The sequence below is a fragment of the Heloderma suspectum genome, chromosome 6, assembly GCF_057233095.1.
Source record: "Heloderma suspectum isolate Gila_16-S chromosome 6, 16-S_ref, whole genome shotgun sequence".
Lineage (NCBI taxonomy): Eukaryota > Metazoa > Chordata > Lepidosauria > Squamata > Helodermatidae > Heloderma > Heloderma suspectum.
Window position 1 is genome coordinate 22,226,710 of NC_139463.1, and position 143,858 is coordinate 22,370,567.

The 143,858-nt window shown below is 43.8% G+C and overlaps 3 protein-coding genes across 8 annotated transcripts; all 3 read left to right on the forward strand.

Moving 5' to 3' along the window:
* Nucleotides 1-32,417: 32,417 nt before the first annotated feature.
* On the forward strand, nucleotides 32,418-71,365 carry EI24 (EI24 autophagy associated transmembrane protein). 4 transcript variants are annotated; one of them, XM_084803767.1, is made up of 12 exons: nucleotides 32,418-32,569; nucleotides 47,848-47,909; nucleotides 49,994-50,141; nucleotides 56,444-56,589; nucleotides 57,068-57,128; nucleotides 59,003-59,069; nucleotides 60,314-60,438; nucleotides 61,317-61,436; nucleotides 63,999-64,110; nucleotides 66,404-66,515; nucleotides 67,809-67,883; nucleotides 68,780-71,364. In XM_084803767.1, exons 3-12 carry the CDS (start codon nucleotides 50,100-50,102, stop codon nucleotides 68,940-68,942), a joined length of 1,023 nt encoding a protein of 340 aa, XP_084659893.1. In that variant the 5' UTR covers nucleotides 32,418-32,569; nucleotides 47,848-47,909; nucleotides 49,994-50,099; the 3' UTR covers nucleotides 68,943-71,364. The 4 variants fall into 4 exon arrangements, with proteins under 4 accessions (XP_084659893.1, XP_084659890.1, XP_084659892.1 ...); XM_084803766.1 differs by lacking the exon at nucleotides 32,418-32,569 and adding an exon at nucleotides 43,635-43,795; XM_084803764.1 differs by lacking the exon at nucleotides 47,848-47,909.
* A 4,533-nt stretch (nucleotides 71,366-75,898) lies between these two features.
* Nucleotides 75,899-92,311, forward strand: STT3A (STT3 oligosaccharyltransferase complex catalytic subunit A). Of its 2 annotated transcripts, none has more exons than XM_084803760.1 (18): nucleotides 75,899-76,206; nucleotides 78,705-78,827; nucleotides 79,506-79,566; nucleotides 80,272-80,393; nucleotides 80,772-80,917; nucleotides 81,858-81,948; nucleotides 82,968-83,074; nucleotides 83,513-83,677; nucleotides 84,627-84,807; nucleotides 85,518-85,673; nucleotides 86,109-86,200; nucleotides 86,566-86,721; nucleotides 87,018-87,206; nucleotides 88,894-89,010; nucleotides 89,219-89,321; nucleotides 89,673-89,861; nucleotides 90,252-90,367; nucleotides 92,045-92,311. In XM_084803760.1, exons 2-18 carry the CDS (start codon nucleotides 78,740-78,742, stop codon nucleotides 92,081-92,083), a joined length of 2,118 nt encoding a protein of 705 aa, XP_084659886.1. In that variant the 5' UTR covers nucleotides 75,899-76,206; nucleotides 78,705-78,739; the 3' UTR covers nucleotides 92,084-92,311. The 2 variants fall into 2 exon arrangements, with proteins under 2 accessions (XP_084659886.1, XP_084659885.1); XM_084803759.1 differs by having other exon boundaries at nucleotides 75,899-75,957.
* Nucleotides 92,312-95,467: 3,156 nt separating this feature from the next.
* Nucleotides 95,468-112,385, forward strand: CHEK1 (checkpoint kinase 1). Of its 2 annotated transcripts, none has more exons than XM_084803761.1 (13): nucleotides 95,468-95,611; nucleotides 98,652-98,736; nucleotides 99,011-99,234; nucleotides 100,830-100,894; nucleotides 100,992-101,061; nucleotides 102,147-102,335; nucleotides 103,741-103,845; nucleotides 105,962-106,057; nucleotides 106,853-106,961; nucleotides 107,698-107,875; nucleotides 108,207-108,338; nucleotides 108,567-108,668; nucleotides 110,795-112,385. In XM_084803761.1, the coding sequence occupies exons 2-13, from the start codon at nucleotides 98,672-98,674 to the stop codon at nucleotides 110,888-110,890; spliced, it is 1,431 nt and encodes a 476-aa protein (XP_084659887.1). In that variant the 5' UTR covers nucleotides 95,468-95,611; nucleotides 98,652-98,671; the 3' UTR covers nucleotides 110,891-112,385. The 2 variants fall into 2 exon arrangements, with proteins under 2 accessions (XP_084659887.1, XP_084659888.1); XM_084803762.1 differs by having other exon boundaries at nucleotides 95,468-95,526.
* Nucleotides 112,386-143,858: the final 31,473 nt, after the last annotated feature.

The following is a 143,858-nucleotide window of genomic DNA, read 5'->3' on the forward strand; positions in this document are numbered from 1 at the left end:
TCCTCCTTTTTACCCTTTTTGAAGATAGGGACAACGTTAGCCCTCCTCCAGTCATCTGGCACTTCCCCGGTCCTCCATGATTTCTCAAAGAGAATAGACAGCGGTTCTGAGAGTTCTTCTGCCAGTTCCTTTATGACTCTAGGATGCAGTTCATCTGGCCCTGGAGATTTGAACTCATTCAAAGTAATGAGGTGTTCCTTGACCATATGCCTGTCGATCTCAAGCTGCAATCCTGCCCCTTCAGCCTGTACTTCGCCTTTGCCAGGGGGGTCATAGACCCTCTTTTGGGAGAAGACTGAGCCAAAGTAGGAATTGAGCACCTCTGCCTTTTCTTTGTCCTCTGTTATCATTTTGCCATCCTTATTTAATAGCTGAACAACCATTTCTTTCCTCTGCCTTTTACTATGCACGTAGCTGAAGAAAGCCTTTTTGTTGTTTTTAGCATCCCTCGCTAACCTCACCTCGTTCTCCGCTTTAGCCTTCCTGACGCCATCCCTGCAATTCTGTGCTACCTGCCTGTACTCTTCCTTTGTTACTTGGCCTTCTTTCCACTTCCTATATGTGTCCTTTTTTGTTTTCAGGTCATCCCTAAGCTTTTTGTGAAGCCACATTGGCTTCTTCTGTTGTCTTCCACCTTTTCTTCTTGTTGGAATTGTTTGTGATTGTGCCTTGAGAATTTCCTTTTTTAAAAGTTCCCACCCATCTTGGACTCCTTTTCTCGCTAGCATTGCTTGCCATGGGACCTTACTGATCATTGTTCTGAGTTTATTAAAATCAGCTTTCCTAAAATCCAGGGTACGCGTTTGAGTACACTCGGCTTTTGCTTCCCTTAGAACCAAGAACTCAAGTACAACATGGTCGCTTTCCCCCAGAGTTCCTGTAACTGCTACTTTATCCACTAAGTCATCTCTGTTGGTTAGGATCAAGTCAAGGATAGCCGATCCTCTAGTTCCTTCCTCTACTTTCTGTAGGAGGAAGTTATCCGCCACACAAGTCAGGAATTTCCTGGAGGGGCCATGTTTTGCAGAATTTGTCTCCCAACAAATATCGGGGAAATTGAAGTCCCCCATTACTACTACATCATGCTTCCTTAAAACATTGGCTATTTGCTTTTCAAAAGTTTCATCCTTGGCTTCTCCTTGATTGGGTGGCCGGTAGTAGACTCCGACCACCAGGTTCCTTTTATTCTTTGCTCCATTTATTTCAACCCAGATGCTCTCGATGGGGCTACCAAGCTCCTCCTCCTGTATTTCTGTGCAGAGATATGTATTTTTCACATACAGTGCAACCCCGCCTCCCTTTCTGTTCCTCCTGTTCTTTTTGAACAAGTTATATCCTTCAACTGCTGTATTCCAGTCATGAGAGTCATCCCACCAAGTCTCAGTTATACCTATCAAGTCATAATTTCCCTCTTGTATTAAGAGTTCAAGTTCGTTCTGTTTGTTTCCCATACTCTGGGCATTAGTATATAGACATCGAAGACCATGTGCTTCATAGTCTGGCTTTCTTCCTACATGTGTCTGAAGACTATTATTGGGCGCTATCAGAGCTGTTCTCTCCATTGCAGTGCATACCATCTTCTTGATGGTAGCTTGTTAATTGTGGAATTATCTCCCCACTGATGTCCACCTGCACCAACATTGGCATCTTTTCAGCACCAGGTAAAACCTGCCCTCTATTCCCAGGCATACTATGGGATTTTAATGTCAGTTGTTTTATCAGGTCCGGGTATCTCATTGTAACCATTTTTAGCTTTTTAAATTGTTTTAAATTTTGTATGTCAATGTGTGTATATTATGTTTTGTAATGTCTGTGAACTGCTTAGAGAGCTTTGGCTACTGCGTGGTACAGAAATAAAATAAATAAAGAAATTTAAGGTTTAAAGATACTTATATTGATGGTATCTTTTCGTAGCAGTGCAAATATATTAATGACATTGAACATTCAGATATACTCTTCTTTTTACAAACTATTCACATCACATGCCAAAAGTTCTATTATTCTAATATCAACAGCTAGCAGCAGTTGCAGGTTTATTATGTGCTGAAGGAATCAGAGACATGGGTATTCCAATAAAGCAGTGCATTGCTCCCATTGACCACTGCATGCCATTGCTTCTCCATGAGCAAAATACACCTATCATTCCTTAGGGATACAGGAACATTTCATTAATGATCACAAATCAGGGCAATATGCCATGATCGCAACCCCAGATGTGAATGTGAGTAGGACAGCATGTTCTCCAAAAATGCTTGCAAATTCCTGTGTTTGCACTTGAAAAATAATGTGCTTTTTTACACTTTATTCAATGCGGGGAAAGTGCGCGTTTTTGTTATGCCCTCTTAAAAATGCAGATCTCTCCCATTTGAAAAATGCACTTTTCTCATTCAACCAAAATGAAAAAAGTGAGCAAACTAATGCAGGAGACAAGGCAAGATGACCTTCAAATGGATTTTCAGGGTACCTTGGCAATCATGAGAATTGCTTGTTCGCCCATCTCTATCTTCCTTGTCCTTATCCCAGATAGTGTTCATCTATACACTGGGCAGTTCCCAAAGTTTCTCTCCATTTGTTGCACACTCCCATCCTACTTTCCTAACATTCCTTCACATGCCCCTAGTGGCTGAAGATGTTATTACAGGCTGCAACCACGTTGTTTTTGTTCAGTCGTTAAGTCGTGTCCGACTCTTCGTGACCCCATGGACCATAGCATGCCAGGCCTTCCTGTCCTCCGCTCTCTTCTGGAGTGTGCTCAAATTCATATTCGTTGCATCGGTGATGCTATCTAGCCATCTCATCCTCTGCCATCCCCTTCTCCTTTTGCCTTCAATCTTTCCCAGCATCAGGGTCTTTTCCAGTGACTTTTCTCTTCGCATTAGGTGGCCAAAATATTTGAGCTTCAGCTTCAGGATCTGTCCTTCCAATGAGCACTCAGGGTTGATTTCCTTGAGGATTGACTGATTTGACCTCCTTGCAGTCCAGGGGACTCGTAAGAGTCTTCTCCAGCACCACAGTTCGAAAGCATCAATTCTTCGGCGCTCAGCCTTCCTTATAGTCCAGCTCTCACAGCCATACATTACTACTGGGAAAACCATAGCTTTGATTAGACGGACCTTTGTCGGCAAGATGATGTCTCTGCTTCTTACTATGCTGTCTAGGTTGGCCATAGCTTTCCTCCCAAGGAGCAAGCGTCTTTTAAATTCATGGCTACAGTCACCAACTGTGGTGATCTTGGAGCCGAAGAAAGTAAAATCTGTCACTGCTTCCATTTCTTCCCCTTCTATATGTCAGGAAGTGATGGGGCCAGATGCCATGATCTTCGTTTTTTTAATGTTGAGTTTCAAACCAGCTTTTGCACTCTACAATTTCACCGTCAACAAGAGGCTCTTTAGATCCTCTTTGCTTTCTGCCATTAGGGTGGTATCATCTGCGTATCTGAGGTTGTTGATAATTCTCCCGGCAAACTTAATTCCGACCTGTGATTCATCCAACCCAGTGTTTCTCATGATGTACTCTGCATATAAATTAAATAAGCAGGGCGACAATATACAGCCTTGTCATACTCCTTTCCCAATTTTGAACCAATCGGTTGTTCCATGTCCAATTCTTACTGTTGCTTCTTGACCCTCGTACAGGTTTCTCAGGAGACAGGTAAGGTGGTCTGGTACTCCCATCTCTTTCAGAATTTGCCACAGTTTGTTGTGATCCACACAATCAAAGGCTTTAGTGTAGTCAATGAAGCAGAAATAGATGTTTTTCTGGAATTCTCTTGCTTTCTCCATAATCCAGTGAATGTTGGCGATTTGATCTCTAGTTCCTCTGCCTCTTCGAAACCCAGCTTGTACTTCCGGTAGTTCTCGGTTCACATACTGCTGAAGCTTAGCTTGTAGGATTTTGAGCATCACCTTGCTGGCATGTGAAATGAGCGCAATTGTGCGGTAGTTTGAACACTCTTTGGCATTGCCCTTCTTTGGAATTGGAATGTAAACTGACCTTTTCCAGTCTTGTGGCCACTGTTGAGTGTTCCAAATTTGTTGGCATATTGAGTGCAGCACTTTAACAACATCATCTTTTAGGATCTAAGTAGCTCAGCTGCAATACTGTCATCTCCGCTAGCTTTGTTGTTACTAATGCTTCCTAAGGCCCACTTGACTTCACTCTCGAGGATGTCTGGCTCAAGTTCAGTGACCGCACTATCATGGCTATCAGGGACATTCAGATCTTTCCTGTATAGTTCTTCTGTGTATTCTTGCCACCTCTTCTTAATCTCATCTGCTTCTGTTAGGTCCCTGCCTTCTTTGTCCTTTATCATGCCTGTCTTTGCACAAAATATTCCCTTGAGAACTCCGATTTTCTTGAAAAGATCTCTAGGCTTTCCCATTCTATTGTTTTCCTTGATTTCTTTGCATTGTTCATTTAAGAAGGCCTTCTTGTCTCTCCTTGCTATTCTCTGGAACTCTGCATTCAGTTGGATATATCTTCCCTTTCTCCCTTGCTTTTCGCTTCCCTTCTTTCCTCAGCTACTTGTAAAGCCTCCTCAGACAGCCACTTTGCTTTCTTGCAGTTCTTTTTCTTTGGGATGGATTGAGTTGCTGCCTCCTGAACAATGTTACGGACCTCCGTCCATAGTTCCTCAGGCACTCTGTCTATCAGGTCTAATCCCTTAAATCTATTCCTCACCTCCACTGTATATTCATAAGGGGTATGATTGAGGTCATACCTGAATGGTTTAGTGGTTTTCCCTACGTTCTTCAATTTAAGCCGAAATTTTGCAACAAGAAGCTCATGATCTGAGCCACAGTCAGCTCCAGGTCTTGTTTTTACTGACTGTATAGAGCTTTTCCATCTTTGGCTGCAAAGGACATAATCAATCTGATTTCGATATTGACCATCTGGTGATGTCCATGTGTAGAATCGCCTCTTGTGCTGTTGGAAAAGAGTGTTTGTTATGATCAGCGTGTTCTCTTGACAAAACTCTATTAACCTTTGTCCTGCTTCATTTTGTACACAGAGGCCATGCTTGCCTGTTATCCCGGTGATTTCTTGACTTCCTACTTTGGCATTCCAATCCCCTATGATGAAAAGGACATCTATTTTTGGTGTTAGTTCTAGAAGGTGTTGTAGGTCTTCGCAGAACCGATCCACCTCAGCTTCTTTGGCCTCAGTGGTTGGGGCATAGACTTGAATTACTGTGATGCTGAATGGTTTGCCTTGGATTTGTACTGAGATCATTCTGTTGTTTTTGAGATTGTACCCCAGTACTGCTTTTCCCACCCTTTTGTTGACTATAAGTGCTACTCCATTTCTTCTTAAGGATTCTTGCCCACAGTAGTAGATATAATGGTCACCTGAATTAAATTTACCCATGCTTGTCCATTTTAGTTCACTGATTCCCAAGATGTTGATGTTCAATCTTGCCATCTCATGTTTGACCACCTCCAGGTGACCTTGATTCATTGATCTTACATTCCAGGTTCCTAAACAATATTGTAAAGAAAGTCTTTACAGCATCGAACTTTCTTTTCGCCACCAGACACATCCACAGCTGAGTGTCCTTTCAGCTTTGGCCCAGCCGCTTCACTCTTTCTGGCGCTACTTGGATATTCCCTCTGCTCTTCCCCAGTAGTATATTGGACACCTTCCGACCTGAGGGGCTCATTTTCCGGCGTCATATCTTTTAGGCTTGTGATACATTCCATGGGGTTTTCTTGGCAAGAATATTGGAGTGGGTTGCAACTTGCCATTTCCTTCTCCAGTGGACCACATTTTGTCAGAACTCTCTGCCATGACTTGTCCATCTTGGGTGGCCCTGCACGGCATAGCTTATGGCTTCACTGAGTTACGCAAGCCCCTTCACCACAACAAAGCAGTGATCCATGAAGGGGCTGCAACCACATGGACACCTTTAAAAAAATCAATTAAAATAAATTCATGTATTTTTAAAACAAAGTGCACATCCCAGGGTCCCCTTGGTATGCACGCCTCGATTTCCTGGTTTTGAGAACAGCATGTCAGAAACTTCCCACATTTGGCTCTGGGGGCACCCCTCCCTGCCTTTGGTTCTACCCAGCACCAGCATGGGACAGGACCCCCACTCCCACCTCCCAAATATAGACATCTGCACAGCAGGCAACAAATCCATTAACTTTGCGTCCCTTTCTGAGAAAGAGATCCTAGACTCCAAGGTGCTTCACCTGTGGCCAATTCATGGCCATCAGGAGAACATCTCAGCATCTGTAAGAATGCACCCATACTTGAAGTAGGCAAGTTGTACAGACATTTGCATGCATCAGCCCACACGTTGGTGGAAGTTTATGACAAATCCCTGTTTCTTCAGAGATTGCTGGAGGTTTCCTGGCCAGCCTTCGGTCCCAACTGCTTGCTGGCTTTGCCAAAATGAAGCTGATTAGGGCTCCAAGGTGTCCCTAACTGACACGGTATGTTCCTTATTCAAGAACACAGTGCCTCTTCTAGCCTGTGTCTGGTTCTTGATGTTTTGTTTTGGCTACTTTATTTAGAATCTGACAACCCCTCCATTCCATCATGGAACACCAGATAAATAAAGTTAATGTAATTCTTAAGTGGGCACAAAATAAAGTACCTTAATGTAGCTTCACTTGGCACTTGCATCAAGCAGCACCATGCAGTGCAACTCTGCCATTCTCCTCTTTCTCTTGGTACTGCTTGCACCCTGGTTGAAGCTTCTGGGTGTCTCTGGCTGGAACACTGCAGGTGAGAGCTGGTCTTCCCATTAATCCAATACAGGTGCCACTGCCAGAAGCCATGCTTAGAAGTAGGAAGCTGCCTTGTACTGCGTCAGACCATTGGTCCATCGAGCCTGGTATGATCAAAACTGTCAGGCACTGACTCCAGGGTTTCAGGTAGGATTCTTACCTGGAGAAGTTGGGGATTGGACCTGGGACCTTCTGCATGCAAAGGCTCTACCCCTGAGCCCCAGCTCCTCTAGGTGGCTGCTTAGGTCTGAGAATTAGGAATTTCCTTTAGGTGACCAAGCAGGATGCTTTTTGAAATGGAAAGCAGGTTGGTTGGGTTAGCTTAACCCTTTCAGACAAAGCCAGGGTGATGGCTTAAGTTTGCTGTTTGGCATTCTCTGTTGTCCAGCCTGGTGCCCTCCAGATGTTTTAGACTACAACTCTCATAATTGGCCATGCTGGCTGGAAATTACAGTCCAATACATCGGGAGGGAACCAGGTAGGGGAAGGCTGTTATAGAATGTGTACAATGATGACTAGGCAAGTGGATAATGAGGGAAGCAGAACTGGTCTTGGGCAATTGCTAAGACCCAGACTCCAGCAGGGGAACCATTGTGACAACCAAAGCTTTCTGGCCTTGCTCCTCCTCTTTGCTGTTGCTCCCTGTTTATCTTCCCTTTCCAAGTGTGCGAAAAGTCAGAAGAGCAAGGGAAAGGAGCAGATCACACACACACTCCTTGCCCTACTCTCTCCTTCTAGAGCCTAGAATTTAGTCAGTGGGCCTAGAGGAAGAGGGCAAGCAAATTAGAAGCAGTAACAGTGGTGAGAAGAGAGAGCCTACTCAGGTTGGGCAAACCCACGAAGGGCATCTTGCCCAAAGATCCCCTCAAGTTTAAACAACACACTAGAGAGTGGTTCAGCTTCCGCCCACACCCAATCTAGGATGCTTCAATATGGAGGTTTCCTAGCACTAGCAATAAAAAAGCATTGCATAGTATCCCTTCTTTCCCTCCATGGGAATAAAGAAAGACAGAAGAAACAGTGGGATGACACAGGAGGTTTACAAATGGAAGATGACATCATTTGGACCCCCTTAAAACTCCATGACTGAAGCGTGGTGATTGCACAATAAAAGCCTCATCTGGAAGGCTCCCAACACTACCCACACTCACTGTAATGAATGTGCATAGGTTTAATGCAATGCATTAAAGATCCAACAGCACAAGCAACATTCAGAAAGGTGGTATATAGGCTCCACTTGCAAATGGACACATATATTTGGTCTGCTTTTATTGAAGTGTATGTATAATCCACTTTTTCTAGAATGCTGTAATAATTGAAACTGAGAATTTTAATGTATGTAGTTCTAGTATATATTTTCTTTTCTTTTGATCCCTTTTTTCAAGTTTATTTTTTTCTTTTCTTTTGAAATTGGCTATAAAAAAATAATTTAAAAAGTGAATGTGCATAGGTCAGAGGAGGAGCCACCCCCCTCACAACACATACTCATTCTAGATGGATGATTGCCCAAAAAGAACACGCATTTCAGAAACTGAGATGTCTTACATATAAATGGTGTTTTTCTCTGTTGCTCTCCCCCACCTGCCTCAAAGCTCTGCCTACAATATGCAAACTACCATCCAAAAGGGGATCATGCAAAGGACATTTTACTCGATATTACTATAACTCCAGAAGCAAAGAATGTGAATCATTTGTTTATGGTGGCTGCTTAGGCAATGGAAATAAATTCTACACTGCCAAAGAATGCCAGAAGATGTGCAAAGTCTCAAGAGGTAAGGAGAAAGAACTTTCTAGTGTCAATGTGGTGACTGAATAGGCTCGATTACTGTGATGCTAGATTTCTAGTCGGACAGGAAAGAAATGATACTTAATGGCTGCTGGCTAGCATAGAACCAAACAATAGGAATCAGATAGCTGTAAAAACTATGCTAGGGTGGGGTGGAGGCAGGGGGAGAACCAATGAACAGTTGTGTAGAAAAAGACATTGGGTTCCATCCAGACTAAGCTGCGATCCTGTGGATACTTATTCAATCCTGAGTAAGTCCCACTGAAATCAGTGGGACTACTTCTGGGTAGATCTGCATGAGTTTCCACTGTGCATTATTTAAATGCAAGTCCCATGGAAATCAATGGGACAAGTTGGTTAATGACTTAAATTCAATTGATTTCAGTGTGAACTAAATGCAACTAGCGTAGTCTGTATCCAACCCAGTATCTTTTTACAACGGCATAGGAAAAGGACAGTATAGTTCTTTCCCTTTGCCATTGAATCCTCTAGAATAGTCAAGGAATCATTTCTGTATGAAACAAACTAGGGTGGAAACAAAAGCACCAATACTAATGTCAGATGAAATCAAATATAGTTCCTTTGTGGCTACAGTCACAGAATTTAAGAAGCATGCAAAAGATGCATATTGCATTGTGCTTGCAGAATTCCATTCTACTTGCACTAATATGTATTAGCACTGATACAAATTAGCACAAATCCACCCCCCACCCCCCAGTGAAAAACTGGTCCACAAGTCCATGGAATCCATGTGACTCAGAAAAAGCCAGTCTCCTGAAGAATCTGCCATTTGGATTCATAGAAATCTGGACTCATTTGAATCTACTGCGGATTTTTCTGGCATCCCTGAACCTCACAGAGGCCATATGGAAAAGAGCCTTGTGAGAAAGGCAAAGGACCAGAAAGCTGGCTTGGAGGAGGTCCCAGAAGGTAGGAACTGAAAGGGACAGAGAGGTAATGTGCATGAGCACAAGTAGAATGAAATTCAGGTTAAAAATAAATAAATCTGATTCTGTCAATGAGCGGACAGTGGAAGAAAAGACGCAAGACTATCTGCGAAACACAAATGGAATGGATTTGATAAAATCCGTACATCCCTAGAGAGTTTCTAATCCCAAGAAATCTCCTTCTCACAAAATCTGAACTGTGGACTTCTCCTGCTGAGGGTACAATAGTTGAAATGTCCATAGACATTCTGTGACATGATACTAGCTTAGCCAATCAGTGCCAGAGGCTTCACTTCCACAAGCACAATACAATATACATTTTTTGGCATTCTTCTTGCATCCATTGTCAGGATGGTGACAGATGGAAGGGAAGAGACAGGGTAAGCCGTGGGAACTTGAGGGATGAACTTGAGGCCGGGATGTTCAGGTGGGAGAGATATGGGTCTGAAGAACAGGCTTGGAGACTGTGAGCTAGGAAGCCAAAAGGGCATAAGTGACAGAGCTGAGCTGTAGGCAGCTGTTGAGCAGGAACAAGGAGCCAAAGGGCTGAGCTGGAGGGAGTGAACCAGGGAACAAGCCATGTGCCAGAACAAAACAAGAGCCAGGAAAGGCTACCATGCCCAGGCAAACTCACAGTCTCAACAGTCCAAAACATCTGGAGGTCACCGGATTGGGGACGGCTGGTCTAGACAAATGAATGCCTGAGAAGATCTTGCATTTCAGAAACTAAGTTATGTTTATTATCAGTGTTTCCTTTCTCTTTCCCACACATACAGCCCTTCGCCCAGTAGCTATGCCTGCAAGGTGCAAACTGGCCCCTCAGAAGGGGATTTGCCAAGCAAAACATACCCGCTATTACTATAACAAGAACAGTGGTGAATGTGAAACATTCCTTTATGGTGGCTGTTTAGGCAACAGAAATAGATTTTACACTTCCGACCAATGTGTAAAGATGTGTAAAAAACGCATAGCAGGTAAGGGGAAAATAACTTTTTAGTCTCAACAGATTGATTCAATAGTTTGGATGGTTGGATTATAGAAACAACTCCACATGCTTCCAGACACTAGGGGGCAATAGAGAATGTGCTGTGGCTTGATAAGTTCGTATTTCCTCCTGCTCCCTCCGTTTCCTTCCTTCCTTCCTTCCTTCCTTCCTTCCTTCCTTCCTCCTCCTTCTTCCACTGCCTCTGCAACAAGCACCATGTGGTCTCTCCAGAGAAGGAACCAAGTAACCATATCTCATGCCTTCACTCACTTACACTCACACCCCCAGCTTTAGGGGTGCTTATAGTTAAACAGTGTTAGATAGCCTTCTCTGACGATGTGTATAAAAGCCGCTTCAAGGAGGTGGTGGGGGCCTGGATGTTGAGCTTGCGAGTTGAAGATTTCCCTCTCCTGTTGTAATGCCATACCTGACCTGAGCATTTTGAGATCATAGCGAAATGTTGTCAGTTCCAGCCAGCTCAACTAACCCTGCCACTTTCAATGTAGCTGTTCATTGAGGCCTCTTGATCATCGTAATCCAGTAAGACAGAGGTGGGCAACATGTGACCCTCCAGATGTTTTGGCTTACAACTCCCATGATCGCTCGCCATTGGCTATGCTAACAAGAGCTGATGGGAGTTGTAGACCAAAACATCTGGAGGGCCACAAGTTGCCCATTCCTGTGGTAGGAGGTCAATTTTAATTTGCTATTATTTAACCAGAAGGTTAAATGTGATTAATGTGATAAACCAAAAAGGCGAATGTAATTCAGTAGTAACCTGCTGACAGAGGGTACTTCTAGACAGATGTTCAGATGTGCAGCTTTTCCATCTTTCCCTCCTTTCTGTGATAAGAAGAAGGACAGAAGAAGAGTTACAAATGGAAGACATTGACACCTGGAGGCTGTAGCCCTCCCCTTCTTCCTGCCCCCCCCCCCACAGTTCCATGAACGAAGCAGGTCAAATGGCACAACAAAAGCCTCCTCTGGAACTACACCCACAAAGGGAGCAGTTACAAATGCCAAGCTCCAAGGGATTTCAAGCCTGTTGCAGTCATTTTTTGGTGTTCATTCATAGAATAAACATGTGTAGGGGAGGGGCAGCAGATTCTGTGTCAGCCCTCTCGGTATTCTTTATGATGTCGGTGGGTGGAGTGTCCCTTTCACATGCCACTGTATGTATGAAGCTCCCTACAGATGTTCTTATTTATTTATTTATTTATTTATTTATTTAATTTCTATACAGCCCGATAGCTGAAGCTCTCTGGGCAGTTCACAATTAAAACCACAAAATACATTATAAAAAATTAAGAGTTTAAGGGCGCAATCCTATGGGGAACTCGGAGGCGACTGACTATCCAATGCAGGGCGGGCGGAGTGTGGAGGGGATCTTCTCCTCTGTGCTCCAGCCACCCTGCATTTGCAGCTAGGTAGACAATTTCAGCTGTCCAGCCAGGGCTCCTCAAAGAGGGGTGGGGGGAGGCTGGACGGCGCATAGGAAGCATTGTAATGGCACTTCCACCATCTCCTTCCCTCCCTGCCCCCAGGAACCCCCCTCTTCCCCCTGCTCCACACTGTTCTCACAAGCGTGGAGCTGGGGACAAACCATGCTTCTTACGAGGTGGCGGGGGAGGGGGCAGGGAGTTGATTTTCTGGGAACCGACCTCAGAGTGCTGGCTCTAAGCTCAGTTCCCAGAAAACAAAAAATCCTACGGCCGTCTAGCCGCTGTCCAGCAGCCATAGGATTGCACTCTAAAACTACAGTATATGCAGAGGTGGAGAACCTGTGATCCTCCAGATGATGTTTAACTCCAAATCCCATCAGCCCCAGACAGTCTGGCCAATGGTCAAGGATGATCGGAGCTGAGCTGACATGCATAGGATTGTACTATAAATACATGTCAGGGCAGAGGACCTCAAGTTCTATCCTAAAACAACATTCATTAAGGCTGCAATCCTACGCATGTTTAGACAGAGAAAACTCCTCATGGCTGGCTGGGGAATGCTGGGAGTTGTAGGGGTTTTCTCTGTCTAAATATGCATAGGATTGCAGCCTAAATAGAACAGAAGGTAGGGAACAGATGGCCCTCCAAATGCTGTTAGACTATGTATGTATGTATGTATGTATGTATGTATTAATTACATTTATATACTGTCCAATAGCCAGAGCTCTCTGGGAAGTTCACAACTATTAAAACCATACAATACAAGATGATAAAATACAATATTAAAATTTAAACGTTTAAAACTACAGTATAAAAATTAAAATAGTAACCAAATAGAATCTAGCTGCAGTGCAAAGATCATAGAATCATAGAATAGTAGGGTTGGAAGGGGCCTACAAGGCCATCGAGTCCAACCCCCTGCTCAATGCAGGAATCCAAGTCAGAGCATTCCTGACAGGTGGCTGCCCAGCCTCGTCTTGAAGGCCTCCAGTGTGGGAGAGCCCACCACCTCCCTAGGTAACTGGTTCCATTGTCGTATTGCTCTAACAGTCAGGGAGTTTTTCCTGATGTTCAGCCGGAATCTGGCTTCCTGTCACTTGAGCCCATTATTCTGTGTCCTGCATTAAAATACAATACCAGATTTAAAACAGAAACTGAAAAACTAAAACGAAAGACCCCTATACACACTTTCCTAGGAGTAAATTTCATCATCTCAACAGGACTTACTTCTGAACAGACACACATAGGAGATAGGCTTGCACTGTAAATTTATGTTTGTCTTTCTCGGTCATTCTCATTTTTCACCCCACAGAATTGCCTAAAATATGTGAAGTTCCTAAAAGTTCTGGGCCCTGCTCAGAAAAAATTACTCGCTATTACTATAACCAGGCGAGCAGGAGCTGTGAAACATTCATTTATAGCGGCTGCGGCGGCAGTTCAAATCATTTCCATAGCGTTGAAGATTGTGTAAAGATATGCAAAATTTAACAGGTAAGGTGAAAAAAAAAACCTTTTTATTCTCAATGCACTGGCTGAACAGGGCTTGCATGGTGCTGGATCTCTGATCAGGGGAAGAAAATGGTACTTAATGACAAGTATAAGAACAAGAAGAGGGATCGAACAACTGTTTTATCCTATCTGCTGTTCACCGCTCCAAAATCTGTGGATGTGGAGCGGTATACAAATATTGTAAATAAACAAACCAAAGCAACCAAGCACACTGGAACCAAAAGGGATCCATTACATTATAAAATGTTCCATTACATTAGAGATGGAGGAGTCACCCAAGGATTGGCTCGGAATTATTTTCCCCCAAATCAGGAAACAGTTCAGCTAATTTCCAACGTGATTACAATGTGTACCTCCCTCCCCACCTGTCTTGATTTGATGCTCAGGGGTGGCTGGGAAGCCTCCCAGATCCCTGGCTGTCAAATGATGGCTTTGCCTAGCAATGAGAGATCTCTTCTAGCTGCCCAAAGCTTTTAAGGGTGCAATCCTATGCATGCTTAGACAGAAAAAAAGTCCTACAATTCCCAGCATGCCCTAGCCAGCCATGCTGGCTAGGGCATGCTGGGAATTGTAGGACTTTTCTTCAGTCTAAGCATGCATAGGATTGCACCCTGAGGTACGTACCTAAGAAAACTACTAGTGGGTGGAAGCCCATCCCTCACAGATTACCATTGGAGCAAGAGGGTCCTCTATAGGGGTGGGCTTCAACTTCCCAAGAGGTTTTTTTTTTTTTGCAGGTGCCTCCTCTTTCATTCTTTCTATTCAATCTAATTAAACAATATAGATAAAGGCTACATATTTCCTTATATTGCAGCACAGCAGACATCCTCAAATTCTGTATCTGCAACTAGAAGGAGGCACCAACAAGTCAAAGCCTGACATTCTCCATCATTTCTCAAGCCTGACCCAGACACCCTCCCCAAGCATCAGTGCCAGTCCAAGACGTTTTGCAATTGAAGCAAAGCCCAAATGGCACCCTATCCCCTGCTATGGCTGATACCTTAGAAGTCTTACTGCATCATTCAGATATCAATTCATGCTCTGTCATCTACTCTCCCCTGCTCCACATGATGGCTTCACCGTACTACGATGTTCTTCACTGGCAGTTCCCAATCACCTTGAATGAGAGTCTCCAGCTTTCTCTCTGTCTCTTCTCTCTTTGCAGTAGCTCAGGGGTCCTCAACCTTTTTGGACCTGTGGGTGCATTTGGAAATTTGAGATACTGCTGTGGGGGCCACAAAATGCCTAACCAGTGGATTTCCACTTTGGTGTCTACCTTTCGTGTCTATGGATCTTAGGCTTTATTTATTATTTATGTATTTACAATATTTGTAACAGCTCCATATCCCAAACAGGTTTCAGAGCGGTAAACACAGAAGATAAAACAGTAAAAGAAAAGATTTAAACACCACCATGCGTCTTATTCACCAAAACTTATTCAGCTAAAACTTCTGCTTTGCGTCTATTGGAGGGGCTCTCTGGCTTCATCTTGTGGTTTGCTTTAGCTGATGGGCTAGCTGTTGTGATCCGGGCTACCAAAGGTGGCTTTGGGGGTGGGGAGACCTGCCACTTGTCAGCTATATGGTGGCTGGTGGGGAAGGGAGAGGAGAACACAGGAGCAGTCTATCAATTAGCCGTGATGAGGGAGGAGCCCAAGAGGCAAAGTGCAATGTGATTGGCTAGCTGCAGTGGTGCATTGCACGGGCATTGGAGGTGGAGGAGAAATTGAATGTGTGGGTGAGACAGAGAGACATGGGGTAGAACTGCACTGAGAAATTTGGCAGCACTGAGTAGAGAGCAGCACACTCAGTGATGAGAAAAAGATCCATCCCAATCCAACGACCAAGCGAGCCTGTTGGAACTTGCCTCCCAAGGGATGGAAGGGCCCCTACAGCGCTGAAAAAGCTCCCAAGCGGCTTCAGTAATGGTGACTGGATCCAAAGTGCTCCTGCTTGAAAAAAAGAGAAGGGGGGGATCTTCACGACAATGGAATTAGAAGCACATTGGAGGATTACCTGGATTTTCATGGAATTGGCTTTGGTCCATCAGGGACACACGAAGCAAGAAAAGCCAAGTGTACAGTACCTTTAAAATCTGGTTTTCATGTGTCACACAGTGCTTGAAAGGAACATACTTCCAAGTGGGGCGGGGGGAGTAGAACTGGTAGGGGCTGCTCAACCAATGAGAGAAGCTTGTTTCCTCCCACCCACCCCGGTCCAGGCTCCCCACCCCCACGTTATTATGAATGGAGAGAAATTAATTCACAATTCTGAAGGCTCCCTCCTGCTACTACATTATCTTCTCCCGTTTTCCCTGATGTGCACACTTTTGCCTTGAGTAGCCAGAGTCCCTGATTCTAGAGTGCAGCACCTGAAGGCTTCCCATGAAAGCCCAGCCCCCCAATTTTGCCCCATTCCAGCACCCTGTTGTAGAATTATTGCCTCCAACCCCCTTTCTACCCCTCCTTTCTCATTCTCCCTGCTTGCAACGAGATGAGAAGCTCCCATGTTCTCAAAGGATCGCTACTGTGACTTTGTATAACAACAGAGAAACTATGGAACATCAAAGAAGTACAGCACTGAGATAGCGATTTCATGGAGAAGTGAAAGAGTGCTTTAGACCGTGTTAGTAAGTTAGCCTTTAACCCTTTAAAGCTTTAATGATTTACCATGGCTCCGTATGCACTGAGATCTGTTAAAGATTCACTACAGGGGAGTGAGATTTCTTTTTTACTTACAAGGATACATGCATAGAACAGGGGATATGGGGAAAATTACTTTGATTGGAGAAACAAGAGGGAATAGGGCATCCCAGCCCCTTGCCATGTCACTGCCAGGTCACAGAGGCACGCCCAGGATTTAATGCGGGAGGGACATAGCACACTGTGGTGAAACTGCCAGGGAGCTGCTCTCAATAAAAAGGTTGGAGTAAAAGGAGTTTCAGAAAATGCGGCTTTTCAAAAGGGAAGCAGCTGGTTGGCCGCAGATTGGGGACAACGTCATCTATCACGAAGGAACTCAGAGTTCTCTAACTTCACACCACATCACTCATGAAGACAGCTCCCAGATTGCTACCAACTAACTGCATGGTGAACATTGTATTCCCTTCAGGCTCCAACCATTGTACTCCCTTCTGGAAGCTTCCAGTATAATGGCCCCTGTTTGTTTACTGACTCTGCTCTTCTTCCCTCAGAGCAACCCTGAACACTTCAGACCAGCCCTTGTCCAATAATATTTTCAGTCCCACTATTATGATACCACATCCCGTGGAATGAAGGCACCAAGTTCTGCTGTGATTCTGTGGTGTCATTCTCTTCTAGAATCTCCTGCATGTAATGCAATAAATCCTCTCGTTCCTCTGTATCCCATGGGTTCTGCATCTTATTTATTTATTTATTTATTTATACATACATACAAACATACATACATACTATTTTAGGTCGCCCTTCAGCAATGATATCAAGGCAACATACAACCAGGGGTATGAAACATCAATATAAAATTTATTTATTTATTTATTTATTTATTTCATTTGAATAGCCGAAGCTCTCTGGGCAGTTCACAGAAATGAAAACCAAACAGCACACAATAAAACAATTTAAAATATATAGAACATTAAAACCACAATATAACAATACAACCACAATAAAACCTAGCAGTAGTGCAGGAATTTAAAATACAGATTTAAAACAGCAAAGCTAAAAGTTTAGAAAGCTGAAATGCTAAAATGCCTGGGAAAATAAAAAGGTCTTCACCTGGCACTGAAAGGAATACAATGTAGGTGCCAGGCAAACCTCACTAGGGAGCTTGTTCCAGGGCCGGGGTGCCACAGCAGAAAAAACCCTCCTCCTATTAGCCACCCACCTCACTTCCTTTGGCAGGGGCTCATGGAGAAGGGCCACTGAGGATGATCTTAAGGTCTGGGCAGGTACATATGAGAGGAGGTGATCCTTCAGATAACCTGGCCCTGAGCTGTTAAGGGCTTTAAATGTTAATAACAGCACTTTGAATCGGGCCCGGAAATATATGCGATCACTCTGGGATGGGGTAGATTGAGGCGGAGGGTGGGGGGAGGAGGAACCAGAGCAGAAAAACAGTGTAAAAATGCATTGTAAATGTACTTCAAAGCAGACCAACCTCTTGTTGATCTTACATGTTCTAAACTTGGTGCTGAAATGCCATCATAGCTGGTACTTGGGGAGACAACCTTGGAAGGACATTCCATAAGCAAGCTTCCTCAGACAAAGATGCCCTTCCTCTACTCTGCACCCAGCTGGCTTCAGTTGATGGTGGTGGGGGAGATGGGTTTGGGGGGCATCCTTCAGTAGTGAATGCAGTTTTTAGACTGGCCAATGTAGTGGAAACTCATCCTTTAGGTCACGGTTGGCCCATTGTGACCCTACAGATGTTTTATCCTATAATTCCCATCAGCCCTAGCCAGTATAGCCAATGATGAGGGATTGTTGGAGTTATAGGCCAAAACATCTGGAAGACTGCAGATGCCTACTGTGCTTTAGGTGCCTATTGTGTATGTTCCATGGCAAGCCTCTAGGGGGCTTCCCAAGCAATTTAGGGCTTTATGGGTAGACCCTGGATTTTTAGGAATTATCTGATTTTGTGTTATTGGAATTGCTATTCCGATCTAAAAATCTTTAGCAATGCTTTGTCTGATAACAAGAAAGGCTTTATTTTATGCAAGTTATATTTTGATGTGACGCTGTAAGTATATTTTTTTATAAAAATGAAAAAGCGATTAAAAGATTTTACCTGTACTAATTCTTGTTAGTAGATAACTAAAACTGAATCTACACTAAAACCATTTTTGGTGTATGCGTTGTCGAAAGTGTACTGATCAGCTATAGTTAACTGGCTGCCAAAGGCTTCCTAAATGCAGGAACTATCATTTGAAAACACTCAGCAAAGGCCAAGTCCATAACAACACCAGCACTTCAAATTCTTCCCAGAAATGGACCAGTAATCAATATAGCTGTTTTAAGAACTGGTAAGATGCATTCCATATAGCCAGTCCCCCTTAGCAGTCATTCGTGAAAAACGCTATGAAAACTGTAAGTTAAGGCATCTGGCCCTAACTACCACTCCTCTGAGGTAGCACGGAAGTACAGTCTCAGATATTGTACATACTTACAACTTAGCTTCCATGTGGCCACGTGTCCTCTTTTACAGAGGACAGTCCTCTATTTGAAGGACTGCCAGAGGACAGTTCAAAGATAAAAACCATCAGAAGGAAGAGCTGGGCCTTGAGGTTGCCCATCAAGAACACCTGGGCAGAAGGCTGAACAAGGCAGACAGGACACCTAGTCCTGTGACACTATGGTGAGATGTACTGTATTTCTATTTAAATTATAATAATTATTTCTAAATTTGCATCTATACATATAATTTAGCATATGCAAATAGGCAGCCAATTTTCTCCTCTATTTTGGTGATTTGTGTCTGCTTTTGGTGATTCACAAGTGCCCCCCTCCCCCATACACCCACACTTCCCTTTCATCTTTCAGCCCCTATTCCCTTCTTCTGCGAGCTGGGAAAAACACAAAAGCTCAGGGAGCCTGGCTACTTAGCTGCATGCTAACCCACCATTTTCCTTGCATTGTTCCACTGTATGTAGTGGGAACAAGGTTGATAAGAGGGAAGTATGCAAAGGGGGGCACAAAAATGCCTGTTCAGGAACTCCACAGCCTCCCTGGGATTAGTAGATAGAAATGAGAGGCAGGGCTATGTGCTATCAGTGTACTGCTGACACTGAAGGAAGGAGGCTGTAGGCGATTCAGGATAACTCATATCCTGGCCTCTCCAGTCTCCTCCCTACCCCACCCACTAGAATGCCCCCTTTCCTGAAGCTTCAAGGTCACTTTTCTGACCTCAGAGAGGCAGCCGGCACAGTTCTCTCCATGCCAGCTGCAAGGGGGAGGGTTCTGTGGTCTGATCTCCGACTCCCCCTTCCGACGTTGAAGTGCTCTCTCCAACCTTGGAGGGGGTTTATGAGCAACCCTATGGTCCCCGGAACACTCTCCCAGGGACTATAGGATTGCTCCCTAAACATCTAAATGCTCTGCTATGTGCATTTCCCCATTCGGCCTCATCAGACATAGTGCTAAAGTATGGGTGGGTGGGGTGGTGACCCACAAATCTGTGACAGGTTGTGGAATTTCTATGCACTCATATATTTCTGGAGGCTTTTTGATCAGCCCGATCTGATATCTCCTGATCTATTTTCTGGCTTTGCAGATTTATAGGCTGATTTAAAGCGGCCCTCCAAGATGTTCCTAACTTTCGCAGAATGTTCCATGTTCGGGAACATGGTGGCTCCTCCAAATAGGGCAGAGCAGCTCTTCTACTGTGTGTTTGGTTTGTAATGTTTTGCTCTGGCTGCTGTCCAGAGAACATCTGTTACTGGGTGGATTAAAAAAATAACAAATAAATAAATAAATCCAGTCTTCTGACACCCCCTCCATTTGCTTATGGATTACTATATAAATAAAAGCGCTTAATTCTTCCCAAGCATCAAAGAGCACCATGCAATGCGGAGTGCTTGTTCTGCTCTTTTGCTTGATACTCCTCCTCACGCTCTGCCCAGAGCTGTTGGGTTCCCCTGCCCAGAAGTCTGAAGGGGAAGACTTCCATTGCAGTCCTCCCCTGAAACTCAGTGAGCAGCCAGGTTGTAACTAGCTAGTCACCTGTGACACATGGGATCTCCTCTGGTAATCAGGCAGGTTTTGCTGGTTGGTTGTTTTTTAACCTTTCAGACTATGATGTGAAGGAAAAAAAGTACTTACATATGTGGGCAGACAGAGTGAAACGAGCCCTGTGGTTTAAATTTAATGTATTTATTATATTTCTATACCACCCCATAGCTGAAGCTCTCTGGGCAGTTCCCAAAAATCAAAAACTATTAAAGCATATTCCGTTGTTGTTGTTTATTCGGTCAGTCGCTTCCGACTCTTTGTGACTTCATGGACCAGCCCACGCCAGAGCTTCCTGTCAGCTGTCGCCACCCCCAGCTCCCCCTAGGTCAAGTCTGTCACCTCCAGAATATCATCCATCCTTTGGTTGGCCCCTCTTCCTTTTGCCTTCCACTTTCCCTAGCATCAGCATCTTCTCCAAGGTATCCTGTCTTCTCATTATGTGGCCAAAGTACTTCAGTTTTGTCTTTCATATCCTTCCCTCAGAAATAAAGTCTGGCTTTATTTCCTGGAGTATGGACTGGTTTGATCTTCTTGCAGTCCAAGGCACTCTCAGAATTTTCCTCCAGCACCACAGTTCAAAAGCATCTATCTTCCTTCGCTCAGCCTTCCTTATGGTCCACCTCTCGCAGCCATAGCTTACTACGGGGAATACCATTGCTTTCACTATGCGGACCTTTGTTGTCAGTGTGATGTCTCTGCTCTTAACTATTTTATCAAGATTTGACATTGCTGTCCCCCCAAGAAGTAAATGTCTTCTGATTTCCTGGCTGCAGTCAGCGTCTGCAGTAATCTTTGCGCCTAGAAAGGCAAAGTCTGTCACTGCCTCCACATTTTCTCCCTCTATTTCCCAGTTATCAAACAAGCTGGTTGCCATAATCTTGGTTTTTTTGAGGTTTAACTGCAACCCAGCTTTTGCACTTTCTTCTTTCACCTTCGTCATGAGGTTCCTCAGCTCCCCCTTGCTTTCAGCCATCAAAGTGGTATCATCTGCATATCTGAGATTGTTAATGTTTCTTCCAGCGATTTTAACTCCAGCCTTGGCTTCATCAAGCCCAGCACGTCGCATGATGTGTTCTGCGTACAGGTTGAATAGGTAGGGTGAGAGTATACAACCCTGCCGTACTCCTTTCCCAATCTTAAACCAGTCCGTTGTTCTGTGGTCTGTTCTTACTTTTGCTACTTGGTCGTTATACAGATTCCTCAGGAGGCAGACAAGATGACTTGGTATCCCCATACCACCAAGAACTTGCCACAATTTGTTATGATCCACACAGTCAAAGGCTTTAGAATAGTCAATAAAACAGAAATAGATGTTTTTCTGAAACTCCCTGGCTTTCTCCATTATCCAGCGGATACTGGCAATTTGGTTTCTAGTTCCTCAGCCTTTTCTAAACCCAGCTTGTACATCTGGCAATTCTCGTTCCATGAATTGCTGGAGTCTCCCTTGCAAGATCTTGAGCATTACCTTACTGGCATGTGAAATAAGTGCCACTGTTCGATAGTTTGAACATTCTTTGGTGCTTCCCTTTTTTGGTATGGGGATATAAGTTGATTTTTTCCAATCTGTTGGCCATTCTTGTGTTTTCCAAATTTGCTGTCATATGGCATGCATCACCTTGACAGCATCATCTTGCAAGATTTTAAACAGTTCAGCTGGGATACCGTCGTCTCAGGCTGCCTTGTTATTAGCAATGCTTCTTAAGGCCCATTCAACCTCACTGCTCACTCTTCAGGATGTCTGGCTCACTGACCACACCATCAAATCTATCCCCCATATTATTATCCTTCCTATACAGATCTTCCGTATATTCTTGCCACCTTTTCTTGATCTCTTCTGCTTCTGTTAGGTCCTTGCCATCTTTGTTTTTGATCATACCCATTTTTGCCTGGAATTTACCTCCGATGTTTCTAATTTTCTGGAAGAGGTCTCTTGTCCTTCCTATTCTATTATCTTCTTCCACTTCTGCGCATTGCTTTTTAAAAAATAATTCCTTATCTCTTCTGGCTAACCTCTGGAATTGTGCATTGAATTGGGCATATCTCCCCCTATCACTGTTGCCTTTTGCTTTCCTTCTTTCTTGGGCTGCTTCCAGTGTCTCAGCAGACAGCCATCTTGCTTTCTTGGTTTTCTTTTTTTTTGGGACATTTTTTGTTGCCACTTCCTGAACAATTTTGCGAACTTCTGTCCATAGTTCTTCCAGGACCCTACCTACTAAATCTAGTCCCTTAAATCTATTCTTCACCTCCACTGCATATTCATTAGGAATATTAGTGAGCTCATATCTAACTGATCTGTGGGTCTTCCCTATTCTCTTTAGTCTGATTCTAAATTGTGCAATAAGAAGTTCGTGATCTGAACTACAATCAGCTCCAGGTCTTGTTTTTACCGACTGCATAGATGTCTGCCACCTTTGGCTACAAAGGATGTAGTCAATCTGATTTTGGTGTGGACCGTCTGTCTGGTGAAGTCCATGTATAAAGTCGTCTCTTAGGTTGTTGGAAGAGAGTGTGTGTTATGCACAGTGAGTTGTCTTGGCAAAATTCTATCAGCCTATGTCCTGCTTCATTTTGTTCTCCCAGACCATGCTCGCCTGTAATTCCAGGTGTCGTTTGACTACCCAGCTTAGCATTCCAGTCTCCTGTAATGAAAGTAACATCTTTTTTTGGTGTACTATCCAGTAGGTTCTGCAGATCCTCATAGAACTGATCTACTTCTGCTTCTTCAGCATCTGTGGTTGGGGTGTATATTTGGATCACTGTGATGTTAAATGGCTTACCCTGAATTCAAATTGAGATCATTCTGCCATTTTTGGGATTGTATCGAAGCACTGCTTTAGCCACTTCATTATTAATTATGAAGGCTACTCCATTTCTTCTGCAGTCCTCTTGTCCACAGTAGTAGATCTGGTGGTCATCTGATGTGAAGTGGCCCAAACTGGTCCATTTCAGTTCACTGACACCCAAAATGTCTATATTTAATCTTGACATCTCCCCAATAACCACATCCAATTTGCCCTGGCTCATAGATCTTACATCCCAGGTTCCTATGGTGTGTTGATCTTTAGAACATCGGATTCGTCGTTCACCACCAGCACCATCGGCTGCTAGCCATCCTTTCGGCTTTGAGCTAGCTGCCTCATCACATCTGGGGCTAGTTGAACTTATCCTCTGTTCCTCCCCAGTAGCATTTTGACCATCTTCCGACCTGGGAGTCCCATCTTCCGATGGTATACCGACATATCTCTGGTGTACTGATCCATTTAGTTTTCATGGCAAGAATACTGGGGTGGGTTGCCGTTTCCTTCCCCAGGAATCGTGTCTGACCTCTCTGCCATGACCTTCCCATCTTGGGTGTCCCTTCACGGTTTAGCTCATGACATCACTGAGGTGCTCAAGCTCCAGCACCACAACAAGGTAATGATCTCCTTTGCTGAAGAAAGCACATTATACAAAGCACAAAAAAGCATTTACATAAAACCCATATAAACAGACAACATATATCTAAAAACAATTTTTAAACCATCAGCCAAGACAATCCAGGACCTAATTAAAACTTATTTTATGCTGACAAATGCCTGAGAGCAGAGGGCAGTTTTAACCTGGTGCCAAAAAGATAACAATGTTGGTGCCAGGCAGGCCTCGTCAGGGAGATCACTTCTGGGGGGCCACCACCTAAAAGGCCCTCTCTATTGTTGCCACCCTCTGAGCCTCCATCCAAAGAGGCACCTGCATGAAGGCTTTGCTATTGCCAGTTTGTGATTCTCTGTACGTTTTTCTACAGGTTTGTAACCCAAATTCTCTCTTGAACCTTGAGATATCAGAGTAAACTTTGGTAGGAATGTTGAGGCTGTAATCCCATGTTTCATGTTCAAATACTAATTCAACCTTTACTCCTGTTTTCAAAGGAGGGATAAAAATTCATTTATTTGTTGCATTTATACCTGTCTTTCCTCCAAGGTGCGCAAGGTGGTGCACAAGATGCTCCTCTCCATTTTATCATCACAACAACCCTGTGAGGTAGGTTAGGTGAGAGTCAGTGACTGGCCCAAAGTCATCCAGGGAGCTTCATGGGTCTCCGCGGTCTTAGTCCAACACTCTAACCGCTACACCACACTGGCTCTTGAAGGTTGACTTGAAGATTGAGATATTGGTGTGCATATGCGGGACATCATTTTATGTTTTGACTTCAACCTCAGCTCAAATCACACACCTTTTGCAAGGGGGGCAGGAAAGATGTGAAACACCATAATGCAACATCTCCTTTGAACACTTAGATCACAGTGCAGGTTGGGTTGCAAACACCATGCGCTCAACCACCACTGTCATTTTCGGTGCAAATACTGAGGGCAAAAGGAGGCCTCTTGATCCTTGCGGGTGGTAATAAATAAATTGCAGCCACAAAGGGAACGCTTTCAAATGCAAAGATCCAAGGGATCTCAAATCCTTTACAGCCCTTTTCAGGAACTTATTTGGCTAGGAGGAATGTGCATAAGGGGGATATGGCCTCAGGGCAACAGGCTCTATCCCTTCCCTCCTCAACCTAATTACATTAATTGCACAACCTGAGATTATAATAATTAATGTAAATGTCTTCCTCTGACCCTCTTCCCCCACCCCCGCCCCCCTTCCAGGAGCTCTACCTAATATATGCAAACTCCCTAAACAAGAGGGAATGTGCCTTGAAAAAAACCTAGATATTACTATAACTTCGAGAGCAAGGCCTGTGAAGAATTTATTTATAGCGGCTGCCAAGGTAGTTCTAATAGATGTAAGAGTGCTGATGAGTGTGCCGAGGCATGTAAAGATGAACAGGCAAGGGGAAAGAACTGTTTAATCCCAAAGCAGCTGCAAAACAGGCTGTGTCTTGCTGGATTTCTGATCAGACAGAAAGAAAATGGTACTTAAGAGCTAGTATAGTCTAGTGGCAACAAGAGGGAACAAAGAGCTATTAAAAAAAACCCCTAATGGATACTTGCATCATAAAATATAGAATTCCAATAGCATAGAAAGGGGATAGTATAAAGGTTGGTATAGAATAGGGGTGAGCAACCTATGGCCAATTTCAAAAGTCCTCTGCCTCTGCCCTCTTCAGACTTCTGGCAAGAGCGTTCTGGTCCTCTTCTGGCAGCCAACAGGATGGGAGTTTAGAGGAAGAGGGAGATAAAAGGGACTAGCACAAAGAGACAGGGGATGACTTGGGACATTTCTACAACAGCCTAAAATCCTGCATTTAAAACGGGGCTTTCTGCTTCCGTTTTAAATGCAGGATCACCACTGACTCCCTTTACATGCACTTCCTCCCCCGCGCCCCCATATCTGAGTCTTCCATTATCTTTCATTGATCTCGCTCCTCTTCTTGCCGCTTTACCTCTTTTCATGGAGGAAACTGAAGTGGAACACAACGGGGTAATTTGATAGCTCATTATCTGCGATCTATTTAAAAATGGAACAAAGAGCATTTAGTGCAGGAGGGTCATGGCAGGATCACGGTGTCATGTAAAGAGCCCGTAAACTTCCGTGAAGGAGCCATCTCAATCACAGGATAAAAGCTCCATGTGATGAAGCCCTTACTTTTGCTCTGGCTCTGCCCACTGCTGCTCACCTCCAACATGCTGCCCCAAGCAGATTACCCAAGAGGGAATGCGGTTTTTGACAGGAAAAGAGTGGCACACACCGGTATAGAATTTCTTCCTTTGACTACAGCATCTTCTAGGATTGCCAGAGCCAGGGATGGAGAAATTAAGGGCGCAACCCTATAAGGGTGGCTGTAAGCCGCCAAACTCAGAGCCTTACGGCCATCTAACGCAGAACGGTAGGAGTGGCAGAGGCAATCGTCACCCCCGCGCTCCTCCGGCTCTGCAATTTGGCTAGACTGGCTTTTTTGCAGGGCAGGAGGGAAGGAGGCAGGGGAGGCCTGAGGATACCGGGACATCCCCTTTCCCTCCTCTCCGAGGTCGATTTTGTGAGCTTGGAGAGGCAGGCGGTGTGGTTGTCTTCATGCTGGCTGCAAGGGGGAGAGGGCGGGGAGCTCAGATTCCTGGCTCCGACATCAGAGCACTGGCTCCGACCTCGGACCCAGGCACCCAAACTATCCTATGGGCCCCCAGACTCTGTCTAGGGGCAACAGGATTGCTCCCTAAAGCTGTTTGGACCATTCTAACCTGAAACCAAAACCACCAACAACAAAAAATGCTGAATACTGCTGTCAGGCTTAGAAACCTGATGATAAGACAAACAGCAGGAGTGCAGTGGAAAGCTATCACACCTATGCTGAGGGAACAGCACTGGTTGCCTATATGCTAGTGGGCCACGTTTAAGGTGTTGGTACTTGCTTAGAAGTAAGGACCAGGATACTTAACAGATTGCCTGAACTCCTACTGGCCTGCTTAGTTGCTGCGGTTATCAGGAGATAACCTCTTGGTGGTGCCCAAAATTTCAGAGGTTTGGTCCATGATGGCTTGGAATAGGGCCTTTAGTGGAAAGTAGCACCCACTCTCTGGAACACCCTCCCACTACAAATTAGACAGGTGCCAATCCTTCTGGGTTTTCAGTGCTTGGAAGAGAGCCTCTTCTATCCCTGGTACTTTTCCCAAATGTTGTACATTTTCAGGCATCTTTTATTTATATTTATTTATCTTTTAATTGAATAATCCCTATTTTGACTCTGTTCAATTCTCCCCAGAGCAACCCTGAGCTGTTCAGATCAGCACTTGTCCTATAAAATTTTCAAACCCATGAAACATGTCATCCAAGTTCGTGGAACAAAGGAACCAAGTTAAGCTGTGATTCTGTGGCTTCGTTCTCTTTTGTGTGAAATCTTCTGCATGTATTGCAATAAACCCACTCATAACATAATCATAATGCATGATGTGAATTCTGTGTTGTTGTTGTTATCACAAGTGGAACCTGCAACAAAAATGTGTGTCATCAGCCCTAACAGTCGTGTTCCTGTTCAGTGTTCCAGCAAGCCAACCAGTGAAATCCTGTAAGGCAACAGTAGCTGAAGGTATTTCATTCTCCTCCCGTCCAGTTTTCTGCTCTCCCCTGCCAAATGACACTCAATATTCTGTAGCTACTGAGCATGCTCAGTCCTCATTGGCCTTCCTGCTGGTTTGTTTTTTGCCCCCTTAAATCTTGTTTTTTATGTTTTGTAATTCTGCAAACCTCAGGGTTCTCCTGAGCCTGCTAATACTTTCCTCTTGTTTCTCTCTCTCTTTTTCTTTATAACTTTTATTATTTTTAAAGATAAAAATGATGGATATTTTAAAATCAGGAATGCTTACCAGAAGATAGGAACTGCTGCAAAACTAAAAGTATTACAAGAAAAACCTGAGATAGTTCTGCTGTGTTGCATAGTGCACTGGCACAGCTCAGAATGTGGCTTTTCATGTTTTGGCTTGTGCAAACTGCAGAACAGTGGATCAGAGATTATGGTTTTGATCGATGTCATTCTCTTTTTTAAAATATATTTTTATTTATTTTATCTTTATAAATAAAATATACAATACCAAACATACCAACAACCTGATCAATACTAGAATTTCCCAACAATACAATATTCTGATGTTGTTGTTGTTCAGTCGTGTCCGACTCTTCGTGACCCCATGGACCATAGCACGCCAGGCCTTCCTGTCCTGCGCTCTCTCCCGGAGCGTGCTCAAGTCCATATTCATTGCATCCGTGATGCTATCTAGCCATCTCATCCTCTGCCGTCCCCTTCTCCTTTTGCCTTCAGTCTTTCCCAGCATCAGGGTCTTTTCCAGGGAGTTTTCTCTTCGCATTAGGTGGAATGTCTACACATATTCTGTATTCTGATAAGGACACCATAATAACAAAACGAGAAGGAAAAAGAAAGGGGGGGAAAAAAAGGCAAAAAGGCAAAGGGAGGAGAAAAGGAGGTGAAGAAAAAGGAAGAAGATTCTTTCCCCTCCCCCTTAAAGAATTAAATTTAAACTCCAATACCCCCCAGCCTCCGATGCCATTCTATTTTTCAAACTATATCTATAACCTTAACAATCTTACAGTTTAACAAACAACCTTACATTTCAATATCGTATCATCAATCTTATATCCAAGAAATAGGTCTACAGTTCATTCCCAGTAGTCTAGATTATTACTACTACTAATTTTTTAAAAAGGAATATAGCGTTATATAATAATAAAACTTAAAATAAACCTTCAACAGTCAGGAATATATTTGATATTTATACTAGATATATAAGTACACATTGTACCCTCAAACAATTACTTTAAATACAGCATACCATATCTATTTTGAAATAAAAAATATAAAGAAAAGCAAGAAAAAACAAAAGATGAAAGAGAATAAACGAATATATATATAATCATTTATCTTCTGACCTAGCCTGGATCATGTAGATTAAACACAAACAGTTAACAAAGCTTGTTTAAAGATTCCAGTTCATGGGGTTGTAACGGGAATCTCGCGCATTTTTATACTCAGCCATGCCTCCGCCATTTCATGATTTATAAACTTCTTCATTTGACCTTCAGACATGATACAAAATGTAGCAGGATATTTTAAGTAATATCGTAAGTTTATTTGTTTTGCCATATTTTTTGCTTTGATAAATTGCCTTCTTTTATTCGCCACCTCTTTGATGTAATCTGGAAATAACATAACTTTATCTTGTTTCCAGGAAAGGCTTCCACCCTCTCTTGCCAAACACAGGATATAATTATTTGTGGAGACTTTTGCAAATTGGACTATGATGGTATAGTCAGTCCCTTTCGCATTTGGCACAGTCAAGTAAATAATCAGATGGGATAGGGAGTATCTCATGTAAAAGTTTATCCACAAAAATAGGCAATTTTACATCATTAGACAGATGTTTAATCCCAATAATACATACATTGAATCTTCTCGTGAAGGCCTCCAACTGAGAAATTCTGTCAGAGGTATTTTTAAAACAAATTTGTGTCGAAGTTTTATTCACTGCTACTCCGTCTTCTAGCTCATTCATTCTCGTCTCCATTTTTTGCCATGACGCATTAATTAAATCGACGGCTCCTTGCAAGGTGGTGATGGAATTTTGGATTAAATCCAGCCTTCCGGCTTGCTCTGTAAATTGCGATGATAAAGTCTTTATCAGAGTAACAAATTCCCCTATATCTCCTATAACAAGACTTTCCTCTTGTTTTTCAATGGCCATGCTCAGTTTCTGTCGGCATTCACCACCTGAATTTGCTATTAAAGGGAGCGACTGCAGCGAAAGTTTTCTAGGCACTGTACAAAGACTAAAAAGTAATGTGAGCGCAGCACAGATCCTCCTGTTACCATTTGACCCTGAGAGTACATCAGAAGAAACAAACTAGAACAACAGTTAAGCTTGGGTGAACATTGTTGTAATGTTGTTAGGCATCTTATTTATTTTATTTTATTTTAATTTATTTATTTCATTTCTATACCGCCCAATAGCCGAAGCTCTCTGGGCGGTTCACAAAAATTAAAACCAAACAGCATACAATAAAACAATTTAAAATATACAGAACATTAAAACCACAATCTAACAATACAACCACAATAAAACCTAGCAGCAGTGCAGGAGTTTAAAATACAGATTTAAAACAGCAAAGCTAAAAGTCTAGAAAGCTAAAATGCTAAAATGCCTGGGAAAATAAAAAGGTCTTCACCTGGCGCCGAAAGGAATACAATGTAGGTGCCAGGCGAACCTCACTAGGGAGGTTCCAGAGCCGGGGTGCCACAGCAGAAAAAGCCCTCCTCCTAGTAGCCCACCCACCTCACTTCCTTTGTCAGGGGCTCACGGAGAAGGGCCGCTGATGATGATCTTAAGGTCCGGGCAGGCACATATGGGAGGAGGCGATCCTCCAGGTAACCTGGCCCCAAGCCGTTAAGGGCTTTAAATGTTAATACCAACACTTTGAATCAGGCCCGGAAATGGACTGGCAGCCAGTGCAGCTGAAAAAGTAATGGCGTAATATGAGCTTGCTGGCCAGTCCCTGTTAACAATCTTGCTGCCCTATTTTGGACCAGCTGAAGTTTCCGGACCGTTTTCAAAGGCAGCCCCACGTATAACGCATTGCAGTAATCCAGACGAGAAGTTACATGGATAACTGTAGCTAGGCTATCTCTGTCCAGATAAAGGCGTAGTTGGTATACCAGCCTAAGCTGATAAAAAGTGCTCCGTGCCACTGAGTTCACCTGTGCCTCAAGTGACAGTTCTGGATCCAAGAGCACCCCCAAACTACGAACGTGATCCTTTAGGGGGAGTGCAACCCCCTCCAGAACAGGTTGAATATCACCTAGCTGGGCAGACGAACCACCCACTAATAGTACCTCCATCTTGTCTGGATTGAATTTCAGTTTATTGGCCCTCATCCAGTCCATTACCATGCCCAGGCACTGATTCAGAACAGCCACTGCCTCACCTGGGTGTGATGAGAAAGAGGTAGAGCTGGGTGCCATCCGCATATTGATGGCACCTCAGCCCACACCTCCGGATAACCTCCCCCAGCGGTTTCATGTAGATGTTAAACAGCATAGGGGATAAAATAGAGCCCTGTGGAACCCCATGGCAGAATTGCCACGGCACAGAGCAATCCCCCAGCACCACCTTCTGGAATCTGCCATCCAAGTAGGAGCAGAACCACTGCAGTGCAGTTCCTCCAACTCCCAACCCAGACAACCTGTCCAGAAGGCTACCATGGTCGATGGTATCGAAAGCCGCTGAGAGGTCCAGGAGAATCAACAGGGTCGCACTCCCCCTGTCCCTCTCCTGGCAGAGGTCATCCCACAGGGCGACCAAGGCAGTTTCTGTTCCAAAACCAGGCCTGAAGCCCAATTGAGATGGATCTAGATAATCCGTTTCATTCACAAGTGCCTGGAGCTGTCCTACAACCACCCGCTCAAGCACCTTGCCCAGGAAGGGGATGTTGGCCACTGGCCTATAATTGTTAACATCCTCTGGGTCCAGGTTAGGCTTTTTCAGGAGTGGTCTAATTACTGCCTCTTTTAAAGTGGCAGGCACCACTCCCTCTCTCAAGGAGGAATTTACAACCTCCTGCACCCAGCCGGACATCCCCTCTTTGTTTGATTTAATAAGCCATGAAGGGCAAGGGTCAAGCACACAAGTGGTCCATCGGACTTGGCCAAGCACCTTGTCCGCATCCTCAGGCCTCAGTAACTGAAACTCATCCAATAAAACTGGTCCTGATGGTGCTCTGAATGCCTCTACCAATGGAACTGCATTAATCGTGGTGTCCAATTTATGACAAATCTGAGCGACTTTATCTTCAAAGTGCCTTGCAAACTTATCACAGTGTGCCACCGAGGGTTCCACCGTCACTCTCCCTGGCCCAGAATATAACAGGCCATGAACCACTTGGAAAATCTCTGCTGGACAACAGTGAGAAGATGCAAGACTGGTGGAAAAGTACAGCCTCTTTGCCACCCTCACCACCACAGAGTAGGCTTGATAGTGGGCTCTTACTTGTGTTTGGTCAGACTCAGCACGAGTTTTCCTCCACCTGGCTCAGGATCCACCTGGTTCAGCTGGCTGGTCCTCCTTCCCACAGGCTCCTTCCCATCTTAGTGCTGTTCATGTTAGTGCTGTTCAGGTTCAGGTTCTGTTATTTATTTCATTTATATTCCACCTTTCCTCCAAGGCACTCAAGGCAGCACACATGGTGGTTTCCATCCATCCATCCATCCATCCATCCTCACAACAACGCTGTGAGGCAGGTTGGGTTGAGAGCTTCATGGCTATATGAGGATTTAAACCTAGGTCTTCTCATCCCTAGTCCATCCCTCTAGCCACTACAGCATCCTGGTCCTTACATTAATACTAACTGAACACTCTAAACAGGCTAATGCAAGTATAAACAATTGTTGAGCCCACTTTCTGTTGTTTCCCTTTGTGATTCATTTGTTCTGATCCAGCACAGCTCTTCTTACGTTCTTCTAGATTTGCTTCCAGGTGATAAAAAACACACACGCAAAAAACCAATAAACCATCCTTGTCCATAAGAAAAAAAAAAGGTGGGTGGGTTGGAAATCAAAATCCACAGTTGGGCAATACCTTTATTAGGGCCAACCAAATTTTCCTCCAAAATGTGCAAGCTTCCGAATGCTCCACGAACTCTTTTAATGGATACTTTCGAGAGAGCAGGAGATCCCCTCCAGGAGGCACCAGCTACAATCACAGCTGAGAAGAAAGGGAGCGTGATCTGTTCTTGCGGACGTGGCGTAACATACGGAACTCCATTTCTCATTGGTCGAAGAGAAAGACCTATCACAAACTACAGTTCCCAGATTGCTCTCTGCAGCCACTTAAGGCCATGTAATAATTGGTTAGCGCTCCTGCTATGCAAAGCAAAGAAAGGTTCAGGACTACATTTCTCAGGGGGTGTTTGTGCACGCAACAAAGATGTTCCGGGCTTTTGGCAGGAGAGCTGTTTAGGGTAGCACAGAACTGGGAAGGTAAGAAATCCGAGCTGCCTTGAATGCTGGTGAGTGGGAGGTGTTGTGTGGAGACCTGGAGGAGGGCTGCTTGGAGAGTCCCAAGAGGTAAGCGGAGAAAGAGGGGCTGTAAATAAGGAATGGGGCTGCACAGGGGCTGCTTCTGGTTGGGGGGAAAGTTGTATATCAGACAGGACAGCTATATAGGTTTTCACACGTTGCAGAGCTGCGTTGAAGAATGCATGCACCTTGTGTACAGGTGTGGCGGAATATAAATTATGTTTCTGTGCTGATGATAATGTGTTTTGAAAGGAGAGAGCGAATAATGCTTTCTGTACATGTGCTGCAATTGTGCCCCGGGTCATCTTAACTTTGTGAGTATTAGCCATACCTTTCTGGTCCAGAAAGGTGGCTTATACATATTTAAATATATAAATCTGTGTGCGCTGTCTGTTTATATGTTTGTATGTAAGTGGTTTTAATAATGCATGTTTAAAGTTTTAATCTTTGTACGCTGCCCAGGTACAAAGCTTAGGCTATCGGGCAGTATAGAAACGTAATGAATGAAATGAAATATGAAGCAAACCCCATTGAGTTCAGTGGGGCTTACTCCCAAGGAAGTGTGTATGGCAGCCTTCCCCAACGTGAGCCCTCTGGATGTTTTGGGCTACACTTTGGATGTTTTGGGCTACACTTTACACTGCAGCCTAACAGTGCTATCCTAAGCATGTAGCAAGCCTCACTGAGTTAAATGAGGTTTAGTCCTTAGTAAGTGTCTTATGGTTGTAGCCTAAATCCTATGCTTGTTTAGACAGAAAAAAGACCTACAGCTCCCATGGCTGGCTTGGAAATGCTAGGAGTTGTAAGACTTTTTTTCTGTCAAAACATGCACAAGATTGTGCCCTTAAAGTGTAATCCTATGCATATTTAGACAGAAAAAAGTCCTACAACTCCCAGCATCCCTCCAGCTGTCATGGTGGCTGGGGCATGCTGGGAGTCATAGGCCTTTTCTCTGTCTAAACATGCATAGGATTGCATCCTTAGTGTATGTCTTCACTGTGTAGTCACTTATACTCCATTACATAGAGATTTCCTAGTACTGCCTGACAAAACAGCCATAAATTCTGCTTTGTTTTCAAGTAGCTATAATCCAACTAAAGACTGATTGTGCCTCTCTTCTTATTTGTGGATTGAGTAATTTAGAGCTGGCCTTTCTCAGCAAAAAGCTAATGGTAAATCTCACTGCACATCTCCATTTCTAAACAATAAACTATTCACAATGTGGACAATGGAAAATATAAGTATTATAGTATTATAACACTCTAAAAGCTGAAGGTGAAAGTGCATGCATTTACTATTTACCCAGTGCTGCTTGCATACATATTTAAAACCTGAAGCGTTGCAAAACTTGGATGTTTAAAGTGCAGCAGTGCAGTTTCTTTACAATTAATTTAGCACAATTATGGAATTACAAATGCCTGAACTTCAGACATTTGAGATACTGGGGTGTGGGGGAAAGAACCTCTGAAGATAATCTCAGGAAAAGAGCAGGTTCTATGGGAGCAAGCGCCACCCAGGTCCCAAGCCATTTAGCCATTTTCATTTTAAGGTGAAGGCAGGTACTTTGGATTGTGCTAAGAAACAGACAGACAGGAAGCCAGTGAAGTTGTGAAAACTGGCGATATGTGTTCTGACTGATCACTCCTGGTAGTAATCTGGTGTATTAAGACAGACGATGTCTGAGAGGTATGATTATGTATTGTTAGATATCATTTACCAAGAATGAGAGAATGGGTTGCCTTGGGTCTTCTAAACTGTTCCATGGATGAGCTGGAATATTACACTTTTCAGGGTTTTTACAAAACCAATGTATTCTGGACCACCCTGGCTTCGGATGCAATTGATTATGTAGTAGAAGGCTAAGGATTAAATATGTAACATAAAGCCTGACTGAGTGTGGTTCTGATATAATTTTTTGGTTCTATTGGGTAGATGAGATATCTGTTCTGAAGAGATGGGTTTTATCTTATGTTTGCTTATCTTCCACAGATTTTATACTAATCAGCTGGTGGTCAGGGCAGCTGTGCCAAAACAAAGTGAACTATACAAGATTCCTGAGGTTGTGAATGTGCCCTAGGAATACAAAAGATGGATTTCCATTTTCCATACTATGTCTTCAGAAGATGTATTTTCATAGAAACCCAGAGTCCAGGATGGCCTGGTGTGGAGTTACAATTTTATATTTGACTGGTCAAAAAATATCTGGTCGGTTGTCTGGTCAAATATTGTCAAAGAATGATCAAGGTTTTTTTTTTAATAAAAATAACATAATGGGTGGTTTCCAATGTTAGTCCTACTTAGAGCAGACCGAATGGAATGAATGGGACTTAAATTAGTTAACTCATTTCAATGGGTCCATTCTAAGTAAGACAAAGATAAAACCCCATGAGAACTACTAAGAATATAGTCACCAACAAGTTCGATACTTCTGCTAATGCTAAAAAAATTACGTAATGTCATTTCACCATAACACCTAACTTTAAAGAAGTATTGTATTACATTTGTATTCTGCCTTTCTTCCTTTCTGCCCCCCCCAGCAATGTACATAATTTATTAATTTATTAATAATTTATTAGAAGCATTTTTACTCCACTTTTCAACCAACAAAAGGTTCTCAGAACAGTTTGCAAAGATAACTGATAATACTGTCCCTCCCTTCAGCCTTACACTCTGAAAGACATGACATAAAAGGAAAATGGATTGGGAGGGAGGAGGAAAAAGGTAAATACAACTTCATCAATGTTATCCTCTGTGACGTAGGCTAGGCTGAGTGTCTATGAGCATCTCTACACCAGCCTAAAATAATGCATTTAAAACAGGGCTGTTTGCTTCCCTTTTAAATGCAGGATCACGACAGACTCCCTTTACATGCGCTTCCTTCCCCCGCTTTTCCTCCTTATCTGGGTCTTCCATATGTTTCATTATACAGCTGCTAGATGGCGCTGTGGTCTAGCTCCTCTTATTGTGGCTTTTCCTATTTTCATGGAAGGGACTCAAGCATCGTAATTTGATAGCTCATTATCGCTGATCTTTTAAAAAATGGAATAAAGGTCATTTAGTGTGGGAGATGCCCTAGAGATTGACAACGTCATCTAAAGGACCCACAAACTTCCATGAGTAACCAATGTCAATAGCAGGATAAAAACTCCATGTGAAGAAGCCCTATGACTGAGCCAATGTCTGCCATAATAAACGTCATGGCTGAGTAAGGACTTGAACCCAGTCCTTTCTGCTTTTTATTTGATACTCTGTCCCCATGAACTATGGTGGCTAGGAATTATGGGAGTTACAGCCCATCACCCCTGGAGGGCATTGAGTTGGGGAAGGCTGCTCTACGCACTAGGTCATCCTTTCCCAACTTGGTGCCCCCCAGATGTTTTGGACTACACCTCCCAGGATTCCTGGCCATTGGCTGTGGTGGCTGGGGCTGATGGGAGTTAAAGTCAAAAACATCTGGAAGGTACCAGGTTGAGGAAGGTTGCTCTATGTAGTGACCTTTGCCATTTATGTCTCCTTGTTTTCCTATTTTGGAGATTGCTGCAGTAACTACAAGTTTTGCTATGATGCTAGGTTTGCCCCTAACTACTATAGAGGTAGGCGAAAAGCCCTTACTCTGGTCCTTGCTAGCAATTGGCACCACAATTAAATAAAAAGGGTAATCTCCCATCTACACCATGGTATTTTTGGAATTTTTAACAGTATTTGACCACAATCAAATAACTGACTGGTCAAATGACTGTCATGCCAATCCTACATAGAGTAGTGATTGATTCTTTTTAAGAGACACCCCCCGCCCCCCAGTACATTCTTTCTGCAGACACTCATATAGCCATGTGGGTATTTTACAACAGGGGCTGCCTAAGATTTGTTCATCCACAGCGGAGGTCTCCCAATATAAACTAGCAATTCTGTTTTCTCTGGAATGTCAAGTGCATCTGAGGTTGGTTGTACCACACGCCTAACAGAGAGGGTTGGCAAACAAGGGACTAGTGTTGGCAGAATCCTGTGTTTGTCATGGCATATGAGAGAAAGCCGTTACCTCACCTCTTCGGCACTTGGAATGTTTCTCCAGCTTGACTGTAGGAGGTCCTGCCATATTAAACAAAGTTTTGTGCTCTATGGCTATGATTTCAAGAACACTTGGGACCTAGTGTAATTGATATCGGGTTGACTTATGTCCGAGTTGAGACATTTTGGATGAGAATGTGAAGTACCAAAACATCATCCATTTTCTTAGTAGTCCTAGAAGTCAATGGAACTGCTCTTGAATCAATGAATTGTGGGATTACATACAGACAATGACAAATGCTGTTCCTCCTGAAAAACATCAGTTGCAGTGTGAAGTATTCTCTAAGGCAGGGGTGGGCAGAAGGTAGATCTCCAGATGTTTGGGACTTCAACTCCCAGAACTCCCTGCCAATATAGCCAATGGTGGAAAAGGCTGGGACTCAAAATCCAAAACATCTGGGGATCTATTTTTTGCTCACCCCTGTTCTAAGGATATTATTTGGCTAGCTGTGATAAAAATTAGAAGCAACCTGAGGAATCTAGGTGCCTTGCATGAGTCTGCTTTTGCACTTCATTTCTCTTTTTTCTTACTCACTAGATCTGCATTCTTTCATGTATCCATCCCCTAGCCTGAGCTATTCTTCCTTTGTAACTCCCGTTCGTTCTGTCCCTACTTCCAAGACCAGCCTCAGATGCCTGCCCTACTCCATCCTGGCATTTGGCATGATCTGTTTGGCATCTGGGACAAATTTCCACCTATCCAGTGGATTCATGAAATCCTTATAGCACTCTTTTCTACCCTCAAAGGCAAGCAGTTGGTTCAGTCTCCTATGCATAAAAGCACTGAAAGGGAGATTTGACAAATGAAGTGTTCAGTTCTTGTTTAGGACTGAGAACTTGATCCACCTTCTCTTTGTTTCTGTACTAGAATAAGAGGGCAAAACATTTGTCTGGAGGCAAGTAGCAGCATCTTAAACCTGGTTGTATATATTTAAGTCAAAGGTGAATTCTGCATATACCCCAAAATAAATGAGCTTACTTCAAACTGGGGGCACATTATGATAATGTGCTCCATTAATTTGGCTTATCTTGGAAGTTCTGCCAATGTGTATGGTCTGTGGCTGTGCCCCTGCCTTTCCGTGATGCTGCAAGATTCTATCACTTTCAGTCACTTGGCTCAGTGCAAACGAAGTGCTGTCTCCTCCATTCAGCAGGATGAAAGCTCTCTGCCAGTAGTTCTCCATGGTACAAGCCAAGCAACGAAACAAGCATAGAATCATAGAATAGTAGGGTTGGAAGGGGCCTACAAGGCCATCGAGTCCAACCCCCTGCTCAATGCAGGAATCCAACTCAAGGCATTCCTGACAGGTGGCTGTCCAGCCTCATCTTGAATGCCTCCAGTGTGGGAGAGCCCACTACCTCCCTAGGTCATTGGTCCCATTGTCGTATTGCTCTAACAGTCAGGACGTTTTTCCTGATGTTCAGACAGAATCTGGCTTCCTGTCACTTGAGCCCATTATTCCGTGTCCTGCACTCTGGGATGATCAAGAAGAGATCCTGGCCTTCCTGTCTGTGACAACCTTTCAAGTACTTGAAGAGCGCTATCCTATGTCCCCTCAGTCTTCTCTTCTTGAGGCTAAACATGCCCAGTTCTTTCAGACTCTCTTCATAGGGCTTTGTTTCCAGTCCTCTGATCATCTTTGTTGCCCTCCTCTGAACCCTCTCCAGTTTGTCTGCATCCTTCTTAAAATGTGGTGCCCAGAACTGGACACAGAACTCAAGATGAGGCCTAACCAGTGCTGAGTAGAGGGGAACTAGTACTTCCCGGGATTTGGAAGCTATGCTTCTATAAATGCAGCCCAAAAGAACATTTGCCTTTTTTGCAGCCACATCACATTGTTGGCTCATATTCAGCTTGTGATTAACAACAATTCCAAGATCCTTCTCACTTGTAGTGTTGTTGAGCCACGTATCCCCCATCTTGTATCTGTGCATTTGGTTTCTCTTTCCTAGGTGCAGAACTTGGCATTTATCCCTATTAAATGTCATTCTGTTGTTCTCTGCCCAGTGCTCTAGTCTATCAAGATCACTTTGAATTTTGTTTCTGTCTTCCAAAGTATTAGCTATCCCGCCCAATTTTGTGTCATCTGCACATTTTATCAGCATACTCTGCACATTTTATCAGCATACTCTGCACCTCCTCCTCCAAGTCTTTAATAAAAACAATGAAGAGCACTGGGCCCAGGACTGAGCCCTGCGGTACCCCGCTCGTTATCTCTCCCCAGTTTGAGAAGGTCCCACTGATAAGCACTCTTTGAGTCTGATTCTGTAGCCAACTGTGGATCCACTGGATCGTTGTCGCATCTAGCCCACTTTGAGCTAGTTTGCTCATCAGGAGATCATGGGGCACTTTGTCGAAAGCTTTGCTGAAGTCGAGGTATGTTATGTCTACAGCATTCCCACAGTCCACAAGGGAGGTTACTTGATCAAAAAATGAGATCAGATTCGTCAGGCAGGATTTGTTCTTGACAAATCCATGTTGTCTTCGAATAATCACTGCGTTGTTTTCAAGGTGCTTGAACGCATGAACGAAGGAAACAAACACGTGTACTGAGAAAGTGCTATTTTACACTGTATTACTTGTCACAGATAGTACTTTTTGAACTTGTTATACGCTAGTAGCAATATGTTTTCCCATCCCTGATAGGCTCATAAAACTGTAAGACCACAGAAGCAAGGTTGTCAATCTACACTGTCTCAGAACTGTTCAGAAGGCAGGATTTGGAGGTGTAACAAAATGGCACCATGAAATACAATTTTAAAGACCTAGCTTTCTTCCAGAGATCTCTTGTAGCGGAGGTGGGCAACTTGTGGTCCTCCAGATGTTTTGGCCTACAGTTCCCATCCCCCCTCACCATTGGCTATGCTGGTTAGGGCTGATGTGAGCTGTAGGCCAAATTAATTGGAGGGCCACAGGTTGCCCACTCAAACCTTGTATGGAAGAGCTGCTTTAAAACAAACAAATCACTGAAAAGATACAGTAACAGTCCAATCCCATGCATTTTTAGTCAAAGGTGAGTACTGCCACAATATGTTCAATGAGGCTTAGGACATGGTGGATTGATTCAATTCAATAATTTTAATTGGCAAGAAAAAAGGCTGCTTTGTATTTCCTAAACGGTGGTGCAAATGCACCACCAAACCATGTTAAATTGCAGCTAAGGGTGTAATCCTATCCATGTCTAGACAGAAAAAAGTAGGACATTTTTCTTTCTAAACATGCATAGGCTGACACTCTAAATAGAGTATTATTTCTGCAATATGGAAGGGGATATTATTTAGATTATTTGATTTTTGCGATGACCATAGGCCTCCGAATTTGGAGGCTTACGGTGATCCTGTGCAGGGCAAGAGGAGCAGGGGAGGCAATCTTCGCCTCCCCGTCCTCCTGCCCTGCATTTTAGCTAGATAGGCTTTTTTGCCTATCTAGTGAAAGCATCTCAGAGGGGGAGGGAAGGAGGCTGGACACCCTCAGGAAGGCTCATATCCTGCCCTCTCCAGTCCCCTCCCAATCTGTCCACCAAAACGCCCCCTTTCCTTGTTGCCCAAGGTCGGGTTTCTGACCTCAGCGTGCAAAGGGAGCAGTGTTTTCTGTGCTCCGGGGGAGGGGGACTCCGATTCCCAGCTCCAAGGTTGGAGCACTGTCTCTGACCTCAGATCTCGGAATCCCAACTATCCTGTGGCCCCTCAGATGCTGTCTAGGGGCCACAGGATCATTCTGTATGGGCACAATCCTATGGCCGCTAGACAGCAGCTAGACAGCCATAGGACTGGTCGGTTCCTGGAGAACCGCCTCCCCACCCCCTCCCCCACCGTCTCATAGGCAGCAGGGATCGTCCCCGCGCTCCGTGCTTGTCAGAGCAGTGCGGAGCAGGGGGAAAGGGGGCATTCCTGGGGGCGGGGTGGGGCGGGGAGTTCGTAAGTGCTGGTACGACACTTCCTATGCGTTGTCTGGCATCCCCACCCCACGCTTCGATGTCAGGGCTGTCTAGCCACAAATACAGGGTAGCTGGAGTGTGGAGGGGAGGACTCCGCCAAGCTCCTCTTGCCATGCATTGGATAGGCGGTCGCCTCCGAGTTCACAGGCAGCCGACTATCCCCATAGAATTGCTCCCTAAATGTCTTAGTCTTTCAAGAGCCACAAAACATGTTGCTTTTCCTCCAACAAAAGAAAAGCAGTTGCCACTTCGTTACACCCCTTCCCACCCGCTCCAGTTTGCCCAACCTTCCTCAGCTAATATAGACATGACATTGCTACTTTTATGGAAATTGATTTTTTTAAATACTAATTCTGAATATACTGTGTAATGAATAACTTTGCTGGTTCCTGCATTGAACAAATTATTTAATATTAACTAAGTAATTATTTCAGGGAAACTTAGTATTTAAAGTTTTTTAAAAATCCAATTTAATTTTTTAAAATCTGACTTTGTTCGTTTAAAAAAACATTTATTTTTATCCACTCTTGCCTTCTGCCTTGTAAATGAACATAGGACTGCAGTCTGGTCAGTATGTTGAAACATACTAATGTTTGCTTCAAACAATCAGTGGTTTCTTGTCTGTGAAGAATGAGATGTTTTGAGCCAGTCTCCTTCCTTGTCATCCCACAGTTGTTGGACAAGATCCCTTTTTCACTGACTGACATCTTGTAGTATAATTAGATGATGATCTCAAGATGCTTCCTGTTTACAGGATAATCATAACCTATGAAGAAGTTGTGCAACATCTTCTGTTAATTATCTGCAATGGAATTGTCCTAGTTAAAATAACATTTCCATGAACAGTTGGATTTCTAGGAGCTGCTAGTCTCTGCTAGGAGCTCTGCCTTCCCCAACCTGGTGTCCACCAGATGTTTTGAACTACAACTCCCATCAGCCCCAGCTAGCGTAGCCAATGGTCAGGGAGGTTGGGGGTTGTAGTCCAAAACATCTGGAGGCTTCTTAATGAAGTTATTATCAACCCTTTGTTACACTATAAAAAAGGCTGTCTTATTTAGGACTCATCACTTTTTGTCTCAGATCTACTCAGTATTTCGATTGTGAGTCAGCATGGATATTTTGTAGTAAAGAGGTGTATAAATGGTGGTAACAGATAAACATACAAACTGGGGTTTTTCCATGTCTCATGAACATGTAGGAAGGAATGTGGAATCCTTTCCTCCTCAGATCTTTCAAAAGTGCTGTTTGTTGGAAGTGTGTAGACGTCTCCATTACGGTACATGTTCAAAATCGTGTTATTTGTCCCTTGAAGTGTCAAGGCTGCATTCTCTATGCACCCTAGCAGTAAGTTTAATTGAACTCAGGAAGCCTGACTTCTCAGTAGACAGTCATAGGATTGCTTTATAAGGAATTAATATTTATTGAATTATAAAAGGATGTTAACATTTCCCAGCATTTTGTACTGTCAGCCAGGATGACTGAAATAGTAAAGGGATGGATTCCCTCCCGCCCCCGAACTCTAATGTATGTTTAGAGATGAATCTGGGATTTAAAACAATTTTTGTGATTATGGCCCCAGCATGGTAGAGGTGACAGGATTCCTGACTATTCTTAAATTAAAGATTCTTGTGTATTATGGCATGTGTTTGTAATTTAGCATGGCTGGTGGAAATGCTGGTGAGAATAGTATTACTAATCTATGAAGCAATACATATTTACTCAGAAGACCCAGTGGGCCCGTTTGTATAACTGAACATTTAAGCCATGCTGTGATGTGTGCAGGCGGCCATTTTGAATATTCCACTCCCGCTTGTCATGCTGTGAAAACCCCGGGGGCCATGGGTTATGTGAGGTTTAAACATGGTCTGTTGTAGGGTTGTGCAAGGATTGTTTTTAACCCTTGCATAACCCACAGTCCCCAGGTTCGTGCAACATGATAAGCCTTGGCCGGGTGTTGAGTATTCACATCCCACCCAGCACGCGCTGGCATGCATCACAGCCCACCACGGCTTAAACAAGACATGGTGGGTTGTTTTGACTGTGTGAACTGGATCACTGTGTTCAAATTGGGCTTACTCCCAGTTAAAGATGCATAGAATTGCAGCCCTAGCAAGTGCTGTCAATTTTGGCTGCCAAAGTAAACACTTGACTTGTATTTATTCAGTTTCAACAAAGGGAACGCGATTTTGAATACTGTGAGAGTCTTACATTATTTTAAAATTCGAGATTCAAATCAGAGTGAGGATTGCAAAACCATATGCTTTGTTTCGTCTCCAAATTTTGTGATGTCACCACAAGTTTCAAAATATTTGGTATGTCAGACTTTTTTTTTTTTTTAATGTCACTCTCAGGCTTGGCTGGTTGAGGGCCGGGGGATCTTTAAGTTCTTGGCAGTGCAATCCTATACCTGTCTACTCAGAAGTAAGAACTAGTAGGTGCAGTGAGGCTTACTCCGAAGTGGAGTAATGCTCAGCTAGGAGCTAGCCCCATTGAATGGAACAGGTCTTACTTCTGAGGAGACATCGGATTGCACAGTAAGAAATCAGAAACCACCAAAAATGTATTAAAAAAATTCGTTATAATATATATATATATATATATATGTGTGAGTGTGTGTGTGTGTGTATATATTTGCTTCTCTCTCTCTCTCTCTCTCTATATATATATATATATATATATATATACAGAGAGAGAGAGAGAAATAAATATAATAAAATTATTATATATATAATTTTATTTAAAACAGCCTGTTGACATTTTAAGCCAATCGTGTGTATCAGCACACGCGTCCCCATAGCAACGCCGTACCCCGCCCTCTCCCTGACGTCACACGAAACAGTTTCTCCCCTCCCTCCTCCTTGTGGCTCCTTCACTGCGCTTGCTCGCTCCTCCAGGAGGCGCGCATGCGTGAAAAGCCCGAGCTGACTCTTGGGGATGCTTCCTTTAGCGGCCGGCTGGCTCCTCGCAATCCTGAACGGGGGGGGGCGGGAGAGGCGGCGGCGGCGGCGGCGGAGGAGGGCGCGCGCCTGCGCGGCGGCTTCCCGGCCGGCGCTGCCCGAGGAGCTGGCGGTTCAGCCCAGCCAGCCTTTCCTGGTGGCCGAGGCGGCCTGTCACGCGCTTGGCGTTCGCCTGGGTCGGGTCCGCCGCCGCCGCCAGCACGGGCTCCGAGGGCCCCGGGCCGGTAAGTATCGGAGGCCGTGTGCGCGTTGGTTGGTGGTGAACCTCCCTCCCTCCCCCTTCCCAGCACCCTGTTTTGGGGCTTCCCTTCTTTCCCTTTCCAGACTGCAAACTCCGGCTGCTCCTAGGTTCACTACGCTTTGGGATTTAGAAACCTCGATTTCTCCTCCCGCAAAAAATCATCTCCCCCCCCCCCCAATCGGCCCTTCCCTTTCTGTATCCTCATACCTTCCCATATAACACCCCCCCCCCGTTCAATGTCTAATCCACATATTGCTCTTACACCCGATTTATAATCTCTCCCGATTTTCTACTCGATATATCCAATATACCTCTGTTGCTTTGACGTGCATCCTCCTTTCTTTTCTGCTTTGGAGAACTGTCTCCCCCACCCCGCATATGCACCCCAAACCCTTTGCTTCTGTTCGTCGTCCCATGTTGTTGCTTGTCCCTGCCCTGATGTCGATTCAAACCCTTCTGAACCCATCTGTGCAGCCCGCCGCAACTGCAGTCCGTTATTCCTTTTCCTTGTTGTGACTGGGCCCCCCTTTGCTCTAGCCCGTTGCTGCGCTCTGACCCTCTTTTGCAGTCTTCCTCACCCCATTCGTTGTAGGTATTTCCGAGATCATTGCTTTCAGTGGTTTTTATATAAGGCGGTGTGCACTTTTGATTTCCTCTTAAAGTGGCCCAGCTTTTCCTTTGATTTCCTCTTAAAGTGGCTTTATATGGTAGGCACACTTTCTGTGTAGACATTGCAGGCAAGAGGTTGAAGGGTATCATTGCTGCCAGTTTTACCATGCTCTTCTGAAGGTCTGAGCTAGCCCTTATGTCAGATTGGAACTAGTGCTGTGGTTATGAGCCTGGGCTGTGAACCAGGTTCAAGTGATGCTGCAGCTACAAGTTTACTAGGCAGACTTGTTCAAACTGTAGTTCTCTCAGCCTCAGGCCATCGTTATTTATTTGTTTCATTTATATCCTGCCTTTCCTTCAAGGAGGCCAAGGCGGTGATCCTCCTCCTCCTCCTCTTCGTTTTATTCTCACAACAACCCTGTGAGGTAGGTTAGGCTGAGAATCAATGACTGCCCCAAAATCACCTTGTGAGCTTTATGGCCAAGCGGGGATTAGAACCCAGGACTCCCAAGTCTCAGCCCAACACTAACCACTACACCACCCTGGCGCTCACACTGACTCTCGTCAACTTTAATATGGGGGTAATAGTACTGGCCTACCAGACAAGGCAGTTGTAAGGATTCCTGAGAACACATGGAAAGTTCCTTTAATTCCATAAACTGGTATATAAATGCTCTGTATTATTAAATTGAAGAGTGGCTTTAGTGATATAGGCTGTTCTGTGGACAGTATTTTAAGCAGAGCACTTGGGAGCTTGCTAGGAACAACATTAATTCTTTTTTGGGAAGGGGATGAATGAATTGTGAGATCAGCATAGTAATTCTGTTTTCGAGTGGGATGATTTAGTGAGCTGTGCTTATATACCATAGTCCCTAGGGTGTTGTTGTTGTTCTTCAGTCGTTAAGTCATGTCCGACTCTTTGTGACCCCATGGACCATAGCACGCCAGGCCTTCCTGTCCGCCGCTCCCTCCCGGAGTGTGCTCAAGTTCATATTCATTGCATTGGTGATGCTATCTAGCCATCTCATCCTCTGCCGTCCCCTTCTCCTTTTGCCTTCAATCTTTCCCAGCACCAGGGTCTTTTCCAGTGAGTTTTCTCTTTGCATTATGTGGCCAAAATATTTGAGCTTCAGCTTCAGCATCTGTCCTTCCAGTGAGCAGTCAGGGTTGATTTCCTTTAGGATTGACTGATTGGACCTCCTTGCAGTCCAGGGGACTCGTAAGAGTCTTCTCCAGCACCACAGTTCGAATCCATCAATTCTTCGGCGCTCAGCCTTCCTTATAGTCCAGCTCTCACAGCCATACATTACTACTGGGAAAACCATAGCTTTGATTAGACGGACCTTTGTCGGCAAGGTGATGTCTCTGCTTCTTACTATGCTGTCTAGGTTGGCCATAGCTGTTAGGTCCCTGCCTTCTTTGTCCTTTATCATGCCCGTCTTTGCACAAAATATTCCCTTGAGAACTCCGATTTTCTTGAAGAGATCTCTAGTCTTTCCCATTCTGTTGTTTTCCTCGATTTCTTTGCAGTGTTCATTTAAGAAGGCCTTCTTGTCTCTCCTTGCTATTCTCTGGAAATCTGCATTCAGTTGGATATATCTTCCCCTTTCTCCTTTGCTTTTCGCTTCCCTTCTTTCCTCAGCTACTTGTAAAGCCTCATCAGACAGCCACTTGGCTTTCTTGCATTTCTTTTTCTTGGGGATGGATGTAGTTGCTGCCTCCTGAACAATGTTACGGACCTCCGTCCATTATCCTCAGGCACTCTGTCTATCAAGTCTTATCCCTTAAATCTATTCGTCACCTCCCCTGTATATTCATAAGGGGTATGTTTTAGGTCATACCTGAATGGTTTAGTGGTTTTCCCTACGTTCTTCAATTTAAGCCAAAATTTTGCCTGAAGCAGCTCATGATCTGAGCCACAGTCAGCTCCAGGTCTTGTTTTTACTGACTGTATAGAGCTTCTCCATCTTTGGCTGCAAAGGACGTAATCAATCTGATTTCGATATTAACCATCTGGTGATGTCTATGTGTAGAGTTGCCTCTTGTGCTGTTGGAAAAGCGTGTTTGCTATGATCAGCGTGTTCTCTTGGCAAAACTCTATTAGCCTTTGTCCTGCTTCATTTTGTGCACCAAGGCCATGCCTGCCTGTTATCCCGGTGATTTCTTGACTTCCTACGTTAGCATTCCAATCCCCTATGATGAAGAGGACATCTTTTTTTGGTGTTAGTTCTAGAAGGTGTTGTAGGTCTTCATAGAACCGATCAACCTCAGCTGCTTCAGTCTCAGTGGTTGGGGCATAGACTTGAATTACTGTGATGTTGAATGGTTTGCCTTGGATTCGTACTGAGATCATTCTGTCATTTTTAAGATTGTACCCCAGTACTGCTTTTCCCACCCTTTTGTTGACTATGAGTGCTACTCCATTTCTTCTAAGGGATTCTTGCCCACAGTAGTAGGGTCACCTGAATTAAATTTGCCCATGCTTGCCCATTTTAGTTCGCTGATTCCCAAGATGTTGATGTTCAGTCTTGTCATCTTGACCACCTCCAGCTTAGCTTGATTCATTGATCTTACATTCCAGGTTCCTAAACAATTGTTCTTTACAGCATCGGGCTTTCTTTTCACCACCAGACACATCTGCAGCTGAGTATCCTTTTGGCTTTGGCCCAGCTGCTTCACTCTTTCTGGCACTACTTGGAAATACCCTCTGCTCTTCCCCAGTAGTATATTGGACACCTTCTGACCTGAGGGGCTCATCTTCCAGCGTCATATTTTTTAGCCTTGTGATACGTTCCATGGGGTTTTCTTGGCAAGAATACTGGAGTGGGTTGCCATTTCCTTCTCCAGTGGACCACATTTTGTCAGAACTCTCTACGATGACCTGTCCATCTTGGGTGGCCCTGCACGGCATAGCTTATGGCTTCACTGACTTACGCAAGCCCCTTCGCCACAACAAGGCAGTGATCCATGAAGGGGAGGGTGGTGTTAGGCAGTGTTTAATATGATGGAGCTAGATAATCACTTGTTTTAGACTGAATGGGTTTTGTTAGGAATAGTTAATGCCCATAAGTGAGGACAAGTGGGACCCCATAATTCATAACAATGCTTTTCATCAAATTCTTGAAGTGCCTTGCAGTGGTGAGTAAGAAGTATCATCCTCATTTGAAATATGAACAAACTGAGGCTTAATTTGGATGGGATTTAGGTTGCAATTCAATATGTGTATTCAGTTTTATACTTGCTGAAATCAATGCGATTGCTGTGGAATAAGCCACATATATAGGACTATAAGGGTGCACCTGCGCTGCAAATTTTATACCAGTTTGCAAATGGTCGGTGTAATGGTCCCAGTTTCTCCAGACATTCTTGGGAATTGTAGTTTTGTGAGAATGATAAAACTGTTAGTAATCCTTAGCTTCTTTGCAGAACTATAATTCTCATGGCCCCTTGGATGGGAACCTTCAACTAACTGGATGTAGAAGTGACAGGTAGGCCTGGCGTGCTATGGTCCATGGGGTCACGAAGAGTCGGACACGACTTAACGACTGAACAACAACAACAGACATGCCCTAGGAGAATATTTTAATAACATAGAGGATCTACATCAAATAGTTCCCTTCTGGAACTGCTGTACCACTACAGGTCTAACTAGTCTAAACCTGCATTGAGTAAATGAAAGAAAGATAAAACATATTCCACTGTGAAAATAAATATGGAATGTGTTTTTCCTTGACATCAAACAAAAGTGGCTTCTGTGATCAGTCTCTGAATGACCCTTTCCTATCACTGGAGGCAAAATATCTGTGTTAAGACATTTATTAATAATACACAGTATGATAATCCAGTGCAAGGCTATGAAAAGCATGATTTTTGTATTTCTTTGTCTCACCTTGAACAACAGTTTCTTTTAAAAATTTTCTTCCACTTTCTCTCTGCCTCTAAAAATTGCTAAATGGAACAATTTCACCAATAGAGATAATATGCTTTGAATCAAGGTCTGATTTACATTTTCCAGGAATAGTAACAAGGAAAAAGTGTGCCTTATCTACTTGAATCACAGCGTCAATAACATTTCATTACTTAAAGTATATCTTTAACTAATTTATTTATGTAACAGATTTACATGCTGCATAACTTATTTAATATCTCTAAGTAGTTTACAGGGAGATTAAAATACATCACAATATACATTAAAATACAATAATAAATACGAAAACTATTTATATAAAACATCTATAGAAACATTAAAACTGAATATGCAGCACCATAGCAAACAAACTAGGCAGCACAATCACGCAGGAAAGGTGTTTAGCTGGCGCCTAAAGCAATGCTACAGTTTGTGCCTCCTGAATACCAGCAGGGAGGGAGAACATTCCATGAGGGGGGTGCCACCACAGAGAAGGCCCACTTCCAGGTTGCCACAAGATGCAATCTGCAGGTCTGCAAGATGGCAATCTAAACAACCAGCAAGTCCTCCTCTAATGATCTTAATGATTGCAAAGGTCTGTACTGGGGGAGGCAATCCACTAGGAAATCTGGTCCCAAGCTGCTCAGGGCTTTATATACCAACAGCATGACCTTGAACTTGGCTCGGTAGCGAATAGCTATCCAGTGCAGTTGCTTCAGCACTGGTGTAATATGTGCACGGTCCGAGGCACCTCATTCTGGACCAGCTGCAGCTTCCAGAACAAGCACAAGGGTAGCTCCACATAATGCATGGACTACAGTGGCCACAGTATCCCTTGAATTGCTAATTCTTGAATTAGCAGGATTTCCTCATTTCATAACCATTCTCATTATGCCTAAAGTGCTGTCCTGGAAGAGCTATGGCACCACCGTTCCTCCTTCAAATCCCTCCTCAACACCAGCTTAGAGCTGAACTCCTGTGTCCTCATCCCCAGGCTCAGTTTGTACTATGCTAACCCATGATTGGTTTTAACCATAGTTAAGAATCCAAACCCTGATTTGGACTTGCAAACGTGCAGGCAAACTATAGTTTAGACCTGCTTGTCTATTTTCATTTTCCATTTGCTCAGCACTCCAGTGGCCCCTGACATAAGGTATCAGTTCTTTGGTTTGGACATCATGTCAAATGATTGGTTACTCAAACCGTGCTTTGAAAACCCTCTTCAAACCATTGTTTCTAGTACTAGTTTTCTAGCCAACGACAAACCATGGCTTGTTCATTCAGGTACGGTGCTAAATTATGGTTAAATTTTTTAACCATGGTTTAGAGAGCAATCCTATGGCCCCTAGACAGAGTCTGGGGTGCCATAGGATATTTAGGATTCCCGGATCCAAGGTCAGAGACATCACTCCCTCCCCCTTGCAGCCAGTGCAGAGAGAACTGTGCCGGCTGCCTCTTGCGACCTCGGAGGGAAGGGAAAGGGGATGTGGTGATGGGCGGGGAGGGGAGGAGACGGCTTACGCTGTAACCTCAGACCTCCCTAGCATCAGTTATGAATTGGATTTAGGAATTATTAAAATGAATGCAAGCTCATTTTATTTATAATGTATTACACATTATTTTATTGCTGCTGTAATAGCAATTTTTCTTTCTCCTTTCTGCCAGACTCTGCCAATTTCCCATCTCTTCACAATGAGACAGATCTGGGTTCATTTCTTCCCTTCGCCCTGTAGTTGATAGTGTTAGACGTGGAGGCAATGCTGGCATAGAGATGGCAGATAGTGTCAAGATCTTCCTTAATGATCTCATCAGGGTAAGTGTTATTGTTGTTGTTATTGTTACACATAGGTGGCAAAGTGTGTTTACAGGCTAGAATTCACTTTTGGATTGTTTCAATCACTACCAATTGGATATTAAGATCTGTGGATGCTGGGTTTCTAAAGTATCAAGCTAGCCTCCATATGGTAGCACAGGCAAGGGGAGGTCTGAGACCCTACAAGGCTGTTCCCATTAGGATTTCTTTCATGTGTCTTTGTTGGGACAATTGAGGTGGTAGAGTAAAATCCCTCCCAGTGCAAATTTCCCTGGGGTCCCATTCTGAAAGTCTTTATGTGAGCAGATAAAGGGTTGTTCACACAATACGAAGCCATGGTTTAGTGCAAGGGTGCACGAATTGCGGCCTTCCAAGCCATTTCGGACAGTCCACTAGAACCACCTGCATCTGTGGCTGCTGAAAACAATCCCGTGACGCTGGCTGGGTTTCCCAAGGGAATCCGTTCCATTATTCCCAATCTCTGCTGAGAGACTGAAGTGCTAGCAAGAGAAACCCATGAGTGTGCGCACAAGTGCAGTCCCCTGATGCCCCCAAATGTGGCCCTTAGGGTCAGAAAGGTTGTGCACTGCTGGTTTAGTGGCACAGAAATAAGCCGTTTTGAGTGCTCCTGACCTCTTCTTGCATGCTCTGCTTAATTGTGTTTTGATTGTCATAAATCATACATCTGAACCAGCAGACTGGTTTGCACTTGCTTCCAAACCTCAATCAAATCCTCGTTTTGAGTGCTGGTTTTAAAAGCAAGAACAAACTGGTCTGCTGGTTCAGTTATAACGACAAAGCAGGAAGTAAGTAGATGGAATATGCATGGGGAGGAGAGAGTGGCCTGGTTTTCACATAATACTAAGCCATGATGTGACTTTTTAAAATCTGCTTTATTGTTATTTCTGACTCCATCCCTGCAAACAAACCATTGTTTGTTAACCAGCTGTAAACAACAAATAGAACCCATGGTTTGTTGTTGGCTTACGAAGTCTAAACCATGGCTTGTTATGATGTCTGAACCCAGAACACAAGCTTATCCCTGGCTTGTTTGCACTGCTGTCACCATGAAACGGCACCCAGTGAGAGCATCCTGAAAACAAACGCGCTCTCAATGTTGGCAAAATGGGCAGGAGAGAAACAAGCCAGAAACGGAAAATAAGGCACAGTGTGCTTGCTTGCCTGCAAGACAATTCATGGCTAACGCAGTAAACCATGGGTAACATAAACCATGACTAAGCGTTATGACTGTGTTCACACAATATGATAACCCACACTCAAGGTTGAGCATGGGTTGACTCTGGGTTGTCGTTGGACTGTGGGTTGTCGTTGGACCGTGGGTTGTTGTGTTGTCTGAATCCAGATGTGCTAACAAACCATGGTTTGTTAACCATGAACAACCCATGGTTTGTTGTTGGGTTGTGAACTCTAGGTTGTTTGTGGTTAACAAACCATGGCTTGTTAGCTCGGCTGAGTTCAGAGAACATGACAACCCACAGTTCAGCGACAACACACTGTTCACCAACAACCCACACTCAACCCATACTCAACCTTGAGTGCAGGTTATCGTGTTGTGTGAGCCCAGTCATTGTGTGAGTTTGAGGCTCCGTCATGTTAATGCCTATGCAGGATTTAGCGTTTTCACCTCTGATTCAGTCAGTTACTCCATCATATTGCCAAAATCTATCCCTTTCTAACTATTCCTTCTAAGCTTTTTGGTCTGTGCTCTTGCTTATTTCATACTTTGCAGTAATTAACATACTTCAGCCTGGTATTCCTTGATACAGTTACTTCTGTTCAGAACTCTGCCACCAGATTAAGCCCTCTTGCCAGCTATTTTGATCTCAGTCCTTAGTTTCCTTCTCTGGTTTCTTGTTTCATTTTTGCATCCAGCATATGTTTCTTGTTCTTATTTGGGAACTTCTAGATGCAGCATTTTGCAGGTCATTGGAGTTCTGAATTGGAACACTGTCTACATTCAATCCATGAATGGGGGTGTCGATCCCAAAGCCAACTACTGTTAGTTCAGCTTAGATCAGCAGAATCAGTCTAGACAATACAGCAGTCGCTGCACTGAAACAGCAACCAGCTCTAACCCCCTGTACTTTTTCATCCAACCTTTCTGTAGGTTCTTTTCTCCCACACTTAGCTCAGCCTTCTGAAGTTTTACTGTATTAAGTAAAAGGATGTCTCCTTTTGAGGAGTTTCTTGGTTTGGCACTATCTGCTGGCACTTTCTGCTGGCAGGGACACCTGGAAGCACCCATAAAGAGCTCTTTATGTTTCCACTGCGGCTTACATTTCACCCCTCATTTCCCATTAAGCTCCCTTCTGCAACCTCTGCTCCTTTATTCTTCACTCATTCTAGAATGGCATATTCTTAAAACCAGCTTTGACTCTTTCTAATTAATTAATTACATTTATATCCCGCCTTTTTTTTCCTCCAAGGAACTCAAGGCGGCATACATAATTCTCCCCCTCCTCCATTTTATCCTTATGCTTGGTACGTCTTCCTAAACTCTTATGCTTGGTACTTCTTCCTAAACAACGTATGCAACACTGCTACAGTTCCTATTTTCAGATATCCTTAAGTTATCTTTTTTTATTTATCCTTTGTAGGTCCTTTTGTTCCAGTTATCTCAGCCTACTGGAGTTTTATTGTATTAATGTGGTTTTTAACCTCTGTTTATCCTGATGTTGTCCTTGCTTTTTCTGCTCTCCTCCTTGTTTGTTTTACAGCTCAATTATTTACATGTTTGTTCAAAAGTAAGTCCCACAGAGTTCAATGGGATTTGCTCTCAAATTAGGGTGCACACTTAACTTGAGAGGAAGTTCTGTTGAATTAATGGAACTTCTTAGTGAACATGCACAAGCTATTGGATCATAAACTCCTTTTGAGTACAGGGCTGTTCTTGATTCTGTTTTTGGACAACACTTTAGAAGCAATAATAGTAGCAGTACCCATATGAATCTGCCCAGGCCTTGAGATTAGCCTCACAGGCCTATACGTGTGCCTACGTTTTAAGATCTATCAGATTGGCAGGCAGTAGAGACGTGGTCTTTTCCATGGTGGCCCCTATATCTGCAGAATTCCTTCCTGAGGGAAAGTGCTTTACCTTTCAATGCTGGCTTTTAAACAGGCCTTGAAAACACATTCATTTCTAGCTGTTTTTTTCATTAAGCTGATGAACTTTTTAATGTGTTACATTGCTGCTGGTTTTAAACTTTTTAGAATTGCTCTTGTTAGCTGTTTAATGTGAGTGTGGTGCTGGCTCTTGAGATGTTTTAACTTCTGTTGTATTTGGATTTATGTTTTATCCTTTTCGTGTAAGCTGCTTTGAGAGCGACCTAGAAATCTTTAAAATAAATAGTAGGAATAATCTTAGGCACCCCGTGCTTCTTATTTAGTCTTGCAATAAGTCACTGACTTACTGTAAATATTCTTGAAGCCCATCAACCCAGTTAGGCCTATGCTAGTCATAGGTGGCCTAAACAAAGTGCAACGTGAGTATCTCAGATTGGGGCTTGTAGCAGGCAGGCTCCAGTGCTTTACCTGCCGTGCCAGAGATGCTTTGTACCCACTACAAGAAGCCCAGCAGACTGAACTTTGTACTTTGCAGTTTTAATTTTTGTGAACTGCCAAGAGAGCTTCGGCTATTGGGCAGTATAGAAATGAAATGAATGAACTCTGTGCATTGAGGGTGATGTTTAGACATCGGCTGCAATACCAGCTTGTCCAAGTTCTGTCAGCTCCTTTCCCTCCTTACTGTCTTGGATCTTGATCCCTGCCTTGTTTTGACTATGTACCTGCTTCTTTCTGCCTCTGTTGCTGCCTTAGCACTCAACCTTGGCCTGTTTTGGACCATGGACCTGCTCCTGGTCCACTTGGATTGACAGCTAGTTCTCCCATCCCCCTGGCTCCTGGAATCTGACTTCTTAAAGCCTGATCCTGTCCAGTGCCAAGCCTAAAGGGGAAAGAACCAAACGGGTGTAAAGGTCCTTTCCATTCCCTTGAATTCCTACTTCTCACAGTCTTTAGAATTGAAACAAATGGTCAGTCTCTTAGGGATCTTGTGGAATTTATGCTCATTGGCTTAAAAGTGGACAGAGCAATGCAACTGGGGATAGATTTCAGCTTCATCGATGATGATGATGATGATGATGATGGTGATGATGATGGTTATGTGTCTGTCTGTCCATCCATCAGTGCCATAGCGGCAAGATTGTGACACCTAGATACCTAAAACTTGTCATGCAAACTAAGGGGACCATAGGGGTGTGCACCTTGGAGTTATTTTGTTGTTAAAATGCATTAATTACTTTTAATTTATAAGTGTGTCCATGTAGTTGAAGCCCGCAGTCACATTTTCAGCCATTAGGGGCAGTCTTCCTTAACCAGCACATAACTTTGCAGTCCATACGTTTTGACGCCATGGGAGATTAGTAGCCCGAGTGACAGTTATTATAGGTTTGCCCCCTGCCTTCTGCTGTAGGACAGGCCCCCTTCAGGGGAATGGAGTAGACAGACCCCTCTCTCAGGGGGGCTGTAGGGGTATACACCATGGCAGGGGCTGTGCTTAGGAGTGTGAGTGGACATGGCATCACCCATATGGGATGGACAAAATGTACCCAACTCTGACAGCAGTGGAAGCTTGTTTGAAGGCATTGCTGATCCAAACAAAGGGCTGTTCCAACCCGTATGAAGGCAGGTCTGTTTGCCAGTTTAAAATATAGCAGGTCAGACCACCTTTTATTTTTGCCACAAGATAATTGCGCCATTATTAGAAGGAACACTATTTTTCCAAATGAGGAGACAAATTGCTTTCAGGTGGTTTTATGTGTGCCTGGAACATCTAATGATTTCATTATAGGTCACTTGGCAGCTGAAAGTAGGTGAAGCTCATGGATTAATCTTTGGCTATAGTTGAGAGTGCTGATGTTCCTACTTGGCTAGAAAGTCACTGGCAGTCACTCAGGCCTTTAATTTGGGAAAATACCAGGAGTAAAAAGAAAACACAGGACAAATATTGGAACAATCCTGACTACCTGATTTACTCAAGGGGCTGCATTTTGGCACATAATAGGATAGATTGTGGTTTCTGGATGGCCGATGTCTGATTTATACCCAGGGCTATTTGTGTGTGCCTTGATTCCACTATTCCACCATGTAGATGTGGGAGCTGGAACTGGGCACATCATTCAGCACCCCAATAACACCAGTGTTCATGTTCTTAAAGTCAAGTTCCTAGCCCTCTAACTTTAGCTTAAAATGTGTCGATAATACCTGATGAAATTTCAGAAACTGAATTGCAGTAGGATTTCCTGTGGTAGGAGTTTTTTGTAAGTCACAAACGCTTAAGCTCAATTGTTGTACTGCACTGAATGTTTCAGGCACTTGATAAATATTGTTATTAATATTGGAATAAAGTATGCAAAAGAAACAAAGTGATAAAGGTTTGCTTAATTTAGATAATCCATACATGTTGAAGATTTTGGCCTTTCATGATGCAGAATTTGGATGATTTTCGTGTTTGCGTAATACTTGTCAAGTACGTTTACATGAGCAAGCATCACAATAGCTAGAAGCTACTGTTGGTGCCATCTCAATTACTACCACTTAATTACCTTATAACCCTTTAAGCCAGTTGCTGTGCTGCCATTTATTTTATCTAAAAATTGCATGGTAATTAAAGCCATTGTATGCATTACACAAAATTGTAGAATTTGGGGTTGTAGAATTTTGGATTCTGCCACTTGCAATCTGGAGGTGGTAGGTGTTGTGTTTTTAAATGCATATAATAAAGTAGCACATTGGAGTTGGAGGGTTAGTATGTTCCTCTTCCTGACGTGCTAGTTTACTTCATGAAAGGAGATTTTTTTATATTGGAGGAATGGTTAAAAATGTGACACCCCCCCCCTTGCTGTTTTAATTGCTATAGTCCAGAATTCTACCCCCTCATTCAGTCTAGCTTGGCTCTGAACTGATATGGAGGATGGAAAGCACATTTCTTCTCCTGAAATCAGAGGAAGCCCAACTATGTCATCCCAATCCCTCACCTCAGACTCTCTTCCAACATGGGAATTTGGTCAGTAAGATCGGAGAAAGGTACATAACTTTTTTTGAGCTGGGAAAACAGACAAATAACTGCCCTTCTCTCCTTCCCAAATTCATCCAGACACTCTTAAACTGGTCTTACCGCAACATTATTTAAGTCTGTGAACTTTGATTATTCCTTCTGCCTTTTCCTTTCCACAATCCCCCCACGATTAATTTGGGTCTGATGCCTCTTTTTGCGGCTACAGGGAATTAAAGATTCCATATGGGGGATCTGCACAATCTCCAAACTGGATGCTCGGATCCAGCAGAAAAGGGAAGAGCAACGAAAAAGAAGAGCAAGCAGTGTGCTTGCACAGCGAAGAGCACAGAGTGAGGAGAGGAAGCAAGAGAAGTGAGTGTGGGAACATCAGTATGGGAGACTCAGAAATTGGCTTGTGCTGCCCTCCAACCACTCCCACTTTTTTTTTATTCACCAGGATAAGAATTGATCATAACCAAAATGAGTGACTAAAAATCTTAAAATATAGCAATACTGTGGGATATATAGAAATTGGAACAGTATCTTTAGATGTTTTTTGTTTTTTCTAAATGTGATGGGGGTAGACAAAGATAATTTAAAAAACAGTATGTATTTTCCTACTCTTACATGGGGCCCCCATACAAGAAACTGACCAGATCTGAACATACTTAATTTCAGCATCAGGAGCTACCAGACTGTCCACTGGGTCCCAAATAAGAAGAGATTTGACATGATTTCAAGGTGTTCATTTGGGTCTCTTGCCTTCTTTGAGAGAGAATAGGGTTTTTAAAGATATGTTTAGCCTCTGATTTTGAGAAACTCTCTCACGTTTCCCTTATTTTTCCTCTAGTGAACCTCGGATAGTAAGCCGGATATTTCAGTGTTGTGCGTGGAATGGAGGTGTATTCTGGGTCAGTATATTTTTGTTATTTTTTTAAATGTCTGGGCATCTGTTGCATTGATTTGGTGCATATATGTTAGCTTGCTTGCCCTGCTAAAATGGGTAATGTTGCAAATTGAGAAACAGACCAGTATGTGCCTTAAATCTTCATGTTTTGCCTAAAGAAGGATTAGTTTAAATTAGTCATTCCTTTATACAGTGGACTGCCAATGTATTAATATCCGAAGTCAGATTTTCTTTCTTTTAAATTGGTTCCAGAGCCGGATTTGGAAGTGAATCCTACTTAATTTTGTACTATTTTGCTGCCAATAATCTTTGCCAGAGGCCTGCTGGCCCACTGACAAAACGCCAGTGAAGCATTGATGTGTCCAGACTTCAATATCTGGGAATTATTGCTTTAATAGGCCAATCCTTTCGTCTTTGAATCTATTACTCAAACACCAAATGCATCTGTACAGCCAAAGTCATTTTGAGTGGGGCTCCACTGAACTAATATTGTATTTGCCTCTGTGCTGTGTTTGTTGTTGTGGTTGGTATTATTTATGTTTCACAGTCTTGATTGTATACTGTAGATTTCAATTTTCCATTTAAAATCTGTCTGAGCTGGTGAACAAATACTATGGAAGTACTGAAAAGAAACTATTAAATTATTTTGTCTGTAGTTGGAAGAAAAGTTGTTGGAACTCTTACTTCTGGTGCTCTGTGTTTAATAGAGAGATACTTTATATGAGCTTCAGGTACTTTGTATTTAAATGAATACTTTGTTACTTGTTGATGAAGAATGTTCAGAGCTCAGCATATGCAGCATGTGCCTTGCAGAATAAGCTCTTCCCCTCAGAATTCTGAAAGCTTGGCTTTTATTTACAAACAATAAAACACGCTTCTAGCCCTTATGATTGTATGCATAGAGCAGAGCTAGGGATGTCCGTTTCAAGGAAATCTGGCCCTTTTGAGGACTTCTCCTGGACTTCTGCAGCGCACCTGACTTGGCTCGCAATTGAGAGCCAAGCCATGTGGTTTCCCCACATTCCCGGGACTTTTTACACATTTTAGTGGGTCTCTGATGTAACTTGCACAAATTACAGTTGCAATTTCTGCAGATTTAAAAGCACCGAAAATCTGCCTAGGCTGACTCCGCCTCCCCAACCGGATTCATCCGACATCCCTAAGCAGAGCTTGAAAGTGTATGGGCAATGTAAGTTGAAGGACAGTAAATTTAGATTGTGGTAGTACAGGATTTCCAGAGATCAGGGGCAGAATATTTAGGACCTGCACAACAACCTATTCCTCCTTATAGTGATACTATTCTCCTATGTACCTGCCCTTCTATTTAGAAAAAAAGTACAGACAGGCCTGTTGGAAACTTAGATATAGTCACATGGCTATAGCAGTTATTGAATCGGACAAGTCATAATGGTTTTTGGAATGGGATTCCAAAGTAGGTACGTAGACAGCGTGGGGATCTAAATGACAACTGTGGTCTACGAAGCAGAGTGCAGTCTGTTTTCACAAAAGTCAAATTGTGTTTCAATTTAGGGTAGCTTTCCATGTGTCTGTAGCATTCCATTGTCAGTTGCTTTTTCCTTTGTTTTTTCCTAATCATGATTTTCTCACATACATATGGGTGCACATGCAAGGGGGCAGTTTCAGTCATTTTTGTTAAGGTCCATTGTGATACCATTGTGTGTATTGCTGGCAATCATCTTCTCATACACACATCTATATGAGGAGAATAGTAATAATATGTACCTGAAAGAAAATGTGGACTTGGGTGGGCGTGGTAAGAAAATTTGCAAATTTACCATGAGGTTTCAGGATTGTGGATCAATTGTAGGAAGGATTGCGACTTTATGAACATATTAAACTGTAGTGATTTCCTTCTAGCTTAGTCTCTTCTTGTTCTATCGGGTATTCATACCTGTACTTCAATCAGCGACAGCCCATATAATTGGTAAGTATATAAGTGGCCAAATGTTGTCAAGCAAATGATTCCTTGGGGCTAGTTAGTTGCATGCCTAACTCTGTATGCCTAAGGGAAATTTGGGTTTGTGCTTCTTGAAAGCAGCTGCTCACATTGCACGGCAAACCTCTTTGGAATTGAGGGTAGTTTCAAAAATCATTTGAAATATGGTACAGGGGTCTGCCACTCAAAAAATCAAACATTGCATTGGGTGTGCCTAACTCTTTGGGTACACCTAAGGCAGCTTTGGGGATCCTTGCTCAGGCTGCTTCATGCTTTCAGTGCTTTGCTCGTCCAGAAGTTTGGGTCTATTTGTTACATCAAGGGATTCCCCCTGCTAGTAATGCATGCCAAACTTGTGCATTGTAAAGAAACTTAAGTGGCACCCTCTCTCACATGGGAGGAAGGATTTCATAGCTGATGTATCAATGTCTAATCTTGCTTTGTTGTCAAGCATTACATCGAACACTGTAGAATTCATGGAGAACTCTTCTCTGCTTTGTTGTGCTGCCTTTAATTTTCTCTGAGTTTTTTTTTTTTTTTTTAAAGAACAAAGCAGGGGAACCAAGGAGAATCCCATTATGTTCCCAGGGCTCTCGGAACTCCTGGGAACCAAACACACAGCTTTGATAGTGTCTAATCAGAACACCACTTGAATCCTTGATAAGACTTTACTTTCTCTTGTCTCTACCATGTGGCATTTTAGTGGGAAAATGGTTTCTGTTCCCACCCCTTGATTTTTGGAAGGGAAACCTCAAGTGCTAGTAACTCAATCCTAAGCAAGTTTACTGGAAGTAAGTTCTACTGAGTACATTTCAGGCAGATTTCCTGGTGAATGTGTGGGAGGTTTCAATCTAGGAGACTTATTAAAGAAGGAACAGGAAACAGCTTCTCTGACCATATCTCTAACCATATGGTTTTGAGCTACTCTAGAAATAAACATGCTGGTAAAAAATACATATTCTTGTAGGGTTAGCCAAAGTAGAAATAGATCTACCAAGCTATTTTTGTAAGTAAGTAAATGAGCTGACTAAGGTATAACTTCTTAATGAAGGAAAGCTATAAATATATCCCTGTCTGCATTCATTGATCTTTCTCTCCACCTTGTTGCTAGGAAATGAAATTTGTAGAGGGGAGATTCTTTCTCTTCTGTCACAGTAGTACAGGTGAGCTGTCTAAATCATAGCAAATCCTGTGTGCATATTACTAATGGGGACTTTGTATCTGTTTGGAAGGTGACCCCTCATTGCACGGTGATGTCTGGTCTTGGTTGGAATTTATTCTCACCTCCATCTTCAGTGCCCTTTGGGTCCTTCCCCTCTTTGTGCTCAGTAAAGTTGTCAATGCCATCTGGTTTCAGGTAGGTGATTTTGCCAAGAAGATGGTGCTCCTTATTGCGGTGCTCATCAGTTGACGAGGTTGCATGAAACACATGATTTTTGTTTGGGGGGGGGTATCACATTAATGGTGCACTCCTGTACAAGCTTATTCAGAAGTAAATCTCATTATGTTCAGTGCTATGTACTCCCTACTAAGCATCTTCAGGATTCCAGCCTAAGGCTGTATCTACACTGGCCTATTCACAGTTGTTCTCTGTCTTTCATGCACGCATGCACACACACACACACACACACACACACATCTTTATACATATCCAGGAGTTGTTCAGTCCCCTCAAAAAAATATTCCCTGTCCCAGTTTAAAATTATTCCCTGTCCTTGTTCTTTTAATGCAAAATTTGCAGAATAGGCAGAGCTCAGTAGTATATAAAAGGGATACATGTGCGGTTATACATGAATGTGTTGCAGTTAGCGGGTGGTGAGGAGAAGGGGGATAAGGGTACCTAATCACTGTAGAAAATGGAAAGAACAGGAGCATTTGTATTGGGAAGAAGACATCTGTATATAGTGCAAGCTCATGTTGCTCCCTGTTATTAGTTGCATTTTGAAAGCACTCTCCAGTTGTTGTATTTTTAAAGAGGACAAGAAATGGCATTTTGAAAGTAAAATCAACTGTGATGAATTGTATCATTATAATGATACATATATGATTAATTCCTGATTTAGGAAAGAACATGAACAATACCTCCCCCCCATGGGATCTTTTGTTCTGTATCTATGTGTATTTTTAAAATATATTTTTACACAATATGACATATATTTTGTCTTATGTTTTATTCTTTGTTAAAACTATATTATGAGGGAATCAATTTTGCTAAAATATTTACTTGTATTTCAGGACATCGCTGATTTGGCATTTGAGGTGTCAGGAAGGAAGCCCCAGCCTTTCCCCAGTGTCAGTAAAATCATTGCTGACATGTTGTTTAACCTCTTACTGCAAGCTCTCTTCCTCATCCAGGTAAGAGCAGACAAAACCTGGACAAAGGCTGTACAAGCACTGAGTAGAATAGTAGAAAATGGGACCCACAGATCATCAAGGCTTTGTACGTTGCTATGAGAGGGAACTGTGGATCCACCAGCCTGTTTCTGACCACAAGTTGCCTGAAGCAGAGAGTTCTGCAGAAATGTGCTTGCAAAGAAAATATTAACAGGTGATTTAAGAAAATATTAACAGGTGATTGCCCCCAGAAATCCGTCGTGGAACGAAGCCCCTGCCCCAACCCACGAAAGGCGTGCGGGACGAAGCCCCCGCCGCCCTCACCCCACGAAAGGCACGCGAAACGGAACACTTACCTGCTCCTGTCCGCGCTGCTTTGCGAATGGCGGCCATCCTGGCCGCCATTCGCTTCCTCCTCTTCCTAGCCGTGATAGGCTACGTAAATACTTATCACGGCAGTGTGTGTGGGGGAAACCCCAGCGTACGCAAATGGCGGCGGCTACTGCCATTTGCGTACGCGGGGGGTTTTCCCCCTGCCGTGATAGGCTATGTAAATATTTACATAGCCTATCACTGCTCACTACAGGGACGCAAATGGCGGCGGCTACGACAGTTGCCATTTGCGTCCCTGCAGGGCTGCCCAGCGGCCGGATGTCCGGTTGCGGGTGGCCGGAGCCGGCAGGCGGCTCCGCAGCTTGGCTGCGGAGCGGAGCCGGCCGGGCAGGATTCCAGGGGGAGGGATGGAGCGCCTCCCCCCCTGTCGAGGATTCCGGGGGGAGGGGCGGAGCGCCTCCCCCCCACCACGGATGCCCCTGCGCGGAGCCAGGTAAGGGATTCGTACATCCCTAGCAAGTTCTAACTGTGCACAAGAAGTGATAACATGCCAGTTTTGAGGGATGTGCTTCGGATTCAGATGAATCCTGAATATCAAACCAAATTGTGCTGACTTGGAAAGATTTAGAAGATGTCTGAATTGATGTGGGGCTCCGCAGAAGTGGACTGAATCTGAACCCTTCTGAAGCTTTGTTAGCAATTCAGATGGACACAGAGACCCAGACATTGATCTGGTTCACACATAACACTAACTCATGGTTTATTTAACCTGTGGGATGTTGAATTCAGAGTTATCATCCTGTGCAAACCCAGTCATGCTAACAAGCTATGATTTGTTAACCATGAACAACCCAGAAAGAGAACCCGTGGTTTGTTGTTGGTTGTGAACTCTGGGCTGTTTAAACCATGGGTTGTCATTATGTGTGAACCCAGACACTTAATGGGTTGTTTCACCAGGCGTGGTGGGCAAGAGTGGTAAAAAAACAAACAAACCCTAGCCACTCTACATGCTAGTACTTCAGTGCCACTAAGGCATTTGAGATATAGGGAGGGAGTGGGCAAAGGAGGAGGGAAACAAAACATCTGAGGGATTGATAGAATATGCTGTTTGTTTGACCGTCTGCCACACAAACCCTGGGTAGGGCAGCAAAACATAAGTTAATCATGGTGAAATAAACCATGGGCTGGCATTATATGTGAACCAGTTCAGTGTATCTCTAAAAATGGATACATTTCTCCCCAAGCTCTCCATATAAGGAAAACGTCAGGGTGGGGAAGGAGAGAAGGGGGTGTAGTTTTGTTCAGACACTTTAGTGTGTAAATGAAGTGGATAGTTTTATCAGAACTGTCCAATCCCAGTGCTATGGGGCAAGAATATTGAAGTAATATAACACTGGACTGTTTCAGTGTTCAGTGATCTTTGCTAGTGCTCTCTCCCAGTAGCAGGAATATTAACAAAAGAGTTTTTATGGAGTTTGTGGGACCTAGGATGGCGTAGTATTGGGTGCTTGCTTGATTTTTCAAGCTGTTCATGGGCCGGCTGTTCTGGTCCTGCCTCTCCCACTTCCATGCTCCATATCCATCATCCATCCCTGCCCTGTTGCATGAAACTAAAACGTCTTAAACTGTTTTCATTCATCATAACTCCCCAGTCCCTGCAGCTATTTGTTTTTGCAGGTTTCCTGCCTGCTGTCACCTCAGTGATGTATGCCATTTTCATCTAAATTGCCAAAAGAAGAAGAAAAAAACCAGGGGGGAGTAGGAAAAATGAAACCCCTCCCCCCACATTTGAACATTCCCCTTCTGCAAAAACGACGGCACTTACCTTTCTAAAACTGTGCAGGTTTCTTAGCTAGGGCCATGTGCTGTATGTCATTTTCATAACAGTTGCCCAGAAAGAACGTAGAGAGATAACCACATCCTTTTTTTGATGGGGGGGCACTGTACCCCCCAAACTGTAAAGGCTTCTGTTGCACAAATGTAGATGTCTGACCACTGGCAGCATCTCTCTAAACTTTGAGCAAGAGTGACTAAGAACGTCTTGCCTCACAGTAATGGTAATCAAACATTAGCAGTGCAGTGTCTGGGTGTGGGGGGAGGGGATAAATAGATGACAAAGGAAATGTCTCTTCACGTATTTGGCTTTTGGGATTCTTGATAACAGTTAATGGGTTGTGCTTCTGGTGTGACCTAAAGGAATCTTTTTTTTGCAGAGGATAAAAAGATAACTTAATTTGATTCCTTCCACAGGGGATGATTGTAAGCCTGTTTCCCATTGATATCATTGGCCAGTTGGTTAGCCTGCTTCATATGTCACTGCTGTACTCGCTGTATTGCTTTGAGTACCGTTGGTTTAACAAAGGTTAGTGCTTCTCTTTGCTTTCACATACATATTTCTGCAGTAGGATTTCTGATTTGTATTGATGGAATCCCCCAAGAAGCAGCAGTGGGTGAATTATATGGAAACATCCCACACTACTAGCCATGCTTCTTCTAAGATAGGTGGGGCAAAGCTTTGGGAGTTTTCAGTGCAATCTTCCCATCCCATCCCACTACGAAGTTGTCACCATATATGAACTGATCTGCTGGCTATGCATCTAGGATGTTGGGCTCATTCATAAGAAGCCCGAGTTCAGTTCTCTACTCGGTGGTGAAGCGTGTTGGGTTACCTTGAGCAAGTTGCACTTTCTCAGACTAACCTACTGTACAGGGCTGTTGTGAGACTAAAATGTCACTGTGAGCTCTAAGGAGAAATGTGAGAGATGAATGTAATAAAGTAGATGTTCCTTCTATTCTATATTAGTTATAGAAGGAAATTTACTGGATAAAAGGATTTTACAATTAAAGGATGGTATATTACTGATGGTGCTAAGGAATTTGGTATCTGGTAATGTTGTGGAAAATTATTTTAAGGTGATCACCCTTAGAACATGGTCTTCCTTGGTGTTTGGGAGGGGAAACAAGTTTATATCAGGAGAGGAAAACTTAAGGGTATATAATAATCCTTTATTTCCTCCACATGTTGTGTTGTCCAGTAATAATTTTAAGAATTATTTCCTGCTCTAATAGCATTCTCAAGACAGCTAACAAAATTATCTTTGCACTAAACAGTTGCAACAATTCAGTACAAAACCACTTTAAACATTAAAAATATCACAGGAAAGATGATTCTTCATTGAAATTTGAAGAGTTTTCCCAGTGCTGAAAATTGCCCATTCTTTGCTGCTGACAGTTGGTGGCTTCCTGCAGTGGTGGTGGTGGAGGAGAATAATGATACCTGGGAGGGGAGGGGGGATACTAAATTGTTCAGGATATCTTGACAATATCGGCATAGTAGAATCTGTTAATGTTGCTTAGCTCTCAATTAGTATGTTAAAAAGTAGGATTGTGGATTGACTTTTAGCTTTATGTGGCTGGTAGATTGTTAGTAGCACCATACTATTAAAAGGAATACACTCCAAAAATTGTGTTATAATGGAATTACATTTGGGATATAGCAAGCATGTTGTATAAAATTTGGAGAATAAGTTAACTGTTAGAATTGTGGGGGAAATATAAGGGTGATATAATCACTGTTGTAGAGTATGAAAATACTCTTTAACAACCTATGAAACCAACTTGTGAGGCTCAAGTAAGGACACTGTACTGATGGAAAGTCCCTTTACAGTGCAGTCCTAAAAATATTTACTCAGAAGTAAGTTCTGGGTCTGAGCTAGTGGTGACTGACACCAAGAAAGGGATCTTGGAGTTGTAGTGGATAGCTCAATGAAAACATCAACCTAGTTTGTGAAAAGGGCAAATTCTATGCTGAGATCATTAGGAAAGGAAAGGGATTGGGGGAAAAAACACTGCCGGAATTATCATTGCACAAAACAGTTACAGCAATTCAGTCAAAAACACAGTAAACATAAAAATCCATATAGAAGATGATTCTTAATTTAAAACTTGGAGAACTTTGCAGTGGCAGTAATCTCTCATAATACTAGAACACGGGACATCTAGTGAAGCGGAACAGTGGGAGATTCAGGACAGATAAAAAGATGTATTTATTCACACAGCACATAGGTAAGCTTCTGGAATTTGCTACCACAAGATGTAGTGATGGCCACCAAGTTGGATAGCTTTAAAAGGGGACTAGACAAATTCACAGAAGATAAGGCTATCAATGGCTCCTGGTCATTTTTGGGGAACATGAGTGCGAGAATGCTAATGGATTCATGCTCTGTTTGTGGGCTCCCATTGGGTCATCTGGTTGGCTGCTGTGGAAACAGAATGCTGAACTAGATAGGCTTTTGGTCTGGTCCAGCACAACTCATCTTATGTTCTACTGAGTTCAATGAGACTTCTTCCCTAGTAAGTGTGCTTAGGACTGCAGCTATAATTGTGTGTTGGGAAAACACCATAGCATAATGTGTGAAGCAAGTTGTGGGAGTCTTCATGAAACATGTTCTGCAGGCAACTTTCTGTAACGCACACCTTTCCATACTTGTGAACCACTGTGATCTGTGTTACATAGGTTTATAGATGAACTTTGGAGAGCATCCACTTCTCTGAGTCTTCGATGTTGCAAAGTGTTCTAGGAATGTGAGATCAAATATTGCTATGCATCTACCTCCATTAGTTTAACACTTCAAAATTATCTGTGGTCTTTTCAGGAATTGAAATGCATCAACGGTTATCGAACATTGAAAGGAACTGGCCCTATTACTTTGGATTTGGTTTACCGCTGGCCTTTCTCACTGCAATGCAGTCTTCTTACATTATCAGGTAACTTATAAGGAAACTGGTGACATTTACTTATATTATTTTTCTGTTAGAGCAACAGACAAACATAAACTACCAGAATGGACAACAAATAATATGGGGAAGGAAAGGAAAGTGTGTGGCTAGCGGAAAAGGAATTGTGCAAATGGTCAGAAAATGTGATTGAGGAAGGGGAAAGAGAAGTTTTGGAAGGATACAGAAAAGAACTGCTTTCCCCTGAACATAGTATTCTCTCACCAGAATCTGATGCCCTGTTTCCAAATTAGCTCGCTAATGAACAGGTAGAATCTAAGAGAGAATGGTGAAGAACAAGGTTTTTGCATGAAACAGGATTTCTGGCTGAGCCCTATTGTTTTTACATAGAACATTGACTTGTGATCAGCCTGTGTCTTGGACCAAGCTTATACTAGCATATCTCTGAGATCCCTCTTCCCCAGGGTTGGCATGCAACCCTTTGCTGATCTGTTGAACCTGCCTTTTGTACCAGTGTTTTGAGCAATGGCAGCACAGATATAGAGGGCCGCCTGGGGAAGAGGAATTGTACTGGATGTGAGAGGCTTTGCTTTCGTGCATTGGATTGGAAGATGAGTGAATAAGGAGTTACTCGAGATTCCCTGTGGCAGCCAAATAGGTGGATTTTGCTGTGATGATAATCTAGGAAGCCTGCTCTCTGCCCAAACTTAACAGAAAGCTTGGTAAAGGTCCAGGTTCATTCAGCACAGCTAGACTGGTTGCTTTACTGTTTCAATGTCACTGCAGGTGCTAGCACCTGCCTACAGTGTCTTAGCATCACTGGCAATGTCATCTCTCTTCTACTCCACCCCTATATCAAACAACAATTTTGCAGTGGACACAATTAATTAATTAATTAATTAATTGCTGTTTCGGTAGGGTAAGTGTCTAAATCATTTGCTCAAATTGTGTTGGTTAAGCCATTATGTGTGTGGTTGGGAGAGGTGTGTATTTCTCAGGTGGTCTTATAGTTGGGCTTCTTTATCATTAAAAAGGTCTGCAGGAAAAGGATTAAGTCCACTTGTACACCAGGGATTTGTTCTGAATCTGCATTAGCTATTGGCTCACCTCTGCTGCCCAATTTCACAATGTGGAAATATGCTGGTGTTTGCACTGTTAAAATGTTAGTTGTTCACAGGCCCTCTTTCTTAGGTCCAAAGAGAGACTCAAAGCAGTAGTTCTCTCAATACTGGTGTTGCTTCTTGTGGTAATCAGAGCCTGTGTTAATAGAAATCATCTCATAATAGGGACTCTTTAACAGATTACATCTTTATGTCTTTTCAGTGGCTGCCTGTTCTCCATCCTTTTCCCTCTGTTTATCATCAGCGCCAATGAAGCAAAGACACCAGGGAAAGCATAGTATGTATCTCTCCCCGCTCCCTCTTTAATTCATTATGGAATTATGTGCAGGGAGGGACCCACCAGTGGACTACAAAATCTATATAGAATTGCCAAGCTGCTAACTGATTCTTGCACTCTTTCTTGTTGACCTTTACCTGATATGGAAGTGAGGTGACCTAGCTAACTTTGGGATCCTGCATGACAGATTTAATATCTTGAATACTTCCAATGCGTTTGAAGGGCATGGAGTATGCTTGCTGTTTGACCCAGGGAGACAGAGTCTTAACTAGAGAGAGCCAAAGAGGCATTTCACATCCACTTAGAGTAACTGGGGACAGAGTTAGGACTTTCAGAGCATTTTTGTGGAACAGAGGGACCATTTGGTGTGAGGATAGATGTAGAAAGCAACTCAGCTTATAGAATATTATCACAGCATGGGTGGGAGGACTTCCCCAATAAAACAGTTAGTTTCAAGGTGTTGCTTTCAGGCTGCCTGCAGTGGTGGCTGTAGAAAAGCACAAAAGGGTGTGTGTATCTACATGTAAATTTCTGGGTCTAAGTTCTGGTTTGCAGTGCAATTCCGGTTGCAATCAAAGACAGAATTTCAGCAGTAGTTCCCCTTACAGCAGGGGTGGGAAACCTGTGGAAAACAACCCCTCTGGATGCTATTAGACTCCAGCTCCCATCATCCCTCACCATTGCCCTTGTTGGCTGGGGCAGATGGGAGTTGGAGCCCAACAACCTCTAGAGGGCCACAGGTTCCCCACCCCTGCTTAAGATAAAAGTGGAAGAACTGTTCTGTCTCTGCATTAATGGGTGGAGGCAGGATTTGTGCAGTGAAGGTCCAAAACACATAATGTGACAGTGCATCAAAGCCTTTGAGTGGAACTAATAGCCATTTTTTTGTGTTATAGCCACTTCCAGTTGCGTCTCTTTTCCTTGGTGGTCTTCCTTAGCAACAAACTCTTTCACAAGACAGTTTACCTTCAGTCTACCCTGAGCAGCTCTTCTTCAGCTGATCGACTGCCCTCGCCACACTCATCACCTGCCAGACAAAAGGCTGCTTTGGTGCACTGAACCATAACCAAAGCACTGAGAAAGGAAGAGCACTATTCCCGGCTGTTCTAGACATGCTCCTGTGATCCAGGGAAGGGCAGTTGGCATTCTGCAAAGGGGGCTTGTGTATCCTCCCATCTGATCACTGTTGGAAGCCCCAGTTGGACAATGGTTTTGCATCACACTGAATGTGTGGAGAAAAATATTGGGGGGTGGGGAGGGAGCAACAGAACCTGGGTTTTTAACACTTTTGTGAGTTTTTCAAAAGCCAGCTTCTTTGCTTGTTTTTATAGCGTGTATCGGACCTGTGCCTGTACTGGTTTTTTTGTATACTCCCCCACCCTTCCCTGCGCCATTTCCCCCCCTCTTCCACAGGATGAATGGTTTTTGTATGCATACTTTGTCGTAGCTTTGATTGGGGGTCTTTACAGTGAACTGTACCATAAGTGTTGGGTTTTCTCAACGATCATAGTTCTTTGTATATTATATAACTCAGGTCAGGATTTTGTAATCCCTATTGTGCTGAATGAAAAGTGGATCATGTTGGCTCTGGATGCAAGATCAAGACACATAGTGGGGGGACTCCCCTTGTTCTTGGTATCTGGTGCCGTCAGTATAGTTCTTGCTGTCAACTGACATGCTTTGGTGGTGTTGCCCTTGAAGAACCTGGACAAGCGCCACTTTAACTCTTAATGCTGGAAGGGATCTGCTTTCGATGGATGAAACAAATTCCTAACCTTAACAACAGAATGTATGGATTTTTTTTAAAAAACAAACTCTACATCCTTGGAGCTTTTGCAGAACTCTCAAAAGAAAATCCGAAAAGCGTACGGATAAGGTCAGGCACGGAAATGGAAACATGTTAAATCTGTGTCTGGGGCTGTAAGATTTGCAGTATAATGTTTTGGTCCTGGAGCAAGTAGATGCTTCTAAACATTAGTGTCTTCAAAAATCCTGCTGGTGTTTGAGGAGAAGGGGGTTGAAACGCAATGGAGGTTCCAAAGGGTACCATGAAAAACGAAGAGAGCTATTTTGTTTCTACAGAGCTTCAAAGAGACGACTGCATTGCTAAGACTAGGTATGCTGGGTATGCCTTTGTAGCAAAAATACTTGTTCAAGTCTGAGTTAAAAGGCCTCCTGTTCAGATAGTGATATGCAGCCTGACCCGGAGTTTTTGTCCCAGCCAAGTTAGAACGATGTACACCGAAGTGCTCCTGTGTGGTTGTAGTTGCAGCTGAAACTAACTAGTCAGCTCACGATATGTGATCTTTGTATGTGTCTTTCTGTGTGTACATGTGTAACTGTGTATGCACAAAGGGAGTGCAATCAATCCTGATTTTAGACAGTGTTCCTCATGCATGTCAAACTTCTGTAGGGCCAGAAACTATGAAATTCGAAAAAAGCCCTTTGGTTTTTGCAGAACTGAGGTCAGTCTACAGATAAACCTTTTTCTCTAGTATTTTCACACTGAAATATTAAATGAAGTGGAAAAACAAGCAAAGTCAGCAACTTCATGAAGTGATTGTGTGACTTAATCAGGAAGCTGATTTCATCCTGGCGTTGGGGGAGGGGAGAACTGTAGGAGTTAAATTCACTGCAATTGAGTTCCTACCACAGTTACCTCTATTTCCGATTCAAGTCTGCATGCTTGTGGAGCTGTAGCCAAAATGGCAGTGCAAAACACACACACACACACACACACACACAGAGAGAGAGATTAGGGGTAACCCCTAGGTTTGCAGATGCCAAAAGTATTCAGAAAAAATCTAATGGGGGGGAACCGCAAAGGCCCCCCATAATGCCTCCATGACATGGAATATTGACTGAGTGGAAAACGCTGCCCTGCTTTGCAGATAACAGCAATTCCTGTGTTGTTTAACACAGGAATTGCTGAGCAGGAGGTAGCGCGCTGCCTCCTATGTGCTTCTTCTTTCTGCTTTCAGTCAACAACCAAGAATGCCCCCTGCCTGGTTACTGTGACATCTGAACCCAGAACTCTGGGTTGTTTATGGGTTAAACAACCCATAGTAAACCAAATAGCAAACTTTAGGAAATTGTTGGGTTAACTCTAGGTTATTTAAACCCTAAGCAACCCAGAGTTCCTGGGTTCGGGTGTAATGATAACCCAGGAAGGGGGTGTTCCTGGGTTGTTGATTAGAAGTGACGTGTTCACTTGCTCCTGCTTGGCCATGGTGAATTGCTAGTATGTGCAAACCAGATCACTGACATCCAAGTGTGCGAGGAAATGGAATAGATTGGGCAGAAAGTGAGTAGTAGACACTTTGATATAAAAAGTGTAGAATGAAGCCACCTCAATGTCCAGATAGGTAATTTCCTGGTTCATATGGAGAAGCTATTTTAAAATGTTCCCAAGGATGGTAGAGAGCTGCCCACAGCCATGAATGGAGATATCAAAGATTTTAAAGAACCAACCTTACCCACTGAAAAAGAGAAAAAGACAAAATAAGCTAATGAGAAGTAAACATGGTCAGTGGGCAAAGAATGCTGATTGGGGGTGGGGAGTAAAACCAGAGGGAGGGAGTAGCTGGAACCTTGGACAGATGCACTCTGCACTGCAGCATTTTGTTACTGCCTCCCACTTGTACATTTTATTTATAATATTTATGTACCGCTCCATATCTAGAACAGATTTTGGAGCGGTGAACATGAGATAAAACAGTATATGGTAATAGCAATGTTCTGAGTGCCAGTCCTTATGTATTCAAAGTAGCATCATCTACCTACAAGATGGAGGCATTGGCCAGCTTCGGAAAACTCCAAGGGTTGCAGAAGTGAAAAAAGCTTTAAGAAAAAGGGGGGGGGGAATGGTGGCAAAATCCGCCTGATGAGGACTGACATGGTTAGTGGCCATGGGAAATGCTGACTGATGAAGAGGAAGGAAATGGAAAACCGATGGAGAAGGGAAATGGAATACAGTATCCTGGAAGAGAGCATAATGGCTGCCAGCCATTAACAGGAGTACGCCACACAGCAAGATTTTGTCACAAGTCCTGCTAGTTTCTTTTGCAATTAGGCTCTCAAAATGTCCCACACTGGGTCTGTACCCAAAGAACAAATGCTGCAGTCCTTTCTTGGAAGTAAGCCTTGTTGGATTCTGTTGGACTTACACTGGAGTAAACATTGTTGGGAGCAAGATAAACCAAAGATATGCCTTAGCTTGGATCAGTTCCTTAAAAAGAGGTACTTCCTGCCTGGCAGTCCTATCTTCTTGGAAGCCTTGCCTTCTAAGGGCCAGACTGGAAGTTACGTTGGTTGTACAGCTCCTGTTGCAAAGACTTTCAGCTATTGGATGGTATAGAAAAGTAATATTTATTAAATTAATCGCCCATTTGGCTGGTCACCCAGCCACTCTGGGCGATGTATAACAAAACAGTTTAAAATAAAATTCTGCATTAAAAACATTTCTAAAAATATCCTAACCCACCCCAAATGCCTGCCTGAGCAACGTTTTTAATGCATGGTGGAAGCTCATTAAAGAGGGGGCATGGCGGAGTTCCCTAGGGAAGGAGTTCCACAGAGTGGGGGCCACCATAGAGAAGGTCCTCTCCCTCGTCCTCACCAGTCTAGCTGTCCTGGCTGATGGGACAGAGAGAAGGCCATCCAAGGCTGATCTTGTTAAGCGGCCTGTCTGGTGCTGCTGGAGGCGCTCCTTAAGATAGGCTGGGCCGGAACCGTATAGGGTTTTAAAGGTCAAAACCAACACCTTGAATTTGGCCCAGAAAACAACTGGTAACCAGTGCGACTCCTTCAGCACTGGAGTGATGTAATCTCGCCAGCGGCTGCCTTTAATCAGGTGAGCTGCAGCTTCTGAACCATCTTCAAGGGTAACCCCTCGTAGAGCTCATTACAGTAGTCTAAATGAGAGGAGACCAGGGCATGTACTAATGGTGGGAGCAGATGGTGGGAAAGGTAGCGGCACAGCCGCCGTATCAGATGGAGTTGGTACAGTGCTGTCCGGCTCACAGCTGACACCTGAGCCTCCATGGACAGCTGGGAGTCTAAAATGACCCCCAGGCTGCAGACCTGGTCTTTCAAGGGTAGCCGTGCCACATTCAATAAGAAACTGCTTGTTTCACTTTCCCTTCCATAATATTTAGTACAGCCCATGTCATAATGATCTTTGTTTCTTAGTATTTCACCACTGTGGTGCAAGAAATTTACAATGTTGTGGTATCTGGACACAGGCAGGTTATGTTAGACGTTACAGATGCTTGCCTGGAGCCCATGTGGTGCTCTTTTGCAGGCATTTTCATCTTTCAGTTTCTGTTTTAAATCTGCTATGGTATTTTAAAACTTTGCATTGCTGCTAGGTTTTATCTTGGTTTTCACTTTAATTTTATACTGTAGTTTTAAACTTTTATATTGTATCTTGCGTTGCATTTTATGGTTTTAATTGTTGTGAACTGCCCAGAGAGCTTTGGCTATTGGGCGGTATAGAAATGTAATAAATAAATGAATGTGGTTGCTGTTCTCTATGGCAGCTGTGTGACTAGGGTCGTAGTTAGCTTGGCCCAGTTATGAACAAGCATTCTGCCCTCTCCTTTTATCAGTCTTCAACAAGGTTGTGGAGAGAGGGCAGGGAGCGTAGTGTAAAAGCACAGGCTTTGCATGGAGAAGGTCCCAGCTGCTATCCCCTGCATCACCAGATAGGGCTAGGAAAGAATCCTGCTTGAAACCCCTGAGAGCTGCTGCATCAACAATACCGGACCAGTGTAAGGCAGCTTCCTATGTAACACAATTGCGATAGACAAGATATAGGAAAGAGACTTTCAGTCATAACATTCCTCCGATAAAGGCATGTCTACATACCTTATTTAAGATTTTTAATAGCCCTGAATTCGAAAGGTTGTTTTGGAATCTTAAGGATTTCCGAAGGCATATGGTCCAATTTTACCTCTATTTTCTATACCGCCCAATACCTGAAGGTCTTTTGGGGGGGGGGGGGTGTAGGTGTGTGCACGCAATTAAAATACAGCACAAAAAAACACTACCAAACTTTGAAAGTTGAAAACTACACTATAAAACCAAAGTAAAACCCACCCGCAGTGTAAAGATTTGAAAAAAAAATACAGTCGTGGGTTTTAGATAGAACAGAAAAAAACTGAAAGGGTGGAATCCTGTGCAGGTTTGGTCAGAAAAAAGTGGCTGAGGCATGCTGGGAGTTGTAGGACCTTATTTTTTGTCTACACCTGCGTAGGGTTGCGCCCTGCGGTGCGTGGGAAAATAAGCTCTTCACCTGGCGCCGAAATGGCCACAACGTAGTGAAAACACTCTGGAAAAGACCCCGATGCTGGGAAAGACTGAAGGCAAAAGGAGAAGGGGACGGCAGAGGATGAGATGGCTGGATAGCATCACCGATGCGATGAATACAGACTTGAGCACGCTCCGGGAAAGAGCGCAGGACAGGAGGGCCTGGCGTGCTGTGGTCCATGGGGTCACGAAGAGTCGGACACGACTGAACAACTGAACAACAACAACAAAATTTATATAGTAATCCATAAGCAAATGGAGGGGATGTCTGGATTTATTTATTTGTTGTATTTTTAATCCACCCAGTAACAGATGTTCTCTGGACAGCAGCCAGAGCAAAACGTTACGAACCAAACACACAGTAGAAGAGCTGCTCTGCCCTATTTGATCTGAATCTGGGCCTTCCTCAGTTTTAGTCCAACATGCTAAGTAATGCACCACACTGGCTCTTTACCCATATGGGTTCAAACTACAATAAAAGAGAATTTTGACTAAACATTAGGAAGGATTTCCTAATGAGCTGTTCAACGGTGGGACAGATTTTCTGGGAAAGTGGTGGACTCTCTCTTTTATCAAATCAGTCCATCCTAAAGGAAATCAACCCTGACTGCTCATTGGAAGGGCAGATACTGAAGCTGAAGCTCAAATATTTTGGCCACCTAATGCGAAGAGAAAAGTCACTGGAAAAGACCCTGATGCTGGGAAAGACTGAAGGCAAAAGGAGAAGGGGACGGCAGAGGATGAGATGGCTAGATAGCATCACCGATGCAATGAATATGGACTTGAGCACGCTCCGGGAGAGAGCGCAGGACAGGAGGGCCTGGCGTGCTGTGGTCCATGGGGTCACGAAGAGTCGGACACGGCTGAACGACTGAACAACAAGGCGTCAGGGCGAGCCCCTCCGGGGCAGCTAGTCCCCAGCAGGGTGTCGGCGCTGAAAAGGCCCTGTTCTTCGCAGCCGCCTTCACTCGGCGGGGGCACCCGGAGGAGGGCGTCTGGTCTCGGGGCCCAGGCGGGTATGGACGGCTGGAAGGCCTGTGGGCTCGCTCCTTCGCCAGGCAGCGGGGGCCGGCGGCTCCGATGTCGGGGCGCCTGTGATTCCACGCCCGAGCTTCAGCCAGGACCCTGAAGGCGCTGCCCAAGGCGCTGAACCCCGCCCCGCAAAACGGGCTCCGCGCCTTGGGAGTTCTGGATGAAACCCGGCACGAAGCCACCAGCCTCCGCTGAAGGGAGGGCGCGCAGGGCGGCAGCTCCGGGGCGAGGAGCCGCGTCTTTCCCTCCGGAGCGCTCCTCTGAAGCACTAGCCGCGGCCTGCAGGGCCCCGACCCCGCGGGCCAACCTTCCCTTCGCAGACGCCCCCCCGCGCCCGCCGTATCCTGCCACGTGATCACCCATAGCCGCGCCTCCCCCGCCCCCAGAAACCCGTCTCTGCCCCATCGTTGAAGAGCGACACGTCACTGCTGCGCCTCAACCGAGCTTCCCTCTCCCCGCCAAGACAGCCGTCCCCGTCGGCGCCGCTCCTCACCAATCGGAGACGGAAGGCGGCCGAGCGCGTCGCCCAAACTTCCCCTTCGCTGACGGACGCGGGCCCCGTCCTGTCCCCTCTGCCGTAAGGCGGGGCCTTGAGAGCGACAGACGCACGTTTCCGCCAATGGTGCCCCCGGAGTGGGGTCCGGGGGAGGCGGGCCGGCGATGCTGCAGGGAGTGGGTGCGCGCGGAGCGGATGGCTGAGGGAGCGGGACGGGGAGCGGCTCCGGAGTCCCAGGTGAGGGAACGTCGCCCGCAGTCGAGAGGCGCTGTCGCCGCCGCAGGCCGTGTGGGCGGCGGCGGCCCTTTCAAACGTGAATGGCGCGCCCTGAGGAAAAAGGCCTGGCTGCAGCGGACTGTGGGGAGGCTGCTGGGGGGCAGCGGGCTCCCCCGCGCGGCTGGCCTGCGGGCGACCCGCGAAAGCAAGACGGGGTGGGCGCCCTGCGGTGGGAGAGCGGACTGTGCCGCTTCATTCTGCAGCGACGGGGTGTGTGTGTGTGCGCCTTTTTTGAATGCCTCATGACCTCTTAAACACACGTATTCTTGCCGGGAGAGGGCTAGCACGCTTGTGAGAGGGCTAACCTATGGACCTCTTTTCCTGATGGGCTAGCTTTCTGCTTGCAGGGAACTGCGGGGGTGAGGCAGTAAAATATGAGGGGCGCACTGAAACCCACGCGCACAGCCTCCCTGCAAGTAGAAAAATAGCATACCGCGGAAGAAGGTTGTAGGCTAGTCGCCTCAGCGTTGTCCTAGTTTTCTCATGATAGTGATTTCTTCAGAAGGCAAGGCAGCTTTCCCTAACCTGGTGCCCTCCAGATGTTTTGGGTCTCGACTCCCATCAGCGCCAGCCAGCAGGGTCACTGCTCAGGAATGCTGGGAGCTATCCGGACATCTGGAGGGCACGAGCTTAGAGAAGGGTGAGGTAAGGGGAGCTTTGCAACGTGACTTCTCCACCCGCTAGAAACCTAAAGCTGTACTACCTGCTCTGTTGCCACATTCTCCCTTTTGGACCAGGCTTGCACAGATAGAGGGCATGGATTCTTCCTTCCTTAGAAGAAATGTCCAGCTCCATAAATCTTTCAGCCTTGTAAAAGCTACAAGACACCCTTCCTCTACTTGGTTTGCAACCTATTTCCTCACAGAGGTCATAGTAGCTTGTTCTGCATGCAGAAGGATCCAGGTTCAGTCTTCAGAATCTCCAATTAAAAGTTTCTCAGAGAGCAGAGCTGGGAAAAAGCCATGTACTGAGGCCTTGGAGAATCAGTGTCGGGCACTTCTGGACTAGATGGACTGATGGCTCAGTATAAAGCAGCTTCAGTTTTACATCCCAATACTCTGTTTCTACAAAGATTTCCCTCCTCCCTGTTCACCACATCTGTTTTATATTGCCTTGTGTCAAATATTCCTCAACCCACAGAACACTTTCCTCCACACGTTAGGAATTGCCTGCGGAGAAATGCATGTAATGCATGCCTATGTGCAGATCAACACACACAGGTGTCCATGCTGTGTCTGTACTTGGCATATAGCCCTTGGAAGATGCATTTGCTGCAGCTTCTCAGCACATGTACACACCCAGCAAAAATGCATCCCCCCCTCCCCAGACTGGGCTCCCTATAAAAGGATTTTAACTTCTTAAAAGCATTTGTCTGGATCTCTAAAATCACATTAAGTAGATTGCCATAGCATCAAAAAGCCATAGAAAGCATCTCTTCTTTTCATGTCTCTTTTTCAGTTTTATACTATTTTTGTGACAATTATCAAGTCTAAAATATTGTATTACAGTTTTCCATTCTTACACTCCGTGGAGTGTAATTGAGCTGTGTAGAGCCACGTACAGTAATTGTGCACATTCTGTTGCTATAGGCCAGACTCCTACAGAATATACATCTCATCTCTAGAGCTTGATTGAATGAATGCTCTTCTTGGCATACTCCTGTTTTGATATTGCTGTGGTACATACAGATCTGTTTCCAAAGCATCTTATTTAGGAGTGGAGTGAAATGTTTATGTGATGGGGGGTAGTTAAATTTTGGCAAAAACAAAAAAACATGGTCAGTTTTGGAGATATCCACCAATATTTCTTGCATACATCTCACACACATTCACACCCTGACAAGGATGAACAAAAGCCTTGCTGGCATACTGAATGTTACGTAAAACCATGTGTGTCTATATCCTGTCTGGCACTGGTTGTGGGGGTCTTCTCAGGCAAGGCCATGTCTAGAGAATAAAGCATAGACGTGTGACTTAAGAACAGCCAAAGAAATGCAGCTCTCGGTTGTAGATATGTTAGCTGGTGCAATGTGCCTATGTGTAGGTATAATTATTTGTTACCTTTACCTATCCTTTCTCCAAGGAGATCAGTGTGATAGACCTCAGAGTCAGTGACTTGGTTGAGTGGGATTTACTTAAAAGCCCATCTATGAGTTTATGAAACCCATTTTGGTACTATTATGATGCATTTTATTTTCAATATATTTGAAAATTTGTAACTATAAAGAAAATCCCCATTCAGTCTGCCTTTACACAGTTTAGGAACACATGCTAAACATGGGTTTGTTTATTGTCTGAAAGCCACTGTGGTGATATGTAATGAAGATACATTAGAATGATTGATGGGGACAGGGTTATATACAGCACAATCGTATGCATATTTACTCAGAAACAAGCTCATTGAGTTTAATAGAACTTACTCCCAGGTAAGCGTGTGTAGGATTTCAGAGGCTTATATGGGTGGATGGCGTTATTGGAACAGTTGCTTTGAGAAAAGGACATCTTTGTGGGGAAGTGTCAGTTGGAGTGCTTCCTAAAGCAATTACTTTTTAAATTGGCCCTGATAGAAGAGAGACCTTTGTGGCCTAAGAAATGACCCATCCTGAGAAATATATTTGCTTGTAATGTTATAAGTTAAAGAGCTTGAAGATTAGGTTACATTTCTTCATTTTCGTAACTGCTTGTCTTTCATTTCTGTTTTCGTTCCAGGTGTTTAAATACTGTTTGTTGCTGCTTTAGCCAGAATGACCAAGTTAGGCTTCCTCCGCTTGTCCTATGAAAAACAGGACACCCTCCTCAAGCTCCTCATTCTGTCAATGGCAGCTGTGCTATGTAAGTTTGAGGTTTAAAAAACCCCTCTAGTTGGGAAGGATGATACATGGCTATAAGCATTACCTCCAGTCTTCTGGATTACGGTGCATCTTGGACCTTGGTGCTTGGACCTCAAGTTTTCTACCCCTACATTTGATGTTTATCTGCTGACTATAATTTTTTCCAGTCATTAGGGGAGCAATCCTGTGGTCCCTGTGAGAGGATCCCAGGGACATAGGATTTTTTGGATTCCCCCTCCCGAAGCATCCCCTCTCCTATAACTTCAGGAGGGGGGCTCTGAGATCTGATCCTGACCCCTCAAAGCCACTGCAGAAAGCACTGCAGTACCTGCTTCCTGAGATTGCAAGAGGACCTCATAGATGTAAAGGAAGGGGGCATTCTGGTGGGAGAGGAAGGGTCAGGATCTGCTGTATCCTATGGCCTCTCGAGCCCCACCCCCACATGGATACCCACTAGAGGGAAAATTTAAAAAGGAGGAGAGAGAGTTGAAAATTGTCTCCATTGCTCCTCCTGCCCTGCTGGCAGCACCCTGGCAGAGAGAGGATACTTGGAAGCCTCAGAGGCTTCTGCCTAGCAAGGAGCAATCCCATAGGATTGTTCCCTAAGCTTCCTACAGTAAAGTGTTAAAACCATCTAACCTGTGTCTGTGCATGAATGTTCCTTTCTTTTGTTTTACAGCTTTCTCTACGAGACTCTTCTCTGTGCTAAGATTTGAGAGTGTCATTCATGAATTTGATCCGTAAGTATCCCTCTTGCCCTTTTTACTCTGTTTTGATTTAAGAGATCAGTTATCCTGTCATGTTCAGGCACAGATTGTGGTGTTATCTTGCAATGTGTTAGATTTAAAGATGATGAAGTATATTGTTCTGCTTCAATAACAGGGTTTCAAAATGTACCAATGATGGAGAGTTTTTCTGGAGAGAATTTTAATAGGCTTAACCTCGGTGAAATTTGCAATTCAACTAGAATACAGTCTAGTCAGATCCATCTGGATCTAATAAAGTAATATCTAAAGCTGTGAGGCCAACTAGAATTCCAGTCTTCAAAATTAATGGACTGCAGGACAATGCTTAAGGTTCTTTAGCTGCAGACATCCAGTATGATTTACAAAAGCCTGTATAAGGCAACGTAGCATGATAAATAATTCGTAATAGTCCATTAGAAATGGAACATAAGGCTGGCTGCTACTGGTTGCCTGCAGAGAAGACTGAATCCTTAGCAAAATGTTTGTTTGTGCATTTGGAGTGCTTGTGCTTGGATCTAGTAAGGATCTTATTTCCTGATTAAAAAAATTGCTCAACAATCAAATTGGCACTACTTTGTATATTAGATTTGGCAGCACTTCTGCATCAGCACCTTAGCTGAAGGCTGAGATTGCTGTTTGCTGTTCCTCATATTACAATGTCCAACTTGAAAGCGACTCAGACTTCTGTTGCTATCATAGGTATTTTAACTACCGCACAACTCGCTTCCTGGCAGAAGAGGGTTTCTACAAATTTCACAACTGGTTTGATGATAGAGCATGGTATCCGCTGGGGAGGATCATTGGTGGAACTATCTATCCAGGTAAACAAATGCTGTTTCTTGAATATGGGGAGACAGTGTGTTGTAACAGCATAAAACTGTAGTTCAGTCCTTTTCTTACATTCTGTGGATGAAAGCTATTGGAGACTGACTAGAGATATTGGGGAGATGTTGGAAGATACTGCCATGTATCTTCCAAGTAGTGCTGCAACCAGACAGAATGGCTATTGCGTTCCATTAAACTCATTTAAAGTAAAACTACCAATATCAGAGAGCCTGTAGTTCACCACTTGGAGGCCAGGCATCACCCTTCAGTGGACCACATTTGATTCAGGTCTCCCAAGTCCTACACCTGCTCAGTTCTGCTCTTTTGTTTCTGGAAAATCAATGACTCGTTGCTATGACATCTCTTTCTTTCAGGCTTAATGATCACATCAGCAGCAATCTATCACGTTCTGCACTTCTTTCATATTACGATTGACATCAGAAACGTGTGTGTTTTCCTGGCTCCCCTTTTCTCCTCCTTCACCACCATAGTAACGTATCACCTCACCAAAGAACTCAAGGTAAAAACAATGATAGAGCAAAGTTGCTGGGCTTGTAGCTGCACTGTCTAATGCTTGGTTTATTTGTGTACTATTGAAAAAGAGCTGAGGCAGGTATTTTTAGTTTCTAATGCTTGCTGTTTTTAAAAATAACTATATTGATTACATGTGACTTAAGCAAGATTTCTCAGGCACTTCATTTTGTGCATCTGGCCTTACGTTCAGATATGTGATGAAACAGTAATTTTGCACACAGGGTTTCATATTTTGTAACAAAAATGTCTGCATTCAGCCCCCTGTCCTCCCCATCTGCAAACCTGAATGTTATGCAGATGAAGGAAATTCTGCAGCCTCTCTAACATTCGGCTTGTTCAAAATCTTAACATGGATACTGGGGTTTTGGAGGAAAGAGGGACTGGGAACCTTTGTGTTGGTCTATCTTGAAGGATAGCCTGGGCTATCCAAAATAAGTGTGATTCACAAACTTCCAATGTATCCATGGGCACAAAGATTTTCTGAGCCTCCAGATACTCAGCCTGGAGATGGTTGTTGAGTCCTAGCAATGAAAGCTATCTGCTGGTTTGTAATGGGATGTTACATGCATCTTAAATATTAAGATAAGGCACATTTTGAATGCTCAAATAGAAAGTCCGTGCCCTTTTATTCCTATTGCTGGTCAGAAGTTAGTAATCAGATGTGTATTTTATCTTGGAACTTCATTTGTTACTGGTTAGGTCTAGGTTAGGACTTTATTCATAATAGCTTTCATCCCTTCTGGGTATCCACCCCACTCCCCACTATCTTTTGCAGGATAACTTAGAGCTGAGAAAAACTTGGCTTGCCCGACCAACCGTCTCTTGCATGTAATAACATTCACATCCACTTAGTATCTCTGGTTGTACTTATTACAGTTCTTGTTAATGACTAAAGCATCTGTATCTTTCCTTCTTTTTCTGGCTAGGATGCAGGGGCAGGTCTCTTGGCAGCTGCAATGATTGCTGTGGTACCTGGCTACATCTCCCGTTCTGTTGCTGGATCCTATGATAATGAAGGTGAGATCAGTGTTTAAAGTGCCCTACATGTTGTCAAGTGGAAATTGCATGATTCTTCATATGGGCACGGAGATTAGCAAAGCTTACATCCTTCCTTTTCTTTATACTACATAAGACTCTTCATCCATGTAAGCAATAGACAGTCAAGGTCTCTGTTACTATGCTCTGTGTTCCATGGCTCTATAGGAAAAAATGCCAAGATCTGTGATAAGAATTGGTGCCTCTTGATTGATGTAACTGGCTGGTTTGGTCTTTCATAGCTATTGGATCTTGATTCATTTGTTTGTGATTATCTCCAAAGACTAACAATATGCATGTTACCTTAATGCTCTTAATCCATCTGTCACATGGACTAGTAAATGGAACATAGAATTGAAAACTGGAATAATATTATTTCTGAACCACGTATTATGAAAAAGCAGTCTTTTTTTCTTGGAAGAAAAGGTAAATGTTCAAGCCTTTGCACAAATAATAGATATTTCACTCATATATATATGTATGTATATTTCTCACATGTAGTTGTTAGAGCACTGTGTTCAAGTATTTATTGGAAAATACAGCTTCCTGAGGCTTGGTGTCTTTTTTTCTATATGAGAAAGTTACTAAAGCGTCCTCTTTCTAACTTCGTTAGTATGTATTCATATGAAAGTTCGCTGCTCAAAACCTCATGTAAAATATGCTATAACTAAATCCATAACACTTCTTTTAAACGCCTTTAAAATAATAAGTTATAAGATTAGATATCTGTTGCCATTACTACTATGCTTTATGCAGGCAATGAACTGAGCAATTTCATAATGTTTCTAAGCAATTCTGTAATTCTTTTGTTGGAACTACTGTGAAGAGCTAATGTAATTAAGAGATAAATATAAACTAAATTGTCAGAAAGAAAGGGTGATAATTCAAAACACATTATAGTGAGGTTTGCTGTGTTAAAAACCTTTGGAGCAGATTAATACTATTGCATGTTTGGTTTGAAATAGTCCAAATTTGACCCCTGTGCCTTTGTTTATTTCCAGGTATTGCTATATTCTGTATGCTTCTGACCTACTACATGTGGATTAAAGCAGTGAAGACGGGCTCGATCTATTGGGCAGCCATGTGTGCACTTGCCTATTTCTACATGGTAAATGATAGCTTTCAAGAATGCTTTGAATTTCTTGAACTACTTGTCAGCTGTTCCTAGTGTTTGGTGGGAGAGGGTGGCAAGTGGATTGGTGCCATGGCCCACTGATTTATGAGCCAGGAAATCCTCCTTATCTCAGTCACAAACAAATGAGGTGGCCTTAGGCAACCATCTCTTAGCCTTACCAGTGATATTGGGCACAACCAAGCTGTTTTTACCACTGGCTCAACAGTGGGTGAACTTGGCTAAATGTTTAGCAAGTGTTAAAGTCTCTGCTATAAGGTTGTGCCTCTTTGGCATGGAAAGGAAGAGGCAACTATGGACTTCTCTGAAGTTAAAAATAATTTGCTTTGTTAGGTAAGCAGTCTCTTTGCATGAAGTGAGACCTTGGTCTTTGTAGGATTTGGAGATATAATTGCTGTGCTTGTTTTATCTTAGGTTTCTTCATGGGGTGGCTATGTGTTTTTGATTAATCTCATTCCCCTTCATGTCCTGGTGCTGATGCTGACTGGACGATTCTCACACCGGATATATGTGGCTTATTGCACAGTATACTGCTTAGGCACCATCTTATCAATGCAGATCTCTTTTGTTGGCTTCCAGGTGAGAAATCTGAGATACTGGGAAACATCTGTTACTTTAATTTTGTGCAAATCAGTTGGCTAGGAAAAAAACCACTCTTCTGTATAGTAGGGAAATGTTAAGCTAATCCACTGGGTTTAGCTCTCAAATAACGCATACCATTTAACAGAGGAATATAATTGCATTGTAACCTTTTCATAAAATGCCTCTGTTCCCATAAAACAACCATCTTCTCTATTATGCTAGCCATAGAGTAGTGTAGTCTTTCTGGGCTTTATCAAATCCTTGGGCTGCATCTGAACCATCATGTGAAAAATGCTCATAGGCCAGTTTGCATATAATGCGAAACAGTTGCTTAGTGCCATGTGCATAAGCTGCAAAAAGCCCTAGTAAAGCTTTGAGCTCATGCACTCCCCCCCCCCCCCCATGCAACAGGGGGAAGGACTTCTGCAGTATTTAGTTTCAGTTTCACAGAATCTGCACCAGAAGTTCTGGCTTAAAACAAACTCTGTAAAGTTTCTAAACAAACCAACTTCTGGTTGTTCAACTAGCCAGAATTTGTTTAAAACCACAATCTGTGGTTTGAAGATAACATTAAACTGGGTTTCCATGAAACAAACGGCACAGTAGGGGGAAGCACACAAGTCTGAGACTTTCGTGAACTCACTGCAGTTTATACATGTAGCGCTAAACCGTGGTTTAGTGCTACATGTGAACCAGCCCATTGAGGTGGAATATGAAATTACGGGGTACAGAGAGTAATCAAATCTGTAGCAGGTATCAGCAACAAATGGAAAAGGAGGCCAGCAGACAAACTTTAGCTGGTATTAAACTAATTGCCCATGTACTCAGCCCAATTGCTGATGTTAATTCTTTGTGGTTAAGTGGTGGCTTATATGAGACCATTAGCCAGAGACAAATTATTTGTCACAGAATACATCTTAACCGTGACTGTTGTTCTTTCCTGCAGCCTGTCCTGTCATCTGAACACATGGCTGCATTGGGTGTATTTGGCCTATGTCAGATTCATGCCTTTGTGGATTATCTGCGCAGCAAACTGAACCCTCAGCAATTTGAGATTCTGTTTAGGAGTGTGATCTCCCTGGTTGGGTTTGTCCTTCTATCAATAGGAGCTGTTCTGATGCTGACAGGTGTGGTGATGTTTATGCTACAAAGATGTATGGTAGCATAATTTTGTGCTGTTTCATAGGAATGATAATATGATGCATATGAACAATCTTTCTCTTAACAAGATTTTTGTTTGTTTGTTTAGAACCATGTTTTGTTAAACCTTTAAAAAGGATTTTTACTTGCCTCTATCAAGAATGCGATAGCTGTACTACGTCAGCACACAATTTAGGGCATAGAATTCAACATCCTTGGAATAACTTTTTTGTTTCTTTAAAAGCAAGTTTGTTGGACAGTATATAAAAACTTGAAAAAAATCAGTCTATTTGGTGAAATCTCATACTTGGAGCAGGACTTAATTGGTCTGGTGCTTAAGGCTTTGGAGAGCTCTGGATAAGTAGGTGCACTATGGGAAGCAAGAACAGAATTATCTACAATAGGCAAATACATTTCCTTACGTGATTAGTGTTCTCAAGGAAAGAAAAATAATTGTTCTGATAAACCGAGTAAAGAAAAATAAATGTTGCTAGAGCTCCATCTTTTATACATTTTGCTGTATTTTTTAGCACAACTGAACTTTTAAATCTATATTTTGGAAACTTTTAGTTACAAAACATGTATATCGGAAATGAACATTGTGTAGATTTGTTGAGATATTGACTGCCACATAATATAGTATAACTCTGCTTGTTAATATCCCTATGTGAATTTGGATCTCTCTCACCTGTGCCAGGAAAAATCTCCCCATGGACTGGCCGCTTCTACTCACTGCTTGATCCTTCCTATGCAAAGAATAATATTCCCATCATTGCTTCAGTCTCTGAGCACCAGCCTACCACATGGTCATCTTATTATTTTGATCTGCAGCTTCTTGTTTTCATGTTCCCAGGTTTGTATAACTTACCTGTTTATTAAATGCTTTCGTAGTGATCATTTTCTGCTGAATAGCTGACTCTTCTTTTAAAGCAGCAGAAACTTTACTGACCTTCTCCAGGAAATGAATGGACTTCTTTTTAAACACTGTCCATTACCAGACAAAAAGAGAGTTAACAGATAATGATAACCTAGCATCTTGCTGTGGAGAGAGGGTTCAGGCATGTATTGAAGAAGACCAAGAGTTGGTTAGAAGATGCCACTACTCTGAAGGGTAATTTGTGTGCTTTGAATTTTTGATTCTGTTAGTCCCTAATGTCCATGTTACGTACACATTGTTTGCATAAGAATGTTCTATACCTTACTGTCTGCATGCATAGCATCTAACCCGCCCGCCTCTCTCTCTCTCTCTCCCTCCCTCCCTCTCTCTCCCCCCCCCACACATACACAGTTGGTCTATACTACTGTTTCAGCAACCTATCTGATGCTCGCATTTTTATTATCATGTACGGTGTGACCAGCATGTACTTCTCTGCTGTGATGGTGAGTACTGAATGGATGTCTCACGGGATTGGCCAGTTTAGGAGAGTTGTACTAGTGCAACAGTGTAATATAAAACACAGATTCTCTTACTTGACCCCAACTGAGTCAAGAGAACATCATCTGGGAAGAGTGGATAATGTATTCTTTTGATGCAGACACTAGTACCACATCAGACCACCTTTTCAGTTTCACACCCCAGTGAATGAAATATGTATTTATGGCTGAGTAGCTTGAAGACAGCCATCCATATTTTGTTTTTGTTTTTCAGTTGAATGTTTAATAACTTCTGCTGTCTCTTTGTGCCTTCATAATTTTTGTTTCATCTGCATAGTAGCCAGATGCTTAGTGTACTGCTGTCTTAACAGGTTCGTCTCATGCTGGTATTGGCCCCAGTGATGTGTATTTTGTCTGGCATTGGAGTCTCTCAAGTATTGTCAACTTATATGAAAAATCTAGATATCAGTCGACCAGACAAGAAATCTAAAAAGCAACAGGATTCTACTTACCCCATCAAAAATGAAGTGAGTGATTGTTATCTTTTTATCACACTTTTCAGGCAAATGTTAAGGATATGACTATGGAAGTCATAGGTTGCTTCACTAGAAATTGAAGGGAATATTGTGAGAATTACATCAGACAATCTTTAGATCAGCTGAGTAACTTGTGGAGAACAATTTTTCTGTTTTAAAAGATAGGTTCTGTTTAGCTTCTGAGAGAATGTTCAAAATTATTCCGTTAACAAGATGGTGATCTTTACCAAAGTAAAGAACATAACTACAGTGTTTGCATTTTTTCACGGTTACTGTTGCTGTCCTAGGTTGCCAGTGGCATGATCCTAGTCATGGCTTTCTTCTTGATCACCTACACTTTCCATTCAACTTGGGTAACCAGTGAAGCTTACTCTTCCCCCTCCATAGTGCTGTCTGCTCGTGGTGGTGATGGGAGCAGGATAATATTTGATGACTTCAGGGAGGCTTATTACTGGCTTCGTCACAATACGCCAGAGGTAAATCTCTACAGGGCCGGCATCGGTACACATGATGTGTTTGTTTTAGATGCAGTGGAGAGGCTGAGGGTCCTGATAATCATGGAGGAACAGTTGTGCTTCTTGCCTTTATGGTGGCCAAAGTTTAGGCTAAAGCACATGTGTCAGCTAATATTTATTTAAAATATTTATACCCTCTTCTCAATCACAAGGATTTCAAAGACAGCTAACAATATAAAAACATAAAATCATTTGTATAAAAGTCAGCAACCTTTAAATGGATAAACATGTCAACAGATTGAGTAGTATCAGTAAGCATCAGATACCATTAAAAGTTGAGGAATAAAATAATCAAGAAAGGAACCTGGTGAATGGTTGGGGGGCAGAGGTGGAGTTCCACAGGAAAAGCACCAAAACCAAAAAGTCTCTGTCTCTTGTTGCCACTGATATTGATGTAAAAGGCAGGGGTACTATTAGTGGGGCCACAATAGAAGATCTTAATAGTCTGTTTGGGTGCATACATGAGCAGGTAGTTTTCTTAACTTTATGTCTAAGGCTTCTGCATTTATTAATTTTATACTTCCCCCTAAAATATAAAGGACCACATGAATTTTCAATTACTGATTAATCTATTATGAATTTGTAGTGCCATTACGTGAAGGGACTGTTGCCCATTCTGGGATGTCAGCTAATGTTCTTGCACTGCCAGCTATCTGAATGTGTGCTGCTTCTAAGTGTCTTGGATATACTCCAGGTGGAGGGGGGGAATGCTTGTTGTCAGCACCACCTCCACAATGTTTTTCTGAAAGAAAGAAAAATCACACATGCAGATACTGAGAATAAAAATAAAGCAGCTCTCCCCTAACCCCAACAACATTCTATACATAAAATCAATAAAATACTATAAATAAAGTTAATACTAATAATGACCTTATAAATTTCCTAACATTTTCTAAGCACTGTACAGGTACTAAGAGATAAGACACTCCCTGGCTAAAGGCTCACAATCTAATAGATAGAAAATTATAGAAAAGGAAACAGGAATGGGGAGGGGAGAGAAATGCAAGCAAGTACAAGAGGTTGGAGCAGAATGAACTTTTTAGCAGGGAAGGAGAAGCAAGCTCCATGCAGCTGCTCCATTTCTGGCCAATGGGTTGCTTGAGATGATGATCTTCCTGGGAGGTGGGCGGTTTTTCCTCCCAGTAGCCCTTGGGGCCTTGGTTGATGGCAGAGGCCAGAATGTGCTTCCCTTCAGCTTTGCAGTCCCAGGGCTCTTGAAAAGTTTTGTACATATATTCCAGTACTTAAAAAACAAGTCTGTTTGAAAATTACTAGTTCATGTAATATAACATACAAAACCTTCAATCCCAAGCAGAATGGTTTCTAACTAAAACCTTTTTATAATTACAAATCATCTGTCAGCAAGTGTATTAGGTCTATAAACAAAGCCAAATTTATCATACTTACATTTTTATTTCACCTATGCAAAAAAACTACTTTGTATACTCATATTATAAAATTCCTAGAACATTGGCATTATCATTCAACTGATAAGCCTAAGATGCTGATCCAGGGGAAAAAAAAAAAGTAGCCGCATAGTTCTCCCCTGCCCCGTCCCTATCACAAATTAGCCCAAATGTGTTTAGTACATTTGGTGTGTGTTAGCTCATAGAACGTATGTTGATCGCCTTTTTGTCTTTGAGCTCAGGATGCAAAGGTTATGTCCTGGTGGGATTATGGGTATCAGATAACAGCCATGGCAAACCGAACGATTCTTGTGGATAACAACACTTGGAATAACACCCACATTTCTCGAGTTGGTCAGGTAGGTCCAGCAACTCTACGAATTCTAGATTTTCTTCCTAACGTTTTGAACATGAAGGCATGTTACATTTTCTTGAGTCTCTGGGAATGAACCTTTATGCATGCAATGAATTATGAGTAACTAAGCTGAAAGACTGGATTAGACTGTCAAGTTAGAAGGCATTGTAACTGATGTACAGTGAATTTATAAGCTGCTGTTTTATTTTCAGGCCATGGCGTCCACAGAAGAGCGAGCTTATGAGATTATGAGGGAGCTGGATGTCAGTTATGTGCTAGTTATATTTGGAGGCCTCACTGGATATTCCTCAGATGGTAATCATATACTTCTATTATGCAAATTGTACATTTCCCATGAAAGGAACTTCCACTGTTCAGTGCTCCACCCTTACTTTCCATGTCATGCTGATATTCCCTGTTGATTCACGGTAAGGCTGAGAGAGAATTTGCACGTGCTATGGCATTGTAGATGTTGAGAAATTCCTTCTTAGGTGGATCCTATTTTCTGTATAAAGAGCCCAGTAATGGCCCACATAATCCCTTTTAACCAAGAGCGAGGGGTGGCTTTTTTTCTGATCTTGTGGCATGTCATTAATTCCATAACTGGTTGTCCTCACTGATGTGTTATACTGATGAATTTGGATCACACTGCTATCTCTCCCTTAGATATCAACAAATTTTTATGGATGGTGCGAATTGGAGGGAGCACAGATACTGGCAAGCACATAAAGGAGCACGATTACTACACATCAACAGGAGAGTTCCGTGTGGACAGGGAGGGATCCCCTGTGCTGCTTAACTGCCTTATGTACAAGATGTGCTACTACCGCTTTGGACAGGTCTACACAGAAGCCAGTGAGTGATATTAATTTGAATATTGCAGAACTCATGATCAGAAATGTTGCCTAGTAGTTGAATTTATATTCAATCCCTGGTTCTCCCAGTATCTGGTCTTTTCTCTGACATATAATCAGAGTTTATAGCATAATAGGAGTGTGGTAGGAAAAAAGCATGCCATAATCCTATTTATTTTGCTCGCCTTATCCATTTGAGCCTTATACTGAACAAGGCATTGCTGCATATTGATGGAAGCCTGGCTGGAAAAACAGGATATGTTGAATACTCCAGATTGTTACTAACTTGGAAGGAGTTTTAAGGGTGGAAAAACTAGAGTTAATGTGGATGGGTGGATGATGGGGCACCAGGAAAGCTTCTTTTGGTCATTATTTTTCTCCTCATTTCTAGAGCGTCCTCCAGGTTATGACAGAGTGAGAAATGCTGAAATTGGCAACAAAGACTTTGAGCTTGATGTATTGGAGGAGGCATACACCACAGAACACTGGCTAGTCCGAATATACAAAGTAAGCAAGTTCTAGGGCCCTTCACCTGCCTAAATGTGAAGAGGAGAAATGAAAGCAATTGGGTGATCTACATTGTTTTTTGCAGACAGCAAATATGAAACACCCTTTTTGTACAAGGCTGAAGTCCTAAGTTATTTGTTTGAGATTTGTGATTGCTATGACACATGCAAACTGTGGATAGTTATACAGAACATGGCTTGTACTAGATTTGGAAATTATTTAAACTTTACCCACTCCCAAAGAAAAGTATACTCAGCAGTTCACTCAGCATCCAGGCTGTAGGGGAACAGGAAGAATTGTTGATTGCCAAATTGTGTGGTGCATCTCTGAAATAAGTAAATCTTACGTCTGGATGATAATCTGCAGCCAAGTAGTAGCACACTGACAGCCCCATTCCTAGGCAGAGTTAGGAACCCGTAAGCACACTAAAATGTGCTTAGGTGCGCTTAACTTTTCATTTGATAGCCTGATCTTATACAAAGGTTAGGGAAGGAAGAAGGATCTTTAAACAGCAGAAAAAGGAGCATAGAGGTTACTGGAGCAGTTGAATTATGAACATTAGAATAAAAAAGATAGCTCTGACTAGGGATGGACGAAAGTCACTTACCTGTCCTCGGAGCTTTTCGCGGTGGGGGGGAGGCGCTTCGCTGCTCCCCCCGCGAAGTTCAGGCCTGGGGGGGGAGGCTTCCCGCCTCGCCCGGCCGAAATTCAGGCTGGGGGGGAGGCTTCCCGCCTCGCCCGGCCGAAATTCAGGCCGGGGAGGAGGTGCCTCGCCTTGCCCGGCCGCAAACTAAAAAGTTAAAAAACAAACAAATGCCCCCGTGATAGGCTACGTGACGATTAACGTAGCCTATCATGGCTAGATCTGCAAAGTCAGCCGTGATAGGCTACGTTAATCATCACGTAGCCTATCACGGGGGCGTTTTTTTTTCTTTTCTTTTATTGGAATGGCGGTGGTGGCAGCCGGTCGAAAGACTGGCTGCCGCTCCCACCCCGGACAAAGACCCGCCGAACCGCCGGCCGGACCCGCCGCCGGGAGGGACATTCGCCAAAGGTAAGTCCCGTCTCGGGGGGGGGGGGGGGTGCGGAGAATTTCTCCCCGAAACTTGTTCGGGGGGCCGAACACGTTGGCGCTCAGCCCCCCGAAGTTACGGGGAGAAATTCTCCGCCAACCCTAGCTCTGACCCATACCGGCTAGCTCCCTCAGTATCATTGGATCAGACTTTTGGAATAAGAAAACTATAGTAATCTTTTTAATGTTAGTGGTTGTTGCACTCTTTGCCATACCTGTTTGCTTCCTGCCTTTAAGTTTTCTTTCCATATTTAAATAGCAGGGGGAAAATTTGCATTTGCTTCTGGCATGGTATATGTGTGTGTGCTGTTCCAGGTCTTTAATCCTAATGAGTTGTGAAAGCTTGTCCTGCTGCTAAATTCTGAACTGGGAAGTGAGCCACTGCATCACAATACAAGTGAAGTGAAGTGAAATGGTAGCCAAACCTTTGATCTGGGTTACGTTGGGAAACAGAGGAGTATCTTTAAGTTAATAGATTTCTCATCAGCAATGAACAGAAAAAAGAAGCAATAGAGAGCATTTTTCTCTGTGTGTGATAAAGATAAAGAATCCATTGTTAATTGTTAGGTTAATTATCACAGCTTTCATTCATTTTGTCTTAACAGGTAAAGGACTTGGATAATCGTGGATTGTCAAGAACGTAATTTGCCTTCAGATGTACCATAATGAGCACTGATCAAGCCTTTGCCTGTGAAGCAGATGGGTTTTTTATACTGTTTGTCAGTAAGGAATCGGGATTTAATTGCCCAAGAAATCCCATCCTCGTGCATTGAGTCTGTATTCGATGGAATGATTTTTATAAATACGAACCAGCTACCAAATCAGAAACAGCAGCTTTATGATGGGATAATTAAAAAGGGTATGGAAAAGTGTGTATTCCTGTTCATTTCCTTCTGACCCTTTACTTAATGGTTCACAATAGTGGTCTAAATGATCAGAAATCTGTAACTCAAAGAAGGGTGTGTGAGAGTTATTGAATCGCCTCCCCTAGCTACCTCTGATACTCTCCTACCTACTCTACCCGTGTAAATGGGCTTAGGTCTTACTTTTAGGTTTCATACTATATGAAACCAACTTTCCTCCAGCTTATACCACTGAAGGAATCTATGTATCCCGTGTATAAATGAAATATACTATTTGCGTATCCAGTAGGCCTCCCTCTTTCATAGATCTTCAGGAACTTTGTTTTAAAGACTTAAATTGATCATTGAAGAATGATGCTGCTCACTGTTGGAAGACATGTATCATGTTTGGATTGAGAAAAGATCTGGATAAGAGACAGTGTGAAAGACTTAACCATGTATTTCCTCAATACTCTGCTGGATCTTACAATCAAATTTCTGGCCAACCTTAATATCACAAGCTGTTTTGTGTATTATATTTCCAAATGATAACCAGTTGGCTTTTCTGCTACTAAACTCACTGATGGGAGAGAGACACAGTTGAATATCTCTTAAACAACATCAGATGAACTGCTGTTAATGAAAGAAGTCTTTACTCATGTAGCATAAATAATCCTAAAGCCTTTAAATACACTGGCTGTCATCAGTAGGATGGAGCATCTCGTGTTTGAATTTGGAATGGAGCTCCCTGTATATAAATGGACACTTGCTCTTTGAAACCAAACTATAATGATTATAATGAAGAATTCAATTTTGCAGTCACAAAAAAGAATCAAGGAGAGCCCTTTGTGGAAATGGTTTTGGGCCAGGACTTTATCTTAAAGGCCAGTTCATACCTGCATTTCTGGTCAAGTGCTGTCAATTTAAATGACAAAGAAGTTGTCTTAATATGTTCCTCATGTACAACTTAAAAAATCAGTCACCCACACATTCCCAACAACCTTAATGTAAGATTGAAGAAGGTAAGATAAAGATTTCTTTTTAAACTGCAAAGGCATAAATTCGGCTGATTTACAGTGGCATCAGAAGTAAGTCTACTCATGTTCAGTGGGATGTTACTTCAGGTAAGTGAGTTGCAGCCTTAGGCTAATGGAAAGTAGTCTATATGCACATTTGCCTTTGTTCACTGCTAAGGATAATTAGTACATTACAGCAGTTTTCTCATAAGGATATCAAAGCTGAATCAGATGGCTGAGTATTAACGCACAATTAATCACAAAGTGATTCACTAGACTTCTCATCTGAGAAGAAAAAGCTTTTTATTATACTTGATAAATGAGACCTTGAATATTAGAAAGCTCTAGGATGAGCTAAAACTAAAACTGACAGTAGTAGCAGGAGAGCAAGTAAACGAACAAGCCTGCTTGAGCCATGTGGGCCGGTGATAGCTTTATAGTGTTAATGATGCTGCATGTACTCAGATGGCCTTTATTTTAAGCTAAGGCATACATGATTTAGCAATGAGTTTTGGCATGGAAGTCAGGTTTCCCAGGCCTAACATTTTGTTAAAGCTGAACTACTTAAGCAAGTCACTAACTACTGTACAACAGTCCTACATTACCAGAAAGGCTTACTGTGAAGATGTGGCAAGATTATAATTTGGAGACAAGACACAGTTTCAAAACCTGTATTCAGTGTTAGGGCTTAGTCCTAGAATATGTGGTGAAATAGATGTAGAATGACCCCCCCCCCGCTATTGAGTAATCCTAGTCAGCTCCCCCAAATATGGGATCAGAACTGCTTTTAGGGTGAACATGAGCCACCATACCTTTGTGTTTTCACATTCAAAAGCACACAAGAGCCCTGCTTAATCATACTAAAGTTCTACCTGGTCCACTATCCTGTTTTTCATACAGAGCAACCAGATGCCTTTGGGAAGCCTACAAGCATAGCTATCCTTCTGGAAACTTATTCTGGCAACCAAAAGAAAGCAACAAAAGTCACCTTGTGCCACCTGAAAGGCTGACCGGGCTGTAACCCTATACACATACTTGCCTAGGAGTAAATCGCATTGGACTCTGGAGACTTGTATAGGATTGCACTCACAAATTATGTTCTTAAGCTTTTGTAGTCTAGAGCCCACTTTATCAGATACCACAAAAACGTGTGCCACAATAAAAACATTTTACCGCACAACCTTGTGCATATTTACTCAGAAATAAGCCCCATGGTGTTCAGTGATGCTCAATTCCTAGAAGGTGTTTCGGACTGCAACTTTATACAGCAATCCTATACCCACCTAGCCTGGGACCAAGCCCCATTTCCCTCAGGACCTACTTCTGAGTAGCCAAATATAGGAGTGCACTAAGCCTTTAACAGTGCGCTCCTCTACATGTAGCTACAGAAGTAAGCCTCGCTGAGTTCGATGGACCCACTCCTAGATAGGATTGCAGCTGCCTAAGAGAGGTTTTTGCTGTGAAAGACACGGCTGCTACTCTGAAAATAGTCACGATAGAAAACGGACCAATGGGAGGAAGATGCTTGAGGTCCTTTTCTGCTGTGGAATGAGATCCCTCCAGAGGTACTCCCGGCTCCTATGTTCTGCTCCTTCCAGCACCAGGCAAAGGCCTTTTTATTCTCCCAGTATTTTAGCTTTTTATTCTCCCAGTATTTTAGCTTCCTACTCTTTTAGCTCTGGCGTTTGAAATCTGTATTTCAAATCTCTGCAGTGCTGCTAGGTTTTATTCAGGTTGCACTGAATAAAAGGTTGTCCTGGGGTTTTCAGCGTTCATATTTTGTATTGTTTTAGGCTGCGCTCTGTCGCTTTAATTTCCGTGAGCCGCCTAGAGAGCTTCAGCTATTCCGCGGTGCAGCAGCAGCAGCAATAATTCTGTGCACATTTAGACGCAAGGAAAAGCCCCGCAACTCCCGGCATTCCCCACCCGGCCGTGGCTGGCTGGGGAATGCCGGGAGTTGCGGGCCTTTCCCCTCCTGTCCAGCCGCGCAGAGGGCTGCCCGCGAGAGACCCTCCGCGGCCGCGCTTGGCGGGGCGCCCCTGGCCGCCACCATGCTGCCGCACGGCCGAGGCAGACGCCGTGGGCGGAGCTGGCGCCGGAACCCGGGCGCCGCGTTCTCTCCTCCTCCTCCTCCGCTTGCCCCGGTCTCCGCCCGGCTCCTGCGTTCGCCGCTGTTGGGCGGGAAGCGCCGTTTGCCGCGGGGCCGGCGAGCGGGCCGCCGCCGGCCGGGTGAGGACAAGCGCGTGCCGCCCGCCCGCGCGCCCCGCCGCGGCAGGGCGTCCCGCGGCGAGAGGCACCCTCCTCCTCCCTGCGGGTGGGAAAGCGAGGGCGCCTCCCCCTCTCCTGCCCCCCATTTCCCCTGCTCGGAGGGGGCTGTTGAGGGGGGCCAGAAGTCGCGGGGGCGGTGTGTGTGTGTTGGGGGGAGACGTTCTGGGATGGGGGTACTGCGCGACGGGGGCGGGCTGCAACGAATGGTTGCAGCGCGGCGTGCTCCCGTTCAGGGGCCCGGCCAGGCTCCTTGCCAGCCAGGCCCTTTCCCCAAGTTACTCCCTTCCAGGCTTCTCCAGCCTGGTGTCCTCCAGATATGTGGGACTTCAACTCCCATCAGCTCCAGGCCGTGTAGGCGATGGTTGGGAATGCTGGGCGTTGTAGGCCAAAACATCAGGAGGGCACCCGGTTGGGGAAGGCTGCTCTGTTCCATCCCACCCACGCACCCTGCAATCGGATTTCCATTCCGTCCCCTTGGCAAATCAGTGTTCTGTGCCCTTTGCGCATTCTTGGTCCTCAGTGGGCTGTTTGGGGGAGTTTCCCCTGCCCTTTATGGGGTTTTCCCCCAAGGGTTTTTTTTTTCCACTGTTGTAAAAATCTCCACCCCACCCCCCCAATACCTCAGTTCTTTGCATGGATGGTGCCATTTTGGCTACATAAGGATGGGCACCTGGGGAATGGGTTTGTCATCAGTATACTGCAGCATTCCCCATCCTGGGGCCCTCCAGATGTTTGGACTTCAACTCCCATCTGCCCCATCCAGCATGAGCAATGGTCAGGAATGCTGGGAGTTGTAGTCCAAAACAACTAGAGGGCGCCAGATTGGTGAAGGCTGGTTAATAAAATGGATGTGGATTATTTAAATCTTCACACAAGTGGGGTTTCCCATTCCCTCCTCTTTTGCAGAGCTCTTATGCTTTTTAAGAGTGGCCTGATAGCAGCTCAACACATGTAGTGTTTTCCTTCAACATTGTATTTGCTGGGCTTGAGAAAGCTGCGCTACTTGAACTGCTTCCTATTAAGCTGCTAGAAGTGGGGTGGGAGTGGGGAAGCTACCTATTGCAGTGAACGTTGGTACTGAACATATTTATTGGTGGCTGCCTCTCATTATACATTTTGGGGGAGCTGGGATCAATGAGCTATGTGAAAAAGCCCTACACATTTGTAAAGCTGAGGGCAGTATGAGTTATTACAAATGGAGATGAAATTATTCTAGATATAAATTGACCAGTCACCAAAATCTGTAGGTGTGGCACTGTTCTTGTGGAAGCTCAGATGTATTGGGACAAGACATAAGACTTCCTGTAGTACTGCAGTTTTGGATTTGTATTCCGATTTTGGATTGCTGCACACTGTAAGATTTATTATTCCAGCTTTGCACGTTTTGAGAGTGGCAGGCAGTAAACAGACTTGTTTTACTGTTTGTATTGCAGTATTAATTGGTTTGTTTAAACAATGGCCTTTTATTTTTGTATAGCTTATTAAATGTTGTGAATTGCCATGTTTTTATTTGGGGAGATTGTTTAGCAATTAAGGGCACAATCCTATGGCTGCTAGTCAGCAGCTAGATAGCCATAGGATAGGTCAGTTCCCTGAGAACCTACCTCCACCACCTCCCGCGCCGCCTTGTAGGCAGTGCGGAACAGCTCCATGCTCGGAAGAGGAGCGTGGAGGAGCAAAAACGGGGTATTCCTGGGGGCGTGCTGGGGCGGGGAAGTCAGAAATGCCGGTACAACACATCCTATGTGTCGTCTGGCTGCCACTTCCCGTGCTCCGAGGTCCCATGGCTAGGCAGCTGAAATGGGCTGTCAAGCCATGAAAGCTGGATGGAGGGAGCGAGGAGGAGATCCGCTCCTCATCACTTCTCCTGCCCTGCACTGGATAGGTGATTGCCTCTGGGCTTGGAAGTGACTGTCGACCCAGATAGGATTGCTCCCTAAATGACTTAGGCATAATTTAAGATTCAAAGAGAAACAGAATTTGGTTGCCTCTTACCTGGAAACAATTTGAATGTAGTTGTGGCAGAGGTGCAGCTGGGGGGATGTTACAACGAAAGGCCCATATTTCTGTTCTGTTTCTGGAAGCATTCTAAGTCAAATGGGCTCAGGTTGGTGTGTTTGTTCTAGGCCAACCTTCTATTTAAGTGCTTACCTGGTAGCCATAGGCGACAAGGAATTGCATGCAGACAAGTGCATGGAATTCCATGCAGGCGAGTGAGTGAGCTAGTGCAGGAGGGATGCACTGTTCCTCTTCTGCATGCGGCACAGAAACCAGATAGCCACAAGAGGAGGGAACGGAGCATAGAAATACAGTTGGCAACTGCAGGACAGCTGGAACTCTTTGTCCCTGCTCTGCTAGCCCATAATGGGCTAGTAACTTTGCTGTGACTTATGTTCAAGGCAGATATGTGAAGGCTGGCTTGTACTTCCCATTCTGTGCATGTTTACTCAGAAGTAAGCTCACTATTAAATACAATTTCCCAGGAAGTGTGCATCTTTAGTGTTCTGCTGTAAGAGGCAGCTGTTATATTTTGTTTCATTTTATTAATTACATCTCTGTACCACCCAATGGCCAAAGCTCTCTGGACAGTTTACAAAGATTAAAAGCCTTAAAAATATAATACCTTACATAATATAAAAACCAGTTACATACAAATGTATAAAGAGACAGTGCGCACACACATACACACCTAAACGATTGTAACGATCAACAGTAAGAAATCCAAGACTCAAATTTAAAACCTTATATGCTGCCAAATGCCTCAGAGTAGAGGAAGGTCTTAACCTGGTGCTGAAAAGATAACTACGTTGACGCCAGGCAGCCTCGCTGGGGAGATGGTTCCATAATCAGGGGGAGGGGGCACCACTGAGAAGGCCCTCTCCCTTGTTGCCACATTCTGAGCCAGCCCTTAAATGATGAGTCTAGTATACTGGTAGGTTCATGCTGGGAGAGGCACTCTGTCAGATATTGCCGTCCCGAGCCTTATAAGGCTTTATAGGCCAAAATCATGTTCTTTGCTCATTAAGAAATAAAGGACTTTTTTGTGATGCTTGACTTACCCAGTTCCTTATCTTGTTGATCTGTAGAGTGTGGGCTGTCTATCAACATGGCGGTGCCTTTTGTGGAAGACTGGGACTTAGTTCAGACCCTTGGAGAAGGTGCTTATGGAGAGTGAGTATGTGTAGCTTAGGCAACAACATACAAAACGTAGCTTGTGGAGGTAGAAGTGTGTTTGCAAAGCAAAGGGTGAGCTGTAAATTGAAGTTGCTGTTATGTTCTTCTGTTGAGGAATTGTAAATATGAAGATTTGGTTCTTTTCTGTAGGGGAGAAAATGTGTACTGTGGATGGTAGGCAAAGCCTAGACTAATACTAGACTTTAGTAACCTTAGCAATAATTTCCAAAAAAAAGCCTAGCTGTAACCCTGCTTTCCATCTCCTCTTTAGAGTTCAACTGGCTGTGAACAGGCGCACTGAAGAAGCAGTCGCAGTAAAAATTGTTGACATGAAACGTGCTATAGAGTGTCCAGACCAGATTAAGAAGGAGATCTGCATCAACAAGATGTTAAATCATGAGAATATTGTGAAGTTTTATGGGCATCGTCGAGAAGGCACTATCCAGTATCTCTTCCTAGAGTACTGCAGCGGAGGAGAGCTCTTTGACCGAATAGGTACAGGAGATTTTGTGGGGTAGGAAGATGGGCTGATCCTACTGGTGAGGATGTTATTTTAGTAATGTGGAAACGTGTTCAGTTCATCTGCAGATCTAAGAGATCTGCTAAGAATTGTCTAGGATTCGGCTAGTTTAATTTATATGTTGCTTTTCCATGGTGGATCATGCCCAAAGTGGCTCACAATGAACATTGGATATCAAAATACAACATCTTGAAATTAAACTCCTGTTTGAAAGTCCATTTGGGCAACAACTTCTGACTGCAAAGTCATCTAGAGATACATTAAGTGCCGGTTCGCATGACACAGTGGCTTATCATGGGTTAATTAACCCATGATTAGCTCAGGTGCATGTGGCCCCATTTTGAATATGCGGCCTCCAATTGGGGGTTGCAGCGTGTCATGCAAACCCAGCCATTGTGGGTTAATTGAGGGTGAAACAATCCACACTTAACCCAACGACTAATTGAGGCTTTAAGTGTGGGTTGATTAACCCACACTAGCTGGGTTCACATGACATGCTGCAACCCTGATCACAGGTTGCATATTCAAAATGGTGCCCCTGCATTAACCCCCTAATTGTGGGTTAATTAACCCAGATAATCCACCGTGTTGTGCAAACGGTCTAACAGTTGCTGCACTGTAGTTGCAGAGCTCACTTGCCATGCAAAGCCTGAGCTCTTCCCAGAAGAACTGCATTGCTTGTTGTTTGGGATTCTTGTGTGTGTGTGTTTAGGTTTTCTCACCCCTGAGCTATATGGATGGAATAATATAGAAATGTATTTAAAACTACATTCAGTTCTCTGGAGTTTTTCAAAGATCATGGGCAAGCTGTGCCTTAGTTATGTTCTTAGTCCATATAATTAAACTGTGCTGTGTCTTGAGTGTTGTGTGCATAAATGCACATAGTGAATAGTATGAAAGGCTTGAGTACTGCAATGATACATATGATGTGTGAGATGTTAAATAAGTTAGATGGTCTTCTCTTTCAACGTTGCTGATCTCATGTGATCAGAGCCTATAATGGAAGGATTATTAAGCATTTTGCAAATGAATTTGCAGAAGAAGTTAAAATGTAGGCAGTTGCCCATAAAAGCACTTATGGCAACTTGGATCCAACTATCCCAGTTTCCAGTTTGACCTGGGAGTATTCTGGTGCCATCAAAGCACACCATTTTTGCACTGAGTTGGCCCTTGCCTACAGAATGACACAGATTGTAATCCTGAGAGGATTGCAATATTACGACACACACACGCACACACACACACACACACACACGATCAGGACACAGTTTGGATACTGCTGGGTTGTCTGTCATGTTCTTACAGGGACATGTAAATGCATCCACAGCTGAGCACCCTTAAAGTAAGCTAAAATCATTTTATGAGCTTCTAAAGAATCCATGGGTATTTAAATGAAGATGTCCTTTGCTCTTGGAAATGTTACCGTGAAGCATAATCTCTCTACTGCCAGTAACACCTTCGGCCATAAACATTTGAGGACGAACAACTGGAATGTTCTAGTGGGGAGAAAAAGTTGCTAACAATGTACATTCTGCTCACTTCTGCATGACGAAATGGATTCTTCTTACAGAACCTGATCTAGGGATGCCTGAATCAGAAGCACAGAAGTTCTTTCACCAGCTTATAGCTGGCGTGGTAAGTTTATGCTGCTTTTTCAAGCCGTTGTTGTTGTTGTTGTTTCTTTTCTTTTTTGGATGAAGGTGGAATTAAAATCTTGTATCATTTCTTAAAGGTCTACCTCCACAGCATAGGAGTAACACATCGGGATATTAAACCAGAGAATCTGTTGCTAGATGAAAGAGGTAAGAGATAAAACCATTTTGTTCTAATGGTCCGAAAATCTGTGGCTGCTGGAAAATAAGAAAGGAAAAGCTTGCCTTAAAAAAAAAAAAAAAGCAACCTAATCTCATTTCAGACTTTAGGTATAATCTGTCCTGTCATACGAACATAGGAAGCTGCCTTATACTGAGTCAGACGATTGGTTGGTCTAGCCTGGTATTGTCGGCACTGACTGGCAGTGGCTCTGATAGGAATCTTTTCCAGTGATACCTGCATTCTGTTTTCAACAGTGACCCACCAGATACCTTTGGGAAACCTGCAAGGGGGTCATGAAGGCAACACTTCTCCCCTGTTTGCCCTTAGCATCCAGTGCCCAGAGGTATACTGCTTTTGGACTCAGGAAATTCAGTTTAACCTTTCACTCACCCGCCTTTTGATTTGAAGCAAGGAAATGGTAGAAGACTCAATCCCAACTACTTAACAAATGCCGTTAATATCAATGGGACATTTCTCAGCCATGTTTAGGTGTACTCTAGCCCTGTTCAAGTGTTACGCTTGTCTCTTTAATAAATGTGCAACAGAGGATGCGAACATGCTAGCTCTGCCCCCTGTCGCCTTCATCCTAGTCTTCTGAAAACGGCTTTGTAGCAGGGAGCCTTTTTTTTAATTTGTGTAGGTTCCTTATGGTTTTAAGGGCTCTAAATTGCGCAGGGAGCCTAGACCAAGGTTAGGCATCTAGTGCCCCCCAGATGTTTTGAACTGTAGTCCAAAACTTCTGGATGTATCCAAGTTGCCTACCCTGCCCTAGCCTAAATGGATAGAAAGGTTTCCCAAGGCAGATACTTAACCTCAACATATGAAGGGTTGTGATGGGGCGGGAGCTATAGTGCTCATTCTTGCTCTCCCCTCTTGCGTGTTCATTAAACACACAAGCGTAGCGCCTTCTGTTATTTCTACAAAAGATCCCTTTGCCCTTGTTCAGCCTTATGTACCATTTCTGTGAGTTAAATATTAATGTCTTTTTAGATTGATTTTATTTTAATGCACTTCGAGCAAAGATGTAGTATGATACACGACTTACTTTTTTTTTTTGCTTGTATTTGCTTAGATAACCTCAAAATCTCTGATTTTGGGCTAGCAACTGTGTTTAAGTACAATGGTCGTGAGCGACTGTTGAACAAGATATGCGGTACGCTCCCATATGTTGCCCCAGAGGTCCTTAAAAGAAAAGACTTCCATGCTGAGCCAGTCGATGTTTGGTCATGCGGAATAGTACTCACCGCGATGTTGGCAGGAGGTAAGAGCTACCCAAGCTTTAGCTCATTCTTTTAATCCAGATTTATCTCATAAAACTAACGACAGACATTTAAACAACAGTGGTACAGATAACCAGTGAACAGTAGTATGTATTATCTTCTGGGATTCAAGATAATTTATTTAAAACTGCTCAGGGCAGATTACAGTATTACTTAGCACCAAAATGCTTCCTGTCTGGAAGGCATTTCTGAGCAACAAGAATTCCTTGGAACATCTTCCCAACCTATCTTTAGCACAAGAAAGGTCTGTCCCCTCTTTCAGTCAGCTCAACTAGCACTAATTTCCCCCTCCAATACATCTAATTGCTTTTACATTTATTTTTAGAGCAAAATAAAGAGAGAATAAAAGAACAACCCCCACAGAATCAATGACAAAAGTAGTAGTAATACACCCATAACAAATTTTCTGCCTTTACTTGATAATCCTGCAAGATATTGGAAGACTTTTTTAAAAATGTAACCAGGGCGGGGAGGGGGGGATTAAGTTAAATTCCTGTAATTTTCCCCATCCAGGATACATTCATTCATTTTATTACATTTCTATACTGCCCAATTCTGGAATGAGGCAGGTCAGCGGAACTCGCAGAAGGGAGCTCTGTTGACCTGTCCAGATCCAGAAACTAGTGTTTCTGCTTATTTGGCATTTGTCAGGGTGGACACTGAGCCCATAGAATCCCAGAGTAGTTCTGATTCTGAGGAAGAGCAGTCGCTCCTGGGCGAGGAGCGTGCTCCTCTTTCCCAGGGCCCACAGCTGACGGAGATTCCTCCCACCAGCATTCCTAGTTTAGTTAGCAGTCCAGGGAGTGACCAGGCACGGATAGCAGACTTGGTGGATGCGCGACGCAGACGCAGAGAGCGGCGCCAGATGGAGGGCGCAGAAAGGAGGCGTAATGCCAGGTTGGCGCGCAAACAACGGCTGCGTCCAGAGGATCCAAGGGAAAAGGGGAGGGACTCTCCCTAGTCCTTAAGTTCAGGGGTCTGCCAGTCATTCCCTTTCAAACAGGGACCAACTGTTCCAACGTAGGGCATAGGTACTGTGCTGCTCAGATCTAGTTGCAATCAGTATAGTTGTTAAGTTGTAAAAGAAGAATAAAGCTTTGAAAGGAATTCCTTTGTCTGTGTCTGGACTTGGCTACTGGATTAGACTGAGAGAGGCCTCCAAGGAGCCCCTGAAAGCATTATTTTTAGAAGTGGGTCCTGTGAGCACAACGGAACCATTGGAGGTGGAGCAGCCCCACTGGATACTGTTCATGGCTCTCGGGTATCTCTTTTCCTCTTGACATGCTAAAATTCATTCTGTTGAGATCCAGTATTCTAAATGTCTTCCGTATTTCCCCCCAGTCTACTGACAATTTTTGTCTGAAACGGTGGCCTCCTTTCTTGCAGAATTGCCGTGGGACCAGCCTAGTGACACTTGTCAAGAATATTGTGACTGGAAAGAAAAGAAAACGTATCTTTCACCATGGAAGAAGATTGATTCATTGCCACTGGGTACCTCAGTTGATTGACTCATGTTATATTTGCTTGGTGGCAAGGCTTAGTGCATTTGCTAAGAAACTGGAATGGTATTTCTCCGAGTACTGGTCATACCCTTCAAAGGACATCTAAAAACCCTAGATCCTGAATCTTGTATTATTATTATTAAATTTATTAATCGCCCATCTGGCTGGTCACCCAGCCACTCTGGGCGATGTACAACATACAATAAAACAGTTTAAAACAATAAAATCCTACAATAAAAACATTTTCTAAAATACCCTAACCCACCCCAAATGCCTGCCTGAACAACAGCGTTTTTAATGCACGATGGAAGCTCATTAAAGAGGGGGCATGACAGAATTCCCTAGGGAGGGAGTTCCACAGAGTGGGGGCCACCACAGAAAAGGCCCTCTCCCTTGTCCCCACCAGTCTAGCTGTCCTGGCTGATGGGACAGAGAGAAGGCCATCCGAGGCTGATCTTGTTAAGCGGCCTGTCTGGTGCTGCTGGAGGCACTCCTTAAGATAGGCTGGGCCGGAACCATATAGGGTTTTAAAGGTCAAAACCAACACCTTGAATTTGGCCTGGAAAACAACTGGTAACCAGTGCAACTCTTTCAGCACTGGAGTGATGTGATCTCACCGGCGGCTGCCTTTAATCAGGCGAGCCGCTGCGTTCTGTACCAACTTCAGCTTCCGAACTGTCTTCAAGGGTAACCCCACGTAGAGCACATTACAGTAGTCTAGACGAGAGGAGACCAGGGCATGTACTACCGATGGGAGCAGATGGTCGGGAAGGAAGGGGCGCAGCCGCCGTATCAGATGGAGTTGATACAGCGCTGTCTGGCTCACAGCTGACACCTGAGCCTCCATGGACAGCTGGGAGTCCAAAATGACCCCCAGGCTGCGGACCTGGTCTTTCAACGGTAGCCGTACCCCATTCAGCAGCAGGTAAACATCCCCCAACCTCCTCTTGTCTCCCACCAAAAGTACCTCGGTCTTGTCAGGGTTCAGCTTCAGCTTATTCCTCCCTATCCAGCCACTCACCGTCTCCAGACATTTGGACAGAGATTCTACAGCCAACCTTGGTGAAGATTTGAATGAGAGGTAGAGCTGCGTGTCATCCGCATATTGATGACACTGCACCCCAAACCTCCTGATGATAGCCCCCAGCAGCTTCACATAGATGTTAAATAGCATCAGGGAGAGGATGGAACCCTGTGGCACCCCACAAGTAAGTGGCCACGGGTCTGAAACCTCCTCTCCCAGTGCAACCCTCTGGTACCTGCCGGAGAGGAAGGACCGGAACCACTGCAATATGGTGTTTCCAATGCCCAACCCCTCTAGGCGGTCCAGGAGGATACCGTGGTCAACGGTATCAAAAGCCGCTGAGAGGTCAAGGAGAACAAGGAAGGAGCATTCACCCCTATCCAGAGCCCTCCTCATATCATCTACCAAGGCGACCAAGGCCGTTTCTGTTCCATGCCCAAGCCTGAAGCCCGACTGAAATGGGTCTAGATAATCAGTTTCTTCCAAGTGTGCCTTCAACTGCATCGCCACCACCCGCTCAATCTCCTTGCCCAAAAATGGCAGATTTGAGACTGGGCGAAAGTTGTTCAAAACTTGAGGATCCAAGGAGGGCTTCTTTAAGAGTGGTCTTATCACTACCTCCTTGAGGGCTGATGGCATCACTCCCTCCTCAAGGGAGGCGTTCACCACTGCCCTGATCCCCTCACCCAGTCTCTCTCTGCAGCCCATAATGAGCCAAATTTTGTACAAAATTTGTACAAAATTTAAGGCATTCTTTGAAGTTGTGGTGAAATAGAAATACTCTCTCAAAGCACATTTGAGGGCATTTCAGCTTATTTAAACTCAGTCTGCTAAAGACATTTTTGTTTAAACATATTTTTCCTGAATGACCAGCCACGGTTTTATTCATATAGCTGAATTTTAAAAATTTTAATTCTTTTGTATTTTGATTGTTTTTCTTTATTCAGGAAATGTTTTTAGATACAGAGCAGTTATAAATTTTGTAAATGAACAAATAAAATAAATGCGATTGTTAGAGAACCTGTCTAGGCAACGTCTAAAGCTGTAGGTCGTATATAACTAATTCTTTCTTTATTTGCAGCTTTACTTCTCAAAATATTAACTGAGAACCCTGCGTCAAGGCTTACTATTGTAGACATAAAAAAGGACAGGTGGTACAACAAACCTTTAAAGAAAGGTAAATGTATTTTAAATCCACATTAGTTTAGTATATTGCTGCATCTTTTAAACCTTATGACATCTGCAGACAGTTTAATGACATCTCTATTCTCTGTAGTATTGTAACATATACCACTGAAAGGAACAAGTTGTGTTTTAAAAAGTCTCAATATTCATATGTTAAGGTGGCCCAACTTATTTTATCTGAGACCTCTAAGATTTTCTTTGCTTTTTCATACGCTTGTTGATTGGTCCTATTTCTCAAGTGTTACTACTTAGGGCTTGTCCTGGATTCTTGGTACAACCATGTGTGGCTTGAGGTTAGACGCAGATATAAATCCTTCCAATGTTACGATTTTTTTTCCTACATGAGTGACTTGTGGGAGCGCTCATCTGAATGAAAATTATGATATGAAAAGGGAGTCTGCTTTTGTAGTTGTATCTACATATTTGTTGGCTCTAACAATGGGAAGAGATTGTCAGTGTGATAATTTTGCAGACAATTTGGTGCTTCTCTCACTTTCACTTGGCCTTCAGAGCTGATCCAACTATTAATAAAGCTTGCATGGATGGCTTTGATTTTACATCTGTGCATGCAAGTACAAGTGAGATTTTGTGTTTAGCTTCTTTTGGCCCTTGGGAAGAGAGACAAAGACAAACTAGCATATAACCCCAGGGAGCCCATGTGAGAAAGCTCCAGCCTTTAGCCCAGCATTAAAAAGCAGTGAATTACTAAAGATTTACTCAGTCTTTAACGGTGCGAATGTCTAAAAACTCTTTTTCTGTACTAGTCACAGCATGTCTTTCTCTGTAGGCATAAAGCGTCCTCGAGCCTCCTCAGGGGGACTATCTGATTCTCCTGGAGGTTTTTCTAAGCACATTCGATCAGATATGGACTTCTCTCCAGTTAAAAGTGCACACAGGTGAAAATGTGTATATGTGTGTAGTTGTCCAGCTAATATTGTCCAGCTCAAACTTGAAGCAGTTTGAGGATATTGAACTTTAATTTACTTGGAATTAAAAACAGCAGTTTTTTATATATATATATATATATTTTTTTATCCACCTTGATACATTGTTTTGGTTACAGAGGTAGACTGCCTGAGAATCTGGTTTCATTGTGATGAGGGTGGAGTTTCTGGCTACAGTTTGCATACCCTCTTGACATTTTCATTTCTATTTACCAATTCCTGTTTCACACCTTTTTTTCCCTTGCACCTAACATGTTTGTTGCTAAACATGATCCATCTGTGAATGAGTTAGGGACTTGGAACTGTACATCAGAATATAATGTTCAGTGTCAGAATAGGCGATCATATAAAAGATTATTGTGCCATATAAAAATGGACCCAAGAGGTACTTATGGCTTTTAGGTTGATCCATGCAGTATTCTGTGTTACAGCTGATTTTCTGCAAGAGTTTAGAAAGCTTTTGCCAGACTTCTGAGCTGTAGGCTTCTGAGACATAATGGTCAGTTTTAGATGAGAATCTTTCTAATTGGCATGGGCAAGGGAAATTGATCTAGTCATGCCTTTATGATATTGGCATATTATATGGGCCAAGATATGTAGCAGTTACCCTTCAGAGTAAATAGTGCTAGGAAATGTGACATTGTGATATGCTTTAGTAATATAACTACAATTGTTTTCATTGCTGCAGCGAGGATAAAAAGACTTGTTCCTATTCCCAGCCTGAACCAGGCACTGGCCTTTCCTTGTGGGACAGCAATCCAGCTAGTATTGACAAGCTAGTGCAGGGGATCAGCTTCTCCCAACCAGCCTGCCCTGAACACATGCTTCTGAACAGCCAGTTACTAGGGACACCAAGTTCTTCACAGGTAACATTGTCTGGTGGCAGTAAACAGTGTCTTGGCCAGTGGACCAGCAACTTGTTGAAACTTGTACTGGTGCTTTTGCTTTAATTAAATCACACGTTTTTCCTTTCAACTTAACACCTCCGCTCCCAGATATAATTTATTGGGTGCATACACAAACCCATGTATGGATTGCAATAATTTTTATGAAAGGTCTTCAGCAAAAATAATAATGCAGTTTTGATGAAAACCTGACATACAGCTTTACTTTTTAAAACATGTTGGTTTGAGGGGAATAGCTTTAATTGCTCAGTTTCAGGCTGGTTTTTCACATCTTTGTCTTCCTCTCTCTCAGAACCCATGGCAGCGCTTAGTGAAGAGAATGACCCGTTTCTTTTTGAAACTGGATGCTAACCAGTCCTATCACATCTTGAAGGAGGTTTGTGAAAAGATGGGCTACGTCTGGAAGAAAAGTTGCATAAACCAGGTATAAACCAGGAATGGAAATACACACACACACACACACGTTTGGCTAGGAGACAATATGCTGTAGAGGTTATTCTGTTTTATTGAGTTCAAGGGTATAGGGGTGATCTTTAGCCAGATTTGTGGGGAGTAAACACCACTGAACGTTGTGGGATTTATTTCTGATAAACATGGTTAGATTGTATTGTAAACTTTTTCCTCCTGATAAAGTATTATTTTTCCTTGTAAGGTCACCATATCAACCACAGATAGAAGAAACAACAAATTGATTTTTAAGGCAAACCTGGTGGAAATGGATGAAAAAATTCTTGTGGACTTCCGTCTGTCTAAGGTATGCCACATTTAGCAAAATCTTTAATTCCAGAAGAATAGGAAGATTTTGACATGTACACTAGACATTATCTAAGAAACCAAACCTATTTTAAAATGCAACTTTCCTCCTATTTATGGCACAATATAAAACAATTATTTGATTTGTGCTGGGCATCCCCTGTTCCCAGTCTCTGAGAGGTTTGGCAGATAATATCTCCGCTATTTGTTTATAGGATTACCAAATATGTCCAGATCCCACATTTTGTACCTTGCAGTGACAACATCACAAATATGCTAAACCATATATTTTCTTTAGTTTTATTGGTGTCTGATACCAAAAACATCATTTAAAAACCTTTTTTCTGGTTAGATCAAAACTGTCAGGTCAAGTTAACCTTTTACTTAATGGAGCTAGGATTTTGGTAGCACAGTACTGGAAGGAAGAAGTGGTTTCATCTGTCTGACATTGGCAAGAAAAGTGCTGATTGGTTGTACATTGCATGAAATTCGGGGGCGGGGCGGGGTTGTATGTTCACATCTTTGCCTAATACACCAATATGAACAACTCTTTTGCCCTCTCATGCAGCCCCTTTGTCCTTCCCTTTGCATGAGCTGGCAAACAAACCAGGAGGTTTTCCATTAACTATAGTTTCCTGTTTCATGTGAACTGGGAAATTAAGGTTAACAGCTTCAGGATTTAAACCATGGTTTGAAGTTGGCTTAATATCCTGGATTGCTCCGAATGTTAAGCATAGTTGCCTGGTTCAGATGAAGTGGGAAACTACAATTGACTAAAAGTGGAGGCAAAAGCTTCCAAACTCCTCAGGTTTGTGGGAGGGGTGAACATGCAAGCCCAAGGCTCACCACAGCTCATTCATGGGGCACCAAGCAAGTCCAATGATCTTCCAAATTTTTGTGTTGTCGAGAGGGAGGTTAAGATCTTGCAACCAGCAGGTTGGATCCAGACTTAGACGTGCCTAGAGTGGACCCATTGATTGAAACAAGTGGGGCAAATACATCCTGACTAACGTAAGTCCCATTGATTTCAATGAGTCTACTGCTTTAAGTATAACTTAAGTCTGGATGCAACCAAGTGGTTAGCAATGATGATGGTTTATATGATTGTCTTTGCTTTTCCAGGTATTAGGAATCTTGCTTTTCTGACATAATTAAATAAATCTGATAAAATGGGCACTATAGTTTCCGTAGGCATCTGATAGAATTCCATTGAGAAACTGTTTAGCCTTGTGCCTTATCTTCAAAGAATAGAGTGTCTTCCTCTTATAATGTCATGGGATATTTATAGAAGTCAAAATGTTATGTATATTAGTGGACTCGGGATTCTCTAATTTAGCCTTTTACAACCTCCAGATGTTTTGGTTTTCAACTCCCATCAGCCCCAGCTACCATGGTGAATTGTCAGGAATGCTGGGAGTTGTAGTCCAATTATGTGGAGGGAACTAGATTGGAGAAGTTGGTTATATTCTATACAACTTCTTGTAGTTGGCAAATTCCTGAACAATATCTTGATCCTGACGATACTTCTCAGATTTGATAATCTGTGAAACTGCTGCAGTTGTTTTTTCTTTAGCCAGTAGTCTTGATAACATTTCATTGAGCTTATTTCCATACGGAGACAAATTTTATTTTGAAATAGTAATGATGTGTGTGTACTAGATGAGTATCAACAAGCTTAAGCTTACTTTTGTTTGTTTCTGACGTTGCCTTTTGTGAAGCTTTCTATTTATTTTTACTTAACTTGTCCCTGTTTTCTTTTTCTTTATTCAAAAGGGCACTTATGCTGAGGCTTTGTCCTCTAATGTATGTTTTAAATGCGTCCCAAGTAATACCCATTGAGATCATTATATTCAAAATATGTTGGTATTGATTGCTATATGGTTTTTAAACTCTGTTTATGTTTCATTATACATTTGTTTAATTTCCTTTTAGGGCAATCAATCTCCCTTTTTTTATATAGCCACTCCATTAAAAAATGGACCATGGTCTGCGTAGATAAGCAATCCAATTTTGTCAAATGTTAATGTGATAATGGTGCTTCCTTCCCTCTGGATACTGCAGCTAATATGTGGACTTCTGCCTCCACACTCATTTTGATGTTCTCTGTGTGTTTTTTTCCTTATGTAGGGAGATGGTTTGGAGTTCAAGAGGCACTTCCTAAAGATCAAGGGGAAACTGACTGATGTTGTCAGCACACAGAAGTTGTGGCTTCCGGTCACATGATTGCATTGGGGTTGAAAGCACATTCATTTTGATTCAGTGTTTTCCGCTAAGGGACAGCACAGTTATGCCTGCCATGCCCTGAACTTCAGACATTCAGTAGAAATTTCTTGGTTTTCTCGTGATAAGTGTACAAGTAGTCTGCGTATGATAACAGGAAATGACTATTGTGAAGGCACACATTTTCAAAGGTTTGCTTAGGGTATCTCTTACTTAGTGATCATGAGAGTTGCCAGTGGCTTTCCTTTGTTTGGGTTCTTGGCTTGAATTCTTTGTGCAAGTCATTCAAATATTTTCATAAGCCACCATTATCCAGAGTCATGTGTTTCTGTTTTCCAAATTACACACTGAACTTAGGGGATAAGGGGAGAGAAAGCTGCTTATTTTTAAAGGGTAACAAAAGTAATCCCTGTCTGCTCTGGTAACATTTTTTTTTTTTTTTTTTAAATCTAAACAGTTTATTTTATATAAATGTGACTGGGGCTGTAGAATTTTCAAGTTTCAGATTGAGGACCATATCAAATCACTTTTAGTGGCTTATGACTACTTTTCTGTCAAGGGTTTCTAAACGAAGCTGTACCTTTCTAGTGTTTTGCTTTAGATTTTTTACTTATTTCATTCTAAAGGAAATACAGAACATAACAGATGTTGTTAACACTGATTGTTCCCATTTTAAATAGGCATTTTTTTTGCATTTATGGGGTCTAGCTCTTTCCCCCCTTCCCAAGATACATATGATCAGACTTGTTAATCCTCTGAAATAGAAATGTTTAAAGAGGAAGAGGTGAGAGGGATTAGCAGTTCCTCCCATTTCACCATTTTCCTTTCCTGAGATGTGCCAGACATCTCAGATTCATGTTAATGGTGAGTTGATCTTTTTGAAGAGACAGAAACTGTGTCAGACTGATTGTACTCAGATGTACCATGGCAGATACAAAGAACAATAAGGAGACAAGACACAAGCCTTGTTTCTGACCATGCTTCTGACTGATCATAATTAAATCTGCAAAAATGTGAAATTTTTAAGTGCTTGTAAGAAAACAAAACAATGTACAAAATAAAGTATCTTCTCAAACCAAAAGAAAACAATGAAAGAGGACAATCCTGGATACTGCCATTGCGAGGTCGCTTGAAAAAAATATTGTATGTCGCATATTGATACCACATTAATTTTTTTCTGTTTCTTGGACAAGTCTAAGTTATCAGTCCTACACACATTCACACTCAGAAGTATGGCAGCTCAGCATTCGTATATGTTAAGTGGGTCCTGATGTGCTTCTGGGTTGCTTTTGTTCTTGTTTTTCTCATTTCTAGGGACAATTTTTATTTTACCAAACCAGCAGCACACAATTACTGTCGTAAGGCCCAGTTGAGAGACAGGATTGCTCCTTTCTGTAGATGTTATTCTTCTGTTCAAATACAAACTGCCTATATACCTATATTAATATTAAAAATGAAAAATATAAGATCGTTCGGTATATATTAAATATTATTGGTTAACATTTATATCTCGCCTTTCCTCCAAGGAGGCCAAGGCACCTTATGTGATCCTCCTCCATTTTATCCTCACAACAACCCTGTGAGGTAGGTTGGGCTGAGAGTGTGACTGGCCCAAAGTCACCCAGTGAGCTTTATGGCCGAGTGGGGCCTAGAACCCAGGTCTCCTGAGTCCCAGCCCAACACTAACCTGTAAACCACACTGGCTCTCAGTTAATGGCATGATATTCTTGCCTTTTCTGTTGTAGGGGAATGTAGGTGGGGGTAATTTACATGTGGGTCCTAAAAGGTTGGGTAAGTTTATAAGTCCCACTTCAAAATATTTGAGAAGCACTTTTTTACGTCAATCCTTTTTTGGAGAATTGATCCTAGAATTATTCACACCTTTAGCAAGATATGTACACCAGCTTGTAGCCTAAATATTGTAAACAAGCTCCCCTTCAAAGAAGGGATAGTAATGCCCTTCAGAAGATACTGAGAACAGGAATTCACAGTAAGAAACTTACTTTGTACTTGTGGCTTTAAAAAGCCTACTCACTTAAGGCCATCTTCAAGTTCTAATGTATATTCTAATACTCAATTTCTTGTATGGAGCTATAATTATACAGTTGCTTTCTCCCTACTGCACCCATATGAGTTTTGATAGACTGCTTGGCTGCAATCTATTTACCATGATGTGGATGACATATAAGGAAGTTGGTTTTGTCTTGTATCATGCTTGTATATTCTAGAAATACGTTTGGGCATGCAGCAAAGGTGAGAGAGGTTATAAAGAGCGGTTTGATTCTTGGAAATCTTAATATGCTAAACTTTATACAACTCTGGGTGTTGTGTGCAATGTAATATATTTGCATGGATTGCTCCATTGCAGATATGTTAAATGTTGCATTAGAGAAAAAAAACATTACACAGAAAACAAACCTGGATGTACTATGGTCAGAAGCCAAAAGTGGCATGGGAAAAGTGCACATGTCCATAAAAGTGAGGGCTTTGATCTGAAGCTAAACAGCCAAGTACAGTTACAAGGGCATTACTAATTGTAAATAAGGCTTAATGTGAAGGACTCTAGTTACAATCTTATTTTTTGTTCTCCCAACAAGCATGTGTGTTTTGGCACACTTGAAGCTATTCCAGTTTTGGAGAAAAAGGATTGGCTCAAGGCTGCATGGCTAAGGAGGGACATAAGTGTAATAGTGAAGATCCACACCCAGCTCCTTGTTTCCTGGGCCACCCTGGTATATGGTTAATCTAAAAAGCAGACTTCCTGATACTGCTTCCTTGTTTGCTGCTAGCTGGTGTTCCAAACCCCAAAGCCAGCCCATACTGTCGATCCTAGTGGTCCTCCCGTGTAGCTAAATAATCACTCTTTATTACACTGTGCTCCATGGTCTTAAGAAAATTCCACTGCCCACACAGTGACCTTTTCCTAGTGAGAAACCTGTTCTGATGAATGCCCACATCTCCATCACTTATGGAACATGAGCAGCATTTAGGTGCACTTGCTTCAGAACAACAGAACACAATGCCTCTGCCTGGACAAGAGCAACCTTGGCTGCTATGATCTAGCCAGGCGTGGGAGGTACTTAGCGAGTGGCCTTATTATGCTGCCACCAGTTTCCATGCTGCTGTTTGTCTTCCGGATCCGGGTGCTAACTGAAGAAACCTTGTGCAGCTTCTAATCGACAGATAAATTGGGTGAGTGAGAGTTAGCAGCTATTTAAAAAGTGCAGAGGTCAGGTCTTGGTTTAATAACTAAAGTACTGGGGGGGGCGGGGGACAGGACACGACACGACCCATGGTATAATAAGTAAACTTCAATTGAAACTCTAGATACATAATACAAATACTGAAAGAACATAACAATGTACACGATAAATATAAAAGGATATACACAAAGATGCACATTTTTTGTCTTTCCATCTGTTTATATGCTGAAAGTAAAACTAAACGACAGATGTGATACAACATATTGCCTTAGGAATTAAGGCTGCCTATTAGCTACCAAGCCACGTAAAAGCTTGTGTTACTGTCATACAAAGCCCTAAAGGGCTTGAGACCAGGTTACCTAGGAGACTAATAGCCAGGGGACCTTTAAGATCTTTAGAGCAGGCCTTACTGGTCACTCCCAACAGAAACGAATGCAATACCTCGACAGCAGGCCTTTTTGGTAAGCACCTGCCCTTTGGAAAACCCTTCCTTGTGTAGTTCGGGAGGCAGAAAATGGCATCTTTTAAATGCCTTCTGAAAACACACTTGTTCACCCAGGCTTTGCCTGGGCTGTGATTGAATTAATCATGCCGCTCCATCTCATCACTCCTGTATTGCTTTTACTGTAATTGGATTTTAATGGGAGGTGGGAGTGGCGGGGAGGGTTAGGGCTGAAGCCCAATTCTCTCTCGCCTGCCTCACAACTTTGAAGTTTCGAAGATCATGCCTCAAGTAGAAAAAAAAACATTGCAGAGAAGCCCCGATTCTGCGAGGATAACGCCTTAATTAAAAAAAACAACATCCAGAGCAGGGGATAGGAGGGGGTGAAACTTAGTCTCATTTGAAGGGATACAACAACCCCCTGCTCAGTGCAGGAAGCCTGATTCCCAGGCAGTTGCCCATCCAACTACTGACCGGGGCCAACCCTGCTTAGCATCCGAGATCAGACAAGCGCGCACAAGAAAACAGCAGGAAAACAGCACAACGCTCGAGTGTGAACTGAGCTTGCACATTTGATGAAGCACTGCAACGTGGAAAATGGGAGAGTGTGAATAATCACATTTTAATGTGAGAGCGTTTAACCCGACGGGACACCGAATTCATTGCGATGGTGGGCGCAATGTAGATCGGCCCTGGATTTTTAAAGAGACAGGTTTGAGAATAAAATGCCTTTGTTCACAGACAATGGCAGCAGCAAGAGCAGGCAGAAGGATCTGTTTTTCCCTCTCTTCCTTCCCCATCTCCATTGGCCTGATTAGGGATGTCAGAGAATTCCGCCACGGATCTTGGTGAGGCCGAATGCCAGTGCAATCGGCCCCTGGAACTCTGTGGCGGAACGGCCTGCCCCCCCCTGCCCCCCGCGGATCCCTCCCGGGACGAGACTTACCTGGGGCAGATGTTCCGGACAGCAGCGGCTCCAGCAGCGGCTTCGGTGGCGGTGGCAGCTGGTCTTCCGACCGGCTGCCGCCGCCACCATTTGCAGTCTCCCCCCCCCCATTCATGATAGGCTACGTAAAGACTTGCGTAGCCTATCACGTCTGGGTTAAAAAAAAAAAAAGCATACGCAAATGGCAGCGGCTATGGCCGCTGCCGTTTGCGTTCCCTATTTTTGGTTGTCTTAGTCTACGTAAATATTTATGTAGACTAAAACGGTGAAAATAAAGGGGAATGCAAATAGCATCCCCTTAAATATTTATGTAGACTAAGACAACCAAAAATAGGGAACGCAAATGGCGGCGGCCGTAGCCATTTGCGTACGCGTTTTTTTTTTAACCCAGACGTGATAGGCTATGTAAGTCTTTACGTAGCCTATCACGGCTGAAGACAGGGACGCAAACGGCGGCAGCTACGGCCGCCGCCATTTGCGTCCCTGCTAGCCAGCAGCTGGATGTCCGAATGCTGGCGGAGCCGGCCAGCGGCTCCGTGGAATCCCCGCGGAGTGGAGCCGGCCGGCCAGGGTTCTGGGGGGAGGGACGGAGCGCCTCCCCCCCCCAGCGGAACCCGGCGGAGCCAGGTAAGGGGGGTTTCATACATCCCTAGTCCTGATGTGCTCCTCAGTGGGCCAGGACTAAGAGCAACAGCCTGTGGTTCACATTAAAAATAATCAGATGTTTAAAAAAGCAACCATTATTTAGCATGTCCAAAAGGCATATTTTTCTCCCACACAAAGTGGCATGAGAAAGTAGCGGAAGCACAGATGCTTGGATAGATAACATGCTGGAAAGTGATCTGAAGCGAAGTCTTCTCTAAAGTTACCATTACAAGAACCATATCAATTTCAAATAGTTTATGCATGTGAAAGGTGGTGGTTATATTATAATCTCTCTTTTTTGTTCACCTGCTTGGGTTGCCAAGTAGGAAACCAGTTTGATCAAGGACCAAATCTCTATTAATTGTGCACTTTTTGTGGAGTCCGAGAACGTAACACCTCTGCCTCGACTTCTGAAACTTCAAGGGTAACATCAGCTGTTATTCTTCAGCCAGCAGAGGGAGATACTTAGCAAGTGGACTGGCTTATAATGTAGCCAGTGAGAGAAGCTTCACTCCTTCCCATCTGGCTTTGTCTTTGGATCCAAGAGTTATCCAAAGAATCCTTGTGTGCCTTCTGATTACTTTGTAGATAATTGGGGTGAGTGAGAGTCACTGTAGCTAAGGAAAGGGTACATAAATCAAGAACTGGGCTAATAACCAATTCGATGAGGGAAAAGAAGTTCTTCTGGATACCGCCCCCCCACCCCATACTACTGGTCTCTGTCCTTATCCATAATCTGGTGAAGGAGGCTTTCAATTCCTCAAATGTTATTTAATTCTGACTTGAGGGGTTCTTTTTGTTTCTCTGATCCTTCAGCATGAACGCTCAGATGAATGAGGGCTTGGCTCTCGGCTTCTTACTGATGCTCTCCTTTGCAGCAGGTAAGTCCTTAAAAGGGAGGGTGGGGGGAAGCATGACAACACAGCTAAATGGCAGGATTTTACCTGAAGGGAAATACTAGCATCATCTTAGGGTAATGGAGCTGGAATTAGTGGAATTAAAAGCGTTGATTTTAACTAACCTAGATTATAACATTTTCAGCCAGGACATGGGGGTGATGGGAGGCGGAGAGGAGAAAGGCATGCTATTTTGCCAAAATGGCCCTCATCTTTTAGAGGACTTGCCAGCTACATCCTAGTAGGGATGGCTGAGAATTTCTCCCTGAAACTTCGGGGGGCCGAGTGCCAATGCATTTAGCCCCCCGAAATTGGTGGGGAAATTCTCCGCCAGCCCCCCGCCCCCCCCAGGATGGGACTTACCGTGGCCGAATGTCCCTCTCCGCGGCGGGTCCCGGCGGCGTTTCGGCGGCGTTTCGGTGGGGGCGGGGGCGGCGGCCGGTCTCCTGACCGGCTGCCGCTGCCGCCATTGCCAAAAAAAAAAGTAAAGTTAAAAAAAAAACAAACACCCCCGTGATAGGCTACGTAACGATTTACGTAGCCTATCACGGCTAGATTTCCAAAGTCAGCTGTGATAGGCTACGTAAATCGTCACGTAGCCTATCACGGGTGACTTTGGGGGGAAAAAAAAGCGCGTACACAAATGGCGGCGGCCCATGGGCGCCGCCATTTGCGTTCCTTATTTTGGCACGTCTAGTCTACGTAAAGATTTACATAGACTACGGCGAAAATAAGGGAACACTATTTGCGTTGCCCTTATTTTCGCCGTAGTCTACGTAAATCTTTACGTAGACTAGACGTGTCAAAATAAGGAACGCAAATGGCGGTGCCCATGGGCCGCCGCCATTTGCGTACGTGCTTTTCCCCCCTTTTCTTTCAAAGTCACCCGTGATAGTCTACGTGACGATTTACATAGCCTATCACGGCTGACTTTGGAAATCTAGCCGTGATAGGCTACGTTAATTGTTACGTAGCCTATCACGGGGTTTGTTTGTTTTTTAACTTTTTTTTTCGCGTCTGGGTACACGGGGTGCTTCTACCCGGCCTGAATTTCGCCAGCGAGGGATGGGGTGCCTCCCCCCCAGCCTGAATTTCGGCCGGGCGAGGCGGGGCGCCTCCCCCCCTCTCGCCTGAACTTCGGGGGGAGAACCGAAGCGCCTCCCCCCCACCACGAAGCAAGCTTCGAGAACAGGTAAGGGACTTTCGTCCATCCCTACTTCCTAGCCAAAGTGTCCTGTTTATGTGTACTTTCCACAACAACAGATGTACCTGACAATGTAGCCACTGCACCTTTAAGAAACATCTGCAGTCATCCTGACCACATCAAGCCTTTCCTGTCCAACCTTACAACAGTACAATGACTATGAATGTGGAGTTTGCCTGTGGCTCACCATCATGTTTTTGGCCCAAGATCTTTCCCACAGGCTTCTCACACTCTCCTTGGGTTCAAGATGTACCTTTGCAATGTTCATCTAGAACCCCATACAAGGAGAAACTGGGGGTGATTTTGAGCAGGAAAAAAATGGCCAGCGGGTAACTTTTAAAGCTCCCACTCTGCCCCCTGCAGTATCCTCTGATGCTCTTTTTCCAGTTTAGAAAACAATAGGCATTGTTAAAGCACACTTGCTTGTAATGACCTGGTTCGCATGACACAACAACCCACCATGGCTGATCACCCATGGTGGGTTGTCATGTTGTGTGATCCCAGCACTGTTTCTACATGGTGGCTTATTTTTCACAAACGAGCCATTCTGAGAACCCATGATTTGTTTTAGTGTGGCTGATACTCATGGTGGCTTGTTGCGTCATCTAAACACATCAAGGCAACTTCATTGTTGGTTGCTGGGAATGGCTACAGAGCCACCTGACAAGGGCAGTGAAGACTAGGGATGTCAGAGAATTCCACCACGGATCTTAGGGAGGCCGAATGCCAGCGCATTCGGCCCCCCAAAATCGGTGGCGGAACAGTCTGCCCTCCCCCCCGGGACGGGACTTACCTTGGGTGGATCTTCCTGGCAGCGGCGGCTCCGGTGGCGGTGCGGCGGCGGCTCCGGCGGCGGTGCGGCAGCTCCGGCGGCGGCCGGTCTTCCGACCGGCTGCCACCGCTGCCATTTCTAATTTAAAAAAAAAAAAACGTGATAGGCTACGTAAATGTTTATGTTGCCTATCACGGCTGATTTAAAAGGAAAAAAAAACGCACGTACGCAAACATTTACGTAGCCGATCACGGCTGACTGCAGGGACGCAAACGGTGGCGGCTACGGCCGCCGCCATTTGCGTCCCTGCTAGCCAGCAGTCGGATGTCTGGCCGCTGGCAGAGCGCCTCCCCCCCCCAGCCAGAATTTCAGGGGGAGGGATGGAGCGCCTCCCCCCCACCATGAATGTCACCCTTCAAAAAGGTAAGTTACTTTCGTACATCCCTAGGAAGGCCCCTGCTCCTCCTCGCAATCTTGCTAAGGCAGACGCCATTCTCCCTCATCATTTTGTCATTTTGGACTCCTAGCTGTCCATGGAGGCTCAGGTGTCAGCTGTGAACCAGACAACGCTGTATCAACTCCATCTGATACAGCGGCTGTGCCCCTTCCTTCCCGATCATCTGCTCCCATCGGTAGTACATGCCCTGGTCTCCTCTCGTTTAGACTACTGTAATGCGCTCTACGTGGGGTTACCCTTGAAGACGGTTCGGAAGCTGCAGCTGGTACAGAATGCGGCAGCTCGCCTGATTAAAGGCAGCCGCCGGCGAGATCACATCACTCCAGTGCTGAAGGAGTTGCACTGGTTACCAGTTGTTTTCCTGGCCAAATTCAAGGTGTTGGTTTTGACCTTTAAAACCCTATATGGTTCCAGCCCAGCCTGTCTTAAGGAGCGCCTCCTGCAACACCAGACAGGCTGCTTAACAAGATCAGCCTCGGATGGCCTTCTCTTTGTCCCATCAGCCAGGACAGCTAGACTGGTGGGGACGAGGGAGAGAGCCTTTTCTGTGGTGGCCCCCACTCTGTGGAACTCCCTCCCTAGGGAACTCCGCCATGCCCCCTCTTTAATGAGCTTCCGCCGTGCATTAAAAACGTGGTTGTTCAGGCAGGCATTTGGGGTGGGTTAGGGTATTGTAGAAAATGTTTTTATTGTAGAATTTTATTGTTTTAAACTGTTTTATTATATATTCTGTACATCGCCCAGAGTGGCTGGATGACCAGCCAGATGGGTGATTAATAAATTTAATAAATAAATAAATCCCTTCTCAGCGCCCTGCACCCCATGCTCCCAAAAATAGTGATGAAAGGACATCGAGGAGTGTTCCAAATGCTTTCGCAACTCTGATCTTTATTTTCAGTCATGGGCAAGCATGCAGGAGCAAATGACAACTGCCTTATATCTGTGCAATCTTCACCTCCATTTATTGCTATGCCTTGAGATCTGTGCCATTTTCTACTCCATGTTACTCTTCTGCCTTGAGATTTTTGCCATTTTCTCATCCATGTTATTGCTTTGCTGTGACATTGGTGTAGGTTTAGTGATCCACTCACTACATATTGGTCGCTCTGTAACCCATATGTAGATGTGATAGCTAGCAAGAGAGGGAAGCAGCAAGCAGGAAGGCACATGGGGGAGCCAAAAGTGGCTAGAGACAAGGCACGTGTCAAGGGCTCCTTGGAGGCCTCTCTCAGTTTTATCCAGTAGCCAAGTCCAGACACAGACAAAGGGATTCTTTTCAAAGCTTTATTCCTCTTTTACAACTTAGCAACTCTACTGCTAGCAACTAGATATGAGCAGCAGAGCAAGTCTGCTTCCCGCGCTCTGTCACTCCCAGGATTGCTATCTAAGCTAGGAATGCCAGTGGGAGGAATCTCCGTCAGCTGTTGGCCCTGGGAAAGAAGAGCGTGCTCCTCTCCCAGGAGCGACTCCTCTTCCTCTTCCTCAGAATCAGAACTACTCTGGGATTCTGTGGGCTCAGTGTCCACCCTGACAGCATGTTGCCAGCGGATGGTCTCACTCCTTTGTGACATGAAGCAGCCTTTACACACACTCCAAAAGTGTATACTAGGATGGGAAGTGTTGAAGTGGAGGACCTGGACAAGAGGAGAGTACAGGGATGCTTGGCTAAATATCGGCGAGGTGCACTTGTGCTTCTGTACCTCCTCCACATCTGCCCTCCAACTTCTCCTCCAAGAATTGCTTAGCCATCATCAGGGGGACAAAAAGGCATTAAGTTTCCATACTCACTCTGTCCACACATACGCTTGCTGCTGCCGCCTCCTCTACCCTCACACTGCATCCCACCCAGCCAGAGAGAGAGCCTACTGCACGTCTGCATGCGTGCAACACAGAGGAAGTCAGCAGGGCTTCAGTGGGAAGCTTGGGGTAAGCAGGGGGTGGGGCATATCAGACTCAGCGGTGGCCCCGCCTGAAGTTCATGGACCACAGCAAATGCCCTACGATGCCACCCTGTGATGCTGGGCTTGTATACAGAAGGAGCGTAGTTCTGTTGTACTGTAGACCATCTTATAGAGTTGTGGCACAGTTATTTCAAACCATTTTGAGGAAGTAAAATGTATCAAAAACAACATTTTAAAACCTGCTTTTTAAGGCATTTATTTCTCCATTATTCTAGCAGAGAAAATAATTTATATGAAGTTTCTCCCCCGCCCCCGCTGCCAGTTTCCCTTCTAATTTCTCCCCTCCCTCATTTCCCTCCTAATTTCCCATTTTTCCCATGGGAAAAAATGAATAAAATAAAAGGCCTTGAATGGATGCAACACTCTCTCCACCAGCCCCGCTTATCAATCTTTCTGCTTCCCCCCCCCCCAGGCTTTCATATATCATCCTTTACTTGTACCCCATTTTCTCTGCAAAAGGAAGCCCAAAGCAGTTAATATCCTAGAAAACAGATGCAATAGTATCTAGACAATAATATCAAAAGGCAGACACAAACATTCACAATGAGTTCACAGTTCTTTCTCTCTCCTCTCCTCTCCCCTCCCCTCCCCTCCCCTCCCCTCCCTCCTCCTTTTTCACATTTCTAGATAAGGGTGCCATGGCCTCTTCCTATAAAGCAGGAAAAATCTCTTAACTCATTGCTGCTTCCTGGGTCCAGAATTCCACAATGGATTTCTGAAATAAAGAAAATAGACGCGTGTGTGCGTGCGTGCGTGCGTGCGTGCGTGCGTGCGTGCTGTGGCCTCATGGTCTTCCTTTCTGTTTGTCTCACACAGTTGGAGGACTCAAATGCCACCGTTGTTCAAAGGTTAAAGAGGATAATACATGTTCCCACACCCAGTCTTCCTGCCAATCATCTGGATACTGCTACAGTCGAAGGATTTCAACTGGTAACTCCAGGCAACCAAACTCATTTGGGCAAAATGTTCTTGGGGAGGCTGACCAGATGCAAAGGAAGACACGGATACTGTACCCAGCGGAGGCTGGTGTCTCTGATGTCAGTGGGGGTGGTGAGTCCGCTCCAGGTTTCAGTCAGAACCAGTCAGAACTCTAAAGAAGCTATCCAAGGTGCGAACTTCGGAGAGCTCCTTTAGGGTTCTGAGTGGTTCTGCCTGAAACACGGAGTGGACTCACCGCCCCGCTGACATCAGAGGCACCAGCCTCCACTGATGGCACCTTTGGCACTTGTCCCGGAGCCTTGGGCAACTGCAAAGGTTACAGCAGACAAATGAGCCTCTTTGCCTTTCCCTTTGATCAATGCACATGCAAGGGGTTAGGCTTAATTTCTGCCAAGGCTTTCCAAAGCTCAGTCCTGGCATTTGCTTTTCAGTGCCAAGGCATTGCCCAGGGACATGAGAAATAAGAATGAATGAATTTGCTCCTGATCAAGTGCAGAGTGCATTTCCTTCACCACTGTATAACTAGAGAGAGCACCTTAGAGCTTATGCGGGAGGACTTCTAGAGTGCAGGGTGGATTTCTAGGGCAGGCACCTCTTTTTCTAGAAAATAAGCACTGACCCCAGAATGGGGATGAGGGCCAGGGTATGTGCTGTCCTGCTCCAGAGTTGGTATTTTGCTATAATTCAGTCTGGTGCTCAACCCCTCCTTGGCAAAAGTGGATTACACCAGTGGCTTGTTTGTTGGATGGCTTGTTTGTATACTTATATAACAACATCAGTATGGGTGATGCTTCACAGACTACAAGAGGACAAGTCTTTGCCCCAATGAGCTTACAATCTAAGATCTGACACCAACATTTTAGGATGATTTAATTCACATTTTGTGTGTGTGCTTATGTGCACATTAATATTCTCATTGATTGAAAATGTATTTTTTGGTGTGGTCATTTTTATCATTTGTATAGATTGCTTATTAATGCCTACGGCAATTGTACCTCTCTATGACCCTAAGGGCTAGACAGCGGCTAGATGGCCATAGGATATCTTGTTTTCCGGGTACCAACCTCCCCCCACTTCTGCGCTCCACACTTGCAAGAGGAGTGCGGAGCGGCGGAAAAGGGGCATGTCTGGGGGCGTTTGGGGGTGGGGAAGGCAGAAATGCCTGTACGACACACCCAATGTCTCATACAGCAGCCTCCTCCCCTGCTCCATCCTCCTGCAGCTAGACAGCCGCAATCTGTCTAGCCGAAAATGCAGGGCAGGAGAAGCACAGAGGGAACGATCCATTCAGAGGTGGCCGCTTATCTGGATAGGATTGCACCCTAAAACAATCACTGCCATCTTCAAAATGGTTCTGATAAACCAGATACACAATTCGTTATACTTCTGCAAGCCAAATCACCTTTAATGTTTTATTTTTTGGTGTGTGTCTCTCTTTTTCTTTTCTGAAAGTGGTTTTGCTGTTGCACCTTGTTGCTCCTAGGCAGCACTAACTAGTTTGTTGTTGGAACACATTAATTCTGCCTTCAGACGCAGCTCCAGAGACACAAACTAGGGGCTGTTCACACATCACGCTAACCCACACTCAGTGGTTGAGTGTGGGTTGTTTGTTGAACCATGGATTAGTGTGTTGTCTGAACCCAGACAAATTTCCTCAGGGTGGCTTGTTAACCATGCAGTGTGGCTTCTAACCACTCTGAATGAACCATGGGTTCTCAGCAAACCATGAGTTCTCAAGGTGGATTGTTCAAGGAAAATAAGCCATGTTGCAGAAGTGTTAACAAGCCACCCTGCAGAAAATGTCCTGGGTTCAGTCGACACACTAACCCACAGTTCAACAAACAACCCACAGTTCATCAACAAGCCACACTTAACCACTGAGGGTGGGTGAGTGTGTTGTGCAAACCCAGCCAACGATGGGCAAATTCCACCCATGATAATTTCTCCACCTTATGGACAGAGGTCTGGAAAAGCAAAACAAAATATAAGAATGATGAACAGATGCCAAGCCAATGCTTAGGAAATTCCCCAAACAGGTCTTCTATAATAATCAATCTCTCTTTTTATTCACAGCAGGGATTATTGGAAATGTAGACCGAGGCTGCATTACAGACTGCAGAGCCTTCATAAAACGCAGAAGGCAGTTTAAAGAACATTACTTTTGCTGTGAAACAAATTTCTGTAACACATATAATGCTTGGCAGTAAACACTGCTAAATGTTGACCAGGTTTGTCGGTACTGGGTTTGTTGCTGCTGCTCCATTGCTATAACTTCCGGTAGCATATTCAACATGTCCATGTGACTTTCCTGCAACCACAGATACCTGGGTGATCATCACTGTTGTTGTGTTGTTCAGTCGTTCAGCCGTGTCCGACTCTTCGTGACCCCATGGACCATAGCACGCCAGGACTTCCTGTCCTGCGCTCTCTCCTGAAGCATGCTCAAGTCCATATTCATTGCATCACTGATGCTATCTAGCCATCTCATCCTCTGCTGTCCCCTCCTCGTTTTGCCTTCAGTCTTTCCCAGCATCAGGGTCTTTTCCAGAGAGTTTTCTCTTCGCATTAGGTGGCCAAAATATTTGAGCTTCACCTTCAGTATCTGTCCTTCCAATGAGCACTCAGGGTTGATTTCCTTTAGGATTGACTGATCTGACCTCCTTGCAGTCCAGGGGACCCGTAAGAATCTTCTCCAGCACCACAGTTCGAAACCATCAATTCTTCGGCGCTCAGCCTTCCTTATAGTCCAGTTCTCACAGTCATACGTTACTACTGGGAAAACCATAGCTTTGATTATGCGGACCTTTGTCAGCAAGGTGATGTCTCTGCTTCTTACCATGCTGTCTAGGTTGGCCATAGCTTTCCTCCCAAGGAGCAAGCGTCTTTTAATTTCATGGCTACAGTCACCGTCTGCGGTGATCTTGGAGCCCAAGAAAATACAATCTGTCACTGCTTCCATTTCTTCCCCTTCTATATGCCAGGAAGTGATGGGGCCAGATGCCATGATCTTAGTTTTGTTAATGTTGAGTTTCAAACCAGCTTTTGCACTCTCCTCTTTCACCCTCAACAAGAGGCTCTTGAGATCCTCTTCGCTTTCTGCCATTAGGGTGGTATTGTCTGCATATCTGAGGTTGTTGATAATTCTCCCGGCAATCTTAATTCCGACCTGTGATTCATCCAACCCGGCGTTTCTCATGATGTACTCTGCATATAAGTTAAATAAGCAGGGCAACAATATGCAGCGTTGTCGTACTCCTTTCCCAATTTTGAACCAATCGGTTGTTCCATGTCTGGTTCTTACTGTTGCTTCTTGACCCTCGTACAGGTTTCTCAGGAGACAGGTAAGGTAGTCTGTTACCCCCACCTCTTTCACAGTTTGCCAGAGTTTGTTGTGATCACACAATCAAAGGCTTTAGTGTAGTCAATGAAGCAGAAATAGACGTTTTTCTGGAATTCTCTTGCTTTCTCCATGATCCAGCAAAAGTTGGCGATTTGATCTCTAGTTCCTCTGCCTCTTCGAAACCCAGCTTGTACTTCCGGTAGTTCTCGGTTTGCATACTGCTGAAGCCTAGCTTGTAGGATTTTGAGCATCACCTTGCTGGCATGTGAAATGAGCGTAATTGTACAGTAGTTTGAACACTCTTTGGCATTGCCCTTCTTTGGAATTGGAATGTAAACTGACCTTTTCCAGTCTTGTGGCCACTGTTGAGTGTTCCAAATTTGTTGGTATATGAAGTGCAGCACTTTAACAGCTTCTCTTTTAGGATTTTAAATAGCTCAGCTGGAATACTGTCATCTCCGCTAGCTTTGTTGTTACTAATGCTTCCTAAGGCCCACTTGACTTCACTCTCGAGGATGTCCGGCTCAAGTTCAGTGACCGCACTATCATGGCTATCAGGGACATTCAGATCTTTCCTGTATAGTTCTTCTGTGTATTCTTTCCACCTCTTCTAAATCTCATCTACTTCTGTTAGGTCCCTGCCTTCTTTGTCCTTTATCATGCCCGTCTTTGCACAAAACGATCTCTTGATATCTCCAATTTTCTTGAAGAGATCTCTAGTCTTTCCCATTCTGTTGTTTTCTTCCATTTCTTTGCATTGTTCATTTAAGAAAGCCTTCTTGTCTCTCCTTGCTATTATCTGGAACTCTGCATTCAGTTGGGTATATCTTCCCCTTTCTCCCTTGCTTTTCGCTTCCCTTCTTTCCTCAGCTACTTGTAAAGCCTCATCAGACAGCCACTTTGCTTTCTTGCATTTGTTTTTCTTGGGGATGGATTGAGTTGCTGCCTCCTGAACAATGTTACGGACCTCCGTCCATAGTTCCTCAGGCACTCTGTCTATCAGTTCGAATCCCTTAAATCTATTCCTCACCTCCACTGTATATTCATAAGGGATATGATTGAGGTCATACCTGAATGGTTTAGTGGTTTTCCCTACATTCTTCAATTTAAGCTGAAATTTTGCAACAAGAAGCTCATGATCTGAGCCACAGTCAGCTCCAGGTCTTGTTTTTACTAACTGTATAGAGCTTCTCCATCTTTGGCTGCAAAGGATGTAATCAATCTGATTTCGATATTGACCATCTGGTGATGTCCATGTGTAGAGTCACCTCTTGTGCTGTTGGAAAAGAGTGTTTGCTATGATCAGCGTGTTCTCTTGGCAAAACTCTATTAGCCTTTGTCCTGCTTCATTTTGTACACCAAGGCCATGCTTGCCTGTTATCCCGGTGATTTCTTGTCTTCCTACTTTAGCATTCCAGTCCTCTATGATGAAGAGGACATCTTTTTTTGGTGTTAGTTCTACAAGGTGTTGTTGTAGGTCTTCATAGAACCGATCAACCTCAGCTTCTTTGGCCTCAGTGGTTGGGGCATAGACTTGAATTACTGTGATGTTGAATGGTTTGCCTTGGATTCGTACTGAGATCATTCCATCGTTTTTGAGATTGTACCCCAGTACTGCTTTTCCCACCCTTTTGTTGACTATGAGTGCTACTCCATTTCTTCTAAGGGATTCTTGCCCACAGTAGTAGATATGATGGTCACCTGAAGTAAATTCGCCCATGCTTGTCCATTTTAGTTCGCTGATTCCCAAGATGTCGATGTTCAATCTTGCCATCTCATGTTTGACCACCTCCAGCTTACCTTGATTCATTGATCTGACATTCCAGGTTCCTAAACAATATTGTTCTTTACAGCATCGGGCTTTCCTTTCACCACCAGACACATCCACAGCTGAGTGTCCTTTCGGCTTTGGCCCAGCCGTTTCACTCTTTCCAGCGCTACTTGGAAATTCCCTGTGCTCTTCCCCAGTAGTATATTGGACAGCTTCCAACCTGAGGGGCTCATCTTCCGGCATCATATCTTTTAGCCTTGTGATACGTTCCATGGGGTTTTCTTGGCAAGAATACTGGAGTGAGTTGCCATTTCCTTCTCCAGTGGACCACATTTTGCCAGAACTCTCTGCCATGACCTGTCTGTCTTGGGTGGTCCTGCACGGCATAGGTTATGGCTTCACTGAGTTACGCAAGCCCCTTCGCCACAACAAGGCAGTGATCCATGAAGGGGGATCATCATTGTAACTTGGGCTATATCTAAGCTAGTGCTTTTTTTCAGTGCACTGATAACTGTTGGGGCACATTAGGCATTCTGTATACCACTTTTCTAGCATTATTTCCTGCTTTTTATTCTGTATGGCGCAACAAATGTGATTGTGTGTACTCCAATGTATAAATGTGCAAGGGGGATACAGCATCACCATGATGGGATCATATTGATATGACATGAGGTGTAGATCTGGCCTATGATACTGCAGGATGAAACAGTCTAGTGGTGTTTCCTGCTGAATGCCTGAAAGCTGAGCGAGGTATTTTGGTTTGGTTTGGTTGTCATTAGAAGGCCTTCTAACAAGAAGTGTAGTGGTAGTGGAACGCCTCGCTCAGCACTGAGGCATTCAGCAGGCAGCAGCGGCTGAAAGGCTCAAGGGAAGAAGTCATGGAGAAGACCTCTAGGGGACTTTCCAGAAAGTGCAAGCCATCTGGGAGGCTGCAAAGCACAGAATGGCATAAAAGCTGAAAAATAAAGAGCACACACACATATGCCTCTGTTTGGTAAGGTAGCACTGAAGCCTGGAACACTGAGAAATTTCTCTGAAATGCTCAAAATCCCTGTGAAAGCGGCATCAAAACAGGGGCTCTTTGGCAGGGAAACAAAGAGGTGGCAGAAGGGAAATGGGTTGTTTTTTTTTGGCACAGTACTACTTCAAACCAAATTGGGCTTGGAAATGCGCTGGCAACCAGTACAGCTGGCCCAGTATCAGTGTCACATGAGGCAACCACCCAGGCTCCACCAATATCTGGGTGGCCATATCATGCACCCGCTGAAGTTTCTTTAAAGGCAGCCCTGTGGAGAGGGCATGACAGTAATCCAGCCTGGATGTCATGAAAGCATCAATCACTGAGGCAAAATCCAGAAAATCCACAAATCCTCTCTAGAAAGGGTCACAGCTGGTGCATCAGTCTAAGCTGGTAAAAAAGAACTCCTGGCCACTGCCGTCACAGTTAATGCTGAGTCCAGGACCTCTCCCAAACAGTACACTTGTAACCCTATCGAAGGCCAGATGTTTTCCTCTTTCCAGATTGGTCTTTTCTCCTACGTACCTTACCTTCACATTGTTTGGATTAAGCCTCAGCTTATTTGCCCTCATCCATCCCAAAATGGCCTCCACAAACTGGATCAAGAGTTCAACAGCCTCCCTAAAATCAGTAGATGGAAACAAGAGCTAGAGCTGAATGTCATCTGCATATTGATGGTACTTCAGTCCAAACCGCCAAGTGACTTCCCCATGCAGTTTCATGTAGTTGTTAAAAAGCATAGGTGACAAGATGGAAGCTTGCAGCACTCCATGGGCTAAGAGCCACATGGGATGGAGCAGAAGTTCCCAAGTCCTTTGGAGCGATTTCTCCAAGAAGATCCAGAACCATGCCCCCTGTATCCAACCTGGATAAATGATCCAGAAAGATACCATGGTTGATGGTTGGGTATTGAAAGCCACTGAGAGGTTGAGGAGAACCAAGAAGGTCACTCATCTCCCATCCATTCCCCAGCATAAGTCATCTACTAGAATGACCAAGGGTATTTCCATGCCCAAACTGGGCCTGAACCTGACGTGGAATGGATCCCAGTAATCAACATTATCCAGTAATGCCTGGATGTGAGAAGCCAACACATGCTCCAACACCTTGCCCAAGAAAGGTACAATTGCCACGGGGTGATAATTGGCAGAAATCATTGGATCTAAATAGGTTCACTCATTCCCTCAAGGAGGCCTGGCTGATTTCACAAGCCTGAATGGGCAAGTGTTCAGAGAACAAATGCTGGGCCTCAGTTGTCTAAGAAGTTCGTCCATATCATCAGGATGTACATTTTCAGATTGTACGAGTTGTGGATACCATCACATCCACAGAATAGGATCGGAGATGGATTCCAAACTGTGTCTGGTTGTACTCATTGTGAGACATTTGCCATTTCTGCTGTAGTCATTGGCCCTGTAGTTTCATTGCCCTCAGCATCCCATAATACCAAAGGCAGTTGTAGCACTGCAACTGGGTCAAGCACATTTGGAAATAATTGTATCTAGAGTCTGAGTCATCTCATCATTCCAAGTGGAGAGCAGGGCCTTACCAGGACCATCAGCTAAACCTGCAGGAAAATCCTCAAGAGACCTCAGAAAACAATTTGGGTTCATTAGCTTTCTGCGGTGGACCATCGCATTCAGTCCACCATCCCTGTGAAGAGTGCAGGCGGCGTGAAGGCAATGATCTATTCATGCCTATTAAATCATTAATGGTTCCCCAGATTGGATCATTATCTCCTAATCCAGTACAGAAAACCAGGTCCTAAGTGTTCCCCAACTGTTGGGCTGGATACTAATTGAGAGAGGCCCATGGTTGACATGGAAGCCATGAAATTCTGAGTAGCTCCTATCAAGGCTGCCTTTGTATGAATATTAAAGTCTCCCAAGATCTCCAGCCTTGGGATCTTCAACACCATGTTTGAGACCACTTCTGTCAGCTTAGGCAGGGAGACTGTTAGGCAGCATGGTGATCAGTACACCAACAGAAGCCCATTCCTGTCTTGTTATCCCCACACCAGTTATAGTCATTTAAACCTGGCTGACTGTTGGACTGGATACCTGATCATGAAGATGGAAATCCTAGAGACCAGGAGTGGGCAGAAGGTAGATCTCCAGATGTTTTGGACTTCTACTCCCAGAAGTGTCTGCCAGCATGGCAATGGTCAGGAATGCTAGGAGTTGAAGTCCAAAACATCTGGACATCTACTTTCTGTCCACTCTTGCTATAGACCAAGGGCACCCCTCTCTTCCCACCCCTTGAGTCAAGCCTGGTGTTGTACCAAGAACCCTGGTGGACATATCTGAGAGAAGTTGACTCCTCCCCCGTTGTCCACCAGATCTCAGTAATACAGGCCAGGCTGGCATGTTCTTTCAGAATGAGGTCTGAGATGAAGCACCCTTTTCCATTAACTGACCTGGCATTCATCATCATGTAGTCTGTAGCACAGACTGCAGGAGACAGAGGGAAAGCTATTGAGCTTGGAAGGCAAACCAGAAGCAGAAACAGTGTATAGGTCTGGAAACAAGTATACATCAAGTTTAGACTATTGCAATGCACACCACAGGGGGCTCCTCTTGAAAAGCATCCAGAAGCTTCAATTGGTGCAAAATGCAGCAGCTGGGCTGCTAACCAGTGCATGGTATTGTGATCACATCACCCCAATACTGAAAGATCTGCACTGATGGCCAGTTGTTTTCCAGCCTCAATACAAGGTGTTGGTTTTAACCTTTAAAGCTCTAAATGGTTTAGGACCTACCAGCTATCTGAGGGATGGCCTGTCCCAATAGAAACCTGCCCGGTTACTAAGATTAGCAGGAGAGGCACTTTTCAAGACACCCTCCCTTGTATTGGCCCACTTGTCATCAGGCATGCAGAGAGGGGCTTTCTGCTGTGTTGCTCCCAAACTCTGGAACATGCTTCTTGGTTCTGTCTGAGTTCAAGGAGGGGGTCAAGACACATCTCTTTAACTTGGCTTTTTTAAATAGTTGTTGTGATTTTAAAAGTTGTTTTTAATGTTTTCTATGTTTTCACTTATTATGGTTTTTAATTTCTGAACCTTTTTGTAAACCTCCTTGCTTGGCTTCAGAAAAATGGTACAGAAATACAATCAGTCGATCAATGGATATGCATGTAGGTCTCTGTTGTCTTTACCAAAGTGGCCTCCTGCCACTATAGCACTCTCTGCTTATAGAAGCCTAGATCCCACACCTCCAGAATGCATAACAGACTTCATTCAGCTCCAAGACCCACAATTACCCATCTCACAGTTGAGTTCCCTGAAAAACTCTCTGCCCAGGGAACTGTCAGAGGCCAAGGGAATGGTACCCATTCAAGACAGTTTCATTCAGGCCAAATTACCTCTCTCCTCACCCACAGCCTTTTGTTTTGGTACTCCTAGGGATGCTGGAGAAACCTGCAATGGATTTAAATGGGCTCAGATTCTGACAACTAGCAGACCAGTTTTTTTTTTACTTTGGGGGAGATTTGTGCTAATTCACATCAGCACCACTGTGCATTAGTGCTAATTTGCATTAGCACATTTGTGGAAGTGTGCATTTACGCTAATATGAATTAGCACTAATGTGAATTAGTGCAAATAGAGTGAAATTCTGATAATTCTGGTTTTAAAAGAAATCCAATTCCATCAATAAATGTACGATTGAATGAAAGATGCCTGACAATTCATGAGATACAGACAGAACAGATTTAATGAAATCTGTACATCCCTAGTCACTCTGCATTGAGCAGGGGGTTGGACTCGATGGCCTTGTAGGCCCCTCCCAATCCTACTATTCTATGATTCTCCTTCATGTGCATCATGAGATTAAATAGGCAACCTCCTCCCCCACCACTCTCAAGGCTCACCTCCCACTAAAGTCCAGACCTAAAGAGAGTGGACCCTCATCCTTGTCCCAAGTGCCCCCTTGAGTGAGTGGGTGCCCCCTCTGTGGCAACATGCCCAACCCCATGCGTCTGCCTTGTGTCCCCCACCCAGAAGGCTATTGGCTATGCTGGCTGGGACACATCTGGAGGGCACTAGGTTGGGGAAGGCTAGTATATAGGTTAAAAAAATCTCTACAGTTGATTGGGTGAGAAAAATACTGCAAATATTCCTATGCCCAAATCAGGATGGATTCCAAAACTGTTGTTGTTGTTCAGTCGTTCAGTCATGTCCGACTCTTCGTGACCCCATGGACCATAGCACGCCAGGCCTTCCTGTCCTGCGTTCTCTCCCGGAGCGTGCTCAAGTCCATATTCATTGCATCAGTGATGCTATCTAGACATCTCATCCTCTGCCATCCCCTTCTCCTTTTGCCTTCAGTCTTTCCCAGCATCAGGGTCTTTTCCAGAGAGTTTTCTCTTCGCATTAGGTGGCCAAAATATTTCAGCTTCAGCTTCAGTATCTGTCCTTCCAAGGAGCACTCAGGGTTGATTTCCTTTAGGATGGACTGGTTTAACCTCCTTGCAGTCCAGGGGACTCGTAAGAGTCTTCTCCAGCACCACAGTTTGAAAGCATCAATTCTTCGGCGCTCAGCCTTCCTTATAGTCCAGCTCTCACAGCCATACATTACTACTGGGAAAACCATAGCTTTGATTAGACGGACCTTTGTCGGCAAGGTGATGTCTCTGCTTCTTACTATGCTGTCTAGGTTTGCCATAGCTTTCCTCCCAAGGAGCAAGCTTCTTTTAATTTCATGGCTACAGTCGCCGTCTGCATTGATCTTGGAGCCCAAGAAAATACAATCTGTCACTGCTTCCATTTCTTCCCTTTCCATATGCCAGGAAGTGATGGGGCCAGATGCCATGATCTTAGTTTTGTTAATGTTGAGTTTCAAACCAGCTTTTGCACTCTCCTCTTTCACCCTCAACAAGAGGCTCTTGAGATCCTCTTCGCTTTCTGCCATTAGGGTGGTATCATCTGCATATCGGAGGTTGTTGATAATTCTCCCGGCAATCTTAATTCCGACCTGTGATTCATCCAACCCGGCATTTCTCATGATGTACTCTGCATATAAATTAAATAAGCAGGGCGACAATATGCAGCGTTGTCGTACTCCTTCCCCAATTTTGAACCAATCGGTTGTTCCATGTCTGGTTCTTACTGTTGCTTCTTGACCCTCGTACAGGTTTCTCAGGAGACAGGTAAGGTAGTCTGTTACCCCCATCTCTTTCACAGTTTGCCAGAGTTTGTTGTGATCCACACAATCAAAGGCTTTAGCGTAGTCAATGAAGTAGAAATAGATGTTTTTCTGGAATTCTCTTGCTTTCTCCATGATCCAGCAAAAGTTGGTGATTTGATCTCTAGTTCCTCTGCCTCTTCGAAACCCAGCTTGTACTTCCGGTAGTTCTCGGTTCGCATACTGCTGAAGCCTAGCTTGTAGGATTTTGAGCATCACCTTGCTGGCATGTGAAATGAGCGCAATTGTACAGTAGTTTGAACACTCTTTGGCATTGCCCTTCTTTGGAATTGGAATGTAAACTGACCTTTTCCAGTCTTGTGGCCACTGTTGAGTGTTCCAAATTTGTTGGCATATTGAGTGCAGCACTTTAACAGCATCATCTTCTAGGATTTTAAATAGCTCAGCTGGAATACTGTCATCTCCGCTAGCTTTGTTGTTACTAATGCTTCCTAAGGCCCACTTGACTTCACTCTCGAGGATGTCCGGCTCAAGTTCAGTGACCGCACTATCATGGCTATCAGGGACATTCAGATCTTTCCTGTATAGTTCTTCTGTGTATTCTTTCCACCTCTTCTTAATCTCATCTGCTTCTGTTAGGTCCCTGCCTTCTTTGTCCTTTATCATGCCCGTCTTTGCACAAAATGTTCCCTTCAGATCTCCGATTTTCTTGAAGAGATCTCTCGTCTTTCCCATTCTGTTGTTTTCCTCGATTTCTCTGCATTGTTCATTTAAGAAAGCCTTCTTGTCTCTCCTTGCTATTATCTGGAACTCTGCATTCAGTTGGGTATATCTTCCCCTTTCTCCCTTGCTTTTTGCTTCTCTTCTTTCCTCAGCTACTTGTAAAGCCTCATCAGACAGCCACTTGGCTTTCTTGCATTTCTTTTTCTTTGGGATGGATTGAGTTGCTGCCTCCTGAACAATGTTACGGACCTCCGTCCATAGTTCCTCAGGCACTCTGTCTATCAGGTCAAATCCCTGAAATCTATTCCTCACCTCCACTGTATATTCATAAGGGATATGATTTTGGTCATACCTGAATGGTTTAGTGGTTTTCCCTACGTTCTTCAATTTCAGCCGAAATTTTGCAAGAAGCAGCTCATGATCTGAGCTACAGTCAGCTCCAGGTCTTGTTTTTACTGACTGTATAGAGCTTCTCTCTATATAAGTGCTACTATATAAGTGCTACTCCATTTCTTCTAAGGGATTCTTGCCCACAGTAGTAGATATGATGGTCACCTGAAGTAAATTCGCCCATGCTTGTCCATTTTAGTTCTCTGATTCCCAGGATGTCGATGTTCAATCTTGCCATCTCATGTTTGACCACCTCCAGCTTAGCTTGATTCATTGATCTGACATTCCAGGTTCCTAAACAATATTGTTCTTTACAGCATCGGATTTTCTTTTCACCACCAGACACATCCACAGCTGAGTGTCCTTTCGGCTTTGGCCCAGCCGCTTTGCGCTTTCTAGCGCTACTTGGAAATTCCCTGTGCTCTTCCCCAGTAGTATATTGGACAGCTTCTGACCTGAGGGGCTCATCTTCCGGCATCATATCTTTTAGCCTTGTGATACGTTCCATGGGGTTTTCTTGGCAAGAATACTGGAGTGGGTTGCCATTTCCTTCTCCAGTGGACCACATTTTGTCAGAACTCTCTGCCATGACCTGCCCGTCTTGGGTGGCCCTACACGGCATAGGTTATGGCTTCACTGAGTTACGCAAGCCCCTTCGCCACAACAAGGCAGTGATCCATGAAGGGATAGGTCCAAAACTATACCTATCCTCATTTGGAGAGTTTGGAAAACACCTCTTCCCTGAACTTGTAATGGGCTGTAGGGCTTGGAAACTTTAATCTGCCAAACATTATGCAATAGTTGGGTACCCTATATCCATGTGGATTTGCACACTTGAAAATATGTTGTATATCACATTAGGTAAAAAAACAAAAAACAAAAAAAACAAGTGTCCATGACAAAATGGCAACAACAGAGAGGCCTTCTTGGTGGTAGCCCCCCATTTATTGGATAATCTCTCTGATGAGGCCTGCCTGGCACCAATTTTGCCATCTTTTCAGTGCCAGGTTAAAACTTCCCTCTTCTCTCAGGCATTTGGCAGCATATAAAGAGTCTCTTTAATTGTCTCTAGCTGATTGTTTTAAATTATTTTAGATATATGTTGTTGTGTATGCTATGTGTTCTATGTCATTACGTGAATGGTTCTATACTTTAAATAATGTATTTTAATTTTTTTTGTTTCATGTTTGTGAACTGCCCAGAGACCTCCAGCTATGGGGATGTATAGAAATATAATGAATGAATGAATGAATGAATGAATGAAACCCAAACCAGGATTAAAGTATGTTCAAAAGGCAGAATTTCACCCCATAGGAAGTGGTATAGAAAAAAGATCTTTAAAAATTCATGGAGATAGAGAAGGATTAGGGTTGAGATCTGAACCTAAATCACCACTAAAATTGCCAGTTGCAATTATATATTATACCCAGTCATTTTAAATGCATTTGTGTAATTCAACAGTGTTCTAGTTTTAGTGTGAAGGAGATGAAATGGACTTGTCCATGGGCTTCTTCACACAGAGCCTTTATCCTACTATTGAGATGGCTCTCTCATGGAAGTTTGCGGGCTCTTTACATGATGCTGTGAACCTCTAGAGTGTCTCCTGCATTAAATGCCCTTTGTTCCATTTTTAAATAGATCGTAGATCATGAGTTATCAAATTACTCCATTGTATTCTGCTTGAGGTTCCTCCGCGAAAAGAAGAAAAGCAGCAAGTAGAGGAGCGAGATCAATGAAAGATATGGGGAGAAGGAGGGGGAAAAGGGAGAGGGAAAAGGAATTGCGTGAAAAAGGGAGTCATGATCCTGCATTTAAAATGGAAGCAGAAAGCCCCATTTTAAATGCAGGATTTTAGGCTGGGGTAGAGATGCCCCATGAACTTGAGCACGCTCCGGGAGAGAGCGGAGGACAGGAAGGCCTGGCGTGCTATGATCTATGGGGTCACGAAGAGTCAGACACGACTTAACGACTGAACAACAACAACAACAAAGAGATGCCCCATGACTGAGTGATTGAGGAGGGGCATAAGTGCAAGTTAGGGATGGACAAAGCTGTCAGTTTTGCTTCCTCCTGCATTCAAATTTTTAAAATCTCATTCTGAATATGAAGAAAATTATGAATGTTTGTAATTTTTTTAAAAAATTAAAAATGAACTGAATTGAAATCCTCACCGATCTGCACTGTCTAAATTTAGTAGATATTTCCAGCATGCTGTTTCCAGCATGGAGAGAATCATGGTCTACCTGCCTACCAACAAGCAGTGTTAAAAGATGAGGAGCCTGTCAGAAAACAGGTGGCATTCAGCACAACAAACATAGTTGAATGCACAGGGATTCCAATCCAGACCTCTTAAAGGCTAAGTATTTAAAACTCTGGGCCTCAATGGATGAATCTTTCAGTTTTGCTTTCACCACATTTGCTTTTTTAAAAAAGAAACTTCAAGTTCTTTTTGTCCCAAATATGAAATTGCATTTTCCCCCCTAAATTCTTCTGAAAAACAAAGTGAAATGAAGTTCTCGCCCATCCCAAGTGCAGGTCTCCAGAACAAAACCCAGCACCTTATTTACTGGAAAACCCTGGCAGATGGTTAATCTACAATGCAGTTTCAGATGTGAGCTTGTTGTTTGTTAATATTATGTATGAATATGGGCTAACTGGCCTAGAGCATTGCTATTCAATCAGCGCTAAGGAATGCATTAAATCTGAAATGCATGTTTCTTCCATTTGATTTGATAGCTTCCAAATCCCATGAAGTACTAGTTCTCCTCTACTCAGCACTGGTTGGGCCTCATCTGGAGTACTGTGTACATTTCTGGGCACCACTCTTTAAGAAGGATGCAGACAAACTGGAGGGGGTTCAGAGGAGGGCGACGAAGATGATCAGAGGACTGGAAACAAAGCCCTACTAGGAGAGACGGAAAGAACTGGGCATGTTTAGCCTTGAGAAGAGAAGACTGAGGGGAGATAGGATAGCACTCTTCAAGTACTTGAAAGGTTGTCACAGAGAGGAAGGCCAGGATCTCTTCTTGATCATCCCAGAGTGCAGGACACAGAATAATGGGCTCAAGTTACAGGAAGCCAGATTCTGGCTGAACATCAGGAAAAACGTCCTGACTATTAGAGCAGTACGACAATGGAACCAACTACCTAGGGAGGTAGTGGGCTCTCCCACACTGGAGGCATTCAAAATGAAGCTGGACAGCCACTTGTCAGGGATGCTTTGACTTGGATTCCTGCACTGAGCAGGGGGTTGGACTTAATGGTCTTGTAGGCCCCTTCCAATGCTACTATTCTATGATTCTATGATTAGTTTGTTGTTTGTAATTATCATCAGATGTACAAATGTCTAAATTAGCCCACAGTGACATGATGCCATCAATGCCTATAGCCTTCCATTCAATGTAGTTAATGCCCCCTCCTTAGTACAGTGTGCCCCATGGCCTCTTGGAAACTCCACCCACTTTGGTCACCCACACAGTGACCTTTTCCCAGTCAGAAACAGATTTGATGAAGGACCAAATCTCCATTACATGTGGAACATGCCCACCATACCAATGCATCTTTCTTGAGCAGCAGTATATAATGCCTCTGCCTGGACTTCATGAAACTTCAAGGGTAGCATTGGCTGCTTTTCTCCAGCAAGTAGTGGGAGGTGGTTGGCAAATGGCTTATATTCCTTCCAATGAGAAATGCTTGATACCTTTCCATCAGGCTCTTTGTGTTCTGGCTCTGAGTACTAACAGAAGAAACTGTGTGTAACTTCTAATTACAAGGATATAAATAGAGCTGAGCAAGATTCACCTTAGCTAAATAAAAGATACAGAGGCCAAGCATTGGGTCAATATCCAAAGTATGGAAGGAGCAAAGCTAAGGTCCTAAGTCAAAATAATTTCCACTGAAACTGAAGATGCAGATTTAGGGAATTGACAAAATATGTTATGATTTGCATATAGTAGAATCATTGAAAAAGTCAAGCACAGGTAACCATGCTTAGGTATATAGGAAGAAAAGAAGACAGGAAGAATCAACCAAAAAATTAAGGCCATATACTAAGATACAATAAAGCATTACTAATATTTGTTCTTTCATCCATTTAGATACAGATAATAAAGAAGTTACAAAACCAAGACTTCATTAAAATACAGCTGTAAGAATTCCAAATGGTCAGGTAAGGACTGTCTTTGTTACTTTTCCTATACTTGATGTTTTCATGGATTGATAAATTGGACAAATCTGACATCTCAGAATCAATGGAACATGTTACCTTGATTTCTAGTTTTGTGTGATTATTCTCTTGGCCACCAAGGCTACCTTCCCAAACCAAGCTTGTAGGTCCTGGGTGACTGAAATAAAACCAAAGAGGTGCACATATATGGGGAAAGGAAGAGAAGACTGCAGTGCAAGGTTTATTATCTCATTAGGCTTTTTCGCTTGGAAAGAAGTTAAGTAAGCGGATATGATAAGGTCTATACAATTATGCATGTCTCTCTCACAATACCTGGGGCAATCCAATGAAGCTGAATGGTGGGAGATCAGGACCAATAAAAGGAAGTACTTCTTCACACAGTGCATAGTTAAACTATGGAATTCAGTGCCACAGGATGCAATGATGGCCAACAATATGGATGACTTTAAAGGGGGATTAGCCAAATTCAGTATCAGTTGCTTGGGAACATGAGTGGGAAGGTGCTATGATTGCATTCATGCCATGCTTCTGGGCTGCTCATAGGCATCTGGTTCTTCTTGTGGGAACCAAATGATAGACTAGATAGGCTTTTGGTCTGATCCAATATGACTCTTTTATATTTATGACTTTGGAGTAAAAGAGTTCTGCATCATACGGAATAACATGTCTTGACCTGTGTTATATCTTCACAAAAGAGAATCACATTCTTAATCAAATATTTTTTGCTGGTGTGCAGTATGCATTCATGATCCTGGATCAACCTGTGGTTAAGGTCTACAATGGCTTTCCATCTATCCTGTGACAAAAGGCTCTTTTTAATTCTTTCTTCCGCTTTTCATAAATCAGTGAAGCCTGGCTTCATTTGGTTTGTAGCTTGTTTACTGAGATATGTCACCAGCCCAGTAACCCAACTACCACTAAAACAAACAAACAAACAAACAAACAAGGGACCTAGGGGTTACTGATATTCCATTTGTTACAGGAAAAACAGGTTGAAATCTAAGATGTGTCTGTGACATAACGAGTTAGCTGCAATGCTAGAGTCAAATTGTCTGCTGTGGAACATGGCACATTGCTCCAGAATCATCTGCATCTTCTGGGGTGCATACAAGGTTTTACCATTGCTTTGCATGAACTGGGTGTGTGCCTAGACACATATAACCTTCTGTTGCAGCTGTGCATCGCAGGGGGCATTAGTAGTAGTGGGCCAGCTGCCTTTCAGGAAAGCTTGTCTGCCATTCCTGAGTATCTCATTGAGGGACTCTAATGCAGAGTTTGTCCAGATGGAACCATTTGAGAGAATGGGTCATGTGGTTCAGCGCTTCTTATTTCCATGGGCATGTGAGGGAGATTCTATCTGAGCTGGTTCCTGCCATCCTACATGTTGGATAAGGGACCGCAGCCAAGTTGTATTTCATAGTGTTAAACTAGCCATCACTGTGATTATAAATCCACAAGACCATCCTTCCCTATGACCCAGTGAAGGAGACTTTGAATTTCTCATAGGCTATTTCGATCTGACTCAGAGGTTCTCATTTTGTATCTCTGATTGACTTTCCAGAATGAAAACTCAGATGAACAAAGTTATGGCTCTTGGCTTTTCATTGATGCTCTGCTTTGTAGCAGGTAAGTCCTGGAAACAGAAAAAAAGATAGGAAATCCTTACAAAAGAGTTGATTGGGAGGATTCAGTTGAAGTGATCCATATGAACTACAAAGGGCAATGCTAGCACTGATTTAGGACTATGGATGCTCCCTAAGAATGGGGCTTGAATTATGAGTTACTGGAATTAGGAAGTTTGTATTGGTTGTTACATAAGCCAGTCTAGAGAACATGTTTGAAACTATCACCATTGTGGGGTTTGTTGTTGGGTGCTCCTTTTTTTTTTACTGCTGATATGAAAAGTTTTCTACTACTCCTAGGCAAAATTAGGTTCATCACTCACTCACTCACTCACTCACTCACTCACTCGCTCACTCACTCAGTCACTCAATCAACTAATCTTTACTTCTTAGCCAAAGGCCACCACTGATCAAAGGCCATTGTTCGATGATGCCGTAATACAGGAAATATGCTGTTCAGAATATAATTAGGACTAATTTCATTTATTCAATGTCCAATATATCTAGTTTCTTGTACAATGAAAAAACTATAACACATTATGGAAATAACTAACAGGAACACAAAAGAATCTAGTAGATAAATGAAAACTAAAGGGACCCAAGAATTTCAATCAAACCGTATTAACAAAAATAGCTCTAATATCAAAAATATTAGCAGAATATTTCAGCAGAACAGTCCATGAGTGGCAAATGGTAAGCCTGTCCAAAGGTTTCTTTGTTTACTTATTTCTTATTTTCTTATTACATTTATATCCCACCGTTTTTCCTTTTGCAAGGAACCCAAGGTGGAGTATATGGTCCTCCTTTCCATTTTATCTTCACAACAATCCTGTAAGGTAGGTTAGGCTGAGAGTCAGTGATTGGCCCAAAGTCACCCAGTGAGCTTCACAGCCAAGTTGGGAGTAGAACCCGGGTCTCTTGAGTCCCTGTCCAACATTCTAACCACTACACCACAGTGGTTTACAATACTTAATACAATTCCTATGTTCAAATAGTTTGTAACAGCGCTTGCTTGGAGCTCAACAAAGAGTGTATGAGCATTGCTCAATTGAGTCTGTTTCCCGCCTCCCAGCTGAGCGGAGCAGAGCAGAGCAAGCTGGTCCAGCTGGTCCAGGGACTACAGAAGCAAGCAAGCTCCCAGATAGCAAGCGACCAGAGCGAGCGGACAGGGGGACCAAACAGGAGTTGGCCAGGGGAGGTCAAGGGGGAGGCCCCCAACATTTTTTTTCATTTTTCATTTTATTTTATTTTTAACTAACTTCTTTCCATTTATTTGTCTTGTAACACACACTTCCACACCAGTGGTACTCTGCTTTTAACCTCTACTGAGTAGAGGAACAGGCACAGGCTAGTCTAGAACAATCACAAAGCTAGACACAAAAAGGCAAAAGAGGCTATGAAAGGACAAGACTCTCCAGTGGTGGTGACCTGCAAGGTGTGTGCCATGTTTGTTTTCTTGCCTGAGAACAACATGGCCTACACCTGCAACAAGTGCAAGTTGATCACGCTGCTGGAAGAAAAAGTAAGTGGACTGGAGCGGTGACTGTCAACCCTCTGGGGAATAAGAGAACACGAAGAGTTCTTGGACAGAATGGGGGAACTACAGCAGCAAAGGGAAGTCCAGAAGGTTGTAGGGATGTCAGAGAATTTTGCCACAAATCTCGGGGAGGCCGAATGCCAGCGCATTCGGCCCCCCGAAATCGGTGGCGGAACTGTCTGCCCCCCCGCTCACCCCCCCCGGGACGGGACTTACCTTGGGCGGATCTTCCTGGCTGCGGCGGCTCCGGCAGCGGTTTGGCGGCGGTTTGGCGGTGGCTGCAGCGGCTGGTCTTCCGACCAGCTGCCGCCACTGCCAGTTCCAGTTAAAAAACAAAACAAAACAAAAAACCCGTAATTTTTTTAAAAAACACCGTGATAGGCTACGTAAATGTTTACGTAGACTATCATGGCTGATTTAAAAGAAAAAAAATGCACGTACACAAATGGCGGCGCCCATAGGCGCCGCCATTTGTGTTCCTTATTTTGGCACGTCTTAGTCTACGTAAACATTTACGTAGACTAAGACGGTGAAAATAAGGGGAAAACAAATAGCGCAGAAGCTATGCTATTTGCGTTCCCCTTATTTTTGCCATCTTAGTCTATGTAAATGTTTACGTAGACTAAGACGTGCCAAAATAAGGAATGCAAATGGTGGCGCCCATGGGTGCTGCCATTTGCGTACGCGCGTTTTTTTTTCTTTTAAATCAGCCGTGATAGGCTACGTAAACATTTACGTAGCCTATCACGGCTGACTGCAGGAACGCAAACGGCGGCGGCTACGGCTGCCGCCATTTGCGTCCTTGCTAGCCAGCGGCTCTGCAGAATCCCTGTGGAGCGGAGCTGGCAGGCCGGAATTTCGGGGGGGAGGGACAGAGCGCCTCCCCCCCGGCCAGAATTTCCGGGGGAGGGACGGAGCGCCTCCCCCCCACGAATGTCACCCTTCGAAAAGGTAAGTGACTTTCGTACATCCCTAGAAGGTTGAAGAGCAACAGCAAGATGAGGCAGTGGGAAATTCTGAGGTGAAGAAAAATGGAGTAGAGGATACTCCTTAGAAAAGGGTGACAGGAGAAGAAGAACTAGACGCCACTCTGCACCAGTGGAAGCAGTGGAGCTGTGAAACCGATTTCAGGTACTTGTGGATGAGACTGGAGGACAGCCTGCAGAGGAAGAATCACAGGGGAACCTACATGAGAGTGAGCAAGAGGCTGAAGGTCAGTCAAACAGAGGCGATGAAACCTAGGCCTACAACAACAAGAAGAGAAGAGTGGTAGTAGTGGGAGACTCCTTGCTGCATGGGATCGAGACCCAAGTATGGCGCAAAGACCTGTGGAATTGCCAGTTATGTTGTCTCCCGGGAGGACGAATTAGAGACATGACTGAAAGGTTGCCTGCACTCATAAAGCCCACTGACAGGTATCCCTTTCTTCTCATTCATGTGGGAACAAATGATACCGCCAAGCGGAGCTACGAAGAAATCACGTCAGACTTTGAAGCTCTGGGAAGGAAACTCAGGAACTTTGGGGCCCAGATAGTTTTCTCATCCATCCTTCCAGTAGTTAGAAGAGGGATAGGAAGGGAATGAAAAATACTCCGGGTGAATGACTGGCTACGAAGGTGGTGCCGACGAGAGAGATTGGGATTCTGGGACCATGGGCGATACTTCCTGGAAAATGGGCTGTTGGCAAGGGACGTGTTGTACCTCACAAAGGCTGGGAAGAATGTGTTTGGCCACAGCATGAAGAACTTCATCAGGAGGGCTTTAAACTGAATCCTATG

What these genes read in the sequence shown, in the direction of transcription:
- EI24 (XM_084803767.1), top strand. Translation starts at nt 50,100, where the DNA reads ATGGCAGATAGTGTCAAGATCTTCCTTAATGATCTCATCAGG. An exon ending in TCCTTAATGATCTCATCAGG is followed by an intron (nt 50,142 to 56,443) that starts GTAAGTGTTATT and finishes TTGCGGCTACAG; the next exon opens with GGAATTAAAGATTCCATATG. An exon ending in GAGGAGAGGAAGCAAGAGAA is followed by an intron (nt 56,590 to 57,067) that starts GTGAGTGTGGGA and finishes TTTTTCCTCTAG; the next exon opens with TGAACCTCGGATAGTAAGCC.
- STT3A (XM_084803760.1), top strand. Translation starts at nt 78,740, where the DNA reads ATGACCAAGTTAGGCTTCCTCCGCTTGTCCTATGAAAAACAGGACACC. An exon ending in TGGTGGAACTATCTATCCAG is followed by an intron (nt 80,394 to 80,771) that starts GTAAACAAATGC and finishes TCTTTCTTTCAG; the next exon opens with GCTTAATGATCACATCAGCA. An exon ending in TCTCTTTTGTTGGCTTCCAG is followed by an intron (nt 83,678 to 84,626) that starts GTGAGAAATCTG and finishes TCTTTCCTGCAG; the next exon opens with CCTGTCCTGTCATCTGAACA.
- CHEK1 (XM_084803761.1), top strand. Translation starts at nt 98,672, where the DNA reads ATGGCGGTGCCTTTTGTGGAAGACTGGGACTTAGTTCAGACCCTTGGA. An exon ending in TCTGTTGCTAGATGAAAGAG is followed by an intron (nt 101,062 to 102,146) that starts GTAAGAGATAAA and finishes GTATTTGCTTAG; the next exon opens with ATAACCTCAAAATCTCTGAT. An exon ending in CCAGTTAAAAGTGCACACAG is followed by an intron (nt 106,962 to 107,697) that starts GTGAAAATGTGT and finishes TCATTGCTGCAG; the next exon opens with CGAGGATAAAAAGACTTGTT.